At 36.9% G+C, this 144,179-nt stretch overlaps 1 pseudogene; it reads right to left on the reverse strand.

Moving 5' to 3' along the window:
- Window positions 1-142,024: 142,024 nt before the first annotated feature.
- On the reverse strand, window positions 142,025-142,934 carry LOC114211918 (large ribosomal subunit protein eL6 pseudogene; annotated as a pseudogene).
- Window positions 142,935-144,179: the final 1,245 nt, after the last annotated feature.

Genomic DNA, 144,179 nt, shown 5'->3' on the forward strand with positions numbered 1-144,179 from the left:
GGAGTGGGAGAAGGAGAAGCAGGCCTTCCGCTGAGCAGGGAGCCCGATGTGGGGCTCGATCCCAGGACCCTGGGATCATGACCTGAGCTGAAGGCAGACGCTTAATGACTGAGCCACCCAAGCAGCCCTCATCTTCTGACTTTTAACACATAACTGGGAAGGTCACATTTCAGGTTTCCTTTGTATCCTCAGAAGCTGCATCTTCTTACCTGGCTCTTATTATTGTGTAACTTTTCCCTTCACAGCCTTGTCTTCCCAGTCTTGTTATCCATCCACTTAGAGAAACATACAGAAGTAGGAGATTTTGCTAAAACATTCACACCCACGCTCAAATTATGCATTCACCAGAGGCTGCATAGATAGTGCAATCATGTTTATACAGCTGAGAGCAAGAAAAGATCAGGTGACTGGTGGAGATCACTTAGCTAAGAGCTATGGGCTTCCATTAACTGTGATAACCACAGACTAATTTCACTGCTGAATGAGGGCTGTAAAATAATTAGGAAAAGTATGTGCCAGAATGCCAGTGCATATTTCTCCTAAATTAATACAGCCTGTCAAATAGGTTATATTAAAAACAGACACTGTATGATACAAGATCATTGATTGGCTTAATTAATAAGAATCAACAGGCAGAGTCAGGGCTTGCATTAACCTTGGCAGCAGTTGGAGATTTGGGAAAGGTAACTGAGCAAGAATTATTTGAGGGGAATAAATCTGTGCTTACAAAATAGCTTCTGAAATGGAGTCTGGCTGTGCATTGATGCAGCTGCTGTGATCTCTACATGGGCCCTTCTCCCAGGATTTTTCCCTAGGAGGACCCAGTAGGGTGGCATTCCAGAACAAGGTGGGGAAACTGCTCATGGAGAGACAGATGTATGATTCAAAGCCACAAGGATTGACTGGTGGTGATGAATCAGTAAAATATTAAGCTTTGATTCTCTAATTCCACTAGCAGTAAGGACTCCAGAAATCAAAGCACAGGGACACCGGGATAATGTACAAAAAGGTGAAGACTTAGAAGTGACCTTGTCCAAACTGTGAAGCAATACAGGAATCTATTATATACCATTCTTGATAGGGGGGTTATCTAGACCCAGTTTAAACTTCTCTAGAGAGCTGTTAGCTGAAAAGTTCCACATTCCATCTGTGGAGATTTGGGAGACTCTTACTTCCTAGTTCAGGGAGAAACTTGCTCTGGTTTGAGTGATATTCTAGGAAATCTCGAGTTATTTCAATTGCATTCATTTTGGGATTGCCAGATTTAGCAAATAAAAATAGATGTTCAATTAAATTTGAATTTTAGATAAACACGCAGTATTTGGGACAAACTTATTCCTAAGAAATGTTTTTTTCTGAAATTCAAATTTAGCTAGGTGTTCTGTATTTCACCTGGCAACCATACATTGTTTTAATTCACTTTATTTTTAAGTGGAATACCTTCTGCATTCGTAGTGTGGAAGGAGAACACATTTTGGTCAAAATATGTTAAGAAAAAACCTAGCATACCTGTACCTAGCATCTTTTGGGTTAACTGGTGGGAATATAAAAATAAATTCGATTCATTTCCTGCCCTTCAAGGGTTCAGTGTATACTACAAGAGACAAAATTCAAAGAATATAATCCTATAATTGTTTAATATGTGCTATGCTGGTAGTCTATTCAGGATAAAGTGAGGTAACAAAGGAAGGAGTGACCAAAATAGTTGAGTATTACTGTCCCAGCTAAGGAATAAGAACAGCTCATATTAATGACAGGTTTTATACTCTTCTCCCACCACCAGTTTATCTTCCCAAAGATTAGTTCTTAAAAGAATATAGGAGAATGGATTAACTTGTTGGGAATCAACTTTTAGGTAATAGTAACAGTAACAATCTATTTTCAATGATCTTTTATAGAACATTTTATTTTATTTTATTTTATTATTTTATTTTATTTTATTTTATTTAAAGATTTTATTTATTTGACAGAGAGAGACACAGCGAGAGCACAAGCAGGGGGAATGGGAGAGGGAGAAGGAGGCTTCCTGCTGAGCAGGGAGCCCGATGATGGGCTCAATCCCAGCTTCCTGGGATCATGACCTGAGCTGAAGGCAGATGCCTAACGACTGAGCCTCCCTGGTGCCTCTTATAGAACATTTAAGAAAGTAATCTTAAAATTTATAAATTTGGTTGGTTGGCAGAAATGATTAAGTAATTACAGCCAATGAGATAATTATAGCACTGATCCAACATTGGGGCTGCTCAATGTGTATGGATCGCCATTGAGACAAAATGAGTAGCTCCAACATGAAACAGTTTTGAAGCTGCTAGAAGACCTCTCATGTTATTTAAGAAAAAGAATATTCAAGAAAGTGAATCAACATGTTTCCTGTATTCGTGATACCTAATTATTTGACTCTTGAGTCTTAAAGAAATTTTTAGACACTTTACCTTGCACCATCAGTGCCCTCTTGAGGGCAACTTTTCTTGTCCCATAGAAGCCGAAGTATGCATATTTTCAAATTCTGTCCTTCAAGATTGACTTACTTTTGTTGATTATATTTAGAATTGGCAAGGTCTCAGAGAAAGTAGTACCTCCACATATCGGCAATACCTAGTTTATATTAAATGCTTAATAAATGTTTGTTGACTGGATACTGGCTGAATGAGTAGCCTCTTCCATAGCAATTTTATTTTTAGGAATGTAAGTGAAGAGAATAACAATGATGTGACAATGATGTGGCAATAAAGATGAGTGCAGAATCTTTATAATGGTTAAAAAAGAGGGAAAAAACTAAGTAAGACGTGGTAGATTACTGAATAACAAAATTGTGGCTACATTACTCAATGAACTATTAATCAGCCATTAAAATTATTATGCAAATGTGCATTCATTGAAATATACAAACATTTATAAAGCATTATTAAAGGAAGAAACATTTGACTAGCAGCAGGTACTTTAGTACCGTGTGTGTGTATTTGTGTGTATAGGTGTATGTGTGTGTGTGTGTTTATGTGTATGAAAAAACTTAGAAGAGTTCACATCAAATATTAAAATTGATTATTTCTTGATGACAGGATTCTTGGTGATATTTTTCTGCACCAATTTCTTTTTCCTGTCTTTCTGGGACTCTGATAATATGCTAGATCTTTTGAAATTGTCCTACAGGTTGGAGGCTCTGTTTATTTACTTTTTCAATCTTTTTCTTTCTGTGTAGATTGTATACTTTTTATTACTCTATCTTTAATGTCTCTGGTTCTTTCCTCTCTCATCTCCATTCTGTTATTGGCCCATACAATGGCTTTTTTAAAAAGATTTATTTATTTATTTTAGAGAGAGAGAACCAGTGTGAGTGGGGGGAGGGACAGAGAGAGAGGGAGAAGGAGAGGGAGAGAATCTCAAGCAGACTCCATGCTAAGCATGGACCCCAATGTGGGGCTCATTCTCAGGACCCTGAGATCATGACCAAGCTGTAATCAGGAGTTGGACACTTAACTGACTGAACCACCCACGTGCCCCCCAGTGACTTTTTCTAATTTAAGTTATTGTATTTCTTAGTTCTAAAATTTCCATTGAGTTCTTTTCTGTAGTTTTAATTTTGCTTCTGAGAATTTTTATCTTTCCATTAATTTCAATAATGTTCACCTTTACCTCATGGAGGATTGTTATAATAGCTACCTTAAAGTCTTTGATAATTCCAACATCTGGATATCTCAGGCTTGTTTTCTGTTGTTTATTCTCCTGGGTATTTTTTGGATAATTTTGGTTCTTTGTATGTTGAATAATTTTGGATTGTATCCTGGATGTTTTGAAGTTATGTTGGTAGAGTCTGAGTCCTGTTAAATCCTCTGCAGAATGTTATTTTTTTGTTTGAACAGGCAATCAACCTTGTTACAATCAGACCACAAGTTCTGATTCTCTTTCTGAGGGTGGTGTTTGCAATGCCAGTTCAGTTTTCAAACCTTTTTTATGCTTTATGGTTCTGTGTGGCACATGTGCCTCTTGGGGGTTAGACTTGAACCTGGGCAGTGGTAGTTCACTTCTTGAAGCCATTGTTATTTTCTTTGCATCTGTCTGTGTGTGCATAGCTTGGAGGCAGGCTCAGGACTTTTGTCACTTCATGCACAGAATTGGAGGAATCCCCTTCTCCAGCTCTTTCCTCTCTGGGACATTCTCTGACTCCCTGGGGATTTCTTTTCCCAGTACCTCTGGTCACAAAGATTTATTTCCCTCAGACTTTTAGCTTTCTTTACTGTTCTGAAGTTCTTCATGACTGGAGCCTTCCATTTTGCAGACCATTATTTAAATTCTGATTTTAGTCTTCCATCCACCTGCTGTTTATGTCTCTGTCTCTGTCTATATCTGTATCTATCTATAGATACATAGATACAGATATAGTTGTTTAAAATACATGATTTTTGTTTTTTACTTTTTGGATTCTTCAAATCATGCATTTTGCATTCTTTTCAAAATTTTTAGTTGTAATCACTGGGAGAGAGAATCTATATCCTCTTCTCCACCTTAGTTGGCACCAAAAGTTTCCTGATATTTTATTTTTCCTTAAATGTTTATTTTCTAAGTTTTCTACCAGAATATATACTATTTGCAGGGTAAATATGTTTTCTTAAAAAAATGTAAAGGAATAATTACTGAGGGAAATACCTTGATTTTTGGTAAACATTGAAATGATATAATTATTTGTCAATGATCAGATAATTTGATGTGAAAATGATTGATAATAACCAGTTTGGATGCAGGTGTGGGACAATAGGCAGTCTCCTAATATAACAGTGGTATCCACATTAGTACATTCTTTTTCATAGTCAACATAGTTACCTTGATAGATTTAAGATGTGCATTTTCTTTGACCTAGAAGTTCAAATTTCAAATACATCAGGCAAGTACATGTATGTTTTTTGTAGCATCATTGTATAACTCAAAACTGGGAAGAACTTAAACTCTCATCAATATGGCGATAGTTTAACATATTATAGTACCTCCATACAATAAACTCCTATGTAGCTCCTAAAAAGAACATGGCATTTATATTTATTTATAGAAAAAGATATCTACAGTTACCGTTTGAGTGAACAAGTGGGTTACAGAAGATTACACATATAGAAAATTCCATTTATGTTTATATATGCTTTAAGAAACAAAACAGAGTCGCTATATAAGAATATACATGAAACTTTCAAGAATAATTTTCTCTGGAGATTGGGCTATTTGGGAAACAAGTAGGCTATTCATTGTCTCTATTGCTTGAGGTTTTTGGAAATTAAAAAATATTAAATACAAAAATTAAAAGTGTTCCTGAAAAGGGATTTCAGGCTGTTTGAGAAGTTTAGATTTTTGTTTTGTCCACAACTGGGAATTAAATAATCTGTTAACGCTGGGCAGGTGGTGTGATGGCAGAGATATGACTTAGCTTCAGGTTGCTCTTCTGGGAAGTACATAGTGCTGCTCTGAGTTTTAACCAACTGAGCCACCCAGGCGCCCTCATAGTGCTGCTCTGAACAGTAATGAATACCTCTGGACAACCAGTTAGAAAGAGTTGGTATTTCTCAGTAAGGAACGCACCATGTGATATGAGGGAGGTTGGAGGGACACTGACTTTGAGACAGTGAACAATTAGGTTCATATGCAAAAATTTGTCTTATGGTATGTTTGAAGATTCAGTTACAGAGCAAGAAAGACTAGGGTGACTGGTTCTGGCTACCCTATGGAAATCAGGAATAGGGTTAAGTGCAACTCATTCCCACTTGCTGGGTTGACATGTCGGCAGAGTAGCTGAGTAGCTGTTTCTTATCAGGCACCACATCTTTGAATCAAGACTTCTACAGAGTCATGAAATGATGGGGTTCATAGATCAAAATTCAAAACTAAAGGGAGCCTCTGGGAGAGTATCTGAATTCTAGTATACTAAGTGTCCAAACTCACATTGAAACTTTGTCACCTACTGTCTTAAAGGATTTGCAAAATTACTTCATGCATGTGAGATTCCTTTCTAAACTGTATATTTTTTAAGGAGTGACTCCTTATTATGATTTCTTCTTTTTTTTTATACTTTATTCTTCTTGAGTACTTATACTACTTGATGTTTTTCTATGACACTTTTATTTTGTTGTCTATTATCTGGTTCTTCCACTACAATATTCCACATACAATATTGTATGACAGACTTTATTTCCCTTGTTCTGTGCTGTAGGCCCAGTATTGAAATGGTGCCTGACCCAGAGTGGGGACTTACTAAATATTATTGATTAAAGAATAATGCATGAAGGTGAGACAAAGGGTTTCTACTTTTTCTCTCTCTTCCCACCCCACTTGCCTCTATCTTAGTTCCTATCACAGTGTTAAGACTTTGACATCAATCAAATGGAGGATGTGAAATCAAGAGAGGATTCAAAAGTGTCCTTATAGCCATCTTTGAAGCATTCTTGGCATGGCTAAGATTCTTCACTGTTAGCAACATGTGTAGAGTGGGTTTTAAAACAGGAATATCATGATATTCATCTTCCTACTTGAAACCTTACAGTGAGTTCTTCCTAAATAGTGATCAAAATTAATATATTTCAACTTACCCTGTTCCAAATTCAGTCAATTCCTTATATTATTATTTTCACTGCTTCTCAAGTGAGCATTTTACTTCACATTTTAATATATCTGAAATATGAATGTCTCTTACCATCATTGGCATCTTAGCAATGTGTCATAGTTAATTTGTAATGTTTGATATGTCATACAAATGATGGATCTTAGATTTTCTGAAATATGGCATTTGGGTTTCTCATGCCTTCATTCTAGCATTTTAGAGAATTAATGGAAATTAGTGTTGTAGAAAGAAGATTTACAAACAAAAGAGCCTTCAGTTTTGCTTTAGTTCTGCTGATTATGTGTGTGACAATGGGTTGGAACTTTGCCTTTCTGGTCTATATCTGTTTTGTAGAATGGCACTGGAAGAGAGCATGGGTCTAATGTTTTAGTGAGGGATTATTTGTTGCTGGAAACAAACTGTAATTTAAGGGTGAAAGGAGAGACCAGAAAGAATCCTGATTAGGCATGGAAACCAAGGGCAGAAAATGGAGTTTGGTTTCATGAATTTCTAATAACCTGGAACCAGAAATAATCAGAATCTGAAGAAGGTATTCTTTTTCTCTTTTCCTATCCCTCTTTCATTCCATATGTGTTCTCTTCTTAAATTTTCTATTTTCTTTTTCTCCAGTACCATAGACTACTTCCTCTGGGTTGGTATGCGTATGATCAAAGATGGTTTCTCTAGTTTCTCGTTTTAACTCCAGAGGCTAATTAGCATGTTTGAGACTCAAGTCTAGTCTGATTTCCCCCTGTGGTTTAGGAATACATATTTTATTAGGAAAAATCATTTATTACAAACATGGCTGAAAGGTCCACTCCAGTATTTGGTGGGAGTTAATTCTCAGAGAAGAGGGAATAAAACCTGGGCAGATTCTGTAGTATCTAAGTTCTATGGTAGCTAGACAGTCTCTATGGCTCTAAAACTGGATGAACTACAGTGTGGGGAAGAATTGCCTTTTCAACATAATCCAGAACTTTTCTGTTAAAGAATGGTCTTGGTGAGGGATTTCAGGAAGTGAATAACCTTTCTTTAATATTATCTCAGTAATGAAAATCTTACTGATAACTCCTAGGCTTTTTTCTTATTTTGTAAAAGGGCCTATGTAGGTGTGGCTGCCTTCCAAATCTGACATAAAGCCAGACAGGAAAGGGCTTTAAAAAAAGGCATTGTAACTTTCAATTTTTTCAATTGAAATAATTAGCCAAAGGATAATTATTTGTCATTGTGAGATATGGTTCTATCATCAGAAAGATAGGAACACTTTAATCAAGCATCTTTCTATAGAGTTTGTATTTAATGTCTTATTTTCACTAAGTGAAACACTATAATCTCATTAATGGTTCTACTTGCTGTTGGGACACCGTGTGTGGGTATATGTGTGTGATTGAGAGAGACAGAAAGAGAGAAAAAAGGAGGAGGAGGAGAGCGGCTAGAACAAGGGAGCTTGGGCATTTATGTTGTCTTTCTACCTACAACAATATTTCCATTAGATACTTGAGAAAAACCATGCTCTAGGCTCATTCTTCTGGACATTTCTCATGTTTGGGGCAAGCAGGAAAAACCGGCCACTAAATGTCAGGATGACCTGGTACAATTTTTCATGGAAGAAAAAAATGTCCAAGAGATCCTAGTTTCCCTGGAATGAAAACTAATCCTACTTGCATGTATACATTGTACTAGATTCTTTTTATATAGTAGTTCTAATACTCATAGCAGTTTGGCAAACTATTATTATTCCCAATTCACTGATAGAGAAAACTGAGGTACAGAAATGATGGATAACTTGAGCGAGGTTCCACAGCTAGTATGCAGTGATGTCAGGATTTGAATGTGCATGGGTCTGCAGTCAAATGCTCTACCACTGAACTATACCCCCTTGAATGTGCATGGGTCTGATTGCAGAGCCTGAGTTCTAGTTTTAGCACTTGGGAATGACTCTGAGAGCTTAGGCATTGCTGTGCTTCATTTCCATCAGGTATAACGTCTGTCAAATAGAAATTGCTCGAAAAATATTTGTTGAATTGGATACTCATCTACATACAAGATTATTGTGAGGGCTGTTGGGGGTAATATGTATATAGAGCCGAGGGATTAAGAGTTTGGGCTTTTGGTTCATCTACATCACTCTGGGTTTATTTGATTCCTTACGGCTTGGTTTTCTCAATGATAGAAGAGAGGATGATAAGAAAACTGAGTCTTTGGGTCATTACAATGATTAGAAAACATTTTAAGGATATTTATCAGGAAGGTAAGCATATGTCTATGTCTTCCTTTCGCTGAGACTCAGAAACCTGAGAATTTGGTTGATGCAAGAAGAAAACAAGGAGAAAGTTAGCAACAAATTTACTCTTATAATCAGATTTTGAAAGATTGAGTGTCTGTGTATGTATTTGCTTATCACTGACATCTACTGATATCTTTTAATGTAACTAATTCCTTCCTACATGCCACAGTTTGCAAAGAATTGGGCACTTTGTTACTTTTCTTTAATAGATCACCATAAAATATGTGATGGAAGAAAGTTTAGTCCACTCTGTATGTAATTATATAAACTGCTTTAGAATTCAACTAAATTTGGGAGTTTCATCCTATGTAATTATCTTTTGGTCATTTGCTTTTTATTTTTGCTTTTATAAACTAATATTCCTTACCACTACCCATTGGTTGACATCAATCTTGAAGGCCCAACTAATGCTCCTTCACAGAACTGAATTTTACTTCCCTTTGTCCAGATGAATTTCCCTCCAAAAAATTGGCATACATTTAGTGATATATTAAAAAATTGCTGGTAATTTATGAATAATCTTGCTGGGTAAGAATTAACCTTTTCCTTTATTATAAGACTATAAATGGAGTGAAACCACAGGAGAATTAGAGTGAATGAGCTTATCAGACTCTGTTGTAACTATAAAGAAAACATCAAGATAAGTATTCTGAATAATTTAAAGAAAATATAATACATTTTTTATATTGTCTGTTTAATATCAGTATAACTCACCTTGAGACTCTTACCTTTCATTTTGCCTAGGTATAGTGGGTAAATATTCTGGGCTGAAATATTTAAAAGTGAAAGGTTTTGTAGTTTAAATTTTGTGAGAAGAGATTATATTTCAGATGTGCTTTCTGAGGACTCAGACAGCAACATTTTTGAAAAAGTCCTCTTCAGTTTGAGAGCTGAAGGTGGAGCCCTTGTGCTGTGTCCAAGAGGCATTCTAAGCCTTAACTCTTCCAAACTTGTTTATGCAGTTCTAGAAAGGACACAGCCTAGAAAAAAGAAAAAGGAAAAGAAGAAGAAAAAGAAAAAGAAAAAGAAAAAGTACATTTTTTTTTTTTCACTCCTGGACTCCCACCTTGGATAGTTTGAAGAGGAGACTAGATTGTTGGGATTTCATGGGACATGGAAAAACCAGCCAAAAGCCCTGTTGAAGTTTGGAGTTAGAGGTTTTGCAGTGACTGTGGTTTTGACAGTTTCTGGGAGATGGGAGGAAATTGTCATTGTTCACCTACATCTTTGTGGGATTCCTCTGGAAACATCCCTAAGGGCCTCAGTTTTGCCATTTGTAAAATGAATGGGTTCTCTTCATTGTTTCATCTGTTCCTTTCCCCTTAGAACACTGTGGGAGTCTAAGGTGTTTGTCAAGTGCTTCTCATCCAGATCAGCTTGCCCTTTGAAGAAATATAGCTGCCCTACATGTGAGGGCAAGGAAAGGAGGGAGTAGAAAAGGTACCACCTGTCAAATCCCTACTGCATGCTCAGAACTTTACACTGTTGTCTCATTTTCTTTCCAACAAGAATCCCATGAAGTAGGTACTACTAGCACTTTTTCACAGATGGAGAAGCTCAAGGTTGGTATTATTAAGTAATTTATATGGAGACATACACTGAAAAAGTGGCAGAGCACTGTTTTGAACCCCAGCTCAGTTTGACTCCAATTTTAGGTCTACTTCCTTTTTTTTTTTAAGATTTTATTTAGGAGGAGGAGCAAGATGGTGGAGGAGTAGTAGACCTAAATTTTGTCTGGTCCCAGGAATTCAGCTAGATAGGGATCTCCCCATTCAAGGGGAGATTGAAGAAAAGAACAGTAGCAACTCTCTGAACAGAAAAGTGACCACTTTCTGGAAGGTAGGACATGTGGAGAAGTGAATCCCAGGCGATATTCAGGAAGATAGACGGTGGGGGGAGCTCCGTCAGCTGCTACTGGCAAGTGATAGAGCAATGGAGTACAAAATCAGAACTTTTGGAAGTCGGCTCCGCTGAGGGATGTTGCTCCAGTGGCTAATGGGGGGGGGTGGAACCCTCACTGGGACAGTGTGGTCTCAGGACCCTCGGGGTCACAGGAAGACTGGGGGTGCCTGAGTGTGGCAGAGCTCCCTGGTATCAGAGCAGGGAAGCTGGCTGCAGAGATGGAGCTGAGGAATGGGCTCTCAGCTCGGGTTTGCCATAAACTGTGATCTGCGGCACAGTCGGGCCACAGCAGGGATCCAACAAGTGGCAGATCTGGGGAGACTCCCCTTCCTCCCCCAGGAGGAGCAGAGTGTGAATGCACTACAGGGATCTGCTGGGTTTGGAGACTCCAAACGGGGTTGTGTGCCAGATAGAAATGCTCGGTCACAGGCCAGGTGAGCATGGAGTGTGGCTGGAGACCGGGGAGACGGGAGTGTTGACTGCTTTTCTCTGAGGGCTCACTGAGGAGTGGGGCCCCGGGTTCTCGGCTCCTCCAGGGCGGAGATCGGGAGGCCACCATTTTCACTCTCATCCTCCAAAGCTGTACCGAAAGCTTGCAGGGAACAAAAGCTCCTGAGAGCAAACCCGAGCAGATTACTTAGCCCAGAGACCCAGCAAGGGCAGGGCAATTCTGCCTCTGGCAAAGACATTTGAAAACCATGGCAACAGGCCCCTCCCCCAGAAGATCAGCAAGAACAGCCAGTGAAGACCAAGGTTACCAATCAATGAGAACAGCAAAACTCCAGTGCTAGGGGAATACAGCACATAGAATTCATGGCTTTTTCCCCCTGGTTCTTTAGTCTTTCAAAGTTAATTTTTTTAATTTTCTTTTTTTTCTTTTCTATTTTTTTAAAATTTTTCTTTTTCCCTTTTTCAATGAACATCTTATCAATCCCTTTTTTAAAAATCCTTTTATTTTTCATTTTTAGAATCATATTATGCTCCTTCATAGTAGTTAACCTTATTTTGGGTATATATATATAAGCTGTTCTCTCTTTAAAATTTTGGGATACAGTTTCTCCTAACAGACCAAAATATACCCTAAAACTCTAGTATATGGCTTTGTTCTAGTCTCTTACCTGATCACATTCTCTCCCTTTTTTTTTTTTTAATTTCTCTTCTTTCTTTTTTTCAACCAACTTCTTATCTTATCAAAACCTTTTATAAAATCTTTTATAATTTTCATCTTTACAGTCATATTCCATCCCTTCATTGTACTTACCCTTATTTTTGTACATATATAAGCTATTCTTTCTTTAAAATTTTGGGAGGCACTTTCTTTTAACAGGCCAAAATACGCCAAAAATCTAGTGTGTGGCACTGATCTATACACCAGCCTGATCATATTTGATCTTATTCTTTTTTTTCTTTTTAATCTTTTTCTTTTTTTTCTTTTTTCTTTCTTTCCCTTTCTTTTCCCCCAGTTTCAGGTCTCTTCTGATTTGTTCAGCATATATTTTTCTGAGGTCGTTGTTACCCTGTTACCATTTAATTCTCTCATTCATCTGTTCTCCTCTGGACAAAATGACAAGATGGAAAAAATCACCTTAAATAAAAGAACAAGAAGCAGTACTGACTGCCAGGGATCTGATCAATACAGACATTAGTAAGATGTCGGAACTAGAGTTCAGAATGATGATTAAAAAGAAGCTGGGCTTGAAAAAAGCATGGAAGATATTAAAGAAACTCATTCTGGAGAAAAAAAATAACTAAAATCTAACCAAGTTGAAATCAAAAAGGCTATTAATGAGGTACAATAAAAAATGGAGGCTCTAACTGCTAGGATAAATGAGGCAGAAGAGAGAATTAGTGATATAAAAGACCAAATGATGGAAAATAAAGAAGCTGAGAAAAAGAAAGATAAACAACTACTGGATCATGAGGACAGAATTCGAGAGATAAGTAATACCATAAGACAAAGCAATATTAGAATAATTGGGATCGCAGAAAAAGAAGAGAGAGGGGGGCAGAAGGTATATTGGAGAAATTATAGCAGAGAACTTCCCTAATTTGGGGAAGGAAACAGGCATCAAAATCCAGGAGCCACAGAGAACCCACATCAAAATCAATAAAAATAGGTCAACACCCCAACATCTAATAGTAAAACTTATGAGTCTCAGAGACAAAGAGAAAATCCTGAAAGCAGCTCAGGACAAGAGATCTGTAACCTACAATGGTAGAAACATTAGATTGGCAACAGACCTATCCATAGACCTGGCGGGCCAGAAAGGACTGGCATGATATATATTCAGAGGACTAAATGAGAAAAATATGCAGCCAAGAATATTATATCCAGCTAGGCTGTCATTAAAAATAGAAGGAGAGATAAAAAGCTTCCAGGACAAACAAAAACTAAAGCAATTTGCAAACACGAAACCAGCCCAATAAGAAATATTGAAAGGGGTCCTCTAAGCAAAGAGAGAGCCTAAAAGTAACATAAACCAGAAAGGAATAGAGACAATATACAGTAACAGTCACCTTACAGGCAATACAATGGCACTAAATTCAAATCTTTCAGTAGTTACCCTGAATGTAAATGGGCTCAATGCCCCAATCAAAAGACACAGGGTATCAGGTTCGATAAAAAAAAAAAAAAGACCCATCAATATGCTGTCTGCAAGAGACTCATTTTAGACACAAAGACACCTCCAGATTGAAAGTGAGGGGTTGGAAAACCATTTAATGCTAATGGACACCAAAAGAAAGCTGGGGTGGCAATCCTTATATCAGACAAACTAGATTTTAAACCAAAGACTATAATAAGAGATGAGGAAGGACACTATATCCTACTTAAAGGGTCTATCCAACAAGAAGATTTAACAGTTGTAAATATCTATGCCCCTAACATGGGAGCAGCCAATTATATAAGCCAATTAATAACAAAAGCAAGAAACACATTAACAACAATACAATAATAGTGGGGGACTTTAACATCTCCCTCACGGAAGTGGACAGATAATCTAAGCAAAAGGTCAACAAGGAAATAAAGGCTTTAAATGACACACTGGACCAAATGGACTTCACAGATGTATTCAGAACATTCCATCCCAAAGCAACAGAATACACATTCTTCTCTAGTGCCCAGGGAACATTCTCCAGAATAGATCACATCCTAGGTCACAAATCAGGTCTTAACCAGTACCAAAAGATTGGGATCATTCCCTGCATATTTTCAGACCACAACGCTTTGAAACTAGAACTCAATCACAAGAGGAAAGTCGGAAAGAACTCAAATACATGGAGGCTAAAGAGCACCCTACTAAAGAATGAATGGGTCAAGTAGGAAATTAAAGAAGAATTTAAAAAAATTCATGGAAACCAATGAAAATGAAAACACAATTGTTCAAAATCTTTGGGATGCAGCAAAGGCAGTCCTAAGAGGAAAGTATATAGCAATACAAGCCTTTCTCAAGAAGCAAGAAATGTCTCAAATACACAACCTAACCCTACAACTAAAGGAACTGGAGAAAGAACAGCAAATATAGCCTAAACCCAGCAGGAGAAGAGAAATAATAAAGATCAGAGAGGAAATCAATGAAATAAAAACCAAAAGAACAGTAGAATGGATCAACGAAACTAGGAGCTGGTTCTTTGAAAGAATTAACAAGACTGATAAACCCCTGGCAAGATTTATCAAAAGAAAAGAGAAATGACCCAAATAAATAAAATCATGAATGAAAGAAAAGAGATCACAACCAACACCAAAGAAATACAATTATAAGAATATATTATGAGCAACTATATACCAGCAAATTAGATAATCTGGAAGAAATGGATGCATTCCTAGAGATGTATAAACTACAAAAACTGACCCAGGAAGAAATAGAAAGCCTGAACAAACCCATAACCACTAAGGAAATTGAAACAGTAATCAAAAATCTCCCAAGAAACAAGAGCCCAGGGCCAGATGGCCTCCCAGGGGAATTGTACCAAACATTTAAATAGAATTAATACCTATTCTTCTGAAACTGTTCCAAAAAATAGAAATGGAAGGAAAACTTCCAAACTCGTTTATGAGGCCACCATTACCTTGATCCCAAAACCAGACAAAGACCCCATCAAAAAGGAGCATTACAGACCAATATCCTTGATGAACATGGATGCAAAAATTCTTACCAAATTACTAGCCAATAGGATCCAACAGTCCATTAAAAGGATTTTTTACCATGACCATGTGGGATTTGTTCCTGGGCTGCAAGGTTGGTTCAACATCCACAAATCAATCAGTGTGATATAATACATTAATAAAAGAAAGAACAAGAACAACATGATCTTCTGAATAGATGCAGAAAAAGCATTTGACAAAGTACAGTAACCTTTCTTGATTAAAACTCTTCAGAGTGTATGGGTAGAGGGCACATACCTCAATATTATAAATGCCATCTATGAAAAACCCACAGCTAATATCATACTCAATGGGGAAAAACTGAGAGCTTTTCCCCTAAAGTCAGGAACATGGCAGGGATGTCCACTATCACCACTGCTATTCAACATAGTACTAGAAGTCCTAGCCACAGCAATCAGACAACAAAAAGAAGTAAAAGGCATCCAAATCGGCAAAGAGGAAGTCAAACTCTAACTCTTTGCAGATGATATGATACTTTATGTGGAAAACCCAAAAGACTCCACCCCAAAACCGCTAGAACTCACACAGGAATTCAGTAAAGTGGCAGGATATAAAATCAATGCACAGAAATCAGTGGCATTCCTATACACCAACAACAAGACAGAAGAAAGAGAAATCAAGGAGTCAATCCCATTTACAACTGCACCCAAAACCATGATAGCTAGGAATAAACTAACTAAATAGGCAAAGAATCTCTACTCAGAAAACTATAAAATACTCATGAAAGAAATTGTTGAAGACACAAAGAAATGGAAAAATGTTCCACACACATGGTTGGAAGAAAAATTCTGTGAAGATGTCAATGCTACCTAGAGCAATCTACACATTCAATGCAATCCCCATCAAAATACCATCCACTTTTTTCAAAGAAATGGAACAAATAATCCTAAAATTTGTATGGAACCAGAAAAGAGACCGAATAGCCAGAGAAATGTTGAAAAAGAAAAGCAAAGCTGGTGGCATCACCATTCCGGACTTCCAGCTCTATTACAAAGCTGTCATCATCAAGACAGTATGGTACCGGCACAAAAACAGACACATAGATCAATGGAACAGAATAGAAAGGCTAGAAATGGACCCTCAACTCTGTGGTCAACTAATCTTTGACAAAGCAGGAAAGAATGTCCAATGGAAAAAAGACAGTCTCTTCAACAAATGGTGTTGGGAAAATTGGACAGCCACATGCAGAAGAATGAAACTGGACAATTTCCTTACACCACACACAAAAATAGACTCCAAATGGTTGAAAGACTTAAATGGGTGACAGGAATCCATCAAAATCCTAAAGGAGAACACAGGCAGCAACCTCTTCGACCTCAGCTGCAGCAACTTCTTCCTAGAAACATCACCAAAGACAAGGGAAGCAAGGGCAAAAATGAACTATTGGGACATCATCAAGATAAAAAGCTTTTGCAGAGCAAAAGAAACAGTCCACAAAACCAAAAGACAACCGACAGAATGGGAGAAGATATTTGCAAATGACATATCAGATAAAGGGCTAGTATCCAAAATCTATAAGGAACTTATCAAACTCAATACCCAAAGAACAAATGATCCAATCAATAAATGGACAGAAGTCATGAACAGACATTTTTCTAAAGAAGATATCCAAATGGCCAACAGACACATGAAAAAGTGCTCAACATCGCTTGGCATCAGGGAAATCCAAATCAAAACCTCAATGAGATACCACCTCACACCAGTCAGAATGGCTAAAATTAACAAGTCAGGAAACAACAGATGTTGGCGCAGATGTGGAGAAAGGGGAACCCTCCTACACTCTTGGTGGGAATATAAGCTGGTGCAGCCAGTCTGTAAAACGGTATGGAAGTTCCTCAAAATGTTGAAAATAAAGCTACCATACGACCAATCAATCACACTACTGGGTGTTTATCCCAAAGATACAAATGTTGGAGTTGAAGGGGTACCTGCACTGCGATGTTTATAGCAGCAATGTTCACAATAGCCAAAGTATGGACCGAGCCAAGATGTCCATCGACGGATGAATGGAAAAAGAAGTTGTGGTATATATACACAATGGAATATTATGCAGCCATCAAAAGGAATGAAATCTTGCCATTTGCAACAACGTGGATGGAACTGGAGGGTATTATGCTGAGCGAAAAGACATGTATCATATGATCTCACTGATATGAGGAATTCTTAATCTCAGGAAACAAACTGGGTGTTGCTAGAGTGGTTGGGGATGCAAGGGATGGAGTGGTTGGGTGATAGTTATTAGGGAGAGTATGTGCTATGGTGAGCGCTGTGAATTGTGTACGACTGTTGAATCACAGATCTGTACCTCTGAAAGAAATAATACATTATATGTTAAAATAAGAAGAAGATAGTAGGAAGGAAAAAATGAAGGGGGGGTATTAGTGGGGGAGATGAACCATGAGACACTATGGACTCTGAGATACAAACTGAGGGTTCTAGAGGGGAGGGGGTTGGGAGGATGGGTTAGCCTAGTGATAGGTATTAAAGAGGGCATGTATTGAATGGAGCACTGGGTGTTATATGCAAACAATGAATCATGGAACACTACATCAAAAACTAATGATGTAATGTATGGTGCTTAACATAACATAATAAAATTTAAAAAAATTTTATTTATTTATTTGACAGAGAGAGAAAGCACAAGCAGGGGGAGTGGCAGGCAGAGGAAGGGGATTAGCAGGCTCCCTGCAGAGCAGGGGGAGCCCAATGTGGGACTCATTCTCAGGATCCCAGGATCACAACCTGAGCTGAAGGCAGCCACTTAACTGAGCCACCGAGGTTCCCAAAGTGGAAGATTTTTTTAAAAAAGATTTTTAAGTAATCTCTACATCGAACATGGGGCTCAAACTCACAACCCTGAAATCAGGAGTCACATGCTCTACTGACTGAGCCAGCGAGGTGCCCCCAGTTTTGGGGGTACTTCCCAAGTAATCAAAGCTTTGTATCTATGTGCAATAGAAAATATGGAAAGCAGTCTTTTTTTTTCTTCAAGTGAATATAGAGTTTAAATTAAAAAGTCATAGCATGAACTTAAATTATGTGGAAATACTATTTTTCATCTATCAGTGTGGCAAAGGTAATTAGCACATTGTTTTGACAAAGGTGTTCTAGAAGAGGAACTCTTGTACTATGGCTGGAATTTCCCTTTATGTCACATATTTGAAACATTATTGATTGATTGATTGATTGATTTTTTGATTTTTAAAAATAATTTATTTTATTATGTTATGTTAGTCACCATACATCATTAGTTTTTGATGTGGTGTTCCACGATTCATTGTGAAACATTATTTATAATATTAGTTGTAAACATCTCTGCTTAGTTTGTCTTTTATCAAGCTTTTCTTTTAGATGCCTCACTGTTTGAGGTTCTGAAAGGATTTGCAAATGGTTTCTTCTAACACTTTGATGTTTCATAAAATCCTTCATCTTTTTGGAATTTATTTAGGGATCAGATGGATCCAGAGTTCCAAATGGCTAGCTAGTTGTCAGTGCATGAGCCATCTTCTCTTACTGACTTAAGATGCTCTTTAACATATACTAAATTTTCGTATGCTTTTGGGTTCATTTTGGTACTTTGTTCTCTAATGCATTGATTATCTCTTCATGTGATGCTACCACTCTGCTTTAGTTATTGTGGTTTTATATTGTTTATTTTTTATTTAAATTCAGTTAGTGGCTTTATATTGTTTTAATGCCTCTTGGGGCCAGTCCTTTTAATACTGTGATTTTTTTTTTTTGCTCAGATTTTTTTCCTGGCTGTTCTTGCTTTTCTATTGTTCCATATAAATTTTGGAGTGAAGATTGCCCTACATTTATAGATTAATTTAAGGAGAAATAACATTTCTATGATGTTTAATCTTCCTATCTCAGAACATGGTATGCTTTTATTTGTTCATCTTTTTAGGTCCCTCAAGAGCATTAAAAACTTTATTTATATCTTGTGAATTTCTTATGTTCATTCTTATTTTATATTTTTATTGCTATTGATTTTACCATATTTACCCCATTATTGTACATGGTTATTATCTGCAAATGTGAAAGGCATCGATTCTTGTATAAGTTTATTCCAGCCTACTTATTTGCATTTTCTTTCCTGGGTGACAGTTATTCAGTTGAAATCTTGCTTTTTAAATTTTTTCTAGTATATGGTTATACCATATCATCTTCAAATATTAAACAACCTCACATTTTATTCACACAAACTAAAATATCCAGAACAATGTTAAATAATTGAAGTGAGAGAGAACATCCATCTGTTTTTTCTTTTAATATAAATAATTTTCTGATGTTCAACCACCTCTGCATTTCTGGATCCATCCCAATTGGTTATTATTTTAAGTTATTTTAATATATTACTGGATTCATTTTGCTAATGATTTTTTTATCTTCACAGTGAAACTGGTTTATAATTTTCTTTTCATTACTCTTTTATTGGGTTTCATATCAAAATGATTATTGCTTCATAAAATGCGCTGTGAAGTTTTTAATTTTTTTTCTGTGCTCTGAAACTGTTTATAATAAGGGAACTATCCATTCCTTGAAGGTTTGGGAAAATGTATCCTTAAAACATTGGTATTTCATTAATTACCTTTCAATTTCTTGTACTGTAATTAGTCTATAAAAGTATCTTACTGACTCAAGACACAATTTCCATAATATATGTTCCAGCAATACAGTCTATTTTATTTAAAGTTGTTGATCTGTCATGAAGATGCTCAGAATATTCTCTGACATTTTTTTGATGATAGAATATGACCATTTTTCATCCTTAATGAATTAATTGATGTAGGCAATGATTATCAATGGCTGTTATATCACAAAAACAGAGACTCAGATCTTTATGGAAGTACATGATGTCACCTATGAACTAAGTTGTTTTATCAAATAATGGAACCAGAATCTTACGAAGCTGCGGATCTGATTGCCAATTTTCAGCCTATGAAGACTACAAAGGAACATATTAAATGACACTGCAGGATGTAATCAACAAAATCCAGAGTGGTTTGTGGGCAAACCACAGGATGAAAGACATCATTTCAACAAAGAATTATAGGGAAAAAGGGAGAGATAAAGAGGGAAGGGAAACTATGCATTAAAAGAAAGACATTTCAATGAATAGCAATGTATGGATCTTATTTGGATTCAAACAAACTAAAAAAAAATTATAAGATGACTGGGAAATATGAAAACTTAAAATGTGAATACTGAGAGTATGATGATGATATCGTGGCTGTCTTTAAGAATAGATGCTCCCTTTTAGTGATACATACTGAATATTTACAGATGAAATAATTTGATGTCTGAGATTTACTTCAAAATCATCTAGGCTGGAGGGAATGGATGGAGGATAGAGATGAAACAAAATTAGCTATGAGTTAGTAATTACTGAAGCTGGTTGATGGGTACATTCAGAGTCATTATTCTATTTTTTCTACTCTTGTACAGATTTGAAATTTTCCAAAATAAAAACAAAAATATCTTTGTATTCTAGTTATATTCCCTGTTTCATGACTAACACTGGTTATTTGAAAATTTTTCTTTATTTTTTTGATAAAACTTTCTAAAAGTTTTTCTATTTTAAATTAGTCTTTCCAAGAATGTGAGCTTTTTTTGTGCGTGTGTCTATATCTTTGAAATTTGTTTTATTTTCAAATAATTTCAGATTTTTTTCTGATGAATGCTACCCTTTCCTTCCTTCAGTTTTATTCCAGCCATCCCACAAGGTGCTGTCTGAGAGAGGAATGAGGTTTGAATTTTTTCCTGACACACTTCGGTCCACAGCCCTAGACCTGATCACTCTTCCCCTAAAGATAGGATTAGTCTCACCATGCCTCACATTCCTGTTTACGTCGGTCACCTCTAGAAGATAAAATCTTCTTTAACATTCATCATCTCCCCCATTTTGTCATCTGTGTACTGCTCTGTACATCACCAACCCCTTATTCCTGGTCTCCAGAGCCTCCACGGTATCCTAGGGGCCTTGAATTATTAATCTGTAAACAATCCTCTCCTTTCTTTGCATCATGTTCTCTTACTGTAACTGAAACATAGGTGTCTTCTATGGGTTCACCTCTCTTGAAAAGGCTGTACTTTTTTCTTCTTCCCTCATGCTCCTTGTACCTCAAGAGTAGATGCTAGAGTAGGTATCCTCCTTGCTCTCTTCCTTCTTCTAGACTAGAACTCTTTCCTTTCTGAAAAAACCCTGCTCCGTAATCCCTTACCGCATCACACTGTTCTCCTTGTGACTTCAATGCCCATTATCATGGCAAATCCAGGTGCCACCCTTCAATATCTGGCTTCATTGTTCTTTGAACTTATTATTAATGATCTTTTCCTTTACTCCACCAGCTTTTCAGTTTCATCGATACACCTAGAACCATTTAAAAAGTGGCACCTCAAATGTCAACAAATGTACGACCTTGAACATAACCTGCTGTCTCAATCTACTTTCTCCAGTACAGGTGTTTTCCAGTTCCTCAAGTACTTTTTCCAGTAGAGCAGTTATTTGACTACATCATCACCTGAAACTATTATTTCCATAAATTTAACTTTTCCTATAGTTTTTGATAGCATAGTTTAATTCTAAATTTTCCTTAATCTCAGTTTTTCTAATATTTTACTATGAACATTCAGCAGTTTTGAAATAATTTCAGAGTGAAGATCATATACCTACCACCTAGATTCTACCATTACCCTTTTATTCTGCTGCTTACCATATACTTATTCATCTACCCATTGCTCTGTCTATGCATTAAGCCATTGTATTTTTGGGGTTACATTTCAGAGTAAATTGCAGATTTCTGTATATTTCCCCCTACCTGTGTCATCATGCGTATCTTTAACTAGAGTTCAATTTTATTTACAGCTTATTGTGTTGGCTTTAAAAATTGCATACAGTGAAATGCACAGATCTTAAGTGCCTATTGGCAGAATTTTGACAAATGCACATCTCTGTGTAATCCAAACCACTGTTTGGATATGGATATAGAACATTACCATGAGCCCAGAAAATTCCCTTATATCCTGTTCCACTCAATCTCTGCCCCACACCTCCAGAGGCAACTTCTTTTTTTTTTGTCATAGATTAATGCTGCGTTTTTGGAATTTCATACAAATCAAATGAAATAGGTGTTCCTATGTGTAAGATTTTTTCACACAGCATAATGTTTCTGAGCTTGAGCCATGTTTTTTCATGTTTTGGTAATTTATTCATTTTTTATTGTTAAATATTTTTCTATTGTAAGACTATGCCACAATCTGTTTATCCAGTCTCCTATTGATGGAAAGCTGGGCTATTTCCAGTTTGTACTGTTATCTTCTCATGGGTTAATTGGCCATTTGTATATCTCCCTTGTTAAGTTTCTGTTCAAAACTTTTGCTCAGTTTCCAATTGGGTTATTTTCTTTTTATTATTGTGTTAGAGGTATTCTTTATATAAATCTGGATAACACTTCTTTGTCAGATATGTTTTGCAAATAATTCTACCCAGCCTACTCATTTTCTAAATAGTATCTTTGGATGAACAAAAGTTTAAAATTTTGATGAAACTTATCAAATTGTAATGCTTATTATTTTCTGTGACTTGTCCAAGAAACATTTCCTTACCCAAAGTCATGAAGATATTCTCCTCTGTTTTATGACTCTAAAAGCGTCATGGTTTTAGCTTTTACTTTAGGTCTCTCTATAATGCACCTTGAATTAATTTTTGTATAGTGTTAGGTGGGGGTCATAATTTATTTTTTCCCAAATAAATAGCCAGTTGTTCATCACCATTTGTTGAAAAGATGTTCAATTCTCCATTAGATTACTTTGGTGCCTTTGTTAAGTATCAGCCATATAAGTTATGCCAGTACCACCCTTGCTTGATTACTTAGTAATCAAGTAGTAAATTTTGTAGTAGCTTTGTAGTAGTTTTGTAGTAAATTTTGAAAATAGGTAGTCAAAGTCCTCTAACTTTGTTTTCTTTATTTAAAATTTCTGTGGTTATTCTAGGCCATTGTATTTCTATATAAATTATACTGGCTTATCAATTACAAAAAAAAAAGCCCATTGAAATTTTAACAGAACTTGCTTTATACCTATAGCCAGTTTGGAGAAATGTGACATCTTACCCATATTGAATTTTCCAATTAATAAGATATATACATACATATATATATATATATAATCTTTGACTATTTTTCTGTGTTTAAAAAATTCCCTCAGCAATGCTTTGCAATTTTAGCCTGCAGATTTTTATGTTCTTTTGCTAAAAGTATTCCTAATTATTTTCTAATTTTAATTCTTAATTTATTTTTGATGCTATTATAAATTGAATTTTAAAATAATTTCTTAAACTATTGAGTGCCAAGTATATAAAATGCAAATTATTTTTGTATATTATCCTTGAGCCCTGCAGATTTTCCAAATTTACTTTTTAGTGTAGAAGCTATTTTTTAGATTCCTTAGAATTTTCTATCTAAACAATTATGTAGTCTGCAAATATAGACAGTTATACTTCTTTCTTTCTAATCAATATGCTTTTTTATTTCTTTTACTTACCCTATTGTAATAGCTAGGATCTCCATTTGGATAGAAGTAGTGAGAATTGACATTTTTGTCTGATTCTTTATTTATTTAATGAGAAAGTGCTCAATATTTTCCAACTAAGTATGATGTCAATTATTGGTTTTTCATAGGTTCCCTATAGCAGATGAAGGAGGTTCTTTTCTGTCCTAGTTGACTGAGAGTTTTAGTTATGAGTGGGTGTTATTTGTCAGTTGCTTATTCTACATCTCTTGAGATTATCATATGAATTTTGATTTTTAGAGTGAACACGCAACAACCTTGCATAACCTGATAACCCTGCTTACCAATGATGTATTATTTTTGTGCATTGCTGAAAGCAGTTTGACATTTTTAAAAAAAAGTTATATTTGTATATATGTTTTTGAGGGATGCTTTTCTTTTTTATCATATCTTTATCAGGTTTTGCTATGAATATTGTGTTGGCTTCATACAACTACTTGAGAAGTTCTTTCACCTTTTAATTTTATGATAGAGTTAGTATGAGATTTGTGTTGTTTTTTCCTTAAATATGTGACAGACTGTATCAGTGAAACTATCTGGGCCTATAGTTTGGGATAATGTTTTAATAATGAATTTAATTATTTAATAGGACTCTTCATATTTTCTGTTTCATCTTGTTTCAGTCATGGTGAGTTGTCATTTTCAGAAAATTTGTCCCTTTCATCTCTTAAATTTGTTGGCATAAAGTTACTTATACTGTTCTTTTATTATGTTTTTAATTTCAGGTTTTCAAAAATTAAGCTCTATACCCAATGTGGGGCTTAAACTCACAACCCTGAGATCAAGAATCACATATTCTACTAACTGAGCCACCCAGGTGCCCTTTAAAACTGAATTTAAAGGGCACCTGGGTGGCTCAGTTGTTAAGTGTCTGCCTTCGGCCCAGGTCATGATCCCAGGGTCCTGGGATTGAGCCACACATCAGGCTCCCTGCTCTGCAGGAAGCCTGTTTCTCCCTCTCCCACTCCCCCTACTTGTGTTCCCTCTCGCGCTGTGTCTCTCTCTGTCAAATAAATAAAATCTTAAAAAAAAAAATTCAGTTTTAATGTTCCTTTTTACCCAGTATTAAAAAAAAATTCTAGCAGGACAGATTTTGCTGTACTTTTAAATTTATTTTTTGTTTAAATAAACTTTTAATTTTAGAGTAGTTTTACATTTACAGGAAAGTTACAGAGATATTACAGACTTTCCATATGCCTCTCACTCAGTTTTTCCTATTATTTATATCTTGCATTGCTATGGTACTTTTGTCACCACTATACATTACTACTAACTAGACTCCATACTTTATTCAAATTTTAGTAGTTTTTCCATACTATCCTTTTTCTGTTTCAGGATCCCATTCAGGATATCATGTTACATGTCTTAGTGTTCTCTGGTCTATGACATTTTCTTAGACTTTTTTTTTTGATGACCTTAACAGTTTTGAGATCAAGGTTTTTTTTTTATAGAATGCCTCTCAGTTTGGATTTGTTTGAAGTTTTTTTCTCTTGGGGTGCCTGGGTGGCTCAGTCTGTTAAGCGGCTGCCTTCAGCTCAGGTCATGATCCTAGGGTCCTGGGATCTAGCCCCATGTCCAGCTCTCTGCTCAGCAGGGAGCCTGCTTCTTCCTCTCCCTCTGCCTGCCTGTCTGCCTGCTTGTGATCTCTCTCTCTCTCTGTCAAATAAATAAATAAAATCTTAAAAAAAAAGTTTTTTTTCTCTTGATTAAGATACAGTTGTGGAAGGAAAATCACAGAGGTGAAATGCTATTCTCATTATATCATACCAAGAGAATATACTATTAACATAATTTATGACTGATGTTAACCTTGGTTATCTGGCCGAGGTAGTACGTATCAGGATCTCCAGTGTAAAGTTACTTTTTTCCTCCTTTCATGCTCCTAGTCTTTGCGAGCAAGTCTCTAAGCACAGCTCATAGTCAGGGGTGGAGAATTAAGCTCCACCTCTGTGAGGGGCATTATCTACAAAAATTCAGAATTCTGTATGGGAGATCAGTCCCTTATGGGAGTTTTTTTTTTCTTTACTCTAAAAATTTTAATTTCTAATTATATTATATTGTCATCAAGTAACTTGGCCAAATAGTCTCAACTTCTTTTTTTCTTTTTCTCTCCCTTTCTCTTCAATACAGATTAGAGGTTCATTTATACTGGTGAACAAACTTTCTCTAATCATTTTGTCAGTTGATATAAACATTGTGGTATTCCTGAGAACCTGTGCCATGTTGTTTCTTTCTTCATGTGAGGCTACTAGTTACTAAAATAATGGTTGTGTCTCTGGAGGGACATCACTACTTCTGAATTCCAATAATGAAGTTATAAGGCTGCCTAGTGGACAATATCATAATGACTCTTACTCATAAAACATTCTGAAATAGGGATATTCGATGTTTCAAACATTTATTGAGCTTGCAGTGTCGTGATCATACTGTTTTTGGTGTGGGTGGAAGAGAGTAATTCTACTTTTGAATCATAGTATAACAATGAAAGCTTTTAAAGAGAAGGAATGAGAATAGTAGGTGCTATTTTGGTTCTTAACAAAAATATACAGTGAACTCTGTCTGCTGCCATCACAAAGGCTCCTGGTGAGAAGCACCTGCTGCTTCTCTTTTCTATCATTAAAGAACTTGATGTCAGGAAATAAAACTCTTCCAGTGACACATTCTGAAAAGAGAGGGTACAAAATTTTATGTACTTAGGAAGCTTATATAAATTTGAGGTGATGACTTATTTAAACTGTGTTCTGGGGCACCTGGGTGGTTCAGTTGTTAAGTGTCTGCCTTCGGCTCAGGTCATGATCTCAGGGTCCTGGGATCGAGCCCCGCATTGGGCTCCCTGCTCCGCGGGAAGCCTGCTTCTCCCTCTCCCACTCCCCCGCCTGTGTTCCTTCTCTCGCTGTCTCTCTCTCTGTCAAATAAATAAATAAAATCTTAAAAAAAAATAAACTGTGTTCTTCCTCAGGATGGTAGGATGGTAATGGTGTAGATATTTCTCATGACATTGGTTATGAAGTATACTTTTTATTTCTAAAGGGTGGCAGAGAGTTCCTAGGAAAGAATTCTATTATTTTGGTTGATACTTTTTCAAAATATTTTCCAGGCCTACATACAATTTTATATATATAATTTACAATGCTGTAATCATACTAAACATATTATTTTAGGACATGTAAATATCATGAACATTTCTTTATCATTTTAAATATTCTTCTAATGGGTTATGAGTCTCATATTGTTAAACTGTCACAGAGAAACAGTGATGTGATGAACACATCTAGTCATCTTTGACATCAGTGATTATTCCTCAGAGCAAATTTCCTCAAACTTGGCACTATTGACATTTTGGGAAAGATAATTATTTTTGTTATGGGGGACTGTTCTGTGGACTTTAGGATGTTTAGCATAATCCCTGACCCCTACCCACTAGATGCCCGTAGTGTCCCCACTCCCAGGTGTGATGACCAAAACTGTCTCAGACATTGCCAAGTGTCCCCTGAGAGCCAAATTTCTCTCCCTTTGAAAACCACTGCCACAGGGTACATTCTTTGAAGAAGAATTTGTCACATATACTGTATGCATGATTTACAGTTTAAAAAAATGTATGTGGGGTTTTCTTTTTAATTTGAAAAAATATGAGGATATAAAGAGACAACTTGAAAATGTGTGGAAAAAATTTCTCATAATCCTTTCCTACTGAAGTTCTTAGAGTTTAACATGCCTGGTAATAAATATGGTGGGGTCCTGTTTCATCTCCAGGTACAGGAAAATCTTTCTGTGTAGCAATAGAGTGATAGAGCTCAGAGACAATAGGAAGAAAAGACCCAACTCTCAGATTGCTTCTCATTTTTTGATTATATAATGCTTTGTGATTTCATATTCTATAACCACATTCATAAAATTTTTGACTTCTAATGTTTTCCTTTTCTGAGCAGTAAATATGATTGATTAAGTGTTTAGATTTTGGAATTAGCCAAACTAGATTCTGATACTATATCTTATCAGTTTCTAACTGGCTGATCTAGGACCTTTAATCCACAATTTCTGTATGTATAAAATGGGACAAATGAGATCTACCACACAGAGTTGTTGGGAATGTTAAATATGTTTCAGGACTGTTAGCAATGCTTGGTACCTAGAAGGCATTCATTAAATATTATCTATCCCCCCCATCCAACTGAAAGAAGAATAATATATTTTCTCAATATAATTCTTTACCCTTCAGCCATCTAAGGAGGCATTTCAGGAGCGAGAATTGTCCTGAAACCTTTCATTGGCATAATAACTTAAGTTGTGATATTTTAGGGATGTAAATTTATAATTGTGTATGAGATACTGTCATAGTTACTATTTGATATTTTGGAACGATATCCCATTGGGTGAGTGTGCAAAGAAAATCCTAGGAGCTTGATTTTCTATATATTTAAAATTTCCTCCATTTTAATTTTTATTTTTGTATTTGCTAATGTTTATATTAGTACAATGGTATGACGTATATGATTTATGAATAGATAAAAATCTTTGGAGGATGCTTGCTCAAAATTTCTTTACTGCTAGGGTATGAGATCATCTATTTTAGAGGTCAATCACCTGGAAGGTAGTTTTTTTACTGTTTCTGTGATTTGGGATGAAGGAAAGGAGTCATAAATCTCACTGCCTGTCAGAACCCACAATTCATTGAAAGTTATTTCAATATCATTATACACAAAGTTTCATCGTCCTTGTGATTTTCAGTAAAGTATTCATAATTTAAATGTTCCCACCCCAGTCTTTCTTTCAAGACTGATTGGAGTAGGGAGCAAGATGAAGCATTTTTTTCTTTTTTTTTTTTAAGATTTTATTTATTTATTCATGAGAGACAGAGAGAGAGGCAGAGGGAGAAGCATTCTCCCCACGGAGCAGGGAGCCCGATGCGGGACTTGATCCCAGAACCCTGGGATCATGACCTGAGCCGAAGGCAGATGCTCAACCGACTGAGCCACCCAGGCGTCCCCAAGGTGAAGCATTTCTGTATGTCACTGATAGATCTGGGAAGATTTTTTTGTTCTACTGTTTTGGAAATGGAAAATAAAATACAAGATTCTGACTTTCTCTTTTGAAAAACCTAAGCTAAATATCTGGGGACAACAGTGTCTACATGAACTCTTCTCCTTTTCCGTTCCTTCAATCCTTCCTTGAAATAAGGATATCTAGGAGATAATGGAGACGTACTGTAAAGATCGGTGCCATGTAAAATGGTAACAGGATTTAGAAGGTGTTGGAAGGAAGCAGTGGTGTGTGTGTGTGTGTGTGTGTGCACGTGTGCACGCTCGCACATGCATGTGCAGACATGCATGCTTGTTTGAATTGGAGAACCAACATTCATGGGTTCCTGGTGTCTGACAGAGTCTTTATAGCGGACATTTATACCATCCATTTTTACTTTCATACAAGCAAGATAAGGGAGAAGAGAATTTCTTGCCCTCCTCATGGTAAAAAAAATTTAACAAGTAAAAAGATAGAGGGGAAAATTAGGGTCCTTTGACCCTTCCATCATTCCACAGACTGCCAGTATTTTGTGAGTACTTCCAGAAATTTCTGTCTATACAAGGAAAAAAGTATGTATATTCTCTTTTCACAAGCCAGAATCATAATGTGCAAATAGGAATCATACTATGGATACTGTTATCCAAAATGCTTTTCCTCACTTTGCAATATAATTGGGATATTTTCCATACCAGTGTATATAGATTTACCCAATTCTTTCTGTAGCCATCAGGGCATTCTATCGTGTGGATTTACTGTAATAAATTTAGCTACTTCCTTATTCAACACTGTAATATCTTCTGTGTGTATCTTTGAACACTTTTCTAGAGATATATTTATAGAAATGGAATTACTGGTTCAAAATGTATGCATGTTTTAAAATTTAGATCCAACAAGAGTGCATCAATTTATCCTCCCACAAGTGAGAAATTTTCCTTTTTTAAAAAAATTCATATTGTTTAAATTTTATGGACAAAAAGGCATTTAATTTTCCTCTTCATTGTGATATTGAACATCTCCAAGAGGTCCTTTTATAAACAATTACTGAGGTTAGGGCTCTTTACATTGTCTTGGTTTCATCCTAAGCTGTTTCTATACTTAGGATCACCAAGGAAGCCAGAGTGGAGGCTGTTGGAAAGATGAGTTTGAATGAACTTTGGCTGCTCCATCAAGGAGGCTGATTACTGAGGAAACATCAAAAGCTTCACCCGAGTGACTCATCACCCAGATCCAACAGAGGTAATAGAATAACTTAGAGTGTACAGCCTTTTGGCTATTTAGTCCGCTGTGTGAGATCAATGGTGCCCACGTTCTCTGCTGGATTTTGCTTTGGGAAAGAGATTTATTGGTTAGACCTCACATTACAATGCAGTCAGGGGCTTTGGGACTGATTGCCAATACTCAGACGCATAGAGAAAAATTATTTCACATCTTGGCCTCAGGTAATAATATCTACTTCATGGAGTTGGATCAGGCATCAGATTCTAGCGGGATATATTACTGTCCACTGCATTAACTATCTTTCATGTTGTTTCATTATTTTCAGAGGCTTTACTTTGTTTTGTGTGGTGAAAAGCTTGTGGCTAGAGATAAACCAAAGTGGCAATTTTAAGATGCATGTGAAATAAAAATGTGACTGGTCATGCATGTGGATTATTAGATATAAAATGTACAATATAGCTTTATATATCTAGTGTTAACAGGATTGTGTTCATGTGCTATAATTATGATTTTAAAATTTATTACTGTCTTTTCATGAAGTTCATATGGTCTGACTAATTTATATTCCCTAAACATTTCTTGTTTTACTCTTTCATCAGATTCCACTCTTAAAATTCACTGCATAGTCTCTACAGACAAGAAGCAAAGGTTCTGCATGGCTACAGCATTTCAGTTAAAAGACAAGGAATCCACATTTTCCTTCATTTTACTCTTAGGCAGTATGTTTTATAGTCTCTCACATGCTTTTCTTCTCTCAAAGACATTTTCAAGTTTAATAACATATTTTTAAGAAGTTAGATAATTTTTAGGTAATAAAATTTTGGAATCCGGCAGACTTCAAAAGAAATGCAAACAATTAACAAAAAGCTCACATACAAAGCCATTTACCATATCTATCTAAAAATTACAGCTACCCATTTGCTAGTTGCGTTATTATGGAATTGTTAATATTACCTGCTTTTCCAAAGCATTAAAATAAACTTGTTTGGAAATGATATTATTTGCTAAAAAGAAATAGGTCAGAGTGAGGCATTATTTGTCTTTATGTTGGTTTAAAATTGAAGTATATTTTATGGAAAATGGGACATTTTAAAGGTTAATCTTAACAGGGAAGTCTTCTCCTATATAAATATATTATAACTTCACACTATATAATTTTGGAGTTTTTCCTGATAACTTATGGTTTTGAGAAGCAAAGGTCTTAGTAAAAATGTACTGATTTGAAGATTTTTTTAGCTTTCATTGTGAGCGTACATGGACCAAAAAAATCATGCATCTCCTAGGATTCTTTGTAGTGCATCTAGTCTGGTCAAATGGAATCATTTATTTCAAAAGTTATTGTGAAAGAAAATTTTAAAAAGGATAAATTGCATGTAATTGTGGTAAAGAATAAGCTTTTACTGATCAGTTAGAAAATACCAAAGACACTCTTTGTGCCTGTGTAATCAATGGTGGGTTAGTAATATTATTTTGTATAAGAAAGAACATTATTAAAATGTATTAAATTGTTCTGTAGTGAAAGGCATAAGAGCATTGTATAATCTCTAATTCCTGCCAGAGAGAGAGAGACTTCATCACTGGGTAGAACCATTTTTATAGTCTATTCATGTATTCAACCAGCATTTATTGAAGTTATGTTTTTCTTATGTACCCTATCAGGTACAGAATTTGGGGTGGGCCATGTTAGTGTTAAAAAAAAATCAATAAAGCACACTGCCTTAGGGATTTTACAAGCTTGAGGGTGGGAGAGTATCAAGAAGCAATCATGTAAATAATAAATGACAATACAAAAAGAATGAGATGTAATGGTCTAAAGGTAAAAATGGCATAATAGTAAGTGCTAATATTAGTATAGTGTTACTGATTGCCCATTGTTAGCTAAGGAATTGACTCCCCATGGTGGGCATTAGGTCATCTCCCTAGCATCCATTCTCCTCTCCTCTCCCATCTCGTACTTACTGTGCAGTTTATGAGTAGAAAGATATTTTCTGGGGTTTGTAATCCCCTCTCCTATGCTACAGTGATTGGTCCATTTGGGCAGATTGGTTCATCTGAAAAAATTCAGAATTCCTCTGCTCTGGGCAGTGTTAAGGTATGGGCTTGTTAGTCATTTCTGGACAATGGGCCATGAGAGGTTTTTTTTGAGGTTGTCTGAAAAAGTTCTCCTTCACTATTCTGGGAGAGCTTTTTGAAGTGATCATTTTGTATACTCTGTTTTGGATGAGGAAGCCTATAACTTAATGATAGCCTCTCATAACTATGAGGGCAAATAAGGCTTAGGCTGAATCTGACACCTTAGAATAAAGACCAGAGGGAGAGAGAAGGATATTAGATCCTTGAGCTTATGGCTGAAGCACTGAATCCAACTGAGCCTGAAGCTTACCTTTCTTCTGGACTTTGAGGTAAGTGAGTCAATAAAACACTTTTGTTTTTATGCTGGTCTGAGTTGGGTTTTCTCTTACTTCAACCAGTCTAAATTATACCCAGGAGTTATCTTTTTCAATCTTCATAAAAACCCTATGAAATAGATGATATTTTCATCCTTTTATGGATGAGGAAACTAAGGCCTGGAATGATTAAATATCTTGCTCTGAATCACAGAAGCAATACACGGTAAAGCCAAGACTTTGCCTGTGTAGTTTAATCCAGAAACCACATTGCTAAGCACTACATCTTGCTGTTCCCATGCTTTGGGGATGCAGAGAGAATGTCTGTCAAGTTGTAGGAAAATTATCACAAGAAGCACGGGATCTGGGCCTGTAAGTGGAGCTTAAATCAACAAAAGATGGAACTGAAGTAACAGCTTTGGAATACGGGAGATAAAGTAGCTGTGGCAAGGTCTAGTTCATGTTCAATTTTTCAGGGGGCTAAGAGAGGACAGGACCAACAGGAAAGGTGAGGGGTTTGCCCCAGAGGTTAGAAGACCAAGAGTGAGATCAGAAGAAGATGGCAGAACTAGACAGGGGAAGTTAAAAGGAGAGAGGAGTCCTTGAGAGGAAATAGTGAAACAGTGGAGGAAGCAGAAGTATTGAGATTGATAGTGACCCACCTCTAGTTCCAACATATTGGGATTATGGGACTAAGGGTGGGTTGGGGGGAGAAAAAAGCTGATGTCACCTGGATCTGCGCACACTTAAGAGTTCAGTATTATCATTACCAGGGAAAAGCTGGGTTTCAGTTTAGAAGAGAATGTAGAGGAAGTGTGGCCAGAAGGGTTGAGTGAGAATGTGTGTCCAAGGGTTCAAAAGAACCCAGTGAAGGGTAATTAGGGGAGTGGAGGAGATGTGGGGAGGATGACTGAGCTGGAGAGAACACGAGTGGGAGAAGGCAAGTAGGCTAGAAGCAGGTGCTTTTCAGTCAGTGTATCAAAGTGAAAAAGGCGGGGAATTATGGAAAGGGAAGAGGCCATTTCCAGACTGAACTGCTTCCCAGGTTGTCTTTACATATGTGCGCTCCTTCGTAATTCTGACTCCTAGCGCATCACGTCCGGCAGACAGAAGGGAACTGAGGTGGCCATGGCAACCTGACAAACCTCAAACAATACTACCACTCACAAACATTTGGAGGCTGCAATTCTTTAAAAACTACAATCACAACAGCAGTGGCAGCAGCAACAACAACGATAGTAATTTGTACCTCTCCCCTCTGGAGAAACACAGAGCCGCATATATTATTTTTTAGTAATCAGTGACAAATTAACTAATCGCTACCATCCTTAAACCTGTTTTTCCCTGTAGCTTGTCGTTATCTGCAGATGTCAAAACAAGTAAAATAAATGGATTAGATTTCCTTCAGATGTTTGTTGATAATAACTGTTCCCCTAAAAAAATAAAAATTGTATGAGGCAGACAAGCAAAAGCTCCTTCCTGGGTTGTTACTTTACAATGCCTTTTTTATCGGTAAATTTCTGGTAGATATTGTTAGACTCTGCCTTGCTCCTTTTCTGAATCATCAAATACCATGGTTCATCTGGAGAACTAGTTAAAAGTCACTGTGGGAGCATAAGTAAAAATGCACAGTGCCAGTCTCTACCTTAGAGGTGTGGGTTCATGAGAGCTGGAGTAGGGCCCAGGAATATACATTTTAAATGAACCCCCCCCCCCGCCCCCAGGTAATTCTGATGCAGGTAAGGCTGTGAGAACAGCTCGAATCTTCTTGGTGGGCTGGGGGCTGGAGCTTAAATAGGGAGGTGTGTGTCTCTGTTCTGAAAGTTGTTTCAGTTCTTTTTTCTAACCCTCATTACATTCCTCTTCACAAATCTTTTGTCTTTGAGATACAGTGTTATGGAAAACTCTCAGGCACTGGAATAAGCTCTGGATTTGAATCCTGGGTGTGGTATTTACTAAAGGTAAACTCTTGACAAAGGCAGGTAAATTCATTGTCTCAGTTTTTCCATCTGTGAGATTTTTTTTAGAATTCTAGAGATGATGTTCAGAGAGTGCCTTATTTAATATCTAGTACCTAATAAGGGCTTACACATTTCTGTTATCATGACCTTGATTTCTACTTTGCCCTAATTTATTGCACTTGCCTGTGGGGTTGCCCGCTTGTGTTAGCTTATGGAGGATCACATGGGATTGTGCATACACTAGGATGATTTTTCTGTTCTACTACCCACTTTTCACTTTGGCTCTGAAAAGACCCATCAGTGAATTGCTGCAGGTGAAGAAACAGTAGTGTTACTAGACTGACAGCTGAGCAAAGACCATGCATGCGGGGAGATTCTCCGAAACTCTCATCTTATGCAGGTGCTAAATAGGAAAAGCACAAGACAAGATAAAGGTATGGTGGCTGTCTACATTTGTGTTGTCTGTTGGGGGCACTGAGCAAAGAAAGTAGTCCCAGCTATCTGTTTCGTAGCTGCCTTTCCTTCTTGAAGTTGACAAGGTGGGTCGGGTGGGGACAGAGTTTAGAAAAGAATTTTCTTGTTAGCATTGTTCCTGCTGTGTCCCCTCTGTATACCAGAGACACAGAGACTTGATAAAATTTTGGAGTGAGGGCATGCTCTAAGTTCTGTGTGTATGGCTATGCATTCCACAAAACCTGTTACCCATCCACTGTTTTGGCATGATAGGGCTTTCTAGTTTCACAGTTATCATTGGACAGGGATCCATGGGTAGGAGTAGATGTTTTAATTCTTTGCTTGTGTTGTAGGAGATCATTAAGAGGATGTAACCTCCAGTTGATCTGAGAGCTACATCTGGGCAATCAGAGCCTCCTCAGCCCCTCCTCTGTCCTTGGAATGCATATCCTGCCCACTATTTCCTACAGCTGGAGCTGCTTTTCAAGGACCTGATCGTGAGAGAGCAATGTGTTGTTGAGGCCATCAATGGTATACGTGAGTGAACCTAGTGAAGGCCTGTATATAAACGTTTAAGATTCTGGCAGGCCAGGGCAGAGATCTGCTCTTTTTGCGTCTCCCAGACAAACCTCATATGTAAGTTTCTTTGCTTGTTCAAGCAGCCACTTACCAGTCTGGAGGGGTCTGCTTCTTTCTCTGGTCTCTCTTTTCCCTTCATGTACAGGGGCCAGTTTGTGAACCAACAGCTTGGATCATAGATACCCAAAAGAGAATTTCTTGGAAATTCTTAATGTGTTTCTTAATGCACCAGTGCCAAGGGGCTTTAATGTTTTGTCATAGATTGCAAACTGGCTGCTGTGGGCAAACCATTTTAATAGGTGTGCTCTTATTTTATTTATTTATTTTGAATTTTTTTGACGTGTATTTTTGTTTTTGTGACTTTGACTTTTGAAGAGTCCAAGAAAGTTATCTTGTATAACAGTCCCTATTCAGGAGTTTTTGAAAGCATTTTAAAGGACACTACATTGGGCCCTTTTATTTCCCAGCCTTTGGTAGGCCATCACTTGTTAAATCTGTGGTAATTAACTCCAGGTGAGAGTGAATGTAAAGTGTGAGGCATTTGCCCAAGGCATGCTACTGGGGATTTGTCTCTTGAATATTTATTTTGGGAAAATAAATATTAAATCCTTTTTTTTTGTTCTGATCCTATAGGAAAGTTCAAACTTTGCCCAGCTTTAGGCTTTAATATAGAAGCAGAATATCTTGACTAGCATGCCAACTTCGCTTGAACTGTATTTGTATATGATAACCCTTAAGCTAATATAACAACAATTAATTGATGAAGCAGGAATAGTTATTTTTGTCTTAAGACTTTTTTCTTCTTACCAAAGAAAATTAACAAAACAGAAAGATATTTAAAAGGGCTAGAGTTTCATTTGTTTAATTCCTTACATTTTGGGTCCCGAATGGGGGGGTGGGGAGTGGACTGTGAAATGTTTGACTTCATGAACATGGCTTCCTTTTGAGTAGTTCATCCACTAAGGATGATAAACTGTCTGGCATGAGTGCACTTTAGAAATATTGCCTCATGTTGTAAGCTATTTGGGATTATACCCTCTTCCCATTTTACAAATGTACTTTGGAATTATAAAAGAAATACCTATCAGAAAACTCAGAAACCTCAAATGTAAGGACTTCTCTATTCACTTTTTGCTCTTTTTTAAAATGTTTTATAAACTCCGTAGTTAAAATGAATCCTTGAAACAAATTAATAGTTATTTAATGTTTGATATTTAAAACCCCTTTCCCTGTCTTTTTAAGCTACTTAGCATAAAATTTACCCTAGTTTTATTCTAGACTGTAAAGAGCAAGAAATCAGAAAAAGCTTTTTGTTTATTGGTATGGAATTTTAAAATAAGCCAGTGATCTTCATGGATAACTCACATGGGTAACCTTGAAAACTGAAAATTGTCATTCTTTTTGGGATAGAAGTGTTTATAGCAAAGCCTTAAGCTAAAGAATGATCATATAACAGTGAGAATAATCCCTTTCTATTGTAGGATGAGTCAAATTTTTAAAATGGCAATAGGTTATAATATTCTATAGCTACAATGGATATCAGATATTATGAAAATAGGATAGCTAGCAAGATTGAGTGCTTTCCCATGTATCAGGAACTACTTTGCATGTCTTATTTTATTTCGTTCTCTCAGCCCTGCGCTATGTACTATTACTTCCCCCATTTTAATGAGGAATTGAAAAGCTAGACAGGTTAAGGAACTTGATCAAGGTCATATACCTCATTTATTTAACAGTCTCAATTTGGAAGTATGGGTTAATTAAGTATCTCTCAAGGTCATGTATAAATAGCAATTTATTAGAAATTATTTTTGGATATCAGATTTAAAAAGCTAAAAATTTCTTGTTGCATAACCTTGTTGCATAAATTGTTGATTTTCAGACTTTTCATGATTTAATCTGCCTGCTGAGAAATCATTTTTCCTGTTGCAAAGGTTCATAGTATGTTCAGATTTCAGAGCTTGGCTTGAGTGCCCTGTAAGATGCTTATTGACTGAACCATAGAAAATTCTGTGTTATTAAAGAAAAATTAAGTGAGGTCTTATGTGAATAAGTCTCACGTGAGTTGCTGAGGTAGGGGCTGTTGCTTGTTGGTACTTTTTAGCTCTCTGTATAGGTCATGTCTATGTTCTGGCAGACGGCAAGAAAAGGAATAAAGAGAGAATGTATGCACAGGACAGATAATTTGTCAAACAACTTCCTCTAAGCATAAAAAGGCAGTTAATTAAATTATATCAAGTGTCCTGCATGTAATATGAGAACTTCATTAAAAGTAATAATTCTTTGATTAGCTTCCCCTCTAAAGAGAATGTTTTGTAGATGAAATGCAGGACGTTTCCTGGCCTTAGTTCATGTTGCTTTCGGAGCCTGTTGATAGGTACTAATCCATTCTCCTTAATGTAAAAATCCCGTAGGCTATAAGGGTTGTGAGGACTAGCATCCATGGATATGCTCAAGATTGAAGAAGCTTCCAAAATAGCAATATCACAAAAGGATTTCTGGTAAGAGAATAATGATAATAATAATTCATGTAATAGCTTTCTCTGTTTCACTTTTGAGGATTACTGCAATCCCGTAATAACTTCATTGGCTATAGAGTAAATGAAGGTGCTTCTTTGACAGGTAAGGAACTTGGCAAGCAACTCTGCCACTATGTGCAGAGACTGGGATTAAACCCCAGGTCTGCCTAACCCTCCAGTCCCCTTCTCTGAATAAATACACCATATTGTGCCTTAAATAAAACATAAATGGTATATTGACTTGAATATTTCTTTTTAAACAATAGTTTATTCTAATTTTCTAAGTCATAATTAATCTGTCATGTATGTAAGAGTTCCAAGTTCATGAGAAATTATAGGTGCAAACAAATGGGAATGAAAGGTACATATTTTGCATTAGTAAGGATCTCAGCAGGACAGAGATGGCAACTCATAGTAGGTAATTTGAGAAGAGTTTAATAAAGGGATTCTTATAAGTGAATAGGCTAGTGTGTCTGCCCAGGCTGCTATCACAAAGTACCAGAGACTGGGTGGTTTAGACAACAGGAATTTATTTTCTTACAGTTGTGGAGGCTGGAAGTCTGAGGTCAGGTTGCCAACATGGTTGAGATGTGGTAAGGACTCTCTTCTTGGCTTATACAGGGCTGCCTTCTTACTGGGTCCTTACATATGAATTTAGAGGAACACAATTCAGTTCATAGCAGTTAGGGAAGCCACTTGATAGCACAGTACCTGGGACTAGAAACATTAGGGAGTTACCACTCTTAGGCCCGAGGAACTGAGGAAGTTTTGGCCACTACTCTAGGCAGAGAGAGAACATATGTGACAGAAGTCGTAACCATAGCTGGGGATTGCACCCAGCCAGCAGCATCCCTACCCCAAAAAGGAGTGAAGACTTCATTTTCCTGCCTTTCCCTGATTTACCCTTAATGCTTCTCAGCGATGGAAACTAACTGGAAGCCAGAGGGAAAGGAAGCCCACTGATGGTATCTGTACATACATAGGGGAAGAAAAATAATTTTTTCTCCACCTTTTTGGGTTCTTAGCTGAGACTTCCATAATAAAAGACAGATTAATAGAGGAAAACAAACAGGTTTATTAATACATATATCTCATGTATACAAATACCCATGAATATACTCCCTGAAGTGGCTTAGAATTCAGACTTAAATACTATCTTCATTGGGGAAGGGGAGGTGGGTAATGTGGGCCTCTTAGGGGACAGTAAATGATTTTTGGGAAAGATGAATGGGCTCTTAGAAGAACAGAGGGGAGGTATGATAATCTGTGACAAAGTTGTTCTAGTCTCCTCTCTTGTGATGAGAGTCAGTCTTCTTTTGGTGTGAGTTTGAAGGCAGGAAAAACCTATGTCCCAGCTCAGGGCAGTCAGGCAGGAACAGTTCCCTCTTACTTGCAAAACGGGCAGCCTTTTTGTTCCATTTAGGCCTTCAGCTGATTGGATGGGACCCACTTAGACTGCTTTTACTCCATCTACTGATTCAAATTCTAATCTTACCTAGAAACATTGTCACAGACATACCCAGAATAATGTTTGACCAAATGCCAGGGCATTCTGTGGCCCAGTCACTTGGACACATAAAATTACCGTCTTGCTAGTCTACTATCTGCCTAAGACTAGTCAGATGAGGTTTCCTGTCTGAGAATCTGTTTCTTCCCTAGGGAACCCTGTGTAATTCATGAGGGCGAGGCCTTAACCTAGCACAGATTTGCTAAATAGCTTACCCTTAAGGAGGACCCCCTTCTTTCCATCCTTCTCCTCTCATTTATCCAGACTCCTATCTCTCTTTCCTTTCCTTTAGCAACCCCTGATCTATTGCTTCTTGATCCCTAACTTCTGACCCTGTATGCCTTGATTTGGGACCAATTCTCTACCAAGAATCCATTAACTCAATTACATGCTCATCCTAAACATTGGTATTTAAAGCTTGGCCTTCATTATCTTATCCCAAAGACACCTTTACCCCAACACTTTTCTATTAAAATCACAGCTATCCCCGTGCCCCCACAACAATAGACTTCCTCAAATTGGTATTTTATTTCCCCTCCTTCCCTAAATTGGTATTTTAACACCAAAAAAAGAAGTCAATCTTCCCTGCTTCATAAAATCCTGGAGAGGAGATTTATGACAATGGAGTTCCTTTGGAGAGTCTGTCTTTAGGCAGATAAGAGGAGTTCAGAGAACACCTGTCCCTGAATTTGCTAGTTTTCAAGTGACTACAGCTCAAACTAATCAATATATACCAAAGCGGCATATTTTGCTATCTTTCGCATGTCAACCTCTCAAGGCACAGAGCAGGGTGGAAAAGGGAGTAGAACTTGAAGAGCAAAGGGAAGATATCAAATGTACCTACTGTTTACTTTATCTTGTAACTAACCACATTATCTAAAAGGGGCCTTCTTGGGTTACCTGAGTGGCTCAGTCATTTGAAGGCTGACTCTTGATTTTGGCTCAGGTTATGATCTCAGGGTCCTGGGATCGATCACCACATCGGGCTCTGTGCTCAGTGGGGAATTTCCTTGAGGATTCTCTCCCTCTCCCTCTGCACCACCCTCTGCTTGCATGCTCTCTTTCTAAAATAAATAAGTTAATCTTAAAAAAAAATAAAATGGACCTTCTTATTCATCTCTCTCCCCTCACATTACTCTCTACCACATCTTTGTGGGGTTTTTTTTTTTTTGATGATATTTTTCCTCTCTTGATGTCTCTTTATTTTTTTCTCCAAATTTCTATTTAAATTCTAGTGAATTAACATATATGTAATATTGGTTTTGGGAGAATTCAGTGATTTATCGCTTACGTATTCTACCCAGTGTTTATCATAACAAGTGTCCTCCCTAATACCCATCGCCCATTTTAGCCCATCTTCCACCCACCCACATTCCTTCATCAACCCTCAGTTTGTTCTCCATCATTCAGTCTCTTATGATTTGCTTCCCTCTCTTTTTTTCCCCTTCCCATATGTTCATCTGTTTTGTTTCCTAAATTCCACATATAAGTGAAATCATATGGTATTTGTCCTTCTTTGACTAATTTCACTTGGTATAATACACTCTAGCTCCATCCACATTGTTGCAAATGGCAAGATTTCATTCTTTTTGATGGCTGAGTAATATTCCATATTGTGTGTATGTGTGTGTGTGTGTGTGTGTGTGTGTGTGTACACACACACCACTTCTTTATCCATTCATCAGTTGATGGACACTTGGGCTCTTTCCATAGTTTGTCTATTGTTGATAATGCTGCTATTAACATCAGGGTGTGTGTATCCCTTTGAATCTGTATTTTTACATCCTTTGGGTAAATACCTAGTAGTGCAATTGCTGGATCATAGGGTAGTTCTATTTTTAACTTTTCAAGAAACCTCCACACTGTTTCCCAGAGTGTGTAGTAGTTTGCATTCCCACCAATAGTGTAAGAGGCTTCCCCTTTCTCCACATCCTTGACAACATCTGTTGCTTCCTGTGTTCATTTTAGCCATTCTGACAGGTGTGAGGTGGTATCTCATCATGTCTACCACATCTTTGGTTATCTCCTATGTGTCATTTACTACAATGGTTGGTTATCACTTCCATTTATTTATGTATTTTGTATGTGTATGCCTCCCTTCACTAGTTTTAAGTTTCTAAGGACAGGGACTTTTGTTGTTGTTATTAAAAATTGTACTTCCCTTCCGCATTATGGTTGGGTGCAGTCATATGGTTTGTTTCAGCCAATAAGTTGAAAGAGATGTGAAAGACACTTCTAGGCAGAAAAGGTTTATCACTGGTCCAATACTGTCTAGACCTAATTCTTTTCCCATTGTCAAAGTGACCAGCAATCTTTGAGATGTTTGCTGCTCTGTCACTTGGCACCAGGAGTGAAAAGACCTGAAATGGCAGCTAATTGGTATGAGGGAGAAATAGACTTTGTTTTTATTTATTTTTAAAGATTTTATTTATTTATTTGACAGAGAGAGACACAGCAAGAAATGGAACACAAACAGGGGGAGTGGGAGAGGACTGAACTCCCACTGAGCAGAGAGACCAATGCGGGGCTCGATCCCAGGACCCTGGGATTATGACCTGAGCTGAAGGCAGATGCTTAACAACTGAGCCATGTAGGCACCCCTAAACTTTGTTTTTATAAATCAGTGATTTTTTTTTTTAGGATTGTTTACTAGCAGAATATAACATAGCCCTATTCTGACAAATCCTTAATTGTGGAAAGAGGAACAAACTTGTCTCTTTTAATTTGAGCTGATTTGTAGAGTCTGTGATTATCCAAGTAGCTAATTTACATAGTTTTGAAAATTTAGCTTGTCAATATGTCCTTGTTATGACCTTGAAATTCACAAGTTTAATATCATATTCTATCTCCCAGTAGAAGGATTTCTAAATATAACTCTCATTAACGCCAACACTCCTTTGCATATTGGAATGACACTCTAGCCCTTGAAATTGTAAGTTTGAGTGAGACCGACACATGAAAGACAGATCAGAATCATGCAGGCTGTCTCTCCTGGGAGGACAGGAACTAATTTGAGTTTTGAATTTATCCTTTTGATGTTCTAATAATCCCAACAATAGTAAGTCATTTTAAAATGGAGAATTGGAGCTGTCTATGCCTGTTCTATTCTCTCATGTCTCGTCCACTCTTGTTATTCAAATGTGACTCTCATGCATTACTTTTATTTCTTGACAAGTAAGACTGTAGACATGTACATGCTTTGTCCTGAATGTTGAACAGGAAAAAGAAAAGTTCCCAGCACAGCAAATTTATAAAAAGTGTAAAAAATTTGAAGTTGAGTGCATCTTAAGCCAAGACCATGCTTTAATTGCCTATTTTACTTTATCTTGTTTGGGGTAAAATATTCTTTATTTTATAGGTTTAAATTTAAACCAAACCAATAAAAATATTAACCAACCACAACTGTTAACCAATGTTTTTTGGAGAAGAGATACTTTTGGGGACATAATAAAGGAATAACCGTCATCTGTCTGTTTCAGTGAAAAACTTAAAAGCCCACTGCTGATCCCAGAGTAGGAAAAAATGGGATTCAACATGAATGTGGATTGATAATTTCTCTATTTTGTCCAGTGTATCCAAGGACCATCATTTGAGTACTAAGCTCAAGCGTCATACATGCAAGTGCCCAGAGATTTCAGAAGAGGCTCTAGGATACATGAAATATAAAAAGACTTTCCTAAGTGAAGTTATTACTAAAAATAATGAATATATGCCTCCAAAAATTAGGAGTAATTAGAGTCATACAAATTCCTGGGAAGAAGTTATTTAAATTAAATTGGGATGAAGAGTTGTTAATTGTGTAGGGAGAAATCTGGGTGCTGTGTAAAAGCTGGGTTCATGGTCTGATAAAGAGAAAGACCTCATATTTGTTTTGTTTGGTGGAATTAGGGGAAAATGATTTGGGAAGATGTTGTTCTTGAGGGGTTCATATATAGGAAACCGAGTCAAGTAGATTGCTGTGAATTAACTTCCATTATATTCAAACCTGACTGATTAGACTTTATATATTCTTAACCCTGCTTCACAGAAATTCACACCAACTGTTTACTCTTCTACCTCAGTCCCAGCCATACTTACAGAATGCTGTGTTAGGCAAATGGAGCCAATTGTTAGATTAACAGAGATGACTGGGTCAGGGACTAGATGGGCTGGATAAAAAGGGAAACTGTTAATTCCCAGGTAGCTCTGGATTGGAACTGAGTAGTTGGGTGGGAGGGTTAATACAACCTTTTCTTATTGAATGTTCTCAAACAAATCCTCACCCTGGGAAGTATAAACGCTGGGCAAAGAAATATAACTTAGGGTTTTAAACTTGAATTTGTCATATCTTTCAAGACCAAACAACTGTTATTGCTAAAGCCTGCTGAATATTCTGTAGCTGGGAGTACCAAAGTCATGATGACTATACTATTACAAGTAATTTCATCTGCTTTATGATATTGTGAATATTTGTGATAAGCTTCTGTTATTCTAGGTTAACAGAAAGGTGTTTCTCTTGGTGTCTGTGAAACACCTGATTGGTTGGACTTGTACATGTTATTTATCAATATGTATTACATCCATTTAATGGAGAACTCTAAATTATTTTCCATCTCCTTTTTAGAAGATGAAAAATACATAAACCTACTCTGATATGCACAGGACAGACTGATGATGACCATCTGCATTTATTGTATAGTATTATGTTTTTAAAGATTTATTTGTTTATTTGAGAGAGAGAGAGAGGGCAGGGGGAAAGGGGGAGAGGGAGAGAGAGTCCTAAGCAGACTCTGTGCTGAGCACAGAGACTGATGTGGGACTTGATCTCACCACCCTGAAATCATGACCTGAGCCAAAACCGAGTCATATGCTTAACTGACTGTGCCATCCAGGTGTCCTATAGCATAATATTATTATTTCAGATCAAAGTCTTCTTACAAAAATAAAAAAAATCTTAAGAAAAGTCTTCTTAAAATCTTGTAAGATGCTGAGGCACCAAGAAAGATTAACTTATCTACTTATATAATCTATTAATATATATTATATTATATTATAATATAATCTATTAATTATATTTATTTAACTATATAGCTATAGATAGATTAATGTGTGTGTGTGTATTCAAAACTTGTTGAATTAAAGGATCTTTTGCCTTAATATTTAGTTAACCAGGCAATTAAATTAACCACAGTTTCTCAATACTTGAGCTTTCTGCATAATGTGAAATGTTTAGATTAGCTTACAAAATAGCTAATTAAAGTTCAAAATGAAATTCAAGACCACAGCACAAGTGTTTATCTAACAGTTATTTATCATTAAAATTATGTTTAAAAAGAGTTGTTAAAATATACTTTTGTGACCAGTTTTAATTTTTGTATAATAAGGCAGCTAATGTAGGCAGGCATTCATTTAATGCACTGAAGACGGCCTTGAAATACTGATTTTTGAATCTCTCAGTGTGTTAGTGTTATAGACTGATTATGTCTTCCCAGAATTTATATGTTGAAGTTCTAAGCCCCAGTGTGTTGGTATTTGGAGGTGGCGCTTTTGGGAGAAAATTAGGTTTAGATGAGGTCATGAAGGTGGCAGCCCCCATTGTGGGACTGGTGTCCATATAAGAAGAGGTGGAGAGACCAAAGCTCTCTCTGTGCCATATGAGGACACAGCAAGAAAATGCCTATCCGCAAACCAGGAAGAAGGTCCTTACTATGAACTGAATGGGCTGGCACCCTTGATCTTGGACTTCTGAGCCTCCAGAACTGTGAGAGATAAATTTTTGTTGTTTAAGCCTCACAGTCCATGGTATTTTTTTATGGCATCTTGAGCAGACTTATGCAGTTATCTCATTACCCTGGTGTTAGTGACCCAAATATCAGGGTTCTATGGTGACTTTTTTGGAATATAAAAGCAGGTGTTATTTCATTTCTGAACCTCTTTGAAAATTTGGTGGTCCTATGATATGAGTTTCATGGCATGTACTTTGTCAAAGCTTACTTTGGAGGTATAGTTAGAATGTGTGATGGTTTCTTGTGACTTCATTAGGTACCATATAGACAATGTAGGGGATGGTTCTTAGTGAGTTGTATTTGAAATAGAATTTAGAATAAAACTGCTTTTAGTCAGGGAAATGAAACTGTCTGATAAATTTGTTTTTTGAGCAGTTCTTTGCTTTTGGATAGGTCTGTCTCATGTTAACTCCAAAAGAGAAGAGCTTCCTTATGAGAAGACTTGAATTAAATGGATGCAGAAAGAAGTGATCCAGGAATACTTATTTCACATGATGATTATTTGGAAAAAATTCAGACAGGCAAGTTTTGTCTACACAGTAAAAAAACATGACTTCAATAGAATTATTATTGGATTGAGTAGACCAATCTTCCCATATGGGTCCAGTGAGAATGAAGTAGAAGCATTGAGCTCATGTTGACCATAGAGAGAAATTAGCACTTGGGAAATAGTTTTATTTCATCTGAAAATGAGTATCAGCTAGATTCTTTTTTCCCTTTTCTCCCTGATGGTCTGATATATCCATCAATCAACCTGAGGTTAAAAAAAAAAAAACTTGCATCTATAATAACTGCATAACTATTTGACAACTATTGAATATAGGGGATCTATTCTTTCAGATTCTTTTGGAAAAAGATGCCAAAAATTCCTGCTTTTTGGAAAAAGATGCCAAAAATGTTTGCTCATTATCATCTTCCTGTCCCCCTAAGGAAGGGAGGTAGCAGTGGTATTTTTTTGTTGTTGTTGTTGTTATGTAGCTCATGAATCTCTAGGAATAGAAACAAAATTATTTTTTTTCTCTTTTCATTCCATATTGCTTTGTGGTAGATCTATGGTGTGCTACCTATATTCCCCACCTGCCCACTTCTTTCTCTCCAGCACCTTCTACCATTAGCATCAAGGCACCCAATCCACTCAGCTGTTATTTTAGAAGTTGAGTTAAGGTTTATAGTACACATGTTTAATTTGTCACAGTCTACCTTACTGATGGAGTGGAGTGCCTACCTTACAGTGGAGTGCTTACCTTACCTTCAGCAAAGGAGAGTCTTTTTGCCCAAGATTATGACCCATCTTCAGGAAGAGCCCATGTGCAAAGATTGGCCAATGTAGGGCATAAGAGTTTGTCCTCTAGCTTCTGATTGGGACATACAGCTTCAGAATTCTCTATGGGATCAGCTGAGACCTCTGTTGGAAGTACATCACAGTTTTATCTTGAAAGCCTTCTCTAATAAACTACTTGAATACAAATATCTATCTTAGAGTCTGTTTCCTGGGGATCCTGACCTAACACAGTTAGAACCAGTAGATTAAAGGAGAAGTAGACTCTACAATGAGATTTTGGAGTTGATTACTTCGCGGTCAGCTGGCAGTGAGGACCCCAATCCTGATGGTAGGTGGAGTGTAGATAGCCTGTGGTATGAATTGTCAGTGAAATTATTCAAATGTCTGATAGTGGTGAACCAGAATCAGATGCTGGCAGAAGGAAATAATACTAGAAGATTCAATAGCTTCAAGGTAGCTTCAAGAAGATTCAATATACTTCAAGATTCAATAGTATTTGAAAGGTTTAGGGAAAGTAGTAATCATAAGATCTGTGAAACTTTTATCCCTGAGTGCCATGGATGCATTGCAGAAAGATAATGAAAGGCTGTGTGTGATTGATCACTGATTTAAGTGTGAATGTCAAAGGACCTCAATAGTAAGATATAAAGAAACTCTTATTTCTCAAAGCCAGGAAATGGGAACACTGGGTATCAGGATCAGAATCAGGTTCCATAAGCGTAGAGTTGTAGAGAATTTGAATTTTCAAAGCCATCAATTCTGCTATCCAAGGTAAAGATCCTGGTTGGGAGGGAGTAGAATGCTGAATCTTGGGATGGGGATATTTAAGTTAAAATACCCAAGAAACTTAGAACTTACTATTTTCCTGAATTCTCTGAGCCTGCAGAAATGGCCCATTCCATCCTATTAAAAGCGAGTATGATCCCTTTTGCTTGAAGATGATGCCAAAATTCATATATTCAACACAGCTTTCTTTTGATTGTTATTAAAGTATAGCTTTTTTCCATCCATTTAATTTTAATCTATTTGTGTTTATGTACTTAAAGTTCATTTCTTATAAGCAGCACATAGTTGGATCTTACTTCCCCCATTCCAATCTCTGTCTTACTAGCACGTTTAGACCATTTGCATTTAATATGATTATTGATATGGTTAAGTTTATCTGTCCTCTTGATGTTCATCTACTATATGCCCATCTGTTCTTTGATTTCTTTTCCTCTTTTTATGCTTTCATTTGGATTAATTGTAGCTTTTTTGGCCTCCATTTTATGTTTTCTATTAGTTTATTCGCTATAATTTTTTGTTATTATAATGGCTGCTTTAGCGTTTAAAGTATACATGTTTAATTTATCACGATATATATGCAAGTGGTACTATACCACTTCATCTATGGTACGAATCACATAAGAACCTTATGATACTATCCTTTCATTTTTCTCCTTCCAACTTTATGCTATTGTTTCACACTTTTACATATGTTACAAATCCTGCAGTACACTGATGCTCTTTTTGTTCAGTCATTTGTTTTGTGATATTTAAAAATAAGAAAAAAATCACAAATACTTACCCATGTAGTTACCATTTCTGCTGTTCTAAATTTCTTTGTATAGATCCATGTTTCCATATGGTATCATTCTACTACTGCCTGCAGGACTTCTTTTACCACTTTTTGTAGTGCAGGTCTTCTCTTGATGAATTCTTTCAATTGTTATATGTTTGAAAAGAGACTTTATTTCATCTTCAGTTTTAAAAGATATTGTCACTGGGTATATAATTTTGGGTTGACAGTTTCTTTCTTTCCATTCATTAAATATGGACTCTCAGCTGGATCTCTTTAACTCATTGCATCACTGTCATTTTTTTGCCTAATGTCTAGTGTTTTGAAATTGTGGTTTCATCTATTTTATCTTTTTTAAATTATTGCTTCAGGTGGGAGTATAAATTCAGTCTCTAACTTCATCTTGTCTGAAAGCTTTTGCATTATATATTATATATTAATATTTACCAGAGGGCATTCATACAGAAGTGACACTAAACAATGAAGTGGATAACAATGATTTGGCCAGGAGATGTCAACAAGCTTCTGTCATTACTACCTCAGTTCTGGGAGTAGCTATAGTGGCAAGGATGGAGGCTATCATGAGCCTGAGCTTGGGCTTTAACCCACCTAGCTTAGTCTTGCTCTGTTACTGCTTAATGTCTAACTTGCCTGTAACAGAGATAATGCTGAGTCCTTGATATGGCACTGTTCCTTGAGGAGACCAACTAACCATTTGGTAATGATTACGATAAGTTGATTATATTGAACCCCTTCCACCTTGGAATGAGAAGAGACTAATGTTGACTGGAATTGGAACATATTTTGGGTATGTTTTTGACTTTCTTGTCTATAGGGCTTTAGCTAGCTCTACTATCCAAAAGGTAGGTAGTGTCTGATCCACGGACTTAGGATTCCACATAACATAAGGGGCCCACTTGATAATGAAGGAGGTGCACATGAGCACATTACCATGTTACTCATTGTTTTATCCTATACCACACCACTGAGAAAATGTGGTCTGCCAGAATAATGAAGTGATGAATGAACAGCTTTTTAAGGGCATAGCACACCATATAATCATTATATGATGTTGTGTGCCCAGTAAGTAGACTATATAGGTCTGGGAAGCAAAGAATGTTAGTAGGAGTTAACCTGCTTCCTATCACTCCCAATGATCCTCTTACAGAATTTGCCTTTCGTATTTCTACAAATCTGGGCTCTTCATGTCTAGAGATTATGGTTTTCAGAGAATCCTTCCACCAGGGGACCCAGCAAGAGTCCCATTAAATTCTAATCTATGGTTAAGTGTCCAGACTATTTGGTAGCCTTGTGCCAAGAAACTGGAAGGCAGAGAAAGGAGGCACCATTCTGGCATGGATAATTGACCATTATCATCAGGAGAAGATAGGTTTTTTGTTATACAATAATGCACCCAGATGATCCACTGGGTGATTTTGACCACACATGGGCAAATGCAGTAACTAGTCTGAGAAGTGTATGGTGAACAGGGGCTTACATCTTGGGGCTTAGACTGACAGAGGTGCTAGTTGAGGGGGAGAGGAATCTAGAACTGGTAACTTTCCACTTGCAGGTTTTCCCAGGAAAAGAGGCCAACCAGAATCCTGAAGGAAGTGTTTGCAGTTGAAGTGAACTAATTTACTACCAGTGGGTCTAGGTAGCATAAGGGGCAACCCCACCAATGTCCTGGTGTGCTGTCTAGATCATGTATGTCAGTATCATGCCCCTCATTCCCCAGCTTTTGGTAGGGTTATCTGTGGAAAGCATACAGCTGAGGCTCTCCCAGAAACTGCCCTCAGTGGAAGGCCATTTTGCCCAAGGTTATGTCCCCTCCCTAGGAACAACTTATATCCAATTAGTGGACAATGTGGGGGAAAAAAGGCCTGGTCACCTGGTCTCAATTCAGGATAACTCTGAAGACCATACTAGTTTCAGAGTTTCCTCTGGGTTTGGCTGAGACCAAGTTTTGCAGAGTTTAACTTTCTCCACTGCTCGATACTGCTTCCTTTACCCACTTATGGGTGTTGATGAATGTATATCCCAGGGAACTTCATGCATGCAATCTTCATTTCAGAGTCTGCTTCCCAGGGAACTTGATCTATATAGCACTTTTCCTTGTTCTTAGGCAGCTTTATGCTATAAAACCAACTCTCAGTCTTCAGTTAATATAATTGAGCTTAGGGTTTAATATAAGACCTATATGGAACTGTCGTGAATGACTATTGTTTCTGCCATTCAGAATCTGTTAAGCTTTCTTCTGGCAACTGTATACTGATTTTCCTGTGGGGATACACTTTGTTTTCCTTCTCATTTTGTATGCTTTGCATGACATTGACTCACATCTAGCCTAAGGGATTGACATGAGATTTATGCCTAACCATTCAAAGTATCACTTTTCTCTGGCCCAAGTTCAGGAATAAGTATGTCACTCAATAAGAGCCAGTGAGGCAAAACAAAACAAATAAGAGCTGCTAAGGAAAAGGTGTATGCACTTTTCCTACTGTACTTGAACCTGGAAGCTTATGGTTTGGAACTACTGGTTATTATTTTACTCCCTGAGATTGAAGCAAACATTGAGGAGAGCAGAACCGGTAGAAGAAAAGGGTCTAGGTCCTTATGTCCTTATTTGAGCCCCTGCATCAAGACATACCTGAAGCAAATATATTCTTAGAATTTATGTTATGTGATTCCAATACTTTTCCTTTTTAGAATAAATTCTTTTGTGTTCAATTTACTGAAAGTCTCATGGTTGATATAGTGTCTTCCTGAACTAACTTGTGGAAATGGAAAATTAAATTACTAAAACCTCTTTATATGGAGGGAACAATTTGCATGAAGGAAACTTAGATCTGAAAAGAATAAGGTGCCATTTTTGAGCATTTCAAATGTTCAAAGTTCTAAGTTGCTAGGAGTTCTAAGGAAAATTTAGGCTGATATTTTCCTCTTTTCTTATACTATGTTCTATTCTTGTAACCATGATAATTACTGTAATCATATCAGCATGGTATAAAAAGGTCCAGCTGTTAATTATGGAGAAAACAGGAACACTTTGTTATATTTTCTCTAATTATTAAATTTTATATTGCAAATCCAGCATCTTCTTCCAGATGAAGAAAAATGCTCCATTTTTTGCAATGTCATCTGGCTAGGGATAGTCTATTATAACTTCTCTAAACCTTCATTCTCTAATCTGTGCAATGGGAAAAATTCCTCCCATCTAACAACAAACTGTAATGATGAAATAAAATGATGTACATGTAGGTGCTTTGTAAACTATAAATGACTGAATAATTGCCCATGGCTTTTATTGATGGGAATTATTTAGCAAAAAAATAAATAAATGATGTAACCCTGAATCTTTTAATTTCTCCATAGTAAGCTGAAATATAACATGGTGTTGACATGGATATTGACTTTTCTACTTATTAAGTAAAATAATGTTATTAAGACCTCCATGGTCTCTTCGGTGTTTTTTAAAAATTGGGCTTATTTGTAGTTAAATGGATGGGTCTCCGTTCCTAGGGATTAATAACTTGGAGTCTGGGAGCAAACATCATTCAGACTTCCTTCTGGAACTCCTCTTCACTGTTCTTATAGCCTCTCGATGCTTCAATTACTGTATTTATCTCAGGATATTGAAGCAATTAATATGTCAGGTGCTTCTACTAAACTGAGAATTCCTTTAGGCCAGGGCTTATATCTGGTTTAAGAATCTCTCAATGCCAAGCAACTCACAGTGACTGGCACATTGGCTAGTACTAAATGAATGTTTGTTGAATTTAAATTGAGGCTATTAATTGCTTGATCTTTATATTTCTTCTAACAAATTTATTGTTCTTTCCTTTATTTTTGAAAGTTGGAAGTAATTTTTCTATGTGATTAATTTATATTGATGGAAGAAGTCTTGATTATTAGATCAAACTTCTAGGGCTGTATCTGGACCAAATCAGAAGATAGATACCAAATCTATTGGTAATGATTCAAAGTATCTTTAATCACAAAAGTAATATATGTGTGATGGAGATTTTTAAGTAATTTAAGGGCTAGATGGGTGATGGATATTAAGGAAAGCACTCATTATGATGAGCACTGGGTGTTGTATGTAAGCGATGAACCACTGAATTCTACTCCTGAAACTGATATTACACTGTATGTTAACTAGCTAAAATTTATTTATTTATTTTTAAATATTTTATTTATTTACTTGAGAGAGAGAGAAAGAGAGAGAGAGAATGAGTGGGGATGGGGAGAGACAGAGGGAGAGGGAGAAGCAGACTCCATGCTGAGCGGGGAACCAGATTCAGGGCTTGATCCCAGGATCATGAAATCATGACCTGAGCTGAAGGGAGATGTGAGCCACCCAGGTGCTCCTAACTAGCTAGAATTTAAATAAAAATTTGGGAAAAAAAAGAAGCAGATACTGAGACTCTGATGGTTTTCTTTCTGGAACACTTTGCCAAGTAACTTCTGGACTCTCTCCTAAGTACTGAATACTTCAGGGCTCCTAAAACTGTTATAGCAAGAAAGACCTAGGGGAAGTCGCCCTACAAGAATGGACTCTGGCAGAACTCATGTTGCTGAAGTCTTGAATGTTTGAATGTGTGGATAAAAATGTAAACAACTGATGACTTAGGAAAAAATTATTTAAAAATAACTAGTAAGTAGGGTGTGAAAACTGTTATTTCCCTTCTTGTTAACCTTCTCCCAATTTCATCTCTTTTCCCAGAGAGAACCCTTATCATTTCTTTGATATATATCTTTCTATATATTATTCTTTGCATTTGGAATCACATTTGTGCATGTGTGTGCACAAATGCACCCTATCTATAGGAAGAATATTTACATAAACAAAATCATACAACAAACAGAATCATTTTCTGGAATTTCCCCCTCTTTTCGATTGGTATACATGGAACCACTTTGCAAATCAGCATATAGAAATTATTTCATGATTTAAGATGGTTGTATTTCATCTATAGCATATTGTAATCATAATTAGTGTGTGTTTTTCCATGTTGATAAATTTTTTATTTGTTTTTTTATTGCAAAAAAGAAGGCAATAGTATTTTTGAACATTTTGTTTTGAACATGTCAGAGTTCTGTAGCATGGATTCATAGAAGTAGAATCACTGAGTGAAAAGATATACACATAAAATAGATGCCATATTACCCTCTAAAAGGGTTGTACCAATTTATACATCTATCAATGTGAGAGTATTTCTCTTCATGCCATGTTTATTTATTATTTATATATACATTTATTATTTATATATATATAAAACCAGCTAATTATTTATTATTTATATTTATTTATGGATATTTATTATTTATATATATGGATATTTATTTATTTTTTATGGATATTTATTTATGGATATTTATTTTTATTATTTATTTTTATGGATATTTATTATTTATATATGGATATTTATTATTTATATATATATATTACCAGCTAATTTTTTAATGGATATTTATTATTATTTTTATTTATTATTTATATATATATTTATTTTTAAATTTATTATTTATTATTTATATATATATATATTACCAGCTAATATGTGAAAAATGTTATCTCCTTGTTATTTTATTTACACTTCCCTAATTACCAGTGACATTTTCCTGAAGGATGAAAACTCTTCTAACTTTCTCAACAAAGTCTGTAACCTGTATTTCTGTTAACATTTGAGTCATTATTTTAAAAATCCAGACATTATGAAAAAGAATGAAATCTTGCCATTTGCAATGATGTGGTTGGAGCTAGAGAGTATTTTGCTAAGCAAACTAAGTCAGTCAGAGAAAGACAAATACCATATGATTCCACTCATATGTGGTACTTAAGAAACAGAACAGATGAACATAGGGCTAAAAAAGAGAGGCAAACCAGGAAATAGACTACAGTGAGGAAATTGGAGGGGAAGTGGGTGGGAGGATGGGTTAAATGGGTGATGGGTATTAAAGAGGGCACTTGTTTTTTTTTTTCTAAAGATTTTATTTATTTATTTGACAGAGATAGACACAGCAAGAAAGGGAACACAAGCAGGGTAGTAGGAGAGGGAGAAGCAGGCCTCCTGTGGAGCAGGGAGCCCAATGGGGGGTTCCATCCAGGACACTGGGATCATGACCTGAGCCAAAGGCAGATGCTTAATGACTGAGCCACCCAGGCACCCCAAGGAGGGCACTTGTGATGAGCACTGGGTATTGTATCTAAGTGACGAATCATTAAATTCTACATATAAAACTAATATTACACTGTATGTTAACTAACTGAAATTTAATAAAAATTGAAGAAAAAAATCCAGGCATTACAAAATTGCATTATTTTTTCTAGTAGGGGATATAAGAATAGTTATTTAAATCGTTGAATTATTTAACTGAACTTACTTAAAAATCTATAAGATATTTTCAAGCACTTTCTCCATTTTCAAGCCAATTTCCATCTTCTGAACATTCTACTCACTCAATCTCTCCTCATTCTCACTGGTTGGCCATTATGATTTGGTGCATTTAAAACAAGGTGGTTCTTTCTGCTAGAAAATTTTGAGAATTGGATGTAATAATTGTAATCATTAAAAATTAATAACCATTATCCTTTACTGAGCCCCTATTAAATTGAAAGCACTTAGCAAGCATTGCATTTAGTTTCCCAAAGCCTCACCATTAGTGTCTGACACCAGAGTGATGATGATCCTATGGTTTCTTTATAATTTCTTTTTTTTTTTAATTTTATTTATTTATTTGAGAGAGAGAGAATGAGGGAGAGCATGAGAGGGGGGAGGGTCAGAGGGAGAAGCAGACTCCCTGCTGAGCAGGGAGCCCGATGCGGGCCTCGATCCCGGGACTCCAGGATCATGACCTGAGCAGAAGGCAGTCGCTTAACCATCTGAGCCACCCAGGCGCCCAATTTCTTTATAATTTCTTAACCTAGTTTGTTTGTCTCTAATTCACACCCTATAGACATTTCTTGATGTTCAAAGCTCAGGACAGAGAGTAGGGCTTTTATAGGTCGTATCTAGAAAATGTGACTAAGTCATAGTCCCTCAATCCTCTATCTAACAGCTTTTGTCTACTAGGGTTCTTTGAGAAAATTAAGATATATAGAAAATGATTGAGTTGCTCATTCCTCAGTTCTCCTAAGGATAGTATGTTAGTACCCTTCTAGATGCATAGGAGATAAGTTAATTCATTATATATGACATATGTCTTGGGTCATTAGGGCTTAATGCTGTCATGGAATGAATCCTGGTTGAGAAAGGCTGGTAGACTCTCATCTTCCATGAGTTTCTGTCACTTGAACAGTCTTGTTTAAATTTTAAAAACACACAGGGGTCTTAGTGCCTGTGACATAACATTTCTGTGACATTTTGGTACCTAGTTGTCATTCAAGTAACAAGTCTATTTAGGAATAAACTTATACTTCGACAAATTACCTGTGTGTGGATAATTTCAGTTGGCAAATATGTTAAGAAAGCTTTATTTTCAGCCCCCCCCACATCAAAATGTAGACTTTCTTAGAAAAAAAAAACAAAACCCAGGAGAACAGATCAGTGAAACTGGGAGCTGGTTCTTTGAAAGAACTAGTAAGATCTATAAACCCCTAGCCAGACTTATCAAAAAAAAAAGAGGACACAAACAAATAAAATCATAAATGAAAGAGGAGGGATCACAACCAGCACTGAAGAAATACAAACAATTATAAGAGCAAATTATGAGAAACTATAGGCCAAATAATTGGGCAATCTGGAAGAGAGGGATGAATTCCTAGAAACATATAAACACCAAACTGAAACAGGAAGAAATAGAAAATTTGAACAGACCCATAACCAGCAAAGAAATTGAAGCAGTAATCAAAAATCTCCCAACAAACAAGAGCCCATGGCTGGATGGCTTCCCAAGGGAATTCTATTAAACATTTAAAGAAGAATTTATACCTGTTCTTCTGAAACTGTTCCACAAAATAGAAATGGAAGGAAAACTTCCAAACTCATTCTATGAGGCCAGCATCACTTTGATTCCAAAACCAGACAGTGACCCCACTAAAAAGGAGAATGACAGGCCAGTATCCCTGATGAACATGAATGCAAAAATTCTCACCAAGATACTAGCTAATCAAATCCAACAGTTCATTAAAAGGGTTATTCATCGTGATCAAGTGGGATTTATTCCTGGGCTGCAAGGGTGGTTCAGCATCTGCAAATCAAACAATGTGATACACCACACTAATAAAAGACAAGAACCATATGATCCTCTCAATAGATGCAGAAAAAGCATTTGACAAAATACAGCATGATTAAAACTCTCTGCAGTGTAGGGATAGAGGTAACATATACGAAAGCCATATGCAAAAAACCCACAGTGAATATCATCCCCAATGGGGGAAAAACAGAGAACTTTTCCCCTAAAGTCAGGAACACAACAGGGATGTCCACTCTCACCACCATTCTTCAACATAGTACTGGAAGTCTTAGCCTCAGCAATCAGACAACAAAAAGAAATAAAAGGCATCCTAATCAGCAAAGGAGAAGTCAAACTCTCACTCTTCACAGATAACATGACACTCCATGTTGAGAACTCAAAAGGCTCTACCCCAAAATTGCTAGAACTCAGACAGGAATTCAGCAAAGTGGCAGGATATAAAATCAATGCGCAGAAGTCAGTTGCATTTCTATACACTAACAATGAGAAAAGAAAGAGAAATCAAGGAATCAATCCCATTTACAATTCCATCAAAATCTATGAGATACTTAGGAATAAACTTAACCAAAGAGGTAAAGGATCTGTACTCTGAAAACTATAGAATGCTTATGAAAGAAATTGAGAAAGACACAAAGAAATGGAAAAACATTCCATGTTCATGGATTGGAAGAACAAATATTGTTAAAATGTCTATGCTACCCAGAGCAATCTACACATTCAATGCAACCCCTATCAAAATACCATCAACATTTTTCACAAAGCTTGAACAAACAATCTTAAAATTTGTATGGAACCACAAAAGACCCCAAATAGCCAAAGCAATCCTGAAAATGAAAACCAAAGCTGGAGGTACCACAGTTCCAGACTTCAAGCTATATTATAAAGCTGTGATAATCAAGATAGTATGGCACTAGCACAAAAACAAACACATTGGTCAATGGAACAGAATAGAGAGCCCAGAAATGGACCCTCAACTCTATGGCTAACTAGTCCTGGACAAAGAAGGAAAGAATATCCAATGGAAAAAAGGCTCCTCAACAAATGGTGTTGGGAAAATTGGACATCCACATGCAGAAGAATGGAAGTGGACCATTTTTTTACACCATACACATAAATAGACTCAAAATGGATGGATAAAAGACCTAAATGTGAGAAAGGAATCCATCAAAATCCTAGAGGAGAACACAGGCAGCAACTTTTTAACCTTGGCCACAGCAACTTCCTACTAGACACATCTTCAAAGGTGAGGGAAACAAAAGCAAAAATTAACTATTGGGCCTTCATCAAGATAAAAAGCTTTCACACAGCAAAGGAAACATGTTAAAACTAAAAAACAACCTACAATATGGGAGAAGATATTTGCAAATGTCTTATCAGAAAAAGGGCTTGTATCCAAAATCTATAAAGAACTTATCAAACTCAACATCCCCAAAAAACCTAATCTAATCAAGAAATGGGCAGAAGACATGAACAAACATTTCTCCAAAGAAGACATCCAAATGGCCAACAGACACATGAAAAAATGCTCAACATCACTTAGCATCAGGGAAATACAAATCAAAACCACAATGAGATACCACCTCACACCAGTCAGAATGGCTAAAATTAACAAGTCAGGAAATGACAGATGTTGGCAAAGATGCAGAGAACGGGGAACCCTCTTACACTGTTGGGAATGCAAGCTGGTACAGGCACTCTGGAAAACAGTATGGAGGTTCCTCAAAAATTTAAAAATAGAACTACCCTACAACCCAGCAATTGCACTACTAGGTATTTATCCAAAGGATACAAATATAGTGATTTGAAGGGGCACCTGCACCCTAATTTTTATAGCAGCAATGCCCACAATAGCCAAACTATGGAAAGAGCCCAGATGTCCATTGACAGATGAATGGATAAAGAAGATGTTGTACACACACACACACACACACACACACACACACACACACAATGGAATGTTACAAAGCCATCAAAAAAGGATGAAATCTTATCATTTACATAGATAGGGATGGAACTAGAGGGTATTATGCTAAGTGAAATAGCCAGTCAGAGAAAGACAAATACCATATGATTTCACTCATATATGGAAATTAAGAAACAAAACAGATGTACACAGGGGAAGGGAGGGGAAAATAAAATAAGACAAAATCAGAGAGGGATAGGTAAGAGACTCTTCACTATAGGAAACAAACTGAGGGTTACTGGAGGGGAGGTAAGGGGGATGAGGTAACTGGGTGATGGGTATTAAAGAGGACACTTGATGTAATGAGCACTGGGTGTTATATGCAACTGATGAATCACTGACTTCTACTTCTGAAACTAATAATACACTAAATGTTAATTAATTGATTTTAAATAATGAAAAAAAACCCAAAATGTAGACTTTCTAAGAATTTCCACTGGACCATATCCATGACATATTCTTTTGGAATTTTTGTCAGAGACTGGGTAGTTAACAGCCACAGTTTATTTATTTGTTTTTTTCCCCCTACTCATAATTTCTTCTCTTAGTTGGTTAAATTTGAATGCTTAAGCTTGACATTACCTACAAACTAAATGGGTTCTGATACTGATTTTGTTGTATGTGCCTGTATAGTGCTCTCTACTCTCAGGAGGAATAGGTAAACTTTTCCTGTAAAGGGCCAGATAGTAAAGATTTTTGGCTTTATAGGCCATAAATTTCTGTCACACCTACCTAACTCTGCCTTTGTGGTGCAAAAGGAGTCATAGTATGTAAATGACTGGATGTGCTGTGTTCTAATAGATTTAATTTGCAGAAACAGGTGGTAGATTGGGTTGTGTCCTTGAGGATAGTGTGCTCAGCCCTGCCTGTAGAAGAGACATTAAGTACTGGAAAATTCTTAATGTAATGCAATTTTTATACAATTTAAATTTTTTCAGAACACATGAATTAGAATTGCAGGAGCCAGGTGATTCCTAAGATCAAACATCCAGCTTTGATTTTGAAAATACCCCTTTATTTGTTTTACCGAATGTACCCTCTCAGTCAGGCTCTAGCATAAACATTTTATATATGGTATTTCTTTAAATCATCTTTCTCGCCCTCTAGATAGGCATTATCATCACTATCCTCCAGAGTCTCAGAGAGACTAAGGAAATTGTTCCAGTGTTCATAGCTGGTAGTGACAAAGTCTAGACCTCTACTTAAATCTGTTGACTTAAAGTTCTTTGCATTAGAGCATTATTTTTCAAGGTACCATTGAAAAAGATTGAAATAAATGCAGAAACCTTATCGTCTTCTTAATGACGGTTGTCTTCATGATTTGAGAAAAAATGACTCTCAAAAGTGGTGGTAATATCAATATCAAGAACTAAAAAGTAAAAGAAAACACCAGCCTGTAATCTGCTATAGTGAAAAAATTAAATTATTTCTGAATATTCATGAAAATATGAACTCGATATTACCTAGAAGAGTGAACAAAGAGGTTTGCCTCTCTTTGCTTGTGAAAAGGGGAGATACTCTCATTGAGAAATATGAGATTTTTATGAGAGATGCCCTATGGACACTCACTCCCTACTCCTGGCTACTTGTAACACTGCTGATGCAGCTTTGAGCTCTGTACCTTCAAGATGTAGAAGAGCAAACTAGGAATGCTGCTTTTATTCCCTATGCAAAGCTATTTTAAAAGTTTAATCTGTAGACCCTCAACTCTATGGTCAAATAATCTTCAACAAAGCAGGAAAAAATATGCAATGGAAAAAAGACAGTCTTTTCAATAAATGGTGCTGGGAAAATTGGGCAGCCACATGCAGAAGAATGAAACTCAACCATTCTCTAACACTATACACAAAGATAAATTCAAAATGGATGAAAGACCTCAATGTGAGACAGGAATCCATCAAAATCCTAGAGGAGATCATAGGCAGTAACCTCTTTGACATCGGCCACAGCAACTTCTTTCAAGATATATCTCCAAAGGCTAGTGAAACAAAAACAAAAATGAACTTTTGGGACTTCATCAAGATAAAAAGCTTCTGCACAGCAAAGGAAACAGTCAACAAAACAAAGAGGCAGCCCACAGAATGGGAGAAGATATTTGCAAATGACACTACAGATAAAGGGCTGGTATCTAAGATTTATAAAGAACTTATCAAACTCAGCACCCAAAAAACAAATAAGTCAAAAAATGGGCAGAAGACATGAACAGACACTTCTCCAAAGAAGACATACAAATGACTAACAGACAATGAAAAAATGTTCATCATCATTAGCCATCAGGGAAATTAAAATCAAAACCACACTGAGATACCACCTTACACCAGTTAAAATGGCAAAAATTGACAAGGCAAGAAGCAACAAGTGTTGGAGAGATTGTGGAGAAAGGGGAACCCTCTTACACTGTTGGTGGGAAAGCAAGTTGGTAAGCCACTTTGGAAAACAGTGTGGAGGTGCCTCAGAAAATTCAAAATAGAGCTACCCTATGACCCAGCAATTGCACTCTTGGGTATTTACCCCAAAGACACAGATATAGTGAAAAGAAAGGCCATATGCACCCCAATGTTCATAGCAGCGATGTCCACAATAGCCAAACTGTGGAAAAAGCTGTGATGCCCTTCAACAGATGAATGGATAAGGAAGATGTGGTCCACATATGGAACAGAATATTACTCAGGCATCAGAAAGGATGACTACCCAACTTTTACATTAACATGGATGGGACTGGAGGAGATGATGCTAAGTGAAATAAGTCAAGCAGAGAAAGTCAATTATCATATGGTTTCACTTATCTGTGGAACATGAGGAATAGCATGGAGGACATTAGGAGAAGGAAGGGAAAAATGAAGGGGGGCGGAATTGGAGGGAGAGATGAACCGTGAGAGACTATGGACTCTGAGAAAAAAACTGAGGGTTTTAGAGGGGAAGGGGGTGGGGGGGAATGAGTGAGCCCAGTGGTCGGTATTAAGGAAGGCACGCACTGCATGGAGCACTGGTTGTTATAGGGAAACAATGAGTCGTGGATCACTACATGAAAAACGGATGTATTGTATGGTGACTAACATAATAAAATAAAATTAAAAAAGTTTCGTTTGTGCTGACAGTCCCATTCCTGTCTTAAATTGAATGTGACTGAGAATTTTTCTTTTAAAATTTCTCGCTGCTTTTTAGTTTAATTCTGAGAAACAGGATAATACCAACTTTTCTTTACAAAAATCAGGAATCAAACTCTAGTGTTAAAGATCTTTGTAATCTCTCAGACATGTTAAATAATAAGGTCCATTTGTTGCTAAATACCATGATACTCCCCCTCCCCCTGTAACTGAGGCTCCATAAGAATCCTGGGTAAACAAAGGCAAAAAGAGAAATCAGACTGGCTTTCAGAACCTTGGGAGACTTATTCTGAACTTGATAAAACAGGAGATCAGGCTGGTTTTAGGCACAACTCAAGAAAGGTTTTATGCAGAGTGTGTAGATGAGCTCTTACCCATTATGACAATATTTCTCAGTCTTCAAATTTTTGTCAGCCTTACTCTAATTTCCATAACAACCCACATCCCATGAGCAACTGGAGTTACTAATAAGAAAGCAATTTCCACTGGCCTCTGATGTTTGCTTTTCAGGGAATCTTTGGTCTTATTGACACTCTTATCTACCATACTGACAAATTTTAGCATCCAAACTATCCAGACTCCCCAGTGCCTTAAATATAATAATAGTTTAAGTTTTGTGGTTGTAATTTCAGTATCAATAAATATCAATAAATAGAAACATCCTTATTTTCTATGAATATATGTAGGGTATAGGAGAAAAATGCTTTCTTCAGCTTTATCCAGTCCTTAGAAAAAAGAAAAACTCTTATTTGTCTTTTTGAGGTAAGAAGTTATTGCAAATGTAGGAAAAGGATTTCTGTGGTACTTTATCCAGGAAAACAATGATTTTAAAAATCTCACAGTTGATCAATTTTTTGGCTAGGAAAAGAGAAAGATGCAAAGTGTGAATATGTTTTCTGACTTTTCTCATGAGAGTTTCAATCATTCACTCAGATTCTTTTTGATGTTAACATTAGGACACAGAGATATCCACATTCATGGTCCCATCCATTTATCACTACTTTGCATATTATTTATGTAGAGTGACATGAGATTTAGTGTTCAGTGACCTACATGTGATCTTGATCTTATTATGTCATATGTTGTGACTTAGTTTTTAATTCTTTAAAACGTCTTGCTCATTTGTCTCCTTTATTCAGTTCAATTCCCAAATTTCCTCCCAAATCATGATTTGAAATTGACAGAGGACTGATTGAACCATCCCCTAATGTAAGGGATATCAAGAAATGATAGAAGTTGCTTTACATTCCTATATGTAATTTTAATGCATATTATTTGCAAGTGGCATGAATTATATTTCCAGTCACTTAACTTTTATTTATCATCTTTCTATCTATATCTATCATCTATCTATCTATCTATGTATCTATGTATCTATGTATCTATCTATCATCTATCACCTTATCTATTCACTTATTTATTTTAGTAGCTTTATTGAAGTACCATACCATAACATTCACTAGCTTAAATATCAAATTTAATGATTTTAGTCAATTTATAGAGTTGTGCCATCATCATTATAATCCCATTTTAGAACATTTCTATCTATCAATTCAGAAAGATCCCTTGTACCTGTTGACGGTCAATTTCTGCTCCCACTTCCAGCATCTGGTGACCCTTGATCTGCTACTTCTACAATTTTCCTGTTTTGGACATTTCATATAAATCAGCTTATACAACACATGATCTTTTGAATCTTTTGTATAATGCTTTTGAGCATGTTGTAACATGGACCAGTAGTTTGTTTCTTTTTATTTCAGAATAGCATTCCGTTGAGTGGATATACTACAGTTTCTTCATCCTTTCTCTAGTTGGTAGGGATTTTTTTTAATTTTTGGCTATTGTTAATAATGCTGCCATGAACATTTGTGTATAAGTCTTTTGCAGATATGTTTTTGTTTCTCTTAGGTAGGAATAAACTTACTGGGTCATATAGTAAGTTTAACTTTTTAAGAAACTGCCAAATTGTTTTCCAAAGTGTCTGTACCACTTTACATTCTCACCAGCAATGCACGAGAATTCCAGTTCTCCACATACTTACCAATACTTGTGATTGTCTGCTTTGGAATATACTCATTTTAGTGGGTCTAGAGTGGTATCTCTATTGTGTTTTTAATTCACATTTCCCTAATTACTAATTATATTGAACATATTTTCATGTGATTATTAGCTATTTGTATATCTTTAGTGAAATATCTATTTAGATCTTTTGTTCATTTTTAAATTGGTTGTTTGCATTTGCAAATTTGAGTTTTAAATTTTTCTTTTTCTCTCTTTTAGATACAAGAGGTTCATCAGATACATGAATATTTTCTCCCAATTGGAGCCTTAAAAATTTTTTTCTTAATGAAGTCTTTTGAGACACAAAAGTTTTACATTTTGGTGAAATTAAATTAACCAAATCATGCTTTGGTGTTGTATTTAATAACACTTAGTTAAAACTGATGCCACAATGATCTTCCCTATGCTTTTTTAATTCAAGTTTTATAATTTTAGGGCTTACATTTAATTAATTAATTTTTGAGAGAGAGAGGGAGAGCGTGTGTGCACAAGGAGGGGCAGAGGGACAGGGAGAGAGAGAGAATCCCAAGCAGGCTCCGTGCTCAGTGTGGAGCCCCATGTGGGGCTCAGTCTCAGGACCCTGGGATCATGATTAGGTCTTATGTTTAAATCTCTAATCCACTTTGAATTAATCTTTGTGTATGGTGTAGAGAAAGGATCTCAATTCATCATTTTACTTATTGGTATCAAATTATCCCACTAGTATTCTTTCCCATTCTTGACACCTTTATTGAAAACCATAATGTAAGGATTTGTCTCTGGACTCTCAATTCTGTTCCATTGATCTGTATGTCTCCCCTTATGACTGTACCATATAGTCTTAATTGCTGCAGTTTAATTGTATGCTTCAAAATTAGAATAGGTAAGTCCTCCCACTTTTTTTTTTCAAATTGTCTTGTTTATTCTGGATTGTTTGTTTATCCATATAAATTTTAGGGTCAACCTGTTAAATTCTGCAAAAAATCCTCCTGAAATGTTGATAGAGATTATTAAACTATTAAAACTAAAGATAAGGGGGGGTGCCTTGGTGGCTCAGTCGGTTGAGCATCCGAATCTTTGATTTTGGCTCAGGTCATGATCTTGGGGTCCTGAGGTCCAACCTGGCGCCAGGCTCCCTGCTTGAAGACTCTCTCCCTCTCTGTCTGTACTTCACCCTTCTCTGCTCCCCCCAAAATAAATAAATAAATCTTAAAAAAGTGCTAAAGGTAAGTTTGGGGAAAAATTACTATCTTAACACTATTGAACCTTTTAATCCATTAATATAGAAATTGTCCCTCCATTTATTTAGATAATTTTTCTTAGCTATGTTTTGTAGCTTTCAGTAAACTAGTCTTGCACTTCTTTTGTTAAATTTATCCCCAAGTATTTTACTCTTTTTTGATGCTATTATGGATGGAATTTATTTCTTATTTGCTTTTCTGATTGCTTATTATTAGTGTATAAAATACAATGAATTATTAAATATTAATCTTGTATTCTGTGAACTTGCTGATTTTATTTGTTCTAGCAGTATTTTTGTAGATTCCTTAGGATTTTCTACAAGATTTTATTGTCTGTAGTTGAAAAAAACTTTATAGTTTTATTTCTCCTTTACTCTTTTCTATTATTATAAACATAATAATCATTATTATTTGCTTTATTGCACTGGCCAGAACCTCCAGTACAATGCTGAATAGAAGTGGTGACAGCAGAGCAGAGAGTGACAGTCTTGCTTTGTTCCCAAACTTAGGGAGAAAGCAGTCTAGTTTGACGTTAGTTATAGATTTTCTTAAATACTCTGTCAGTTGAAGAAAGTTCCCTTTTTGGGAGTTTAAATAATGAATATGTTGAATTTTTGTCAGATGCCTTTTCTGTGTTTATTAAGATGATCATGTGATATTCTTTTTTGTTCTTTAGCCTAATAAACATGTTACATAAATTGATCTTGAAATGTTAAACCAACTTTACATTTCTGGGATGAATCCCACTTGGTCATGGTATATAATCATCATCATCGTCATCATCATCACTGGATTTGGCTTACTAATATTTTGTGGGGGAATTTTTACATCTATCTTCATAAGAGATATTGGTCTGCAACTTTTTTTGTTGTTGTTGTGTCTTTGGCCTTGGTAATACTGGCCTCATGGAATAAATTATATGGAAATAAAAAATACTATTTTTCTTTTTTCTAGAGTCAGATGTAGTCATTGAGTCAGTTATTGTACATTTCAACTCCAGAAATTCCAATTAAAAAAATTTCTTTTGAAATTCTTTATTTTATATATAATTGTCATAATTTCCTTTAATTCTCTAAGCATGATTCTTTTAGTATTTTGAACATATTTATGATAGTTGTTTTTTAGTCTTTTTCTGCCAAGTCCACTATCTGGGAACCCTCAGAAACAGTTCCAATTGTCTGATTTTTTTCTTTCCCAGTAGGAATCAAACTTTCTTATTTTTTTCCCATATCGCATAATTTTATTGTTGAAAACTGGACATTTTTGATATACTGTAGAAATTCTGGATTCTGATTCATTCTCTTCTGTTTTTTTTTTTTTGGTGCTGCTATTTTGTGTCTTTGCTTAGTAAGTTGCCTGGACTAGTTCTGTGAAGTCTACCTCTCCTTTGATGTGTAGCCATTGATGTCTCCGCAGTGTTTTTGTTGTTTTTTTCTTAATTCTTGTTTTTATTTTAAAATCCGGTTTCCTAGAGTTCATCCTTGAGTCAGCATGACTTGGTGTTCTGCCAATGATTGGTCAGAGGTTGTGTTTGTAGGGGAGGAAGAAAAATTTTTCCTTTGTTCATCTTAGCTTCTTGGCTGGGGTTCTGTAATAAAAGACAGATTAGCAAGACAAAAACAAACAGAAGTTTGTTAACCTGCATATATATGAGGAACTCAGGAAAGAGTAACTCAAGAGGTGGCTTAGAATTCAGGTTTACATAGCATCTTCAACAAAGAACAATACATTTGTAAAGAAATGACAGGACACAAGACTGTTGAATCACAGACCTGTACCTCTGAAACAAATAATACATATATGTTAAAAAAAAAAAAGAGAAGAAGATAGTAGGAAGGGTAAAATGAAGGGGGAGAATCGGAGGGGGAGATGAACCATGAGAGACTATGGACTCTGAGAAACAAACTGAGGGTTCTAGAAGGGAGTGGGGTGGGGGGATAGGTTAGCCCGGTGATGGGTATTAAAGAGGGCATGTTCTGCGTGGAGCACTGGATGTTATACGCAAACAACGAATTATGGAACACTACATCAAAAACTAATGATGTAATGTATGGTGATTAACATAACATAATAAAATTAAAAAAAATAAATGACAGGACAAAGGAAAGCCATTTTAGCCTTCTGAGACCAATAAACTATGGAAGGCAAATAGATGAAAAACTACTGGTAGATAAAGTCTACCAGGCTGATACAATCTATAGTTGTTTCCAGTGATCAGTTTTTGTCCGTCCTGGTGGAAAGGGGAGGAGGAACACGTTTTGAAAATTTATGTCCTGCTTTTAGGCAAATAGAGAGAAGGCAGGGAACTGTTCTTGTATCTGCTTCTCAAATGCCTTCAGCTCAAAATAATCCTTGTGATAAAGTAGCATATTTTGGTGTGACATATTTTGATATCCTTCATGTTGAAAGACCGATAACATTTCCACCCTTTGCCAATGGATATACATGTGGTTTGGGGAATACATTCTATGTTCCATCAGTTTACAAGTCTTCCCTGACTTTACTTGCTCATCTGCCCTCTTTTTCATCTTTACCTAGGTGTGTGGCTTCATGATCACCAGGGGTTAGGTGAATCGCTCCCTAGTCTCACCGTGTACTAATGTGCAGCCCCTCAGTCTACCAAAGGGATATGTAATCTCTTATCAAGACCTCATATGTATGTTTAATTCTCTCAATCTCCTTGTTAAATTTCTAGCTAGTCTGCCAGTTTGTTACTAGATCTGACCGTCATCACCTTAGGCCAGCTGTGACCTTGGTCTTCCTCGTTCTCTTAACATCAAGATGGCTACTCTTTCTGAAAGTGCCTAGGAGCATGGGCTTTTTCTGATTTTTCCTCCAAAACAAAACATCCCTCTCAGGCAATAAAACTGCTGTTTTCACAGCTCGTCTCACTCCAGTAGAGCTAGGAAACTGATGGTGCTGGTTGGGGTTTGGAAGCAGCTCCAGGCTAAAACATCATGGACTCCCAATATTATTACCCCAAATTTTGGATTTTTCTTCTTGAATAAACATTTCTCCATTTGTTGTATGCCTTTGGTCCATTTACAATGAGATTGTACCTTTGGTCCATTTCAAAATTCTGAAATGTTAGTTTTTGACAATTTCATTCCATTTTATCATTGCTTTTTGAGAAGGTCTGTTGAGCTCCTTACTCCAGCATTCCAAAAGTCCTGCTTGAGTCACTTTTTAGAAGTTATTCTCAGGGCCATAAAGATACGGCCTTTTCCACACAGCATTTTCCATCATAGAGGCTGTTTATTTAAGATTTTTTGAAAATTTTTGTAATTAAACACAACTGGTTTATTGATTTTTCTAGGCATTTGGCACATAATTGCCTACTAATAATCATCTTTTTGTTTAGAATTTGTTGGTAGTTATTCAAAACAGTTGTAGGGTGTGATAGCATTTCATTTAACATTTTCCATATTAAGTGCTAATTGAGTAAACATATATATATATATATATATATATTTAAAGATTTTATCCATTTATTTGACAGAGAGAGATGGAGACACAGCGAGAGAGGGAACACAAGCAGAGAGAGTGGGAGAGGGAGAAGCACGCTTCCCGCTGAGCAGGGAGCCCGATGCGGGGCTTGATCCCAGGACCCTGGGATCGTGACCTGAGCCGAAGGCAGACGCTTAACGACTGAGCCACCCAGGCACCCCTGAGTAACCTTATATTGGTTAGTAAAGTGAATATTTTCACTGAATTCTAGTACATCTACCTGATTCTTTGTAGTTAGTGATGTGCTGTCTTTGTGAATGTGGAGATTATTGACAATTCTCTGAGGCTCTCTTTCCCATTCTGTTCTTCCATTCATCTCTGTGGTTAACGGCTTTCCTGAGTCTCGCTTCTCAAGGACATCTTTTCAGCCAGTTTCAGGACCCAGTCTAGATCTTTTGTGTTCAGTCCTGCCTCATACATCTTTTTTTTCTTATTTATGGTTGTCTCCCTTTGTAGTGGAGAGACGTAATCCTGTCTTAAACAATAACTTTTAAACCTTTAAAAATCTCTCACTTAAGTGGAATGGTAGAAAAGAAGTTCAGGCCTAGAAAATACGATTTGGTTCTGATTCTCCTCATCTGTAAAATGAAGAGGTTGAGCTAGTTCAGTTCTAAGCTTAACTCTGCCTCCATTGCTCTGTGATCCTGTGGATTTGAATTTCCATATTAACTATGAAATATGTCTATTTAATAGATTTGGTCTTATACATTAAAACCCAATTAACATTTATGTGCAACTAATAAGAAAGCCAGGTATGTGTCAATTAATAGCTCATTTAATAAAATTGTCCTGGGATGTGAGGTGAAATTTAAAGATTGAAATAAACCTTCCTTTTCATGTCATGTTCTCAAACACAGACTGTCTTCTGGAGGTGATTAGGGCCCAGCAGTTCCCTCTTTTGCAGATGAGGAAAGCATTGAGAAGTTAATAGACTGGCAGGCAAGGTCACAGAGGAGGTTAGTGTGAGAGCCATAAATGAGATTTCAAACTCTAAATAGCCTTCATTCCCTGCTCATCTATAAGCCTTTGCTGCTGCCTTCTCCTTCTTCTGTTTTTAGAAACACATTTAGCCCATTTTGAGTTGTGCTAATTATTCAGTGTGTATTAAATATCAATGTGAATATTGAAACTGAAAAATTTCCCACATATTTATTGCATCTACACACTCTGAGCACATGCTTGGATTGTAAATGAATCAGTTTATTACTTTACCATATAACAATACATTGATACTTATATTAAATAGTTGCTATTTTATAAGTTTATGCTAAGTTTTATTTGAAATAGTTCAAAGCAAATATAGTTGTTTATTTACTCCCTGTTAGAGAAAGTACACTTTATTTTTTATCATATCTTTTCAACTCTCTGCTTCCTTTTGGTTGAGATTTAGAATTAATCTTGGCTCCTTTGCCTCACCCAAGTAATAAAAAATACCTTTTACTGAACTCCATGCTATGTGCTTTGCAAAGAGGATATCTAATTCTTGAAATAATCCTGGAAACTAGAACTTGCTTTGCAGATGGGAAGACTGGCTTAGAGAGATGGCTTAGGCATCACTGCTAGTAGGTGGTAGGAACGGTTTTCAAAGACAGAACTCTGGCTCCAAAACGTGCATCCTTTTCATTATCCCACTTATATCTTCTCTGCCCATCACTCCTATTGGATCTTTTAAGGCATATTTGTAGATGTTGGCTATTTTATTTGTTTTTTTGTCTGTTTTGCATCTGCTTTATGTTTTGGTTTTTTTGGAACTGTCTTTTTTCCCCATACCCTGTAATCCTGAAAGTGTTCTTAATTATTTGGCCCTGAGTTTCCTGCCAAAAGCATGGGTATATAACCCAAATAGGGATGGCACAATCAATAAGCTGACATAGACATTCAGAGGCACTCTTTTTGCTGAATTTGTAGGCTCTGAGGACCACATACATTATCTCTACCTTTATACAGGAGGGTTATCTGGCAGAGTAGAGATAAGGGAAAGAGTGAGAGATGTGATAACACTGTGTGAACCCCTCAACCATCTGTGCCTGCCTGAGATCAGTCCATCCTCTGTAATTTCCAGGTTAAACGTAACAATATATTCCTGCTCTTGCTTAAACCAGCTTCAGTTGGATTTCTGATACTTGCAAATAAACAATCTTGATTGAGAATTCCTAACACATACTCTTATAGGACTTGAACAGTATTGTGAAGCTTGTCAGTGATAACTTTATCCCATGTAATACTGACTGTTTGATGGTTACAAGGCTGTTCCAGGTGACCCGCCCAAGCTCCTCACTCTGGAGCCCCACTGAAGACAACCATTTGCCTCTTCACTCAGGTATGTAAAATTCATGCTGACTGAGTAGAGATGCCCACTCATCTTCCACAGTTGGGAAGGGAATTCTGGTGTGTGGGGGGGGATGCAAATGACTTAAAAATGATAAGCTCTTCTTAAGGTTGCATTTAATTTGATGTGCTGCAGCTTCTTTTCTTGGTGCTGAATATTCATGTTTAGTGAGTGGTCCCAGAGGCTTCGCAACAGTGTCATTTTCTACAAATTTAGAGTGAAAAGAAATGTGCCTTTTGCTGATAATGTACCTGAAGAGTGATGAAGGTGAACTGTGGAATCTTTTTAACCATTTATGTTCTGACAAGTCATTTTATAAAAAGCTCACAATTCAGAAAATATTAAGAACACTATGGGAGTTTTTGCTTAATTCCTGGTAAACTTGTTTTTAAAGGTGGATATGTGGAGGGCAAAAAGGCATAAATAGCCCATATTTTAATAAGCCTTGGTTAAATTCAGTGTGAGATGCATGCATTATTTCAAAGTTATTAACTAACATAACATAATAAAATAAAATAAAATAAAACAAAGTTATTAACTTCTTGACTCAGTTTAAATTGCCATAAATTACATCTGCACCAATGACTTAGCCACCCTCTCCCCCCAGTAGTGGAAAATGTCAGGGGATGATAACAGGGTTAGAAGTAAATTGAAGCCAGAATGAAATCTTAATTCATGCAGGTTGATTAGGATTTCTTATCACTACTCACTGTTAAAATGCAAAGACTTGCTATCTTTTTACTTGCCAGCATTTTCCATCATGCTATGAGGAGATTTCTGAATAAATACTATTTTGAGGCATTTGCCTTCAGGGAAGCAGAGTGACAGGAGAAAGTGAAATGTGGTTAGATTAGAAAAACAGAAGCAGACTTCTTACCTGAAGCAATTAGGAACAATGGGTGGTGGGTTAATTGAAAAAGTCATTTAGAGAGGGAATCATAAAAAATGAAACATACACACTTAAATATTTTATTTTAATGTAAAACATTTAAGTATATATGCATTTGCCGATTTCATTAACATAATCTGAGGCCTTTCTTTGAGGGGAGCTCTATTGCTTGAAGTTCTGTATCTGTTTTCTTGACTAAAGTGCATCCATGAGGCTGTATCTTTCATATTCTGTTTCCAGGTTCCATTTCTTTAGAAAGAGTCAGAATTTAAAAATATTTATGAGGCTGCCTATTTCCAGATTCCATCTGGATTTTTATGATTCCTCCATTTCATTCACACTAATTCAATAGTAATTTTTGATAGTGGTCCTTTTTAGAACATCATTTCATAACATTCAACTTGGTTTTCATTGAAAAATACCTTTCATTGTTTTTGAACTCATATTTCAGTGGTTTACACTATAGTTCACTGAATGTTTTAATTACCTTGATGACGTTAGCTGGTATGAACAGGGTAGGAACAAACACAATTGCCTCTTGATAAAGGTACAGCCCAACTGGTGGGCCCATAATTGGGTAGAGGGCTAGGGAGATGCTTATAAATTTATCGTGCCCTGAATATCAGTTTAGTGAGTTTAAACAAGTGTGTATCATAGCAGTCCCAGTCTGGGTATAGTCTTACCTGCTCTTTCAGCCATAGTGGGGATCCACCTATCACCTTTCCATCCCACTCCTGGTGGCCACATTGGAAGGGCACAGGTCTGTTAATCTAGCGAATAGTTTAAATGAAGGTTAATTAGAGACTTTCTATAGTAAAATGCTTTTAGAGAAGGAACTGGACAGGACCTGGTACTCAACAGACTTTTTTTTTTTCTTTTTGTATTGCTGATCTTTGCCTCAATGAACAAGGGAAAAAAACCCACGAGAAACTTGAACCTCATTAAAAGTACACTTTCTTTTTGTGTATGTGTGTTTTCAGTGAATAAGCCAATTAGAAGTGATCACTGGTCTCCAATGTAGCCACCAGGAGTGGGATGGAAAGGTGATAGGTGGATCCCTGCTGTGGCTGAAAGAAGAGCAGGTAAGACTAAACCAGACTGGGACTGCTGTGATACACACTTGTTTAAATTCTGCTTTGAGACCTGACTCAATCCTAAAGACAATCTCCAGTGAACTTGTTATCTCACAAATGTCATTGCCTTATTCCCTGTGGCCTTATACGGAGGAATGTCAAAGTGATAAACTGGAAAGTGTATGCTGCCCTTGACCAGCTGCTGTAAACATGTATCTAGCTTTCTCTTTATCAAAATCAAAATCCCATAGCACTTGTTTGCAATCAGGTTCCATCCCCCTGTCCTAGCAAGGGAACCTGAAAATTGACAGGATTGAAATTATAAATGTTTGGTAGCTTGGGGTAGACTATAGGTCTTTGATCATAAGTGCCATCTTTTTCCAATTAACTATGTTGCCATTAAAATTTATAAAAACCAGTTTGTAATGCATTACTGATTAATGGGGGAACAATACAAGTATACGTTTTAATGAAAAATACTGCTGTATGTGTTTGGGCCTAGGAATTATTGAATATGTCATCTACTGAATATCTACAGGCTATAACCTTATTGGAGTATAGAGTAGAAGGCAAGAGGGAAAGGAATTATGTTCATATTTTGGTAGATACTAAACAATATCTTGCTCCGACCCTGTATGCCATGTATGAACAATCACCAGGGCTTATCGCAATGGATGTTACAAGCCGCTGTCAGTATTCATACCACAAATGGACACTCAAAAGTATTTCTATTTATCCTGCTTTCTGAATGTTGCCTTAAAAGGAACATGAATCATAAATAATGAAATCTAAGCCATGCAGTCCTCAAGAGCTGTGGGACTGTGCTCCTCCTAATGGAAAAGTCAGATTCCAGAATAACAGGCCTTGTTCTGATGTGTGATCAATGCTGAGAATTCTTTACCCTCCACCCACTCCCCAACCACAAACAGGGCATGCGGAGTGAAGAAAGGGTGTCTGAACTCAAAAGCAATGTTTCTAGAATTAGTGAAAAGCTTTTGACTTATGCTATTAACTTCGCATGTATAGTATTAGATGACATTATGGGGACAGAACAGTTTTCTATTAATATGGATAAGGAAATTAGGTACTTTTTTTTTTTTTAGCTTTTTTTCAAACGCTTCCTGACTCATTTCCCTCCTTACTGTCTTTTGAGTTCTCGCTCTGACTCGCCTGTGAAGTTTGTAGTTAGGAAAAAAGTGAGAAAAGCTAGATTTGATCTAGCTTAGGTAGATCAAGTAGTTTTCATAGGTAGAAAACTATGTTTAGAAACATTTATGTGGTTATATTATGATATTTTACATGTGGAATTACATATCAGGTAATTATAGTGGGCATAATTATATTTCCAGTTATTTCTGCTGCAGTTCCTTATGACACAATTATTTAAAAATGTTAAAATGTCCTTTTCTGATATCTATGGAGATTAATAAAAATTAATTGGTTAATGTCACAGAATCTACTGCACTGTATACTTGATCTTTAGTATCAGAATGTGATTGTGGGCACATACATAAAACAAGACATATTCTTTTTTTTAAATTTTATTTTATTATGATATGTTAGTCAGCATACATTACATCATTAGTTTTTGATTTAGTGTTCAATGATTCATTGTTTGTGTATAACACCCAGTGCTCCATGCAATGCATGCCCTCCTTAATACCCATCACCGGGTTAACCCATCCCCTCTAAAACCCTCAGTTTGTTTCTCAACGAAAACAAGACATATTCTTAAGTAAACAGAAGTGTTATTGTAGCCACTAAAAAACTATTATGAATCTTATCATGATGCCTTCAGGGAAAAATAAAAATTGTGTCCTAAATAATTGAAGATATATTAATGATTCATATACGTTAGATCACTTGAAAAGCTCAACTTGTCCTTTAAGACACCATCTCTACTGATTGCCAGGTGCTTTCATTTCTTTCAAATATTTCCTGTGCTTTTCCAATGCCATATACCTTGTGCAGATTTGTGTATTTATTAATGATTCATCAAGTAACATACAAAAGGTGACAATATTGCTTATTACATAATTACATTTCTTCTCTTCAGAGCTAAGTATTTTATATTCTCAACTGTGGTGAAGGATAGATGACTTAATGATGGGTAAAGTTTACGTTCGATTTTTAAGAGCTTTCACTATTTAGAGATTAAACAATTTAATTTTGTACTGCAAAAACAAAAAATTGGCCTGCTTTTAGGGTGACTCTGGGTCTGCTCATTGAAAGCAATATGACACTTACATCAGAAGCAGAAGAATGACTGGTTCCCAACAACTCATGGAAATAAGTAATTGTAGGTCTTGGCTCAGTCATAATTTTTGGGTCCAATGTGAAAAGTTTTTGGTTCTATATGTAAATATCAGATATTTTCAAATAGAGCAAAGATGTTTTTACATTTAGAGGTGCTATTCTTAAGCTACTGAATATTGAAAATATGCTGCATATACTTGTGGTCTATGGAAAAATCAGCTTAAAGCTTAAGACTATACAGTTTCATTAAAATGTAAACCTCAATTGTTCTCAAAGGTTTAGCGGCCAATCTTGTTCAACGTTTCCTGTATCATTGATTTATTTTGGACATTGATCAAGTCTGACCCTGATCCAAGAAGTGATGCTTCGGCATTCCAGAGGTTTTGGCCTGAAGTGGGGTAGCAGGCAAAGCTAATCACCTTTGAATCTCATCCAGATATGAACCCTTTCAGTGTATTATATGTTTCTATTGGCTTTTAAAATACTGTTTCAATAACAAATTTACCATGACCCAGGGACTCCTCAGTCAAATTATATTAGAAAGTTGAAAGAAATATGTTATCATTGACTAAGGCCACAATTGGTTGCCTCATCCTATACTGAGGACAAACTATAGTCAGAATGAAACGATATATTATTAAGTTATGTTGTTATCAATCATATGGATAACATGAAAAATAGTTAGAGTGGTATACTCAAGTGGAAGAAGGTTTAAACTTTGCTCCTTCCTTCCTTCATTATTAGGAAACATTCAGAGGCAATATAATTTTGATTGACTCCATATCTGAATATTACTTTTTTTGTAGTTTCTTTCCAGCTAATTGAGTTAGAATACCTCTGTAAAACTATATTAATTCAGAATTTGAATTCATTTAAAATTCTCCAATAAAAGCCATTGGTGGAAAAATAGAATAGTGGCCCATCTTTCTTGTCAAGTGAAAAATGGACTTTGAGGATTTTTGAGGTCTGGTAGGGGCTACCATTCAATGCTACCAAATGTATGAGCCCAAATGCACTGGTATACACTTATCCTGCCTTCCCTTCTGTTACTATGGAAAACTACCTGTTTAACTACTTAAGACCAGCACTTCTCCTGGTCCCCATTTTCCTGTGCTTTTTCAAGAATTCTAGCAATTCTCTTTTTTCCTCTAAGCAATTTTCCCACTATGATTTTTCATCAGTATAATGGTACGATGGAATATTATCCACTAAAAAATAAATCTCTTGCATTTACTTCCTCCTCTAGCTCCCATCCCATTCCTTAGCTTCTCTATAACAAAACTTCCAGAAAAACAATCTATAATCACCTGTGAGCAATCTCTCTCCTCCCATTCTTTCTTGGCATTTCTCCTCTCATTCCATCAAAGTTTTGTAAAAGTCATCAGTGACTTTGCTTTTGCTTATCTAATGATCAATCCCTAGTTCCTATCTTACTTATCCTTTCAGATCATTTGACACAAGTGTTTATTCCCTAATTTTCAATTTAGCTTTGGGAACACCATTCTTCCTTGATTCTTCTTCTACCTCATTGGGTACTTTTTCTGTCTTCAATAGCTTCTTCTCATCTTCCTAACCTCTTGGGGTGCCTCAGGGCTATATCCTTGGCCCATGACTTTTCTTTACCCACTGTCTCTCACTTTGTGATTTCATCAGATCTCATGGCTTTAATACCATCTAAATATTAACAATTCCAAAATTTGTCTCCAACCTTGACCCTCTTCCCTGAACTCCAAACTTATAGATTCAAATGCCTCCTTGTCATTTCCACTTCACTGTATTGCAAACTTCTCAAACCTAATAGTATATGTCCCTAACTGCACTCCAATTTCTGCCCTTTGCTCCCCAACATTGCTGTTTTAATAAAGGGAAACTCCTTTCTTCCAGTTGCTCAGGCAAAAGTTAAAAAAAAAAAAAAGAAAAAAAGAAGCAAAACTAAAGAACAAAACAAAAACCTTAGAGTGTTCATTTGCTCTCTTTTTCCCAAACCCCACTTCTAATCTTTGAGGAACTCCTGTTGGCTCTACTGTGAACATACATACAGAATTAACCCATTTGTTATGATTTTCATTGTGATCACCTTAGTTCAACCTGCCAAATATTTTGTACACATTACTGTCTTGGTCATTTAACTGGTCTCCCTACTTCCATACTTGCTTCTCCTATGGTCTATACTCAACACAACTTTTTTTTTTTTTTTTTTTTTTTTGTTATGTTGGTCTATACTCAACAGAGTATTTTTTTAATGCTCTTCTCTTCAAAATCACCAATTGTCATCCCATTTCAGTCAGAATAAATATCACAGACTTTTCAATGGCCTAATAAGTTTTTAAGATCAGTCCTTCACTACTTTTCTAACCTCATTTCCTACTTCTCTTCCTTTGGCTTAACCTCTCAGTCTGGTGTCCTTGCTGTTCCTTAAACATTCCGTTTAAGCTCCTGCTCCAGAGCCTTCCCTGATCCCTCTTCTTGGAACATTCTTTCCCCAGACACGCCATGAGTCACCTCCTTCCTTTCTTCAGATCTTGCTCAAATGCTATCTTATTAGTGGGACAGTGTGGGTTACCAGATATAAAATTACACCACCTGCCCTAAATTGTTATTACCATGATTTATTTTTCTGTATAGTACTTGTCATTATTTGCCATACTATGTATTTATTTGTTAATTCGTTTGTTGTCTACCTTCTCCCACATGGAAAATATATGTTCTGTGAGCCAGCATTACTGAACATATGACAAAATATCCATGTAACACAGAACAGTGCTTCCTAAACCTGAAGGATCATTATAGTCATCTGAATAGTCTGTTAAAAATGAAAAATTTCAGATTTTTTTTGCTTAGTCACTGTAGCATTCAAATAGCTGGTAGAACAATGTTTGCTGCATAGCAAATGTTCAATAATTATATGTCAAATGAATGAAGGACTGCATGTGTGAATAACCATAGAGATTCCCTCCCCACTCTTCAGGGCTGGAATATGTGATTTATTTGCCTTTTTACTAATGCATTTCTTACTATGCAACACTTGGTGAAAGGCACCAAAGCAAGTAGAAAAATAGGTTGTCTTTCTTTTTTTTTTTTAAGATTTTATTTATTTATTTATTTATTTGACACAGAGAAAGAGAAAGACAGAGAGAGCACAAGCAGGGGGAGCAGCAGGCAGAGGAAGAAGGAGAAGCAGAATCTCCACTGAGCAGGGAGTCCAATGCAGGGCTCGATCCCAGGGCCCCAGGATCATGACCTGAGCTGAAGGCAGATGCTTAACTGACTGAGCCACCTAGGCACCCCTAGAAGAATAGATTGTCTTTCAATTTATTTTGTTTGTTTTTAGTTAATTAAAGGGATTGCTGTCATGGTTGATAAAATTAGGCCTATGTGCCACAGTCTCACAGAACAATCTTCCTCAATCTTCAACCATTTGAGTTATACCTCTACCCTTTTTTACATATTATTTTTGCTTAAATTAACATTATATATAATGAGTAGAAGGTAAATATAAACACAAGTTCTGAGGTGTCTGATGGAACAAAATGATTTTCATAGAAATCTTTTTAAATTTAATTTTTTTGTGGATGATTTTACCCCTGCTACTTCTTAAAGGCTGTCTTGAAATTAGATTTCAGGTCACATCTTTAAGATAAGCATACTACATTATTTCATTTCATATAATGCTCCACCTAAAATAGTCTCTAGACCCACCATGAACTTGTTCTATGCTTTGAGTTATACTGTCTCAGGAGAGGACAGAAAATATACCAGAAAAACTAAAACACATCACCTAAGGCTTAATTTCTGCCCTCTAGAGACTTACAAATGTCTGGTGTCTGATGGAACAAAATGATTTTCATAGAAATCTTTTTAAATTTAATTTTTTTGTGGATGATTTTACCCCTACTACTTCTTAAAGGCTGTCTTGAAATTAGATTTCAGGTCACATCTTTAAGATAAGCATACTACATTATTTCATTTCATATAATGCTCCACCTAAAATAGTCTCTAGACCTACCATGAACTTGTTCTATGCTTTGAGTTATACTGTCTCAGGAGAGGACAGAAAATATACCAGAAAAACTAAAACACATCACCTAAGGCTTAATTTCTGCCCTCTAGAGACTTACAAATCTGGTTTATGGGGTTAGATAATGAACATGTGAACTAAGAATCAATGTGATATATACCAGTACTTCCTAAATTTAGAGGATTACCACAATTATTCTCGTAGCTTGGTAAAAATACAAATTTCCAGATTTCTTTCAGAGACTGATATAGTAAGTCAGAAGAAGAAGCTGGGAAGCCAAATGTTTAACAAGTTTCTCAGATGATTCTAATGGGCAATGAGCTGTTTGCACCCCTACTTTGGATAATAAAGGAACTAGAACTAGAGCAGGGTTATCTTTCCTTGGAATTAGATCATCAGGTGCTGAAAATTCCATTGGACTTTGAATAATATAGGTCAGGTTCAGGTAGACAAACAGGTTTGAGAGGGGAAGAGCACATCTCCTCTCTAAGTAACAATACACAACTAAAATAATCTGAAATCGTAAAGATATTTAACAAGAATTCTGGATGTGGGGCAGATTTTAGGATTCACTAATTTAGCAGGTCAAGGATGACACTTTTCTAGCCACTAATGAACCACCATTTTTGGTGGTTTGACTTCATTCTTAGGATTACTGCTTCATGGTTGCTACATGGCTATTCTAGCTCTAGACATCAGGTCCTCATGCAACTTCATCCATGAAATATATGCATATATAAGAGGAAATATGGGGAGTTTCTCCTTACATACCTTTTGGTTAGGAAGGAAAACTATTCCCAAAGCCTCTTAGCCGAATTTCCCAGATGGTGTCACATGCCCAAGTCTGAACTTCAAAGCATCTGATAAGCTGAGTTTCTGATGGTTTGGGCTTTTATAATGCAAGGCAGATTGTACCAGGAAATAAGAAAACAGGGCTAATTCCCTGGTCGATGGGCAACCAGAAGTGCTGGAACAAAAATGGTGAATACCTAGTATAAAAATAGAGGAGTGCGTAATTTTTATTTAAATTTGTAAACACTGTTCTCCCTTTCAACTCTTCTTTCCAAAACAAAGGCTTTCTCTGGTTCTCAGGAGTATGGTGGAACATTTCTGTGAGTAAAAGAATGAAGATAAGAATGTGGTTTTGAGGAGTAATTGCTTTGGTATCCCTAACCTTAAATGAGTTTTACTAGTCTTTTTCTTTTATACCTATTTGGGAATGTTATAGAATAGTTTTTTTGATGATATATGTAGGATCTTGCTCATGAGTGGTCATTGAAAACATTTATTATTATTATTTTTTTTTAAGAAACCTCCATGCCCAGCATGAAGCCGAATGCAGGGCTCAAACTCACAACCCTGAGATCAAGACCTGAGCTGAGATCAAGAGTTGGATGCTTAAATGATTAAGCCACCCAGGCACCCCTAATTATTATTATTTTTAAAGATTTTATTTATTTATTTGAGAGAAAGAAAGCAAGAGACAGAGCATGAGCAGAGAGGGAGGGGCAGAGGGAGAGGGAAAAGCAGACTCTCTGCCCAGCAGGGACCCTGATGTAGGGCTCTATCCATCTCAGGACCCTGGGATCATGACCTGAGTCTAAGGCAGATGCTTAACTGACTGAGCCACCAGCAACCCCCTAATTATTTTTTGAAAGAAGCTTTTAACCTTAGAATAGTTTCAGATTTACAGCAAATTTGTGAAAACAGTATAGAGAGTTCCCTTATATCTTACACTCAATTTCCTCTATTATTTATATCTAAGTATCATACATTTGTAACAATTCATGGGTCAATATTGATACATTAGTATTAACTAAAGGCCATACTTTATTCAGATTTTCTTTGTTTTACCCTAATGTCTTTTTGTTATCATTGTTCCAGGATCCCATCCAGCATACCACATTAATTGTTATGTCTCCTCAGGTATTTTTGGCCATTAAAGTTTCTTAGACCTTCCTTGTTTTTAGTGTTTTAGAGTTTTAAGGAGTACTGGTCAGGTACTTTGTAGAAGTCCCTCATTTGGGATTTGTCTGATGTTTTGCTCATGATTGGCCTGGAGGAATGTGCTTTTGGGAGAAAGAACACAGAGGTAAAGTTTGATTCTCATCACATCATATCAGGGGAACACACTAGCAACATGAGTTATCACCGTTGATATTTACCTTGATCACCTGGCAGAGTCAGTGTTTGTCAGGTTTCTCCACTGTAAAATTATCCTTTTACCTCTTGTCATACTCTACTCTTTGGGAACAGCCACTATGAATAGCTTACAGAGTGCTCCCTTGTCTCCTTGAGGTAGCAATAGCCATATAAACTATGTGGAATTCTGAACAGATTTGTCTCTTCTCCCCCATTTGTTTATTTAATCATTTATTAATATCAGTATAGACTGGTGAATATGCATTTTATACTTTAGGTTATAATCCAGTATTACTTAATTTGCTCAGATTTTTCCAGCTTCAGCCACTGGGAGCTCTTTTAGTTGGTCCTGTTCCCTTGGACATACTTCCATTATTGTGTGTGTATGTGTGTGTGTAGCACTTGCTTTCTGGCACTACAAGGTGCTCCAGGCTCATCTGGTATATTTCCTGCCATATTCCTAGAGTCATGTCATTTCTCTAAGGAGCCCTACTTCCTATCACTGAGAATGGTGTTAGAAGCCAAGATCTGCATGCTAGCTACCAGGGCCTCCAGGCCCTCTCAGCCAACAGACCAAGGAAATATATATGTGCATCTACATATATATACATATTTCTATATTGTAATCATCTCTTATTAAGCTAAACTTGAGTTCATATGATATCTTCAACTCTATTACTGCATGGATCATGCTAACCTCTCCTCTTGTTTGTCTTTTTTTTTTTTTTTTATTCATTTCCTCTTGTTTGTCTTTAACATTCCATTCTAACAAGGAAAAACCTGGCTCCTACCATCCACCTTCCATTTACTTAATTTTTCCATTACAGTGTAATTTTAAAATTGTTAACTTATACCCCTGTCGGAAGCTACTTTATCAACTGGAGTACAGTTCTTATGTATAGTTCCCTTTAACTTTTTCTATTTCAAATTCCACTCATTTTTAAAGTTCTAAGGTCAGCACTTTCCCCCCAGTCCTTTTCAGTGAGGTTGTTTCATACCTTTGGAATATTGTTGGATTCTTTTGTCACATACTGCTTTCCATCCTGTGATCCCTGACCTCCTAAGTGATTTTTCTTAAATTTTGCATACATTAAGGCTCACACGTGCTGCTACACAGTTCTGTGGGTTTTGACAAATGCAGTGAGTCATGTATCTGCCATTACAGCATCATACAGAATAGTTCTGCTGCCCTAAAACTCCCATGTGTTCCACCTATTCATCCCTCCTTCCATCCCTACCCTCCCAGGCCTCTGGAAACCACTGATTTTTTTTAAACTACTGATATTTCTTATTATATCTATAGTTTTTCTTTTACCAGAATGTCATATTGTTAGCATCACACAGTCTGTAGACTTTGCAGACTGGCTTCTTACACAGAGAAATATGCATATTTTTTCCCCTTTGGCTTCTTTCAAGATTTTCTCTTTGTTTCTACTTTTCTATGGTTTGAATATGACATGCCTAAGTGTGGATATTTCATTTTTATTTTTGTTTATTTATTTACTTAGATTTGAGGGGGTTTAAGGATATTTATCCTGCTTATTATTCTCTGAGTTTCCTCACTATGTGGTTTGGTATCTCATTAATTTGGACAATTCTTGGTCATTTTTATTTCAAATATTTCTTCTGTCTGTTACCGCTTTCTTCTCTTCTGGTGTCCTAATAATATGTATGTTACACCTTTTGTAGTTGTCCCTCAGTTCTTGGATGTTCTATTGTTTTGTCTTCTTTATTGTTTTCTCTTTGCAGTATATATAAGCCTGTATTCAAGGTCACTGATTCTTTTCTTGGCTATGTTGAGTCAATTGATGAGACATCAAAGACATTCTTCATTTCTATTATAGTGTTTTTGACTTCAAGCATTTCTTTTAGATTCTTTCTAGAGTTTTCATCTCTCTGCTTACATGACCCATCTTTTCTTATATGTACTCTATTTTTCCATAAAGCTTTTAATGTCTTAATCATAATTATTTAAAAGTTTCTGTCTGATAATTCCAACAGCTGTGTCACTGTGTCATATATGAATCTGGCTCAGAGGATTGCTTTGTCTCTTCAAGCTGTGTTTTTTCTAGCTTTAAGTATGCTTGTCATATTTTGTTGAAAGCTATTGTATCAAGCAATAGAAACTGAAGTAAATAGGCTTCTGGTATGAGGATTTGGGCTGTATGTAATGATTGCTATTGCTATAGATGCCAGAGATTTCAAATTATTCTGGGTCTTAGCTTTCATCTGTTCTCTTGATTTTGAGCTTCCCTCAGTCAGTGTCTTGTAGGTTTTTCATCTGTCATTCATGGTTTACACCGGAGCTTTTTTGGTGTGGTGGTAGGGTATGGGAGGAGGGGTGTTCTGTAATCTTCTAATTAAATATCAGTCTCTTAGTGGCCTTCTGTCTTGGGATCATGACATTCACCACTGTTTTTCCAGTAGTATATCTTTTATGCTTGCTGTCCCCTACTTTTTTCTCTGGCTGCAACATTCCAGTTTACTTCCTTGAAGCTTTGAGCCCTGTGGATTGTGATTTTTTTCCCCCTTTAGGTGAGACAGTAAGGCTGGGGTGAGAGGAATGCCCTCTTGCAACCAGGATAAAGCTCCAGAAAAGCCTTTTGCTCTGGAGAAAAGGTCTTTGTTATGGAAAAGACTCTGCGTATATTTCTGTTTCTCTTCCCAGCCAGAGCCGAGATTTTTCTTAGATCTTCACTGTAAGCACCTGGTGGGATTCTTGGAAGTAAAGCCCATAAATGCCTCTTTTTGCCTTAAGATTACAGCCTCAGGAGTTTCTTACTCTCATACCTGACCACACTCAGTCTCCTGCCAAAACTGGATTTTGTACTAGATTGAATTGTGTTTCCCCAAAAAGATATGTTCAGGTCCTTGAGGAGTCCATTCATGCCCAAAAACTTACGTGTGATTTTCCAGGCCCAGGAGTAGGCAGTTTACAAAGGCTTTACCTGCCAAGCCTCACGAGGAAAAGCATTGTTCCCTCCAACAGACTTGGTGCACAGTCATTGAACTGAAGTCTCTGAAGGAGGTTGCAGTCAAGGACTTAGGCCCTTCTGTCCAACTATTCTCTTGCACATGTCTGCATTCTTAGCCTAGGCACTTGCATTCAAAAGCCTTTTTGTTGGGGCACTCTTTAGGCACATCTGCTAAAACCTCCTTACTCAGGGGAGGGTTCCTTGAAGACACTTTTTCTCTACTCTGATTCAGTACTCACTACTTTTCCATTCCTAGCCCTTCCCCTCATCCTTCCTCTGGCCCCCAGGTCAAAAACCAAACCAAACCAAACCAAACCAAAAAAAACCACTGCAGGAGCTTGCTGTTGGGGGCTCCCTTAGCAGTGAGAAATCTCCCTATGTCTGTGCTGATCCATCGGCCCTCCACAAATACTATCTTGTGGGGAAAAATAGAACAGAGGGTAGTCAGTTCTTTTTCTGGTGTAGGCTCTTGCTTATACTATGCCAGTAAGAGATTAAGGGCCTGACTGTTACTTTCATTTGGCTTGTTTCAACTGGCTACTCCAAAACTTGGTAGCTCATTTCTTTTTAGCACACCTCAGCTCTTTCCAGTCCTAACCCATGTAGTTGTAAATGAGACATTGTTTGGAAATAGGGTCTTTGTAGATGTAGTCAAGTTAGGATGAGATCATACTGGGTTAGGGTAGGCCATAAATGTAATGACTGATACCTTTCTAGGAGGAAAGAGAAGGACACTTGAACACGGAGACATAGATACATACAAAGAGGAGCAGCCATGTAAGACAGAGGTAGAAATTGGAGTGATGCAGCTACAAGCAGAAAAATGCCAAGAATGTCTGGTAATCACCAAAAGGTAGAAAGAAAAAAGGAAGGATTCTTTCCTGGAGTTTTCAGAGAGAATATGGCCATGTTGACACCTTGAATTCAGATTTTTTGTCTCTAGAACTGTGACAGAATAATTTTCTGTTGTTTTGCATTGGCAGTTTGTGATAATGTTTTTATGGCAGCCCTAAGAATCTAGTACAGATTTTGGTACTGGCAAGTGGACGCTGCTGTAATAAATTAAAAAAAAAAAGTGTAAGTATATTTGGAATTGGATAATGGTAGAGGCTGAAAGAACTTGAGGTACCTGTTAGAAAAAGCCTCACTTGCCTTGAAGAGACTTGATGGAACCGTGGAGGTTAAAGGTGTTTCTATTGAGGTGTCCGATGGAAGTGAAGAGCATATTCCTGCAAACTGGAGGAAAAGTCATCCTTGTTATAAAGTAGCAGGAAACTTGGCTGAATTGTGTTTAACTTTTGGGTAAAAAAAAAATAGAACTTGTAGGCAATGAGCTTAGATGTTTAGCTGAGGATATTCACACACAAAATATTGAAGACATGGCCCGGTTTCTCCTTACTGCTTGGAGTAAAATGTGACAGGAAAGAGATGAATTGAGGAGGGAATTGTTAAGTGAAAAGATCAGAATTTGATGATTTAGAAAAATCTCAGCTTATTTATATTGCAAAATATACTAAAACACGTTCTGGGTAGAGTGACAAGGGTGTATTTGGGCAACCATTTGGGTTGGGAATGCCTACCTTATGCCTGTTGCACTATTGTATTTTAGAAACAGTTAATTTATTTTCTAGTTTCTTTTTTTTAAGATTTTATTTATTTATTTGAGAGAGAGAATGAGAGAGAGAGAGAGAGCATGAGAGGGGGGAGGGTCCGAGGGAGAAGCAGACTCACTGCCAAGCAGGGAGCCCGATGCAGGACTCGATCCGGGGACTCCAGGATCATGACCTGAACAAAAGGCAGTCGCTTAATAGGACGACTTAATAGGGCACCCAGGCACTCTATTTTCTAGTTTCATATGTCCATAGGTAGAGAGAAATTTTGCCCTGGGAGGGATTATACTGAGTCTCACTCATACCTGATTTAGATTATTTAGATGATGAGACGTGGGACTTTAATTTTTAAAAGATTTTATTTATTTATTTATTTGAGAGAGAGAGAGAACACAAGCAGTGGGGGGAGGGGCAGAGGGAGAGGAAGAAGCAGGCTCCCTGCTGAGCAGGGAGTCCAGGGTGGGGCTCCATCGCAGGACCCTGAGATCATGACCTGAGCCGAAGGCAGACGCTTAACCTACCGAGCCACCCAGGTGCCCTGAGACTTGGGACTTTAAGTTGGTGATATTTAGATGAGATTTTGGACTTCGATTTGATGCTGTATAGGGTTAAGACTTTCAGGGATACTGGGATGGGGTAAATATATTTTGCATGTGGGAAAGACATAAATTTTGGGGGCCAGAGGGAAGTCTGTAGTGGGATGAGTTGTGTCCCCTGCCCAAAAAAGGTATGTTTAAATCCTAAGCCCCATTACCTGTGAGAGTGATCTTATTTGGAAATAGAGTCTTTGCAGATCTAACCATGTTAAGATGAGGTTATACTGGGTGACTGGCATCTTCATAAGAGAAAAAAGAGGGAAATTTCTGATTATAGTAAAATGTGAGAGAAGAGAGATAAATTGAGAAAGAAATTGCCAAGCAAAAGAAACCAGAACTTGATGATTTAGAAAAATCTCAGCCTACCTATATTTCACAGAGGCAGTTCCCAGAAGGAGAACATGGAGAAACACAGAGGGAAGACAGCCATGTGAAAACAGGAAAAGAAGTTGGAGTGATGCAGCCGTAAGCTAAGGAGTGTCAAGGTTTGCTGGTAACCACCAGAAAGTAGGAAGAGGCAAGCAAAGATTCTTTCCCAGAGGCTGCAAAGGGACAGTGGCCCTGCCCACACCTTGATTTTGGACTTCTAGCCTCCAGAGCTGTGAGATAATAGATTTATCTTGTTTTAAGTCACCAAGTTTGTGGTAATATGTTGCAGCAGCTTTAGGAAGTAATATATCATTTAAATTAATGTCTTTAGCAGCTTTTGTCAGATCTTGGCTTTCTCTCTCTGGATGAGCCTGTCTCTTGAGATTTTGGCCTGGTGGTTTATCCTGCAAGCTCAGTTTTCTAATAAGTCCAAGAAAAGTAATTGATTTGGTCATGTGTTCACATTTTTTTTTCCTTTGGATGGAAATGATGACTTCCAAACTCTTTACATGTCAGAGCTAAACCTGAAGTTCTCCCTGTTGAGTTACATTTGATCCCTGCTCTCCAGCCCCCACTTCCTGTTTGGCATTTCTTTCTACCTTTACATAAATGTTCTATGGAAGATGTGAATTTGTTTACTGTAAGGCCTCTATCATCAAATATTCTTTTACCCTTTTAGCTTCTGACAATATTATACTTATGCTTAGTCCAGAAATCTCAGGTTTCCCCTCTTGACTGGTTAGAACAAGTTTTTCACCATGAAGCACTTGGAATGTTTCTTGATCATAGTGCTCATCAAATTATATTATAGATATTTCTTTATTCAAAAATAAGTGCCCTTAGCATCTTTTTCATATTTGATGCTCTTAATTGTAACTGAACAACTTTTTACAATTTGTTGTTTAATATTTGTTTTTCACTTTAGAATATTACTTTCATATGTGCAAGAGGTATGTTCTTATTGTTTAACACTATTATCTCCATTCATTTATTGAACAAATATTTTTGAATGTTTACTAAGAGCTAGGCTATTAGAGAAGGAATTGGGGATATTAGTAAGAAGAAAAATGTATTGTCAGCCCTCTTATAGTCTAGCAGTAGAGGAAAACACCCCCCCATAATCATACATTATAAATTGTAATAAATACCATGAAGGAAATAAGTGGGACATTGGGAATTAAGGCTAACTATACATGTTAGGAGCCAGTCAGAATAGACTTCTTTTCAGAGGTGATATTTAGGCAAGATCTGAAGGGTATAAAAAGGAATGAGACACCAGAGGATAGTAGAATTGTATCCAGATTTCCAGTCTGAGAAATCATTGTATGGCACTAACGTAGAAAGGGTTTGAATTTTTTTTACACTGAGAACTCCTGAATCAACAAATATGCCCCATATCTTTGTGTTTATAATATATATTGTATCACATAGTAGGAGAGGTTGCCTCCAAGGAAGAGGGGTTTATGAGTAGGTTGACATTTGTTAGTTGCCTACTAGCTGTCAAACACTGAGAATGGATCACATGTTATTTGATTTAATAATTTAATTTAATTATTTAATTTAATTTAATTTAATTTAATTTAATTTAATTCTGCAAAAGCCTTGAAAGGCATTACCATCTTTTATCTAGAAGAGAAAACAGAGCCTCAGAAGAGCCAGATTTCTAACCCAAGGCCATGCAACTAGTAAGTGGGAGAGATAAGATATGAACCCAGGAGTTTATGGTAACAAATTTCTTGCCCTATTGACCATATCATATTGCTTCCTAACAACAAATGACTGTTGAGTAAATAAATAAATTAAGGCTTGAAAACCTGCTAAATATGGAAATTTGAATCATTGTTATACTATAGTAGTTTTAGAATTTTATCTTAAATATTCTTGGTTAGGTATTTTAAGTTATCTAAATTTTATGTGGATGTATCGTTCTATCTCAGTTTTAAAATAGTGCACTTATTGCTATGACAACCATTTGTAATAAACCACTGTTTACCAGGCCTAAGGTGGTTGGAAGCTCAGGTTTTCAATCTGGATATTTATATCTTAGAAACAGAATGAAAATATAAACCATCAAGCAATGGGATTTATAACCTAACCCAATATACGAGTGTATAGCGTTCAAATGAATAAAACAAAATGTGTTTGGGGAACATTTTGGAGACATTTTATATTCAATGGATTCTAAAATGTAAGACCCTTTTCACCTATGGCCTCTGCAGCTGATAGCCTTCTGTTCACCAGCATGGAAAAATATGTTTCATATTAAGTGATGGCAGAAGCATCTGTTTCTGTCATTTTGACTGCGCATCAACTTCATTTCACATATGCAAATGATATAAGCTCCTCACAAAGGAGCCCCATAGTGTAATTTACTTTGTATTAAGGATTATAAAATTTGTTATTCTTCTAGACCTTGATTTAACCCATGGGTAAGCTTTGAGTGCAATTCATGTCCAGAGATTTGGAATATCTGATCACTTTAGGGAAGGCCAAAGCCAGATTACAAGTATGTAGAAAGATGGGAAGTATAAGTTTTGGTGTCAAATAGGGGAGATGGTTTATTTAGTAGATAAAGCCCTGGGATAGGGTGAGAATACATGGTTCCAAATATTAGTCTACCCTGGACAGATGCATGAACCTGAGCAATATGCTTAGTCCTCATAGAGTGAGATGTGTGAAGGGCTTAATCATTTAGTGCAGGGCACCCCAACATGCCACAGGTCAACTACTGATGATGTATGTGAAGATTTTAAGTGGTCTAATGGTATGCCTTTCAATAATCTTGAATTTCATAAGCAAAAAAGTTAGTTTCCTCTTGATTACTTTGATTTACTCAGGAGGACAAAGTCTGATTTTGGTGTTGGTGTGTCTTTATGACCTCTCCAATACCTTGTAATCTCCTTTTTTTTTTTTTTAATAGGAGGTCCAAACTTAGTCTTTGATAGAATAATAACTAACTGAAATAACATAATACTGTTTTGTTTTCAATATATCCATCTGTCAGATTACCTTCTATTTGTGGCAAATGCTACTGTGAATTGGTTACTTGCATTTTTTTTCATTTGACATAGAGCCATTTAAGTAACAAAGACATTCGATTTTATTTATTATTTATTTATTTAATTTATTTATTTAAATTCAATTAGCCAAGTTATAGTACATCATTAGTTTTTGATATAATATTCAATGATTCATTAGTTGGGTATAACACCCAGTGCTCATCACATCACATGCCCTCTTTCATTCAATTTAGATAAAACTCAGTAACCAATAGTAAAAACAGTTATCAATATGGTAATATCATTCATTCATTCAAAAAGTATTGAGTATATACTAGTGCCAGTCTCTATTCTAGACGTTGGAGGAAATAATGATAAATAAGATAGATATGATCCCCTTTAGCAACTATACAACTTAGAGGGGAAAGAAAAAATAAGACAAAAAATAAATGGATGAATATAAAATATATCATGTTGTGATAAATTCTAAAAACAAAAAGTATGATCCCCTTTAGCAACTATACAACTTACAGGGGAAAGAAAAAATAAGAAAAAATAAATGAATGAATATAAAATATATCATGTTGTGATAAATTCTAAAAACAAATCAGGGAAAGGGGATAGAGAGTAAAATGTGTGTGTGTGTGTGTGTGTGTGGTGTGTGTGTGTGTACATTCACTATTTTAAATATAGGTTACTGGGGGGTTTTAAAGATGACTAGAATAAATTGAAGTAGTAGTGTATGCAAACATCTTGGGCAAGGTGGTTATACGTAGAAGGAGCAGGAACTATGAAGTCTTGAGGCAGAATAAACTTGGTGTGCTAGAGAAACAGCAAGAAAGCCATGTGGCTTGACATGAGTGAATATGGTGGATAGTGTACAAAGATGAAGTAAAGGAGGAGGAAGTATGACATCAGGCAAGGCCCGTTAACTACAGTAAGGAGTTTGCACTGCATTTTGGGTGTGATGGAAATTTGTTGGAGATCTTTAAGCCAGGTTGTGCCAACATCTGCTTTGTTAAAAAATGTCTTTATGGTGATTGTTACAGATGATAAGATAGACTTCATTCAAGAGGGGACTTCTGCAATAAGTTTTTTGTTTTGTTTTGTTTTTGTAATAAGTATGGTGATTCACATAATAAAATAAAATTTTAAAAATAAAAAAATAAAATTTAAATTTAAAAAATTAATAAAAAGCCAAGCATGTGGAAAAAAAAGTTTTAGTGCGGGTTTTACAGTAAGGGAGACAGATTGGGTTCAACTCCCAATACAAAAGGACAGCTAGGATTTTAGATCTAAGGAGCAGGTTGGGGTCAGTGGATGGAAAGTTACTGGGAGGAAACACTGGCGGTTAGCGGGTTCTTGCTAGACAGACTTGACAGCATTCTTGCTGAAGGCTGGCCAGAGTGATAAAATATCAAGGGTGATCAGATACCAAAATGTCAGAGATGAGGAATTTGGTTAGATATTGAAGGTAGACCCAGCAGGATTCTTGCTAAAACTGGACTCCGCAGCCCAAGTTTGGAGCCTAGTAGAGAAGAGTGCTTAGAGGAGCCTGACTCAAGTTTTATCAAGGAGAGAGTCCTTGTCAACTTTATAATGTAGAAATGCCACTTTGGAAATTTTTGGAGAACCAAATGTACTGGGACACGAGTTGAAGTAAAGAGGTGAAGAGGATGTGATTGCAGTGCTCTAGGTGAGGAACAATGGTGGATTGGCTGCAAAGTACAGTTGTGCAGGTTGAGAATCAAATCAGAGCTGAAATACAGCTAGAGCTCTGCTCCTTAAGCTTTGTATCCTGGCACAGAGTTGTTTTCACCTAGAGGAGGGAAAGCCCTGTTCTAATCTTTGCAAGGCCATCTGCTCTCAAGCCATGTGTTCACAGAGGGGGCATAGTTTTCTAAATTTCACAGATGCCCCATTTTTTCATCCAGTTATATGCCTGCCCAAAGTGAATACCTTTTAAAATGTTACACAATGACAATTTTAGGCCAGTAGCATCCTCTCTTCTACTATGGTTGTGATGATGGCACTGGGGAGAAGAGAATGGATTCAGGATAAGTGTCAAGAGCATTAATCAGTGGGACTTGCTAATATATTAGATGTGTGGGTTGAAGAAAAGAGAGAAATTAAGAGTGTCTCCCAAGGCTTGTGACCTGAATGACTGGGTGAGAGGTATTGTCACTTAGTGAGATGGGGAAGCATAAGGGAAGAGGTAATTTGGAGATTTTAAAGAAGGAAAGTTTTGTTAAAGGGTTTTATTTTGGACATGTTAAAAGTGAAATGCCTATTAGACATCTAAGTGGTGATATTTAATAAGAAGTAGAGTATATGAATCTGAAGTGCAAATGAAAGGTTACAAAGGGGTATATATTTGAGTGTATCTGTGTAGATAATATTTAAAGTTAAATGTGTGCCTAGTGAATGAATGTAGATTGAAAGATAAATGGGCTGAGGATGGAGCCCTGGAGCACTGTGACTTTTAGAAATCAGAAGAAACCAACAAGAAGACTAAGAAGGAGCAGCCAGTGAAGTAGGGGAAAAAGTCGGGGTAGTGTGGTATCACAGAAGCCAGGTTAAGCATGTATTTCAAGAAGGGTAGAGTGATCAACTATGTTAAATGCTGCTAATAGGCTTGGTCAAATGAGAACTGAGAATTGATCTTTGGATCTGGCAAAATGGAGATAATTTATTACCTTGATAAACATGGTTTACTAGTGTGCAAGAAACAAAAATGTCTGATTAGAATGGGTTGAGGAAAAACATGGAAACAAAGAAATAGATCCGGAAAGAATGGAAAAAAAAATTTAAAAGATTTTTGTTTTTATTTTAATTTAATGCAGTGTTATATTAGTTTCAGGTGTACAATATAGTGATTCAACGCTTCCATACATCACTCGGTGCTCATCATGACCAGCGTGCTCCTTAATCCCCATCACCTGTTTAACCCATCCCCCCCAGTCTCCTCCCCTCTGGTAATCATCAGTTCTTTATAATTAAGAGTCTGTTTCTTGATTTTTCTCTCTCTTATTTTGGAAAAAAATTTTTTGAGCAGCATCACCATAAAGGGGATGAGAAAAATGGAGTGGTAGATGGAAGGTGATGTGGGGTTTGAGTGAGGGTGGTATCACTACTTATTTATATGCTGATGGGAATGATTCAGTAGGTGAATCATGAAGATGGGAAGTGAGTGATTTTTGAGGGATTTTTTTCCCCTTATTTTAATAATCCTATGTTTGTAGATAGGATCTTGCAATTCAGGAGGTTACACAAGTTACCCAAAATCACACTACTAGCTAGTAGACTGAGCTTTCACATTCCTGGTCCAGAACTGCCTTTACCACATACATTGTATCAATATGTCTAATCTCTGGGCTAGAGTACTTGAGAAAGCATATAGAAGTTACCATTATCTGTTTTCATATTGTCTTGAAGGAGCTCAAAGATGGGAAAAACTTCAGGAAACAATATACCATACCAAAATCTTGAATAACTGAATTTTTGGAACAGGCATTAATTTTGGTAAGCATACGAGGAAGGTATGGTGATGAATGAGTCATTGGTAAAAAGTATTTTGGGTTAAAAAAAACACATGAAAGCAGACATTCAAGAATGATTCTGGTATCTTCACAAGGTAGTAAAGTGCACAAATTGATTAGAACCAGGACAAGGGGTGGGGAGCAACTACAATGAGGTTGGTAGATAAAATGATTCCAACCTGTTGTTAAAGGATGTGAAGGACCTGGGGGAAATTTCAGCGAATTGTGGTAGGAAATGGGAAGCTACTGAAATTTTCTGAGGTGGGAATCTGGGTGACATCACACTAATTTTATTTGTGGAAAGGGATGGATGACTCCCTAAAAATCTGAGTTTTTAAGTCACAGTAGGTGATAGAAACAGAAATTAGTGAAAGAGAAAAAGATTGTAGGAGATGTTCAGTTCAGTTTGAATTATGGTGAAATATACACCAAGAAATGGTCGAGAGACATTTGGCTTCAAAAGCTTGGAGCTAGAATAAATGGGAGGAATTAAAGTTGGAATTTTCTGAAGCCATCATATAAAGTTGAGTGTTGAATCTGTGATGATATGGTACAAGAGTAATTTTGGGTAATGGAAAAACAGGGGGTCAAGACAGAGTTATTGCAAATATTCACACTCTGATTTCTTTAAGCTTCCATTTCTCCTACTCTGAACTGTGATGGATATTATATACCACATATATTCAGAGTGGTTGTGAGGCTTTTGTGAAGTGAGAGATGTGAACATTCTTTGAAAATATGTTGTGTTATTTCAGATACAGGGTGAAATTGCAATGACAAATGACATAAACATGATCAAATAGGACAGCATTTCAAGTTATCTAAAAAATAATGAGATTATGGAAAGGTAAAATTATGTATCAATAACAGTGGCTTTAATAAGTTTTGTCAGGACTGGCTGTTGGATCCTTCTGCACATATGAGTTCCAAACTTTCATTTCCAAACTTGAGTTTGAAAATGTAAAACAATTGCTACAGAAGAACATTTTTTTAAAAATTCAAATTGAGAGAAGCGAAGTTGTATAACTGTTGCTTTAAAGAAGCAGCTGGTAGCATATGTCAGGACAATTTGCAGCTATTATCACCTCTTTAAGATACTGAGAAAATTGAATTGCTGACTAATGTAGTTGGGGGTGAAGGTCACCTTTTAAGAACCCAGTGACTGCAGCATAATCCTATTTTAAAAATCCATCTTGCAAAGTTGCATTTGGAAGAGAGCTTTCCTCTTACAACAAGTTATATTTTATTTTAAGATACATCAAGTTTGACTATATATATTTATATCTATTTATATATATCTACATAGTATATATTTGTATCACTGGAAGAAATGCCCATCCTCCTTACCTTTTTCTATTTTCCTTCTGCTACAGAAACCAGTTATGGGGAAGTGGGATTAGGGGGAGTTTGGATGATGGTAAAAGGAAAAACAACAAAACAAATTAACATTTTAAATACGTATTTTTAAGTCATTTTGTATCTAGGGTGGTGATGTGAGACAGATGTTTATGTTGCTCATGCATGCACTGTTCTCTGTTAGTTTTGGAGGCAAAGATAGAACCTGACTTGGTGTGAACAAGAGAGAAACTGCTCAGCATTAAAATGTAAAATGCTGTCTTCACTGTTGGCAGGAAAAGCTTTTGCAGATAAATTTACATTTGGGAAAATACTGTTTTTCCATGAGAGTGTGTTTGCATGTACGTGTGTGTATGTATTGTGCTCTGATAGTTGAAAACTTGAAGGGGTGTATCTTTACCTTACCACTGGTGGTGATGGTTCAAAATGCATAGTAGTAGGGACATGATAAATATTGTATGGGCTGCTGTAACAAATACCATAGACAGGGTGGCTTATCAACAACAGACATTTATTTCTCACAGTTCTAGAGGCCGGAAGTCTGAGATTAGGTCTCCAGCATGGCATATTGCATCCTCACGTTAGAGAGGAGAGAGGAAGCAAGCTCTCCTGTGTCTTTTTATAAGGACACTAATCTTATTCCGAAGGCTCCACCCTCACAGCCTAATTACCTCCCAAAGGCCACATCTCCTAACACTATCACACCGGGGGTTAGGATATTTCAATGTGAATTTTGAAAGGACACAAACATTCAGCCCACAGCATTTGGAGAACAGACTGATGAGAAAACCAAATATATTAAAAGCCATCGAGATCAACTAGATTTGGAGTGTCAAAACTCTCTTTCACTGTGCAGTGTTTTGCTGGAGCCCTCCATCACCTTTTTCTAGAAGGCATGAACTTCTGAAAATATACTGGAGTGTTTAATTGTGTTTCACTGTGAACCTTGAATAGGGGAAGGCAACAGATCCTATGACAAGTTTGAGGATTTCCTCCAAATGAGGATGGGGATTGTATTTTTTTTTTTATTTAAAGATTTTTATTTATTTGTCAGAGAGAGAGAGAGAGAGAGCACACAAGCCGGGGGAGCAGCTGGCAGAATGAGAAGCAGATTCCGTGCTGAACAAGGAGTCTGATGCAGGACTCCATCCCAGGACCCTGGGATCTTGACCTGAGCTGAAGGCAGATGCTTAACCGACTGAGCCACCCAGGCATCCCAGGATTTGTATTTTGAAGGAACTCGTTTTCGAAGATTGAGGAGGACAGACTTACAGAGAAATAAAGCTAGGGATGTAGATCAGTCTAAGAGAGCCCCATGTAAATAGTTAACTTTTGTTTTATAATATTTTCCCTCAGACAATGAGAAAAATTGTATTTAGTATCCAGGTCCAAATTTTTTTTCTTCACTATAACTTACTTAATTGTGTCCAAAACTTCAAAAAAATCTAATAAAAACACACAGACTTGTATCAGAGTTTTGGGGAATTTGTATGTGGTGGTGGTGGGGATATAAAGAGAGTCCGTGGACCATCTAACATGACTAGTTTGAATACTCCTTTCTTGACTTCTGTGTTTTTGAAATAAAATGCAGTGCAGCAGTTAGGAAAAGAAAATCATGACAGAGTTGTCTGGCAACATGTCAGACAAATTGACTTTGCTGAAACCTTTTGTGTGTTAGGATTTTAGCTTTGCCATTAATAGTTTGGAGATGGAAAGACATTTAATTGTGCAATAAGAAGGCGAACCCATGTAGATCATTTAGCTGAACCAATGGTTAATTTTTTGTGCCAACCTGACTGGGCCACAGTGTGCCCAGGTATTTGGTCAGACATTATCCTAAGTATGTCTCTGAGGTGTTTTGGGATGAGATTAACATTTAAATCTGTAGACAGAGTAAATCGGATTGCCCCTCCAAGATGTGACTGGGACTCATCTAATCAGCAGAAGACCTGAACAGAACAAAAACTCCCTCCCCTCCCCGGAGTAAGTGATAATTCTTATTGCCTGATGGCCTTTGAACTAGGGCATTGGTGCTCCTGCTTCTTAGACCTTTGGACTTGGACTAGAACTAAACCATCAGCCCTCCTGGACCTTCAGCTTGCCAATTCACCCTGCATATCATAAGATTTGCCAGCCTCCATAATCATATGAGCCAATTCCTTACAATAGATCTCAACCTTCCACTTGCTCTCCCTCTCTCCCCCTCTCCTATTGGTTTTGTTTCTCTGGAGGACCCTGACTCATAGAGTTGCTGCCTTTAGTTGATCTTTTAATATACTTGCTTCCTTCATTAGTAAGTTCTCCAAAAATACTGTATTTACTATTCCCCTCCTGCATGCTAGGCACTATGCCAGAGGCTGAACATTCAGTACACAACACTACAGATCCTGCCCCTGCTTCTGTTGAAGCTCACAGACTAGAGAGAGACTGACAATACACAACAAATGTATAGAGAATCTTATATTTACAGCATAGAAAAAGGAGAGGGAAACTAAGAGACACACTTCACCTGGTCCAGGACATAGAGAAGGCTGCCCAGAGACAGTGGCATTTAAAGTAGGTCTCCAGCAGTGAGTAGGATTTACCCTGTGAAGGCGTTTGAGGGTTAGCGTGGAAAAAGAGTTTTGACAAAGGCTCTGCACTCATATAGGACTTTGCATGTTTAAGGGATTGGTGTGTCTGGAATGTAAGGAGGGAGAGGAAAAGTCGTAATTGAAAGGGATTAGATTATGTTGGGCTGTTAGGCTACCTTAAGAATTTGAGATTAGATTCTAACAGCAAAGGTAAAACGTGTAAAACCTTTACTTAGAATGTGACACCATCAAGTCCTGTTCCTTGAAAGAAAAAAAGAAATCACTCTAAATGGATGCCAGCAGGACAAAGGTGGCTGTGGAAGACCATTTGGGGTGACTGAGAGTTATCCCGATAAAATAGAACAATTACTTTGATTTGGGTGTTGTCAGGGAAAATAGAAGTAAATAGCATCTTTTACAAAGTCAAGGAAAATTGGAGTGAAGCAGACTTTGTGGGATGATCAAGGGTTCGGCATTGGAGGTGACACAGTTAGGTGGCTGAGATGCCCACCCTGAAATAGTAAGCAGGGAGGTAGAGCTCAGAAAATAAAAATGTTGGAGTCTTCAGGGTGCTCAAATTAATTCATAACATGTGCCCACAAAAGGTGGTTAAGGGCAGGGGGACTGTAGAAGGGAAAGGAAAGAGGACCCAGGACTGAACCCAACGGATACCTAACATTGTCAGTCTAAGAATGCTGGGGTATTTTTTAAACATGGACATTAGGAGAAGGAAGGGAAAAATGAAGGGGGGGAGTCAGAGGGGGAGATGAACCATGAGAGACTATGGACACTGGGAAACAAACTGAGGGTTCTAGAGGGGAGAGGGTGGGGGGATGGGTGAGCCCAGTGATGGGTATTAAGGAGGGCATGTATTCCATGGAGCACTGGGTGTTATAGGCAAACAATGAATCATGGAACACTACATCAAAAACTAATGATGTACTGTATGGTGCTTAACATAACATAATAAAAAAAATTATTAAAACGAAACAAAACAAAACATGGGCATTTGCTTCGTCAAGAGGAGGAGCTTTTCTAGATTTGTAACTTGGAATGCTTTGCAATGGCTGATTGAAACCTTTACCCAAAGTGACCACTGATGACCTTCTCCTCTACTCTTTATCCTTCACCTAGAAATTCCTTCTCTTCCTCAGTATAGCAAGCTCATCTTATTACCCTCTTTTCTGTCCTTAGATCAGAATAAACATTTCTTCTTTATTCTTCAGGTGGTGTTAGGTTATCTGACATTAGTCAACCTCTCCCCACTCTGTAATTTAGCACCCACCTTCAGTGTTTGCTGAATTTTATCTAGGACAGGTAAGCCCCCGAGGCATCTTCAGAAACAAGTGGGAGGTACTCAAAGCTCCTAACTAGGATTTGGTTTAGTTTGCTGATTGTTGGCCCCAGGGTTGAGTCAGGATTCTAAAGGAAAAGAAATGCTAACTCTTTCAGGACCTGCAAGTCTTTGCAGTCAATATCCATGAGCATGACCTTAAAAGTAGATCAGTGCATTGTCCCACCCTGGAAAAGTACATTTTCAAGGGGAAAAGAATTAAGACTCCACAATCGGAGTCCTATTATCAAGGGGAAGCCAATTTTAAAACATAAGGACTTTTAGATATACTAACCCCTAGAAATTTTTTATTTCAAAACTTTCTGTTCCTCACCCTTCTGGCTTTGAAGATAACCTTCAGAATGTAAATTGATGCAGCAAGGGTTGAAGCCCAGAACCAAAAATTCTGACGCAACATTTCAAAGACTGTTGCAGCCTCTTTCTTCTGTACTTACTGCTAAGAACACTGTCAGTACTTAAAATGGAATAGCAGTCAGGTTTTGTTAGACATTAACTCAGTACTTGCCTGGAGAGTTTGAGCTCCTCTACCTAGTTAAAAATCACTGCATAGCCTGTTTTACCATGAACAGCTGCCTCTTTTATTCCAGCATCTGACTGAAGGTTTCAGAGGGCAATATATTGTACACATTCAACCGCATAAAGCAGAAGAAAGAGCTACATAGCTCTGCATTCTAGAAGGAACAATAGAGTAGTGGGAGATTTTAGGTTCGGTTCCATTTACAAGCAATTGTTTAAGACCCACTATGTACCTAGATCTGGATTAAATATGAAAATATAAGACAAAATCGCTATCCTCAAGGGGTACACCATCCAGGAAGGGTGGGTAGGACAGATAGAGAAAAATAATTACCATATGTAGTATAAAAACAGTGTAAGTTCGGAAGTAGGAATGGGCCTGTCATTGCTATTATTTTTTTAATAATGAATTCTTTCCCAACAGTGGCCACCGTTGACCATTTATTTCGTTTTGGTCCTGTCTTCAGTGCTTTATGCACTTTATCTCAGTTCATCCACACAACAACCCACGAGGTCAGTATTCATTTTGTGGTTGAGGAAACAGGCTGAGAGGAAGTAAGTAATTTGTCCTAAATCTTATAAGAGATAAGTAGAGAACGGGGAACTCGACCTCTACTCTGTTTAATTTTAAGCTCCTTACCATCACTCGTTTGCAAAATTGTTTCCTCAGAAGGGTGAATGTTACTAGGGGGCCTGGGAGATGTAAATTCCAGAGACAATCCCAGAAATCTCAGGGAATTGGAGATGATGCATTTTCTAGACAATTCTTAGGATTTTTTTTTTTTCTTCATGCATTGGCGCTTTCGCAGCAACAGGCTTATGATGACCACAACTAATGACCCTAAACTGACAAAGTTAAGGAAAGATTCAAGATTTAAGTGAGATATTATTTCCTTGTAGTCTACTGATAGCTATCTACCCCTTGTGGGAATATAAACATCTATATACGTAGTCACAAAAACAAACAGAAAACATTTGGTAGATTTTCTGCTAGACGGTCTAAATGTTGCTGTATGATGAATTCAATCAGTTTTGTTTTTCCCTCTTTTGGAAGGTACTATCATAAATAGCATTTGACTTTTCTTGGGTAATTGGTTAATTTTAAATGGAATATTGAAAAGGAACATACACCAAAAATCACACATTTCTGTGTGGTTGATTCAATTTACTCAAATCTAATGGAAAAATGTGTTCATTTCCATTTTTTAAAAAAATCAACAGATTCAGAGCAAAAGGAAAATATAGCTAAGGCAATAAAAAAAAAACCTACTTTTGCTGTTAGTGAATGTTTAGAAGCTGAGATTATAATATATATTGTATTGCTGTTTTTGAAATAGCATTATTTAGATATTCTCTACTAGTTTGGTATTAACACTAACATGAATTTAAAAGATAGAGAAATATGAATATATTTTAATGTCAGAAATTCTTACATTTGGTGGGAGTTAAAAGTTTGTAACTTTTATTATCCCTTGAAACTTCAAATTCTACTTACTTACCTAATATAGATATATTAGTATATATATATATATATATACATATGTATATGTATATATATATATAAAACTATTACTTACCTAATACATAAAGTAAAGCATTTTTAGTAAACTTGCTTTCAAATGGATGGATGAAATTCATATTTTATACACAGATCATCTAATTCTTTACTGTATTCTTTAAATGGAAATTTGTTTTTTTTGCCTGACAAATAGAATGGAATTTCCATTATTAGAGTCTTATTTTATTTATTTCCTATTTGTCACTCTTTTGTAGTTGAGATAAAATGCAGAATTAAATTTTGTATCAAATTGCCTTAAAGATAGCTGTCAGTAATTTCCTCTTTGCCTCCATAGTCACTTTCAAGGGACCTGCACTCCCTCTAGCTCCAGCATGAGATGTCCTTTGAGCTATGTGACTTTCATCCTCAACCCTTCCATTCCTATTCCTCTTTCAGATAACTCATTGAGGGAGCCAAGAATGAGTCCCTGACCTCACTTGGCCCATCAGGTGTGGATTAGAGAAATGAGACTTTGGTGAGCAGCTGAGCTAGAAGTCCCTGTGCATTCTTCCATCCAAGTACTAACCAGGCCCAATGCTGCTTAGCTTCTGAGATCAGATGAGATCCGGTGTGTTCAGGGTGGTATGGCTATAGACAGTCCCTGTGCATTCTGGTGTTGAGTTCTCTATTTCTGGATGGTCTAGATGAGGGAGGCCATTTGTAAACCATGGGATAAATGACTTAAGTGAGAAGCTGGTTTAGAGTGAGAGACACATATATGCACAAAGACATAGACTATAAGGGACATATCCTCTCTTCTACCCTGTAGCCCTCACCCCAACCCCCCCAACCCCCCACATACCTAGCTGCCTGACAACTATTTGGTTTTTCTGGAGACCCTTCTGTAATTCGTACAGTGAGATTGGTTGAGATTGAAATAAAGCCAGTTTTTCCTTGAAGTATATTGGGTGGGTGTTTTTGCCTTGCAATCAAATGGGCACTGTTTAACATAGGCAAAAAAAAAAAAAAAAGATTCTTTATCTTCAGTCTTGAATGACAGAGGATGCTGAGTGTTTGATATGTGCTTAAAGCTAATATAGTCTGTGTAGTGGATATATGGTGTTTTCTCCTGTCCAGCACCCATTTGCTTCTGATCATTGCCATTCTTTTGATAATCATACTTTGATTTTCCTTTGGTCAAGTACCTCTTCTCACTTCTTAGCTCGTATAATTTGTACAAAGTTGATCCCTATGTCCAGACCGATTCAGAGATGGATATTTTACTCAAGTTACATACATGGCACCCCATTCTAGGAATGTGTCAATTACCATTGGGAAAGAAAAGTTGAGGGCAGTGTAAGCCTGGAATTGCTGAGAACAACCACATGGAAAGAACCCACCAAATGATAAAACCAATACAGAAGAAAGCTGGACAAACTGTGGAAGGATGAACCCTGGCATTGTTTGAACCCCTGGATTCAGCTGTATCAGAAGGAAGGATTAACACTGAACTCTTTAGTTTGTGGAGACAATGACACCCTCCCCTCCCCATCCATTTTTCCTCTATGGCAGTTTGAGTTGTTTCTGTCACATAATATGGACTAAAATATCCTGTGAATATGACATGGGAAACAAGATCTGGAACCTATCCATAAATAATTTTCTATAAGTAGGATAAAGAAGATTAATAGGCATGTAGTCATTAGAAAACAATATAAAATATATTATTAAATGTCAGGCTACTGAAATAATCTCAATATTGTCCCTCAAGATGCTGATAGTAAAGAAAGTTTAGAATCTCTATTCATGGACGCCTGTGGCTCAGTCATTAAGCATCTGCCTTCAGCTCAGGTCATGATCCCCGGGTCCTGGGATCGAGCCCCACATCGGGCTCCCTGCTCAGCAGGAAGCCTGCTTCTCCCTCTCACACTCCCCCTGCTTGTGTTTCCTCTCTCTCTGTGTCTCTCTCTGTCAAATAAATAAATAAAATCTTAAAAAAAAAAAAGAATCTCTATTCATTACGTAGAATCTCTATTCAATCTTGAATTACATTTGAAAGTGCTGCCCCATCTTCATAGTGAGCAGATATGAAGACAAAGTACCTGGAATGTGGCAGGTAAGTACCTGTATTTTGCATCAGATCATAAAGAAATCTGAAGAAAAATAAGAGAAGCATTTGTATTTCACATTAGACAAAATAAATGTACTAATAAATCATGAGAAAAGAAGCAACTTTCACCAACCACAAAAAATAAAGCAAAAACTAAACCAACCAAACAAAACCAAGAGAGATGTTTTTAAAATTGGTTATGTTAAGGTTTTCTTTGATTCTTAATTGCCACTTGGAATTATCTCATCCATTTTATTTGTACCATTGCCAACCAGGATACTAAATATATTTCCTTTCTCACAAATGCTAATTCACTTTATCCATTTTTACGTACACAGGTAGGCTGGTAAAGCAGAGGTGGAAAACAGAACAGAGCAAGCCTCGCTTAGCCCAGGGATTTCTAATGAGGTCCATGATTGGGCTTCAGGGGCATCTGTACTTCTCCAGAAATTGTCAAAATTTGTGCAAATGTGCATTTTTTTTGCTGCAAGAGAAAATATAATTTTCATCAGTTTCTCAAATGGATCTATGATCCCAGAAAACATTATAATGTCCTGTCAATTGAGGGCCATTTATAAGACGCTATTTATCATAGGTACATATTAGTATATGCTATCATATTAAGATACTATTGGCATTTTAAAGTAAACTATAGAGAAGACTACCAGTCCTAAATACATTTTAGAATTAAATACATTTTTCCTACATAAAATCCACCCATGCGGGCTATAACCAAGTAATGATTATTTCAGGATATTTAGCTTAAAAATATATAGCAATTATCATCTGTATCAAAATTATATTTTGACTAATTCACATTTATTATCTATCTCTGCTACTTTCTGGGTATTAGCTTTATTCTGGTTGAGTGACTTCCTCCATTTTCAAGAAACAAGTCTTCACATAGCTCCTGACCTTTACATTCCTCAACTTTTTCACTAGGAAATGTCTATTTCTTTTTAACATTTCCCATTTGAAAAATCTTAGGGAAAATATTTAGTCGGTCTCACATACTCCCTCCTGTTTCCCCGAGACTAAGAGAATGGGTGCTATGGCTAACAGATTTTATTAGAACATGCTTGGATAAAAGCACATACCCCACCCCCTCCCTGGGTCCTATTATTCCCAGGAGATATGAAGGATGATGGGAAAATAAAATGATAAATACTGGTTAGAGGGAATGTATTCCAGGAATTAATGTGAAATACAGCACAAATATTTGAAAGACCATGGAAATTTGCAAGTTCAACTTGAGCGGTAGCATTCCCTCTGGGTTGTAAGAAGTACAGATTATAAGTAGACAAGGGCCAGTTTAGGAAGACTGTGTATGCTGTGATAAGGGATTGAGATGTTATCCCACATTCCAGTGTGTTGTAAATACTGCACTGGCCTCATAGGATGGAGGGGATTTGTTAAAATGCAGATTCACAGACACAACAGACACAATCCAAATCACTAGAGACCTGAGAGCCTGCATTTTAGGAAAGCACCTCAGGTGATGCTTATGCCTACTAAATACTGAAAACCTCTGCTAAGAAGAACAGAAAAATATGAAGAAACTAAATGGTACAAAGGAAAACATCTGTTAATATGGCTATAGGCCCCAGATTAAGTCGCTTTAGTTCCATCTGGCCATGTGTGGGTTTGTGGCATGTGAGGGCTGCACATCCTGTATATATGCCTCAGAGTGATTTTGTTCTAGCTAAACATTGCAAGGAAAACTCCCTGATGGTGAAGTATCCTTACTTTAACTTATTCAAAGGAAGCTTTAAAACCCTAGAGAATTGGGATCCCTCTAAGCATGAAAAGTTCTCTGTCTTTCAAAGCAGATTCTGAGAGACTTAAGAAAACAGACCGTAACTCGAGATGATTAACGGGAGACATGCTGGTAATAAGCGTATTGTCCTTCATCAGGAAAATTCAAGTGTTATATAAGTATCCAGTTTGCATAAGTTTTCTTGACTACCTTTATTAAACAATTTTACTAATCGGTATCAATGAGGAAAAGGTTTCTGCTACAGTGGATTATTCTTTGTTATTTTATAAATAGTGTTTGGGCTAAACAACAAGTGTCCTAATGGTTTTGCTCATGGGTTCCCAGTGTTTGACCCAGGATTTAGGCTGAGTAGACAAGAGATTACATGAAAATCACTGTAGCTTTTTTCTTCTTTGAAAACAAAGAAGTCCAAAAATTGGGTTCCTTTTTAGCTCAGAATATTCAACCCTCCTGGCCTCAACCCTCCTGTTGAAGAGTTGTGTGTTCTTGAGAAACTAATATTTTAAAGTTTTGTCTATAAAACTGGGGTAATCATGCCATCTCACTCATCCCCTCAAGACAATGAGAGTCAAATAAAATGACGTAATGGAAAAACCTCATTGAAATATACACTCTTTTATAAAAGCAACGAGCTAGTGTACAAAAGAAAGTGTGGCCAGTTACACAAAATTTACTGTGAAATATATCATTGCCTCAAGGAGCATAAAATCTAAGACAATACATAGGTAGGAATAAAAGAGCTCCCTGCAAATACTATTGTAACTGGGAAAAATTGTGAAATCTGGACATAAAATAAGTGTCAAGCTTCTGGAAATGTGCCCGTTTACAGCAGAGTTGTTGACATCAAGTAGAGCAATGATGCCATTTAAAATTCTGACCAACTGTCATTACTTGTTTGTTTTGTTTTGTTTGGAGTATTACTTCCTGGCCTTTCCGGTCTTTCATGCTAGGCAGATAGCAAGATTTGAAAGTAGGTATGTACCTGTTTGAGTCCATAAGTGAAATGAAGGCTTCAGAGAGAGATCTGCTCCTTCAAAGACTTCCTTTGGGTTTTTTGATGTGACCCGATCTTAATGTTTAGAGTTTGGTCCCAACAAGCCACCTTTGGTTTACTGGCCTCTGCAACATAGACCTCACTCTGCTCTTTGGTCAGTTATCGTGTTGTTTCGTGCTGTCATTACATCCATCTTGCTTGGCAGCTTCATTGTTCTTACCCTGAGTCTCACAGCTCCTTTGCATACAAGAATATCTGGATAGAGTTATTGCTCCTTTGGTACAGTGGTTTGGCCTGCTTTTTCTCAAACCTAGTGAAAAAATAAACAAGTTGAAAGAGTGTCTGTGGTGTAAGGATTTCTTTTGAGAAGATTATTAACAGCCTCTGGTACACAATTCAGTTCATGGCATTGGCAGAGATGGACAGCTTGTGAGTGTGTTTATTGCTGTTTTTTATAATAGGATCATATACATTCATCCATGACAATCAAAGGGGCACTATTTGTCTAGGTGCCCAACAGTTGAGCTCCTTTAAGATAGCCTGAATATTTGTCAGGGAGGAAAAGTCCATTTTTTTAAAACCTCCTAGACATATGGGACTGTTGTTAGCTTGAGAGAAAGAGTGTGTGTGTGTGCGTGTGTGTGTGTGTGTGTATAAGTGTGCAGGAGCACCTCCTAACAGACGAACAAATATGAGACACCCGTGAGTCTCTCCTCTCCAGCATGTATACGTAGGTTCAGATCCTCCGATATAGCTGAGATTGGCAGCAGACCTTTAGCAGGATTGGGCAATGCTTGGTAAAACTCCAGATAGTTTTTAAGCCTTTACTTTCTCTCCAAGCATAGCTTTGGAATCAGACAAGTCTTGGGTTCAAAAGTGAGCGCCTTTTGCCTTTGTGTCATCTCCCTTATGTTACTTAAGCTTTCTGTAAATTGGGGACAGTAACCTCTCATAGGTTTGTTGTAAGGTTTAAATGTATAGTATATAAAAGGCCCAAAATAATACCTGACATATAAAAGGTACTCAGTAAATATTAGAGATCTATCTCATTGTCAGTTATGTTTTTCCACCTTGTGTTTATGTGTTGTGATGGCATGAGATGTATCTGTTCGTATTTTCCATTGGCCAATATTTTTCTTTAGAGGATTTTGCAACCTTAATTCCTTGAAAGCCTGACATTTTTATGCATCTTATGTATGCATCTTGGAGAATCTCAAAACGGCTTTGATTAGCAAACTTAATAAAGGCATAGCTAAGTTAAACAAAGCAAACTCCTTGTTCTGTTAATAAATCTCTTTCAATAAGACTCCGGATTATGGTAAGAGTTACCTGAGGATAAAATATTAATTTGTTTTTAATTTGGTGCACTGCGGTGAAGTATGGTGATATTATTAAACTCAACTTTTCTCTGACTTGGGGGGTGAAACTAAATCACCAAGTAGTAAGGCCACATACCACAGCAACACACCTGCTGAAGGGTTTTGAAAACACTGCAAATTTAGGATAAAATTTAATCAGCTGGAGGAAAGCTATTTATTTAATATACATTAACACATCATAGGTGAATGATATCAAGTGGTTTACCTTGATTTGAAATATTTAAAGGCATTCAGCACAATAGAATAGTTTATCTTCTATGGCTTTCCTATGGATGGGCTCTATGATTTAAAAATCTTTTTACAAAAGAAGAGAAAAAGGGGAAGTTGGTAGTAAGAAAGCTGAATTTCAGAGGTCCATTTACATACTACTGAAAATTGCATAAGCAACAGTGAGAGCATTTAAACTATTAAAATACTGGCTGGCATTAGTAGAGTTTGGTTTCCCTTCTTTCTTTGCTCACAGTGTTGAACATTATAACTAATGCAATCTTATCAGTCTCCTATGAAAACGCTTTTGCTATTTTTCCATCACTGAGTGCAGGAGTAAAATACTCATCTGCCTTCCAAGATCTGGCAGGAAACAAAGTAAGTGAAGTGGGCTGGGCAGGGTCTGTGGCCAACTGGATGTCACATACCACAGGCCATTGAAACTCACCTCCATGATTATTGCCACATCTAAGTTTTCGAGAAAAGACAAAAATAGGGATTAAAAGTGTCCCTTTGTGTAATCTATAGGAAATTAAAAACCTGTCCTACTTTAGGGAGCAAATTTGAGCTGCATAGCTTTGTCTGACTCTTTACTCAGGGACAAAAGGCCATACCCAATCTGGATTGATTGATTGATTGATTGATCGATTGATTAAAAATATTGAAAAGCTTATCTTAGATTTAAAAAAGCAGCAAAAGCATAAACAGTGATTCCCTGAATTCACATTGTATAAATGTGAAAAGCTGTTACACTAATATGAATTTTAACAAAAAGTATGATAGTTGTGAAAACTTATTATACATTCACTTGATATTTAGTATACATTTCTTAACATATTCCCCTATGCCTTGCCCCAAGATGTCATACCCACAACTTTTCTTTAACTTTTTAACTTTATCTTTTGTCTTATTGCTTTCCTCTTACCTACCACTACCACCCCCTACTCCCACCTTTTACATATACAAAGCACTTGCCCTCTTGTTATGTCAAATTGTTTATCTTTTCCGGAGCACATCAATCACTTTCCTACCCCCCTGCTCTCTTCCTAGTCCCCTTTTCACACACCAGCTCACGAAATCTCTGTATCTTCTTTCAAGTACCCTCATGTGACAAGTCTTCTGAGTTTTTTGAGAGCATCTGATCCCAGGGCTAAGATCAAATCATTGCTCATTAATTGCACTTCCCTACTTCATTGCATTATAATTACTTATTTGCATGTCTATTTTATTATCACTCTTCCATCTCTGTTTGCTCCAGTGTTGCAGGGAAGAAAAGCACAATGACCATAGACAAAGTATACATAGTCGGATTTGGCAACCAGAGAGCCTTCCTGATTTGTTATGAGGTCACCGTTAGTTACTACCATTCCTTCTGGAGATAAGACCACCTCATGGGGATAGGAGCTAGGCTCAAAGGCTGTCCACTTGGATTGCTTCATAGAGTGGATATTTGGAATTTCTGAGTCAAGTTCGGTGGGGCAGATGACCCATCGTTCTTTGTTTAATAAGGCTGATTTTGTAATCTTAGTTCAATCCAAGCCTGGGTAATCTTTTCTGCCTCATTCCAGTCTCCCAGCCTTGGCACTCACATGAGAAAGCTTTATCAGGGAGGCAGGGAAGGGGGAGACCCTTCATGATATAACTTTGATGAGTAACTTGAGCTATTGAGCATTTATTTTCCATGATCTCTACAAACAACTCATTCTCAGCCCCTCTTGCTGCTCATCATGGTTGCCCTAGAAGTCAGTTTTGAAAGCTTTCTTATTCTAACCAGACTGGGAGATTTTCATGAGGGCAGGAGCTGTATCTTATTAACCTTTGTATCCTCAGTGCCTAACAAACAAAAGGAGCTCAAATACTTGTTAAGTGAACAGTCTAGCGGGAAGGATGACTATAAAGGGGGTGTAAATTCTTGTTTTTCACTTATAGCTAACATTTTGTGACCTAGGCTGCCAGATGTATCATGGGCTTCTTGACCAATCTCACATTTACTAAACAAATAAAATGATGGCTAATAGGACACCATGTTGGCACTTTCTTCACATTTTAGGCAGATGGAGCAAACATAATTTACTATGGTTTTATTTTATTTTCTTTCAGCCCTTATTGAACTTGGAGTTTACCCAAGGTTTCTCAGCCTGGTCAGGGACCTTGTCAAGATCAATGGCTGTTCTCACCACAGTTTCCTTGCCTCATATTTAAAGTTACAGGCTTTAAAAGAAGATTGAATTTTAAGATTAATTTAAGATTATATTTACTCATTTTGAGTAAGTATAAAGCTGTCTGAGCTTTTGTAGTATGTCTTCTAGTTTTGTCTAAAGACACTTACAAAATAAGATAGTATATCAAAATGATAATCAAGTTAGTAAAAATAGCAGTCATTCATTGAACATTTAATATATGCCATGGTCTGTACCAAGCACTTTAGAGAAAGGATATATTTACTTTGCAACCACCTTGTGAGTTATAGATGAGATCCTACAACTCAAAGATGTTAAGTAAACCACCCAGGTGTGTAAGCTATTAAATGTTCATCTGGCTTTCAAGCCTGAACTCCTTCTATGATACCAAAATCTGAGAGTGCAGTTTTACTTCCATTGTCTTCACAATTCAAAATCCAAAGTAAATCATTTTAATAATTCCACAGTTCTCTAAATGAGGAGCAGTCTGAGAAATTGCAGCACCCTCAGAGATAAGAGGGTGAATGCAAGGCCTGCTCCCAGGAAATGTGTTCTCTGCAAGTCCCCCATTTTATACTTTAATGTCAGTCTTGGTCTTTGTTCCATTATAGCTGCCTTATGGCCAAATAAAAAGTAAACATTTTGGTAATTATATCTACTAATTCTGCTTTCCTTTGTGGTCATTATACTAAAATCAGCAATCAAGCGATCTCAGTTTACAAACAGTACCTCACAGGCACTGGAAACCTAGGATAAGACGTGTTGGAAAGGTTTGGAGAGATTACCAATACAGTGTTTACTTCAACACTGAGTAGAGGAAGAGAGGAGGCACTACTTGGCTTCCTTAAGAAGTTGGGATTTAATAACAAACAGAAATATAAAGCACCTTCTCAGGCATGAGGGCTCTGGTTATATGTATGAAAATTAGGTGAATTAATATCAAGTGTGCCTTCTGGATTGGATATTTTACACGGACTTTTCATTCCTTTAAATGTTTACATTTTTAATCTATACTTTTAACAGTAGACATTTACTTAAAGCTATTTTTTTCAATTATGGCATCATAGCTTCTATTAGTTTCTAAGTAGGTGTGAATACTTCTTTGCATATTTTGTGTATATTTAGAATGAATGGGTGTTTGAAGTTAATAGATTGTTTTGATGCTTGAAGTTACTTGGATATCTTAGTACAGACTAATTTCAATTTGTTGAACACTAAAGTAAAAATTAAGATCTCCCTGAGATATTTCAAATTTAGATATTATACAATTTTAATTGAATGTGTGGATTTATTTTGGACTTTATTTGAAATGACTTAAAGAAAATAATCTACAAACTGGACAAAAAAGACATAGGATTTGAAATTTCTATCAGGAATATTTATAAGCTGAAATAGTGAAACACTTGACTAACAGTGGCTTTAATAAATAGGGGTTTATTTTCTTTTTTACGACAAGAAATATGGGGGTAGATGGCTCCTGGAATTGGTTTAGTGATTTAGTAATATCGGGAATGATGTCTCTGTAATCTTCTTGGTTTTTTCCATATAGTGACAAGATGGCTGCCACAGCTCTGAGCATCAAATCCACATTCAAAGCAGGAAGGAGAAGGAATCATTAATCAGGAATCTGTTTTAATCAGGAAAATAAAAGCCTAGAAATCCCTTAAACCAACTTCTGCTTATATGTCATTGGTCAGAACCTTGTTTCATGGCCATCTCTCACTACAAGGAACTCTGGAAAAATGAATATTTTACTTTTCTAGCCACTACACTGGAAGCTAGTCTGGGAGAAGGGAGAGAGAAATGGCTCTTGGATCTGCCGACTAGTTGTATTTTTTTGTTGAATCATATGGTTGTTGAAGCATAAAATAAAATATCTGGAGAGCACTTAGCAGAGAGTCTGACTTAGAGTAAGCAGACATATAGTAGTGATTGTCATTACCAGTAGCAAGGAAATAAGAAGTGCTGACTTGGCAATCTCACCTCTCTTTGTTTATATCCTACACTCTTACGGCATGCTATAAGCCCACTGGAAATAAGGTATTCTATTTTAAAATTTTATTTTAAAACTTTAGAACTTATCACTTTCTTACATTAAATTTCCATGCATGTCTTTATTTGGGCTGATGACTGTAAGATAAAAACAAATCATTTCTGTTTTCTGATTCATGGTATTCTCTACTCTCACAGAAATACGGAGGAAGGAATAGTTATTTGAGGACAGAGTGTCATATTGCCCAAACCTTTCTCTGTCTAACAACATCATTTGATCTGTGATAAAAGGAGAAACAAGATTCTGAGAGGTTGAGCAAATAGCAAATAACTTCACCTCTTGAATGCCCCAGGTTTCTTTCCTATATTAGAAAAATATATTGAAGATTTCCAATCTCTGAATGCAAAGACATGATGAGCATATTATTCTAATGTTGATATAGTACTGTCCTTGGGAAAGGTATGGAAATCTTGGCAAGAAGTGGAGTGTCCCTTTAAAATGACCTTTGATTTGTAACAACAAGAAATAAATTGATTGATTCTAGTTGTCATCAGGCTGACTTTTATTGAAAATTCAAAAAGAGAAAATGTAGCAGCAAGGAATTACATATACTCTAAGCAAACTCTTATTTGATATCCTAGAATAGATTTTATTTCTTTTTTGTTTATCTGTTTGTTTCCCCAAAGCTTACAGGATATTTTATTTCTCAGATTAAGCCACATTTTATTTAGAAGTATACTTTCAGGTCTTAAGACTACCTTTGGTAAAAGGTATATTGGATAACTACAAAGACTTGACCTGGAAGTTGACAGTAATTTTAGTTAACTGGTATGTCGTATCTGAATGTAAGTATTAATAACAACAACAGATATTTAAATCTGTAATGAAACATTTAATTTCAGTTTATTGTGGGAAAAAGACAAATAGAGAGGATTGTGCTCAGCAAGTCAACATATTCAGGTAAAAAAAGTGGGTTAATAAGTTTTCAGGTTTCCAGAATATAATAAGGCATGTCAGTGATCTCTTGACATAATAATACTGTGTAACAAATCACCCCAGAACAGACACACTTTTATTATTTCTCAGGAGTCTATGGGCTGGCTGGGTGGTTATGTCGATATAGGCTGGGTTGATATGAGCTGGGCTAATCGTGCATCTGTGGTCATCTGGCAGGTTAGCAGAAAACTGTCTTGACTATGATGGCTTTAGCTTGGACAGCTTGGCTTTAGTCCATAAGTCTCTCACATGCCTTCATCAGACAAGCCTTGGCATGTTCATTTGATGGTGGAAAGGACCCAAGAATGAGTCAGCCCAGTCATGCAAGAGGGCAAGCAGAAACATACATGTCCTTTTCAAGTCTGCTTGTAGCACATTGGCTAGTATTCCATTGCTGAAAATAAGTCAGATGGTAAAGTCAGTGTGGGAGAGAAGAACACAGTTATGGGCAAAGACCAGGGTGTAGGGAAGTACTATTTGGGATCATTAATGTAACCAAGCTACCACACCAGGCTTGTTTTTGTTTAGAGAGTATAGCAAGAACAAGCCCTGTTCTTTTGAGTACTTTAGGTAACTTTGGTTGTATTGTTAGTTACTAATTGGCTGCAGAATTATCAAACTAGTTTCTATGTAAACTAGTTTGCTTATTTTTTTCAGATGGTAATTATGGTATTCTCAGACTTGATACCAATTTTCTTGTTATTTGTTTGAGAAGTTTTATGAATATTGCAGTTCATTAGCTACATTTCCACAATATGAGCCTTTATGTTTCTTCTCAGTAGATAGAGGCCCCTATCCATGAGAGAGAAAAAAAATTCAAGTATTTCTAGAAATAAATTAGGCTAGACAAGAGGAGAAAGAGTATCTACTGATTGGGATAAATTCTGTATTGGTGTAATGTGCTACATTAAACTATGACACTTGCTTAAAGATTCTTAGATGTAGGATGGTATATATGTTGCATACAGCCATTGAAAAATTTTGCCCTATAAGCACCTCAGAGATGTGACTATCATAATGGCTTAAATACCTGTTTGCAAAATTGTCACTATTAGAAAAATTTATGTTATTACCTTCAAGTTTTTATAACTTTTTGAAAAATTGCCCTATATAAACAGATCATTCTCTGGCAAAGAATCTCACTTTTTGCGGTGGAAGAAATGGGTGGAGTGTTTTCCTTATGCCTTGAGTTTCTGAGGCATATGTTGAAACTTACATATGCCCCTAATCTACACTTAATTATTACTAACTTAATCTGAACTTGGGACTATATGGTGAAAAAGTCCAGGCTAAAATTTCAACATAAAAATTTCAACTTAACTACTTTAAGGAATAAGAGTGAAGAACTACAGCAATTATTTTCCAAGATGGAAAGAAAATGCAAATGAGCACTGTTTGTGAGCTTATGAAAGATATATGAAACAGGATAAAGTGGCCATCTGTTAAAATAATTCAAAAGCAAAAATTTAGTTAGTTATTGACTGGTCTTAATAAGCTCGAATGTTGTCAGTTCACCCACAAAGAATTTCAATCTAAAATCAGCTCTTCATTGTTTTTGAATCAGCATTCCATGATCTGTGTCAGATCACCGTAGCTCATGCACAACAGCAGGGGGACCAGCTGCTGAACATTAAATTAGCAAAATAACAAAAATTCTCCTTGCAAACTCTGATTCCCTCCTTGCCTTCCTCCCACACACAGAAATTGGAGACAACCCCCCCCAAACAAACAAACAAAAATGTAGAGAGATTATTGGGACAAACTGCAATTATATGGCATTGGGTCCTTGTTTTTGTATTTAACCTTGTTTTATATATGTATTAGCTTCTGTTATAGCATGGTATGTAGTAAATAGCTGATAGTAGATGTCTCTATTACTTCTCTCAAGGTTATTTATATTTTCTCACTTGACAAATAAACTCAAATCATAACTCAGATGCTGGTGCTTCTATTTAAAAGGGATATTTCTGGGTTCTCTTCCCCACTCCTCTCTCTCAAATAAATTAGTAAATCTTTTAAAAAATGCAATAGACATTGCTGCTGTAAGTGGTCACAGAGATTGAGGGAGGAAGACTGAGTTTATAGCACTCTTAAAAAAATGCTCTGGTTGTTTCTTGTAATGCTGATGATAACAGAGCAGGTGAAAATTCTAGAAAACGAAGCTTTCTAAAATATAGAATATGAGACTACTTAAGAGGGCAGTAAAATATCGACTCCCATGGAGAATTTTTTTTTAAAGACTATTTATTTGAGAGAGAGAGTGGGCAAGTAGTGAGGGGAGGGGCAGAGGGAAAGAATCTCAAGCAGACTCCCTGCTGATCAAGGAGCCTGATGCCAATGTGGGGCTCGATCTCACCACCCTGAGATCATGACCTGTGCTGAATCCAAGAGCCAGACACTCAACTGACTGAGTCACCCAGGCGCCCCTCCCATGGAGAAGGTTTGAACAGCCCCAGTGAAGACATAATCTGAAAAACTTGTATTTGGAGCAGTGTTTGTGGTTGCGGTGGTGTGCTCTGTTCCCCAGCACAGGGGCTCTGTGGGCTGTATGAGGTCCCCTAACACTCAAGGCGAGAAGGAAAGGCTTAGCTGTGGCTTGTATGGAAAGTGGGTGGATTTAGTTTCATGATGATAATGGATAACGTTTTGCTATAGGAAAAAGAATATGAATGTAATTGGCAAGAGTACTATTATGAGAACACTGCTTTTCCAAACAAAATTCCAAAAACCTTATTGAGTGAATTTCTTGGAAGTTAGTGAGAGTCACAAAGACAACTTTATGAGCTCCAAGTATTCTGTGATGATGTTTTCATTCTCTAGAGCAGGGATCAGCAAACTGTAGCCCACAGGCAAAATCTGGCTCATTGCCTGTTTTTGTTTTGTTTTGTTTTGTTTTAGAGCAATTTTAAGTTTGCAGGAAAACCAAACAGAGTTCCCATTCCTCTTACCTCCTCCACAGTTTCCCTTGCTATTCATATCTTGTGTTGGTGTGATACATTTGTTAAAATTGATTAACCAATATTGGTACATTAGAATTAACTAAAGTCTATAGTTTAGATATTCTTTTTGTTGTAAATTCTATGAGTTTTGACAAATGCGTAATGTCCTGTGTCCACCATTACATCTTATACAGAATAGTTAGAGTCACTCTCCTAAAAATCCCCTGTGCTCCACTCGTTTATCATCCCCCTCCCCATGCTAGGCAGCTACTGATCTTTTATTGTTTCCATAGTTTTTCCTTTTCCAGAATGTCATGTAGTTGGAATCATACAATATATATCCTTTGCAGATCAACTTCTTTCACTTAGCAATATGCATTTAAAGTTTCTCTTCACTGGAAAAAAAATAAAGTTTCTCTTCATCTTGTCATAACTTGATAGCTCATTTTTTAAATTACTGAATACTATTTCATTGTATGGATGTCCCACAGTTTGTTTAGTGATTCACCTCATGAAGGACATCTTGATTGCTTTGAGTTTTTGGCAGTTATGAATAAAGCTGCTATAAATATCCGTGTGTAGGTTTTTGTGTAGACATTAAGTTTTCAACTCCTTTGAGTAAGTACTGAGGAACGTAATTGCTAGAATGTATGGTAAGAGTACATTTACTTTTGTTAAGAAACTGCCAAACTGCCATCCAAAGCAGCTGTACCACTTTGCATTCTTTCCAGCAATGAGTGAGAGCTCTCATTGCTCTTCATCCTTACCAGTCATTGGCATTGCCTGCGTTTTGGATTTTGACCACTCTGATATGTGTTATCAATTGCCTATTTTTGTAAATACAATTTTATTGGAGCATAGATATGCTCCTTCATTTACATATTGTCTGTGACTGCTTTCATGCTACAACGGCAGAGTTGGGTAGCTATGACAAACACCATATGGCCCACAAAGCCTAAGCTATTTACTGTCTGGCTTTTGATGGAAACTTGTTTTAGAATATTTTTTTTCTAACACATTCCCTGATGACTTTTTTAGAATTTATACAAAATTCCTATGAAACATTTGTGTTTTGTTCATTAGAATAATCATGAACCCACCAAGGACTTTCACCAGAGTAGTGGAGTAGATCTATCCCTAATGCAGTAATCGAACAGGTCCATCCTGCAAAGAATTTGGAAATATGAGGCTTTTGGGATCTTTTCTTTGGGGTACATTAAATAAATGGAGGTTGCTCAAAGCCAATAAAATATCATTACAAACTGTGTAACTACAAATAGAATAATCTTGAAATTGTACACGAACTTTGTAGCATGCATATATGGATGTGTCTGTATATATGTACATATATGTGTAAATACTTACTAGTCAAAATTAATCTTTATGAAGGAAAATCCTACATGTGATCGGGATTACTTCCTCCTTCTCACTTTTTAAAAATTATACTCAGCAATAAAAAGGAACACATTACTGAAACATACAATAACATGGATCATCTTAAAAGATGCTAGACAGAAAGAATATGTGAAAAAAAATTAAATAAACAAAAGAAAAGGATATGTGGTTTTCATAAGTGCTTAGTATCAACATTAATATAATATCTTAAAAAAGAAATTGGTTGTTTATGAAAGAATGTGGCTTGGAATATATTCAAACATATAAGTTATTATGGCATGTAAAGATAAAAACTAACTTGTTCTCATGGATTCAATGTGAACTATCTATTGGTCACACCATCCTTTGGAACAGTGTTTTCCAAATCTGGTTGCCAAGATTTCCAAGGCTAACTTCAGTATACCTGATTTATAATCTGAATTATGGATCACCCAAGGTGATTCTGATAGAGTTGTCCCAAAGACCATCGTTTTTTAACTGTACCACATACCTAAGAAATTCTTTGGAAATTGAGAACCAAAGTTCATCATGTCAGTGATGCTTAGGTAATTTAGTTTATTTTTCTTTGTAATTTGTCTATTATCATTAAATGAAATCTCTTTAATGTCCAGTTTCTTTCAGAAATATCGTATTCTTTAAAATAGGACTATGGAATTAGCAGTTTATCTTAAACTCAGTCTTGCTAAAGAAGTAGCCAAAATTTTGATTCACCTCTCGTTCCATGCAGTCACCTAGCATTCTGTCTTAGCTTTCTGATCATGTGGCCACAGGCTGGGCATGGAGACAATGCCTATACAAACTGTCATGGCCACCAACAATGTCAATAGCTGTGTGAGACTGAACTGCTGAGTCACTAGGGCCATTTTTGTTTAGCAAAGCATTGCACACTCAATCTCATACTGCTTTTCGCTTACAAGTTGTAATATGTAGTTCATCCTAAAACATTCTTTAATTCCTGACCTACATGAGAATTAGTTCATGTGCTGTGAAGAGAACAACAGATATGTCCTCTGAGGCAGTAGAATTGTTTTCTGGCACTGATTTTTTCACTTCCTAGCATTAAATTTTAAAACAGGAGGCCATTACTGAGGTGGCTTTAATGCCACGGTGGCCTATGCAAGCAAACCAAAATCTAAGCCTGTAAATGCATCAAGGTTCCAAAATCAAAACGCTAAGGACAACAGATCACAAACAGCCAACTAGACTTTCTTTAAGCTATAGTCAATCAAATAATTTCCTTTCTTTGCTATCACACATTATCTATATAAATGTTTACTCTTGTTCTTGTCTGATAAGCACTCTTAATTACTTATGGTTTGGTGCTGCCTAATTACAATAGATTTTTCTCAAAAAAACTTAGAATTTTGAGTATGTCTCAGTTTAACTTTTAACATTGGATATAGTAAAAAAAAAAAGGTCACAAATTTTCTCTCTTGGCTTCTTCCTTTTTAAAACCCGAATAATGAGGTCCCTAAGGTGGCTCAGTTGGTTAAGCATCCAACTCTCGATTTCAGAGCTCGGGTTATGCTCTCAGGGCTGTGGGATCGAGCCCCTCCATGAGCCTCAAGTTGAGCACCAACACTGAATGTGGAACCTGCTTATGATTCTCTCTTTCCCTCTCCCTCTGCCACCACCCTCTGCTTGTGCATGCAAGTGCACACTCTCTGTCTTAAAAACAAACAAACAGCACTGGGTGTTATACGCAAATCATGGAATACTACATCAAAAATTAATGATGTAAGGTATGGTGATTAACATAACATAATAATAATAATAAAAAAGAAAAAACAAAACAAAACAAACAAACAGAAAATAACACCTGAATAATAATTCTTATTCTTTTGATGTCACACTACTGTGTATCAGTCATGATCGTGTCAGTAAAAGCGCTCACATGAAGCGCATATCTTTTCAACCCACTGCTTTACCTTTCTGTTTGGCTTGGCATCATTTGCTTGGGGTCTTATGAAATGTTCCTTGCTCCTCTCCCACTTTGCAGCCAAGCCTCTCTACAGTTCCCTGTGGATTGCTTCTTTGTGAATCTTCCTAAATCATGCACGTGAGAGCATTTGTACTTTACTTTTAAAACTTCCTAGTTTCTGGCATGGCAATGTTTACTATCCTTTAACATTTGAAACTCCTTACAACGGGGTCCAATATGAACCTTCTTTAGTCGATCTGAATTTAAGCCTGCTGCTCTGTGCACAGTAATTTTTGCTTTGTGCCTCTCTGTGTGCTATTTCATCTGCCGGGAATGCATTTCTTACCCTCCATTTCCGTTTGCCTAGGACACATTTTTTTACCCACCATTTCCATTATAGACTTTTTAGTTCTTTTTTTAAAGCTCAGCTGAAATGTTAACATCATCTGTATTTTGCTAACCCCTCTGACCCAGTACTAATACCTTTTTCCTTTGTGTTCCTCTAACACCTACTTACTTCAAAAACCATCTTTGAGACTTTTGCTTCCTCTCAGTGTAGAGATTTTATATACCTGATTTTATATTTAAAGTATTCATTTCTTTCAAATTTTAATGTTTCTGAAATTGGGGGTTATCTTAAAAGTTCTATGTATACTTCGTGATTTTCTTTTTCCCAAAAAAATTGTTACTTTGATTTAACTTAAATTGATGGTGTCTTATGTTGAATGAATATAGTCTTTGTCCTGTGTCCCTTTGCTGTAATGTAAGTTTTTTGGGCGGTAAGAACCATGTTTTACACCATTTTCTATTTTCCACAGCTCCTTGCACATAATAGATAATCAATAAATGCTTTTAAAAGGAATGGAATACATAAAATGATGAAAAAATGAAAGATATGACTTACTATTCCTTGGGCTGTGTGCGAAATGAGATCCTGCAGTTTGAAGGTTCTCTGGGAGCTCAAATCATAAATCCTCCTTTCTTTGTATCATTCATGCCTATTGTACACCTGTCATGATTTACTGGGAGAGATATGAGGTATATTGTCTCTATGATGTTTTGAGCATGATCTGTTTATTTTTTCTCTGATATCTAGCTACTGCATTAATTTTTATGCCACACTGCTTAAGTAGGCAATAATACTTTCTGCCTTGCTTTATTTTATTTCAGCAATCTTGCTCAGCAGGGAGGCCTATTAGTAGCTTTCTTGGAATCTATTTCCAACAAATCCTTTCTATTTACTGAGTATAACATTTTGCCAAAAGTCATCCAAACAGTTTTGGATTCTCCCTTCTGGTCCTGAATTGGAAGAAACATTAATTTGAATAGCTTCAAATCGATTTCCAAGTATTTCTATGCTTAGAGCATTGAGAGATTTACCTGGAAATTTACTATTCCTCTGTTTTGTACTTCAAGTTTTTTCCTCCATTTTTTTTAAAGCACTTAAATGTTCCAGAAATTATCTTCACTTGATCATTGAACGGAAGCATCTCTTTATTACTTCTCTTTCCCTCCTTGAATTATTATTCTGATTTTTGAAGGATAGAGACAAATAAAAAATAAGAAGCACACCCATGAAATGACTTTCAGCTTTGATCATGCTTTTCTAATCTTTGTCTAGTTAACAAAAATAATTATAGCAGCTAATATTTTGTGTTTAGCCTTTGTCATGTACTGTGGGAAACATTTTATGTCAATTATCTTCATCTTTACAGTAAACCTATGAGCAAGAATTATTATTATTTCTGTCAATTGTAAGCCAGATAATATCACTTCTCAAAATCATCTAATAACTTATTACCTTGAAGGTCCTTGCTATTAACTAAAAGGCTTTTATGGTCTGTTCCCCAGCTGGGATCTCATTACTTCCCTGACCTCATGTACTACTCTATTTCTCATCTCTCTGCTCCAGCTATCCTCATCTCTTGTCAGCATGGTCTTGGCTCAGGGCTTTTGCACTTGCCATTCGTGGAGCACTCTTTCCTTCCATTGATATCAACATGACTTTCTTCAGTTATCACTAAGGTCATCTTCTTGGTGACATTTTACCTGGCTCCATCTAAAATATCTATCTAATATGTACCTAATACCTCTAATAGTTCATATCCTATTGTCTGCTTTATTTTATTTTACTTTCTACATTTATTATGCTCTAATATGTTGTATATTTGTCCTTTTTATTGCTTCCTTTACTTGAAAATATGAAGGCTGGGCCTGTAGCCTCTTCTGTTGACTTCTGCATTCCCAAACCCTGGAATGTTGCCTGACATCTAACAGGCACACAGTAAGTATCTGTTGAATGAATAAATGTATGAATCAGAGATGTTAAGTAATCTTTTAACTAGTAACTTGTGGAGCTAAGATTTAACACAGACCATTTTATTTTTCACATTTAACTTTTGAATATATATTGAATATATTGAATTTGTTATATAAAAAAATGGAAGGTTGTCTGTAGCTTCTCCGTAAGTAATTCATCTACATTATACTGTTTGACAAAGTAGACCAAGACTCTTTGTTCGTGGTTGATATGGTAGATTCCTAAATGTTTTCTGGAAGCATTGTTAGATACATAATGCATATGAGTTGTCTTCTCTGAAATTATTTTTTAATTGAAATGTGTCCATAATCTTGTCATTTCTGAACTGCCAAATTATACTGCAGTCTGTTGATCAAGATTGATTCTGAGCATGTGGGACCCATTTTAAACAAGAAAGAATCTTGTTTGTTTGTAATGTGATGGCTAATGCACTGGAAACAGATTGTATGGACATTAAACTTCTGTCCACACATCTATGTTCAACAACCCAAACAGTAAATATTTGCCTTGATGATTGCTTTTGCTGAAGGGGTGCAAACTGCCATGGCTCCAATTTTTTGGTGTTCTTGTCCTATTTTTTTTTTTTTTTTAGAACTTTGACTTGAATATAAACATTGGCAAAGAAATTATATTCTTTTACTACACATTTTGGGAGACTGGTATGGTGATATTCTCTTGGAACAGAAGTAGAGTATAATCAGTCTGCTAATAGGAGCAGAAAGTCATTTCTTAAAATGATCCTACAGCCACCTTGCTAATGTCGAGGATGATTCGAGCTGACTAATTTGATTGCTGCGTTCTTCCTCCAAGAGGTCTCAATGCATGAAAGAGCTTATATATGTAATTTAGGTTTCCATGATTCCAGCAACCTAATGATGCACAGAAAGCTGAAATAAAATTCCCACTTTTTCCCAGATAGAATATGCACACCTAAACATCTGTCATAGAGACAGAAGGATATTATAGTTGAAGTGAAGATGATAGCTTAATGCCTGTTTGGTGGTTTGATTTCCTAATAGATTATTTGAAAATTGTCCAGCTAGTGCAGTGGGGACCTATTAATATCTTTGTAAATAGCTTTAGGATAGAAAAGGGTAGGAGAGGAAGCTTAGCCTAGTATTCCAGACAGTACTTCCTATGCTATATTGATACCATACTGTGCTATAATCTTATACTTCCAGATGAGTATGTGAGTGGTTTATAGTTGAATCACGGCATGTAATTCACCAACACTACAAAATATCCTTTCTTCTCTCAATTTTTCAATTTCTCATATACCATAGTAGTCCCTGATTCTCTTCCTTTAAGCCCCAGACTGTATTTTTTGAAGCATTCCCTTTTCTCCAATCAGAATTACTACACCTATTCTCCAAATTCATAATGATAAAATCTTGGGGACTAGGCTTACCAGGAAAACTCCCTCTGAAAGAGATCAGAGAAGGAGGAAGGGAAAAAGGATGAGCAAAAAGACCAAATTCGTTATAAATGGAGTTGACATAAGAAATCTAGGATCAGTCAAACGTTAAATTTCTTTTACCTCCATCAGAATAATTTTAACCTAGGGTCAGGCCCATTAATAATAGTGGCTCCATCATGGTCAAGCCAGATAAAAGCAGTATGCCTGTAACCTATAATGTGTTCACAAGTAATTCAAAGATATGAAAATAGACATTTGGGAAGGTATAATTTTGACCTTCACAATTGAAAACCAAGATATTACAACAGTAATTAATTCTTTAGTCATTCTGAAGGTAAAATTTAAAGTTTGCCTTTTGTGTGGACTTTATACTGAAAACATAATTGGGATGATGGAAGTTTCCCTTTCTTTCTTTTGGAGCATCTCCACCCTCCTTTCTATTGTTATCTCCAAGCTCCTGAAAGACAGGACACGTGGAGTTTTTGAACAAGTGGGCTTCTTTCCTAACTTGGTGAGCTGAGCTGGATGACTTAGAAGAAACATTAAAGTTTCTTTTTAATTTTTTTCCTAGAGTCTTGAGCTAGTTATAGAAGGTTAACTTCCTCTTTCTTAGCCTCTAAAGCCTGTCTAATCCATTTTAGTTCTCACTATACATTTATAGATACATACTGAGCTTCTATTATGTTCCAACCACTGTACTAGGTGAAGGTTATAACCATGAAATGTCTATACCAGAATTCTGCTTTTAGACTCAGAACCAGTGTTCAGCAGAATGTACCCTTAACTCACACCAACTCTGATAAAATGTACTTGTCCAAGTCTTTATCTTCAAAATCCTCCTAAGAGCAGGGAAATAGTAACTAAAGAGCCAATCCTTCTTCCCACTGTCCTTCCAGTCTATAATATCTTCACTTGTGAAACAGTGACTGTAATGTTCTTTGTTTCTAGAGTAGATGTTAAATTTCCATATTTATTCTTCTTTTGTGAGTGTGTATTGCTTTTTTCATTCTAAGGTTTTTTCCTAATTTTAGGCAAAGAGCACACGTGTGTGTGTGGGGGGGGTAAAGGACAAAATTATAATATATGAAGATTTACTTGCACCGTGAGATCCATCTGTTTCTGGTAGTCTTGGTTTGGGCACCCCCAGAAGCAGATCCTGAGACAAGGACTCAAGCGCAAATAAATGAATAGGGAAGTAGGGAAAAGACATGGGGAAAGAGAGGTAGCCAGTGTAGGAAACACTATCAAAGCAGCCACTGCTACTGGTTATCAGATTTAACACCTCTGGGAAATTCTGAGAATTTGTGTAAAACACTCGTGGGGTGAGCAAGCTGTGCATTTATGTAGCAATTCCATTCAGCCATTGGTGTAGGCTGCTCTCAGGGGTAGAAGCATTAGTTCCCTGGCATGTGGAGCCTGCTGGATATAGGCACGGCAGCCTTCCAAGGCTTCAGAGACTCTTGGCCAAGGGATGCAGATACTGACAGTTGGTATTTGTGCAGGACCAAACTGAAGTAACAAGACCCAAGGGATGTGGGCTGGGAAACAACAGCATCTGCTAAAGACTGATAGTCCACAATTTTCATGATTCCCAGTTATTTGGCCCATGGAAAATACTTAGCCCATATTTCTCAGCCTATTTTAGGTACTCAAAAGTTTACTTCTTATTCTTTTCAGAAATAAAATTTCTGGATCACAAAATAACTTTTGACATGTTTAATCTTCATATCTGAAAAAATCTATCAATGACAGGATTATTTCTAAACTAGTCTTATTAAGTAGTACTTCAGGGTGTTGTGCATTTGATCAAAACTATTGGCTTTTTGTGATTTTTAAAAAAATGTTTTTAATGCTTAGAATAGACATATGTTAACCAGCATATAGAATTATAAAATGGTAGAGAAATATAACCATACAGATTATGTAATCAGGCCCCTTGCCTCCCAGTAGCTACTTAGTAGATGAGGAAACTAAGGTGTAGTTAGAACCACTTGCTTTAAGTTGTGAAAATAGTCTTTTCTTTTTATAACCCTATATAAAACTGGAGAGAAACTCTGTGTCCATGGTAAAATGTTTTGTTATTCTCGGACTGAGGATTAGATTATAAACTTCTAGAACTAAGGTGAAGTTCTCTACACCTAGAGTCATTGGCCATCATCTTGGAAGTTAAGCCACTTGTCCCTGGGGTTCCTTTTTTCCTTGAGGCAGAGGTACCACAATGATAAGGTTTCCTTTTTTTAAAAAAAGAATTTATTTATTTATTTGATAGAGAGACAGAGAGCACAAACAGGGGGAGCAGCAGGCAGAGGGAGAGGGAGAAGCAGGCTCCCCACAGAGCAGGGAGCCTGATGTGGGATTCAATCCCAGGACCCTGGGATCATGACCAAAGCTGAAGGCAGTCACTTAACTGAGCCACCCAGGCGCCCCATGATAGGGTTTCTCTATCCTGATGTTTCATACATATTGTTCAGATGGTGCACTTATTTTTTTTTTCAACATAGGCTTTACTTTTATCATATGTATTCTCCTAAGGAGTAGCCAGTCTGCTGGTCCCATTTTACATTGAACACTTCGCTTTGATGCTTGGGCTTTATTATTTTATTTCCAGAAAAGTCCCTGTATTGACTTAAATTATAGAGATTTATTATTAAAACTGAAAGGAATAAAGTGTAAAAGCAAGTCGAAGTACTTTAAATTCTCCCCATCTGATCCCTACTAAATATTTACAATGCATAATAAAACAACATAGATTGAATACCTAGACATTCAAATACAGACTTTTTTCTTTCAAGATTTTATTTAAATTCCAGCTAACATATAGTGTAGTATTAGTTTCAGGGATAGAATTTAGGGATTCATCACTTGTATGTAACACACAGTGCTCTTTACAAGTGCCTTACTTAATGCCCAGCACCCAGTTACCCCATCCCTCCACCCACCTCCACTCCAGCAACCCACTGGAGGGTATCTTGTGGTTTGCCTCCCACTCTGTTTTTATCTTATTTCATTTTTCCTTCACTACCCCCATGTTAATCAGTTTTGTTTCTTAAATTCCACATATGAGTGAAATCATATGGTATTTTCTTTCTCTGACTGACTTATTTTGCTTAGCATAATACCCTCTAGTTCCATCCATGTTGTTGCAAATGGCAAGATTTCATTCTTTTTGATGACTGAGTAATATTCTGTTATGTGTAGATACATATATATGTGGTATATATATATATATATATATATATATATACCACATCGTCTTTATCCATTCATCAGTCAATGGACATTTGGGCTCTTTCCATATTTTCGCTATTGTGGATAATGCTGCTATAAACATTGGGGTTCATGTGTCTCTTAGAATTGAAATACAAATAAAAATCACAGTGAAGTAACATGTCACACAAGTCAGAATGGCTAAAATTAACAATTCAGGAAACAACAGATGTTGGTGAGGATGCAGAGAAAGGGGAACCCTCTCACACTATTGGTGGGAATGGAAACTGGTACAGGCACTCTGGAAAACAGTATGGAAATTCGGAAGTTCCTCAAGAAAAAAGTTAAAAATCTGGATTTTCTTTTGATTTGACTCGCTGTTCCATACTTCTCAGCATTGAGGCTACAGAGCCTATGAAAATTTTCTTGAAAATTCTTAAAGGTCTACTAGAATTATTATTTTTTATTTAAATTCAATTAGCCAACATTTAGTACATCATTAGTTTCAGATGTAGTGTTCAATGATTCATCAGTTGTATGTAACACCCAGTGCTCACCACATTATGTGCCCTCCTTAATGCCCATCACCCAGTTACCCCATTCTCCCATCCACCTCCCCTCTAGCAACCCTCAGTTAGTTTCCCAGAGTCAAGAGTCTCTCAGGGTTTGTTTCCCTCTCTGATTTCTTCCATTCAATTTTCCCTCCCTTCCCCTATGATCCTCTGTGCTATTTCTCATTTTCCACATATGAGTGAAACCATATGATAATTGTCTTTCTCTGATTGACTTATTCCACTTAGCATAAAACCCTCCAGTTCCATCCATGTCAATGTAAATGGTAAGTATTCATGGTTTCTGATAGCTAATATTCCATTGTATACATGAACCACATCTTTTTTATTTTAATTTCATTTTATTATGTTAGTCACCATATATTACATCATTAGTTTTTTTTAATTTTACTTTATTATGTTATGTTAGTCACCATACATTACATCATTAGTTTTTTATATACTGTTTCATGATTCATTGTTTGTGTATAACACCGAGTGCTCCATGAAATATGTGCCCTTCTTAATACCCATCACCGGGCTAACTCATCCCCTGACCCCCCTCCCCTCTAAAACCTTCAGTTTGTTTCTCAGAGTCCATGGTCTCTCATGGTTCATCTCCCCCTCCGACTCCCCCCCCCTTCATTTTTCCCTTCTTACTATCTTCTTCTTTTTTGACATATAATGTATTATTTGTTTCAGAGGTACAAGTCTGTCATTCATCAGTCTTACACAATTCACAGAGCTCACCATAGCACATACCCTCCCCAGTGTCTATCACCCAGCCACCCCATGCCTCCCACCCCCCACCACTCCAGCAACCCTCAGTTTGTTTCCTGAGATTAAGAGTCATTTGTGGTTTGTCTCCCTTTCTGGTTTCATCTTGTTTCATCTTTTCCTCCCTTCCCTATGCTCTTCTGTCCTGTTTCTTAAATTCCTCATATCAGTGAGATCATATGATACTTATCTTTCTCTGATTGACTTATTTCGCTCAGCATAATACTCTGTTTCCATCCAAGTCGTGGCAAATGGCAAGATTTTGTTTTTTGATGGCTGCATAATATTCCATGGTATATATATTCCAAATCTTCTTTATCGATTCATCAGTTGATGGACATCATGGCTCTTTCCACAGTTTGGCTATTGTGGACATTGCTGCTGTAAACATTGGGATGCATGTACCCCTTTGGATCACTACATTTGTATCTTTGGGGTAAATACCCAGTAGTACAATTGCTGGGTCATAGGGTAGCTCTATTTTTGACTTTTTGAGGAACCTCCATACTATTTTCCAAAGTGGCTGCACCAGCTTGCATTCCCACCAACAGAGTAGGAGGGTTCCCCTTTCTCTGCACCCTTGCCAACATCTGTCATTTCCTGACTTGTTAATTTTAGCCATTCTGACTGGTGTGAGGTGGTATCTCATTGAGGTTTTGATTTGGATTTCCCTGATGCCGGGTGATGTTGAACACTTTTTCATGTGTTTGTTGGCCATTTGGATGTCTTCTTTGCAGAAATGTCTGTTCATGTCTTCTGCCCTTTTCTCGACTGGATTATTTGTTCTTTGGGTGTTGAGTTTAATAAATTCTTTATAGATTTTGGATACTAGCCCTTTATCTGATATGTCATTTGCAATTATCTTCTCCCATTCTGTCAATTGTCTTTTGGTTTTGTTGACTGTTTCCTTTGCTGTGTTTTTTATCTTGATGAAGTCCCAATAGTTCACTTTTGCCCTTGCTTACCTTGCCTTTGGCTATGTGTCTAGGAAGTAGTTGCTGCTGCTGAGGTTGAAGAGGTTGCTGCCTGTGTTCTCCTCTAGGATTCTGGTGGATTCCTGTCTCACATTTAGGTCTTTCAACCATTTTGAGTCTATTTTTTGTGTGTGGTGTAAGGAAATGGCCAAGTTTCATTCTTTTGCATGTGACTGTCCCCTACACCATTTGTTGAACAGACTGTCTTTTTTCCATCGGACATTCTTTCCTGCTTTGTCAAAGATTAGTTGACCATAGAGTTGAGGGTCCATTTCTAGCCTCTCTATTCTGTTCCATTGATCTATGTGTCTGTTTTTGTGCCAGTACAATACTGTCTTGATGATGACAGCTTTGTAATAGAGCTTGAAGTCTGGAATTGTGATGCCACCAGCTTTGCTTTGCTTTTTCAACAATTCTCTGGCTATTCGGGGTCTTTTCTGGTTCCATACAAATTTTAGGATTATTTGTTCCATTTCTTTGAAAAAAGCTGATGGTATTTTGTTAGGGATTGAACTGAATGTGTAGATTGCTCTAGGTAGCATAGACTTTTTCACAATGTTTGTTCTTCCAATCCATGAGCATGGAACGTTTTTCCATTTCTTTGTGTCTTCCTCAATTTCTTTCATGAGTATTCTATAGTTTTCTGTGTACAGATTCTTTGCCTCTTTGGTTAGATTTATTCCTAGGTATCTTATGGTTTTGGGTGCAATTGTAAATGGGATCGACTCCTTAATTTCTCTTTCTTCTGCCTGGTTGTTGGTGTATAGAAATGCCACTGATTTTTGTGCATTGATTTTATATCCTGCCACTTTACTGAATTCCTGTATGAGTTTTAGCAGTTTTGGGGTGGAGTCTTGAGTTTTTCACATAAAGTATCATATCATCAGCAAAGAGTGAGAGTTTGACTTCTTTGCTGATTCGGATGCTTCTTATTTCTTTTTGTTGTCTGATTGCTGTGGCTAGGACTTCTAATACTATGTTGAATAGCAGTGGTGATAGTGGACATCCCTGCCATGTTCCTGACCTTAGGGGAAAAGCTCTCAGTTTTTCCCCATTGAGTATGATATTCGTTGTGGTTTTTCATAGATGGCTTTTATGATATTGAGGTATTTTCCCTCTATCTCTACACTATGAAGAGTTTTAATCAAGAAACGATGTACTTTGTCAAATGCTGTTTCTGCATCTATTGAGAGGATCATATGATTCTTGTTCTTTCTTTTATTAATGTATTGTATCACATTGATTGATTTGTGGATGTTGAAGCAACCTTGTAGCCCAGGAATAAATCCCACTTGGTCGTGGCGAATAATCCTTTTAATGTACTGTTGGATCCTATTGGCTAGTATTTTGGTGAGAATTTTTGCAGCCATTTTCATCAGGGATATTGGTCTGTAATTCTCCTTTTTGATGAGGTCTTTGTCTGGTTTTGGGATCAAGTAATGCTGTCCTCATAAAATGAGTTTTGAAGTTTTCCTCCCATTTCTATTTTTTGGAACAGTTTCAGAAGAATAGGTATTAATTCTTCTTTAAATGTTTTGTACACTTCTCTGGGAAGCCATCTGGCCCTGGACTCTTGTTTGTTGGAAGAGTTTTGATTACTGCTTCAATTTCCTTACCTTTTATGGGTCTGTTAAGGTTTTCTTTTTCCTCCTGGTTCAGTTTTGGTAGTTTATACCTCTCTAGGAATGCATCCATTTCTTCCAGATTATCTAATTTTCTGGCATATAGTTGCTTATGATATGTTATCATTGTTTGTATTTCTTTGGTGTTGGTTGTGATCTCTCCTCTTTCATTCATGATTTTATTTATTTGGTTCCTTTCTCTTTTCTTTTTTATAAGTCTGGCCAGGGATTTATCAATCTTAATAATTCTTTCAAAGAACCAGCTCCTAGTTTTGTTGATCTGTTCTACTGTTCTTTTGGTTTCTATTTCATTGATTTCTGCTCTGATCTTTATTATTTCTCTTCTCCTGCTGCGTATAGGCTTTATTTGCTCTTCTTTCTCCAGCTCCCTTAGGTGTAAGCTTAGGTTGTGTATTTGAGAACTTTCTTGTTTCTTGAGAAGGCTTGTATTGCTATATACTTTCCTCTTATGCATCCCAAAGATTTTGAACAGTTATGTTTTCATTTTCATTGGTTTCCATGAATTTTTTAAATTCTTCTTTAATTTCTTGGTTGACCCATTCCTTCTTTAGTAGGATGCTTTTTAGCCTCCATGTATTTGAGTTCTTTCTGACTTTCCTCTTGTGATTGAGTTCTAGTTTCAAAGCATTGTGGTCCAAAAATATGCAGAGAATGATATCAATCTTTTGGTACATGTTGAGACATGATTTGTGACCTAGGATGTGATCTATTCTGGAGAATGTTCCATGGGCACTAGAGAAGAATGTGTATTCTGTTGCTTTGGGATGGGAATGTTCTGAATACATCTGTGAAGTCCATTTGGTCCAGTGTGTCATTTAAAGTCTTTATTTCCTTGTTGATCTTTTGCTTAGATGACCTGTCCATTTCCGTGAGGGGGGTGTTAAAGTCCCCCACTATTATTGTATTATTGTCGATGTGTTTCTTTGCTTTTGTTATTAATTGGCTTATATAATTGGCTGCTCCCATGTTAGAGGCATAGATATTTACAACTGTTAGATCTTCTTGTTGGATAGACTGTTCAAGAAGGATATAGTGTCCTTCCTCATCTCTTATTATAGTCTTTCGTTTAAAATCTAATTTGTCTGATATAAGGATTGCCACCCCAGCTTTCTTTTGGTATCCATTAGCATGGTAAGTGGTTTTCCACCCCCTCACTTTCAATCTGGAGGTGCCTTTGGGTTTAAATGAGTCTCTTGCAGGCAGCATATTGATGGGTCTTGTTTTTTATCCAATATGATACCCTGTGACTTTTGATTGGGGTATTTAGCCCATTTACATTCAGGGTAACTATTGAAAGCTATGAATTTAGTGCAATTGTATTGCCTGTAAGGTGACTGTTACTGTATATTGTCTCTAGTCCTTTCTTGTCTATGTTACTTTTAGGCTCTCTCTTTGCTTAGAGGACCCCTTTCAATATTTCTTGTAGGGCTGGTTTGGTGTTCACAAATTCTTTTAGTTTTTGTTTGTCCTGGCGCTTTTTATCTCTCCTTCTATTTTCAATAGATAGCTGGATATAGCATTCTTGGTTGCATATATTTCTTGTTTAGTGCTCTGAATGTATCATTCAATCCCTTCTGGCCTGTCAGGTCTCTGTGGATAGGTCTGCTGCCAATCTAATGTTTCCGCTGTTGTAGGTTATTGACCTCTTGTCCCGAGCTGCTTTCAGGATTTTCTCTTTGTCTCTGAGATTTGTTAAGTTTTACTATTAGATGTCGGGGAGTTCACCTATTTTTATTGATTTTGAGGTGGGTTCTCTGTGCCTCCTGGATTTTGATGCCTGTTTCTTTCCTCAAATTAGGGAAGTTCTCCACTATAATTTGCTCCAATATGCCTCTGCCCCTCTCTCTTTCTTCATCTTCTGGGATCCTAAGTATTCTAATACTGTTTTGTCCTATGGTATCACTTATTTCTCGAATTCTCCCCCCATGATCCAGTTGTTTATCTCTTTTTCTGAGCTTCTTTAATTCTCCATTATTTGGTCTTCTATATCACTAATTCTCTCTTCTGCCTCATTTATCCTAGAGTTAGAGCTTCCATTTTTTATTTCACCTCATTAATAGCCTTTTTGATTTTGACTTTGTTACAGACTTTAGTTCTTTTATTTTCCCAGAAAGGGATTCTCTAGTATCGTACATTCTTTTTTCAAGCCCAGCTAGTATCTTTATAATCATCATTCTGAACTCCAGTTCTGACATCTTACTAATGTCTGTACTGATTAGGTCCCTGGCAGTTGGTACTGCCTCTTTTTTTTTTTTTTTTTTTGAGGTGAGTTTTTCCATCTTGTCATTTTATCCAGAGGAGAACAGATGAATAAGAGAACAAAATGCTAACAGGGTAACAATGACCCCAGAGAAATATTAACTGAACAAATCAGAAGAGACGTGAACCTGGGGGAAAAGAAAGGGAAAGAAAAGGAAAAAAAAACCAGACTATGATCAGGCTGGTGAATAGATCAGAACCACACTAGATTTTGGGCATATTTTGGTCTGTTAGATGAAACTGCATCCCAAGATTTTAAAGAAAGAAAAACTTATATATGTACAAAAATAAGGGTAAATACAATGAAGGGATGGAATATGACTGTAAAGATGAAGAGTATAAAGGATTTTATAAAAGGAATTGATAAGAAGATGGTTGAAAAAGGGAAAAAGAAAAATTAAGACAAATAGAAGAAAAGAATAAGGAAAATTAAAAAAAATTAACTTTGAAAGACTAAGGAATCATGGGGAAAAAAGCCATGAATTCTATGTGCTGTATTCCCCTAGCGCTAGAGTTCTGCAGTTCTCACTGATTGGTAAACTTGGTCTTGGCTGGCTGTTCTTGCTGATCTTCTGGGGGAGGGGCCTGTTGCCATCATTCTCAAATGTCTTTGCCCGAGGTGGAAATGCATTGCCCTTGTCAAGGGCCAGGCTAGGTAATCTGCTTGGGTTTGCTCTCTGTAGCTTTTGTTTCCTGAAAGCTTTCTTTACCTCTTTGGATGACAAGAATGAAAATTTGGGCCTCCCAATCTCCAACCCAGAGGAGCCGAGAACTCGGCGCCCCACTCCTCAGTGAGCCCCCAGAGAAAAGCAGGCAATCACTCCTGTCTCCCTAGTCTTCAGCCGCACTCTGTGCTCACCCGGCCTGTGACCGAGCATCTCTATCTCTGGCACACAACCCCGTTTGGGGTCTCCAAATGCAGCAGACTCCTGTGGTGTGGTCCTGTGCTGCTCCTCCCAGGGGAGGAAGGGGAGTCTCCCCTCATCTGCTGCTTGCTGGGTCCCTGCTGGAAAAGCAGTGGCTCGCCTGTGCTGCGGATCATGGTCCATTGTCAACTCGAGCTGAGAGCCCATCTCTTGGCTCCCTCTTTGCAGCCAATACCTGGGAGCTCTGCCTCATTCAGGCACCCCTGGTCTCTCTGTGACCCTAAGGGTCCCGAGACCACACTGTCTCAGTGAGGGTCCACTCCCCACTCAGCCACTGGAGAAATGTCCCTCAGCAGAGCAGACTTCTAAAAGTTCCAATTCTGTGCTCTGCTGCTCCATCACCTGCCAGTGGCTGGCTGATGGAGGCTCCCTCCCCCCGTGTCCATCTTCCCGTATATTGCCTCGGATTCACTTCTCTGCATGTCCTACCTTCCAGAAAGTGCTATTCTGTTCACAGAGTTCCTGCTATTCTTTTCCTCGATCTCCTGTTGAGTGTATAGGTGTCCAGAATGATCTGATACGTATCCAGCTGAATTCCTAGGACCAGACAAAATTCAGGTCTCCTACTCCTCTGCCATCTTGCTCCTCCTCCTCTGAATGACATCTTCTTTATCCATTCATCTGTTGAAGGACATCTTGGCTCCTTCCACAGTTTGGCTATTGTGGACATTGCTCCTATGAACAATGGGGTGCAGGTGCCCCTTTGTTTCACTACATCCTTATCTTTGAGGTAAATACCTAGTAGTGCAACTGTTGGGTCATAGGGTAGCTCTATTTTTATCTTCTTGAGGAACCTACATACTGTTTTCCAGAGTGGCTCTACCAGCTTGCATTCCCACCAATAGTGTAGGAGGGTTTCTCTGTTTCCACATCCTCTCCAATATTTGTGGTTTCCTGTCTTCCTAATTTTAGCCATTCTAACTGGTGAAGGTGGTATCTCATTGTGGTTTTGACTTGTATTTCCCTGGTGACAACTGATGAAGAGCATTTTTTCATGTGTCTGTTGGCCATTTGTATGTCTTCTTTGGAGAAATGTCTGTTCATGTCTTCTGCCCATTTCTTGATTGGATTATTTGTTCTTTGGGTGTTGAGTTTGATAAATTCTTTATAGATTTTGGATACTAGTCCTTCATCTGATATGTCATTTGCAATTATCTTCTATTCTGTCAGCTGTCTTTTGGTTTTGTTGACTGTTTCCTTTGCTGTGCAAAAGCTTTTCACCTTGATGAAGTCCCAATAGTTCATTTTTTGTGCATTGATTTTATATCTTGCCACATTACTGAATTGCTGTATAAGTTCTAGCAATTTTGGGGTGGAGTCTTTAGGGTTTTCCACATAAAGTATCATGTCATCTGTGAAAAGCGAGAGTTTGACTTCTTCTTGACCAATTTGAATGCATTTTATTTCTTTTTCTTGTTTGATTGCCGAAGCTAGGACTTCTAGTACTGTGTTGAACAACAGTGGTGAGAATGGGCATCCCTGCCATGTTCCTCACCTTAGGGGAAAAGCTCTCAGTTTTTCCCCAGTGAGAATAATTTTTGCTGTGGACTTTTCATAGGTGGCTTTTCTGATACTGAGGTATGGTCCCTCTATACCTACACTTTGAAGAGTTTTAATCAAGAAAGGATGCTATATTTTGTTAAATGCTTCTTCTGCATCAATTGAGAGAATCATATGGTTCTTGTCTTTTCTTTTATTAATATGATCTGTCATGCTGATTGGTGTGCGGATGTTGAACTTCCCTTGCATACCAGAAATAAATCCCACCGGTCATGGTGAATAACCATTTTAATGTACTGTTGGATCTTATTGGCTAGTATCTCGGTGAGTATTTTGGCATCCATGTTCATCAGGGATACTGGTCTGTAATTCTCCTTTTTGATGGGGTCTTTGGTTTTGGGATCAAGGTAATGCTGGCTTCATAGAAGGAGTTTGGACGTTTTCCTTCCATTTCTATTTTTTGAAATAGCTTTAATAGAATAGGTATTATTTCTCCTTTAAGTGTTTTGGTGAATTCCCCTGGGAAACTATCTGGCCCTGGACTCTTGTTTTTGATTATTGCTTCAATTTCCTTGCTGGTTATTCGTCTGTTCAGATTTTCCATTTCTTCCTGTTTCAGTTTGGTAGTTTATAAGTTTCCAGGAATGCATCCATTTCTCTCAGATTGCTTAAGTTTTTGGCATATACTTGCTTGTAATATGTTCTTAAAATTGTCTGTATTTCCTTGGTGTTGGTTGTGATCTTTCCCCTTTCATTCATGAATTTATTAATTTGGGTCCTTTTCTTTTCTTTTGGATAAGTCTGGCTAGAGGTTTATTGATATTACTAATTCTTTCAAAGAACCAGCTTCTAGTTTCATTGATCTGTTCTACTGTTTTCCTGGCTTCTATTTCATTGATTTCTGCTCTAATCTTTATTATTTCTCTTCTCCTGCTTGGTTAAGGCTTTATTTGTTGTTCTTTCTCCAGCTCCTTTAGGTGTAAGGCTAGCTTGTGTATTTGAGATTTTTCTAATTTTTGAGAGAACCTTGTATTGCAATATACTTCCCTCTTAGGATGTCTTTGCTGTATCCCAAAGGTTTTGAACAGATGTGTTTTCATTCTCATTAGTTTCCATGAATTTTTAAAATTCTTCTTTAATTTCCTGGTTGACCAACTCATTCTTTAGCAGGATGCTCTTTAACCACCAAGTGTTTGAGTTCCTTCCAATTTCCTCTTGTGATTGAGTTCAGTTTCAATGTATTGTGGTCTAAAAATATGCAGGGAATAATCCTAGTCTTTTGGCATAGGTTGAGACCTGATTTGTGACGCAGTATGTGATCTATTCTGGAGTATGTTCTATATGCCCTGGAGAAGAATGAGTATTCTGTTGTTTTAGGATGGAATGTTCTGTATATATCTGTGAAGTCCATCTGGTCCAGTGTGTCATTTAAAGCCCTTATTTCTTTGTTGATCATAAGCTTAGGATCTGTCCATTGCTGTGAGTGGGGTGTTGATGTCCCCTACTTTTAATGCATTATTGTCAATGTGCTTCTTTACTTTGGCTATTAATTGGTTCATATAATTTGCTGCTCCCATGTTGGGGGCATAAATATTTATCATTGTTAGATCTTCCTGTTGGATAGACCATTTAAGTATGATATAGTGTCACTTTTCATCTCTTCAGTTTTTGTTTTAAAATCTAATTTGTCTGATATGAGGATTCCTACCCTAGCTTTATTTTGAGGTCCATTAGCATGGTAAATTGTTCTTTACCTCCTCACTTTCAGTCTAGAGGTGTCTTTAGGTCTAAACTGAGTCCCTTGTAGACAGCATATGGATGGGTCTTGCTTTTTTATCCAATCTGATACCCTGTGTCTTTTGATTGGAGCACTTAGCCCATTTACATTCAGAGTAACTATTGAAAGATATGAATTTAGTGCCATTGTATTGCCTGTAAAGTTCCTGTTTCTGTAGGTGGTCTCTGTTTCTTTCTGGGCTATGCTACTCTTGGGGTCTCTCTTTGCTTACCGGATCCCCCTTAATATTTCTTTCAGGGCTGGCTTGGTGGTCACATATATTCTTTCAGTTTCTGTCTGTCCTGGAAGCTCTTTATCTCCCCTTCCATTCTGAATGACAGCTTTGCTGGATAAAGTATTCTTGGCTGCATGTTCTTCTCATTTAGTACCCTGAATATATCATGCCAGCCCTTTCTGGCCTGCCAGGTTTCTGGGGATAGGTCTGATGTTAGTCTGATGTTTCTCCCTCTGTAGGTTAGGAGTCTCTTGTCTTGAGCTGCTTTTAGGATTTTCTCTTTGGTCTATTTTTATTGATTTTGCCTCTTGGACATGAAAGCTTGTTTCCTTCCCCAGATTAGGGAAGTTCTCAGCTATGATTTGCTCAAATATACCTTCTGCCCCCCCTTCACCCTCAGACACCCCAATAATTCTGACATTGGTACATTTCATAGCATCACTGATTTCTCAACGCCCCTCTTCATGGGCTATTAGTTGTTTTTCTCTCTTTTCTTCAACTTCCTCCCTTTCCATCAGCCCGTCTTCTAGATCACTTAACTCTTCTGCCTCATTCACCCTAGCTGTTAGAGCATCCAATTCAGACTGTCTCAGTTATAGCATTTTGAATTTCAGCCTGATTCAATCTCATTTCTATACTAAGAGATTTTCTAGTGTCTTTTATGCTTTTTTTTTCAAGCCCAGGTATTAACTTTATAATTGTTATCATGAATTCCATCTCTGACATCTTACTTATATCCATATCGATTAGATATGTGACAGAGAACACTACTTTTGGTCTTTCTTTTGTTGTGAATTCCTCCTTCTAGAGTGGATGAGCAAGCGAGCAGAATCAAATTATAAACATGACCCAAGCAAAATACAACCTAGACAAATCTGAAGAGGTCAGATACCATAACAGAAAAGGAAACAAAACAAAACAAAACAAAAGGCAGGGGAGGGGGAAGAGAGAGAATATAATCTCACAGGTGGACAAAACAGGGTGATCCACTTGTTCCAGAATGAATTTTGGTCTCTGTGGTAGAAGACACTAAGTCCCCAAATTGCAAAGATGGCAAAACTTATATATATATATATATACAAAAATAAAATTGAATAGAGTGAAAAAAGTCCAAAAATGAAGCATATATTTATAAAATGTAGATGTAAAAAATAAAAGTTAAAAAGTGACTTAAAAAGAGTTGATAAAATAAGAAACTAGTTGAAATGGGGGAAAAAAAAAGAAATGGAAAATTTCAGACTGAAAGATAAATGAATCATGAGAAAAAACCTTTAGTTCTGTATACCATTTTCCCCTAGTCCTGGAGTTTTACAGTTTTGTGGGATCTGTAAACTAGTTGTGCACCTGTTCTTCCAGTTGGTCTTCTGGGGGAGGGGTCTGCTGTGCTGCTTCTCAGGTGTCTTTGCCTGGGCAGAGTTTCTGGCCCTTGCCAGGGGGCTGGGCTCAGTGCAAGCTGGTCCTCTGTGTGGCTCTTTTTCCCTGGAGGCTTTCCTCTCCTTTTTAGAGGATCAAAATAAAAATGGCCGAGCCCTGATCTCTAGCCCCAGAACTGAGAGATGGCTGTCCTCCCTCTTCAGTAAACCATCTGGGACAAATAGTCTTCACTTTTGTGTGTGCCAAACTCCACAGACTCCTGCAATGCATGCCCACAACAATCCTTGCCGGGGGTGGTGAGGGAGTCTGAGGGTCCTGCATTACTGCCCTTTGTGTGCCCTGGGGCTGAGAGCGGTCATGGGCTTATGTGCATAACCACTCTGCCGCTCCGGGGAGATGGCTGAGCGTTACCGTATTGTCCTTTATGGGGCCGCTTCCCTGAGAGCTGTTGCCCGGTCATGGGCACACCTGTTCCAGCCCTCCTAGGGGATGGCAGATGGTCTGAGTGTTCTAGTCCTTTTCAGGGTGCCCAGGTGGAGAGAAGTAACCCAATCAGCCCAGCTGCTGGTTATGGAGACCTGAGCTGAGAGTCCCCTCCTGGGATCCCTGACTGTAACCAGTTTCCCTGCTCCACTGCTTGGGCACTCTACCTGCTCAGGCACCCCTGTTCTATGACTCTGGAGATCCTGAGACCACACCGACCCACCTAGAATTCTGCCCTTTTAATCCCCTGAGCCACTCAGACAGGGATGTCTGTCACTGGAGCAGATTTCCAAGAGTTCCAATTTTTCCCTCCAGGGCTCTATCACTTTCTGGTAGCCAGCTTATGGAGGCTCCTTCCCCACTCCCTTTATCTTCTGATATTTCCCCTCAGATTCACGTCTCCACACCTCCTACCTTGCAAAAAGCAGTCATTTTTCTACCTGTAGAGTTCTAGATATTTTTTTCTTACATCTCAGGCTGAATTCATGGGTGTTCAGAATGGTTTGATAGTTATGTAGCTGCATTCAAGGGACCAGATGAACCGACGTCCCCTACTCTACTGCTATCTTGCCTCTGTGATCCAGAATTATTAATTAAAAATTTTTCCTTAGGTGATTATGTATTTTTAGCTGTTAAGACAAAATCTTTTTTGTTGTTGTTGAGATGACTAAATTAAAAGGTATTCTTAAGTAACTACAGTAATCCAAAAATTGGAAGATGACCAAAAAAAATCTTTTTATTTACTTTTTTAAAAGATTTTATTTATTTACCTGACAGAGAGAGACACAGCAAGAGAGGGAACACAAGCAGGGGGAGTGGGAGAGGGAGAAGCAGGCTTCCCGCAGAGCAGGGAGCCCGATGCAGTGCTCAATCCCAGGACTCTGGGATCATGACCTGAGTTGAAGGCAGATGCCCAATGACTGAGCCACCCAGATGCTCCCCAGAAGGATTCTTGACAGCATAGAAATTAAGAAGTTCACTCCCAGATTATTCTTGAATCAAAAAGAAGATAACAAACATGGCAAATTTTTTACAAATCAATGAAATGAGGCACATCATACCTAACCCTGCAGGTTATAATAGGAGTTGTAATCAGAGTCCTAATGCCTATAAGAGGAGGAAAAAAATGAAGGAATTTAGAAGTTAGAAAAACAAAAAGCAAAATAACCAAACAAAGTAGGAAGAGGAAAATAGAGATAAAAGATGTTATTTATGAATAAGAAAACAAAAATTAAAAAGAAATACTACAGAAGATAAATACTAATGTTTCTTTGGAACTGTGTGTTACCATTAAAGCTGGTAAACCCTTTAGAGTCTATTAAGAAAAATGGTGGAGTAAAAATATTGAAAATGACCAGAGAGTAGCACTTCCATATGTGTTGAATCATGAATTGATAGAGCGGGAACTGTGTGTTGGGCATTGTACTAAGCATCTTATTTTATTTAAACTTTACAAAGACCCTTTGAGACAGGCATTAATTTTATCCTCATTTTATATGTGAATAATGTGAAACTTAGAGAGATTAGCAGGAGTGAGTAATATGTGCAAGACTGCACAGCTGGAATCAAACCCAGGCATTTTAACTCCAGCATCTTCATTCCTAACCGGTGGTTGGAGATGGTGGTGCATATTTTCTTTGTTGTAGATCTAATAGGAAATCCTATTGTGGATTCTATAAACTCCCTTCCAAGAATTCTACTGTGGAGTTTAAAATACTTTTTAGTTAAAGAAATTTTCCAGGAAAATTTCTACTGGATAGCATTAAACTTTTAAAAGTTTGTTGTTGTAAATGTATGGAAGTATGTTTTGGATAATCATCTGGAAATGTGGGGAATCTACTATCTGATGAGGATGGTGAACTTTAACTCGTTCAGTCTCAATGTTTTATGGTTCCTCTAGTTAACAGGAGGAATTTTGTAGACATGACTTTAAATTAAAAGGTATTCTCAAACAACTCAGTAATCCAAAAACCAGAAGATGACTAAAGAATCTTGACTACATGCAAAATCTGGCCGTGGCTCTGGAGGGCTATTAACAACTGGTGGGGATTTCAATAACATGAATTCTTCAACATTGGATTTCTTCCTCTACTGAGCAGTCTTTTTAGGACTAGAGGACAGACAAAGTTTTAGTGAGAGAGAGAGAAAAAAATCCCATGGCCATGGATGAGAGTTTCAGCTAGAAAGACTTTTTCCTAAAACCACATTATTCTTTTCTTCATACTTAATATGCTCACTGCCGTGAACATACAGTTGCCAAATCTGTTCAACTGTCTGCTTTTTTTTCTTGTTAATGCAGACCATGAATATGATATCTAAACCTAATTTAACAATTTGAACCTCTATTAACACCACAAATAAAACTGGCAAACTCTCTCAGCACAACATATAAATCCTTTCAGGGGAAGATATTGTGCTTTAAATTATGCAGACACAAATTCCTAATATTTAAATAAGAACATTCTCCTTGGTTCCAGCATTTCAGAACACTTTTTGATAAAAGAGTGTTATAATGTAGAAATGAAGTAACATAATTGTGGAAGGTACATAGGATCTATTCCTTGGTCAGGTGTCGGTGACCAGCTGGCCTCAATGAAGGGAAGTATCCAAAGGAACACTGTGGAGGATGGTAAAACATTTAGAGCAAAATAGTAAAATGGATTAATCAGTTACTAACAGGATGGGAAATAGCGTGGATGTTAAGTCAGACATCTGATTAAATGATTGAGTTAACAAAAAAATATTTAAGAAACTATTCTAGAGAGAAATCTTCACTGGAACATAAACTATTTATGTCAAACCCCCATCCTGATTTTCCTTATGCACTTGAAGTGCTTAGCGAGGACTGGCACATAGTAGGTTCTCAAATATTTGCCTAAAGGAAGAAAAAATATTTACTTATGCTAGTGAGATATGTTAATGCAGAGCAAACATGTCAGAGCTGAGGCAGAAAGGATTTTCCCTATTTGTTGGTATGTGCTGAGAACTAAAGCATATAATAAAATGAGTTGGGTTTTTTTCCTCAGGACTCTGAGTGGCTCTATGGAAAGGCATAGATGTAATGGTGGGTTAGAAATTCTTTGCAACAGTAAATGAAGCCAGTAAAATTGGAAGACTAAAAGAGATTCACTTCTGAAGTATTACAGTGGACTTTGTTAACTTAATTAAATTATTTAAGTCTAATCTATCTTAAGTTTAGTGGCAAAAAGCTTCTTTTTATGACATTGTCTTGGAAATCATTTAGACCACCACGACACATTAGGTTATGGAAGTATTTTTTTTGAGCCTGAGGAAATTTTAAATCTAGGTTCTTTTTAGTGGAATACAGACTTTTTTTAAGGGCAAGTAAATATTCCTCTTAATTTTCTTGCAATATGCAAAAATCAAATCAGCTGGTCATTAATCATTAGAGATTCACTTCACTTATAACCCTAAAGTTGTGCCATGGAAAAAGAATGGGTTGTGTGTGTGGGGGGAGGACTAGCGTTTTAGAATCCTAAATGTCACATTGCAGATGATTATTAATTCAAAATATTTTTAGCTGAGTTCTCCATAATCAGAGCTCATCAGACTATTGACTGTATTCAAGAGCTAAGTAATTAAAAGGAAGAAGTCGACATCACGAGTTAAATTTACCTAAAATCCATGATCATTTTGGCCCAAATTACTAGCTTTTGTGACTTCCTGGGATGTAACTTTTGGATCCCGAGTCATGTATTTATTGACTTGCTAGACCTTTTCAAGTAAATGTATTTTCTAACAAACTTCAGATATAGATAGGGTCAGTTTCAGGTGATACTATTGGAATATTTTGTCTTTGAAATGAAATCTTAACCAAAAAAATAGTAATTCAACATTTAACTTATTTGATCCTAAAAATAAAATTTCTTTTTTTTCTTTTTTTTAAAGATTTTATTTATTTATTTGAGAGAGAGAGAGAGAGAATGAGAGCCAGAGAGCACGAGAGGGAAGAGCGTCAGAGGGAGAAGCAGACTCCCTGCTGAGCAGGGAGCCCGATGCGGGACTCGATCCTGGGACTCCAGGATCATGACCTGAGCCAAAGGCAGTTGCTTAACCAACTGAGCCACCCAGGCGCCCTAAAAATAAAATTTCAATGAATGATTTTAAGGTTTTAAACAGGCAACATTGTTTTACACATTTACAATTTACAATTTAAAGCACAATGGAAGGGATTGGAATAAAGCGCCAGTGGACAAAATCCACATTTAATAAATTGCTTAAAGTTGTACTGTTGATGTTGGCATCTGCATAGTTTGCTTTCAGTGACTATAATCTTTTCAGAGGGTCCAATGGGTGGGTTTTAACTTTAACTTTACTAAAGATAGCTTGGAGAAATTAATCCAGAGGAATTGTGCTTTTTAGCCCCTTCACACAAAATCCAAGAATCTTTGCTCTCACCCATTTACCTATTTAAAAGAGTTTGCTTAATGAGGGGCTATACCAGGACTATCACTAGCTAGATCTGAAGGCCAGTTAAGGCTTGGTGGAAGGAAAATCTTTTTACCAAAATCAATATCCAATTAGCTTGGGGTCTGTTTGATCTATGTCAGGTAAAAAACTAGGTTTATTGATTATTTTTTCTTTAATTTGTTATTTAAATGTCTCTTTTGAGATAAGGAAAGTTATGTGTGCTTACTGTGTTCATTGAAAAATGAAGCAGCGATGGATGAAGAGAGAGGTTATTTTTTCCACTCTCCTTTCCCACCTTAATCAGTGTTAATGGCAGCAGGTGTATCATTCTACAACTGCTTTTTTTTTTGAAATGGATCAGTTATTTAATTACGTTCTTTGTAAGAAATTTAGAACACCAATTTGTGAGGGTAAACTCCATTTGTGAGAGAAAACACAGAGCGGAGGTAGCCCTGAAGCTGAGGAACAGCTTTGATTTTTGGCAGAATTTGCGAGTCCACAGCTTTCTGATCAACCTTGCGCTGCTCTGTAATCTCGTATTTCTCTTTCTCGGTGTCGAAGATCTCACCCTCCTGGCGTCTGGGCTTACGCAGCTTCTTCTTCTTGAAGCAAGCATCAGTGAGATGTTTGGGGATTTTCACACTGCTGATATCAATTTTGGTAGAAGTAGCAATGACGAGTTTCTGGTGTGTTCTACTCAGAGGAACTCGATTGAGGGACAGAGGTCCCGTCACAAGTAGCAAGCCACTGCTCAGTTGCTTCAGGAAAACTACCCTCTTGCCTCTGGGGCGCCCAGTGAGGATGATCAGAATGGTCCCGGGGGTGATACTAGCTCGCAGCTTTCTCACGTGCTGACTGAAAGGTTTTTTGCCGTGGCTCAACAGCTTTCGAGGCACATCTTCAGTAGGGTAATACCTAGGCATTTTGCGAAGTTTAACCACTCGGGTACCACCGTTCTTGTCACCACCAGCTGGTTTTGTGACAGTAGCAAGAGCTTTCTCCTTCTTTTTCTTTTCAACCCTGGACTTAGCTGCCGAATACTTCCTCTTGTACATGGCCTTTCTGGAATACATAGCCGATCGGGAATATCTGCCAGTTCCTCCGACAAGTACAGGGTTTCGGCCGCAGTGGGGCTTCCCCTTCTTTGGCGTTTTCGCCTTGGGGTTACCCTTCTTAGCCTTGCCACCAGCATCGGCCTTCTTAGCTTCAGGTTTCTTCTCCTTAGTATCCGGCTTCTCAGCTTTTTCGCCCGCCATCTTGCAAGATGGGAAAGCCAACTTCTGCTTTTTTATACAAAAATATGAGTACATGTCAAAAATGTGTGCTTTATCAATGTTTGCTTCTATAAAAATGCATCACATCAGATATATTACTCTGAAATTTAATATATTCATTTAACAATATGAATGGATTTCTTAAGACAATTGATATAGATCTAACCATGTATCAGAACCGCCCGGATGACTTGTTAACTTGTTAAGACACATTACTGAGCCCCATTCTCAGAGATTCCCATACGGTAGGTCTGGGGTGGGTCCAAAGAATATGCATATCTAGCAAGTTCCTTGGTGATGACAAGGCTGCTGGTCAAAGGGCTAGATTTTGAGAGTCACTGGTCTAATCTATTCTTTTTGATAGGTGTAGATTCTTACACAGAGTGGAAGTATTGTGATTTATCCAACCATTTCCCCAGCTGGCGACCCTTTATTTTTTCTTATTTTGCCACAATAAAATACTGTTGCAATAGACATCTTTGTTCATATAACACAAGGATTTTTTATTTCTATAGGATAGATTCCCAAATTGACGTTAGTGGGTTAAAGGTGATAAGCATTTACAGTTTTAACAGCTATTGCATAATTACTTTCCAAAAGGGGTCATTGCAATTCACTAATTATTACATATCAGAGATTATATATCCATATCCTCATCAGCACTGTATTCTTACTGTGTTATTGTTTCTATATGACATGAGTGAAAAAATGACATCTTGTGTTTTTTTCAAATTTTTATTTAAATTCTAGTTAGTTAATATATAGCATAATATTGTTTTCAGGAGTAGAATTTAATGATTCATCACTTAACATATAACACCCAGAGCTCATTGTAGCAAGCGCTGTTGTTTTAACTTGCATTCCCCTAAGTCCTAAGAGGTTAAGAGAGTTCTTGTATATTTATTAACCACTAGGATTTCATCTTTGTCCATTGTTCCTTTAGTTACTTTTCTTTTTCTTAATTGTTTCTAGAGATCTTTTTATGTAATGAATATTAACCCTTTTTATGACATAAGCATTGAAAATATTTCCCTCGGTCTCTCATTTCACTTTTAACCCTATTTATGACATACTTGGCATGAAAAATCCTTAATTTTCATGGAATGAAATATTACATAGGGCTTCTAATTCTTCTGTCTTGCTTAAGAGAATCTTGTATAATGCATGGTTACACAGATATTCTTCTTAAGTTTCTTATAATGTTTTAACTATTTTATATTTTTCATCTAAATCATATT

The sequence above is a fragment of the Eumetopias jubatus genome, unplaced genomic scaffold (genome assembly GCF_037043125.1).
Source record: "Eumetopias jubatus isolate StellerSeaLion01/CBP00866 unplaced genomic scaffold, mEumJub1_p1.0 scaffold_5, whole genome shotgun sequence".
In the NCBI taxonomy this organism is placed as follows: Eukaryota; Metazoa; Chordata; class Mammalia; order Carnivora; family Otariidae; genus Eumetopias; species Eumetopias jubatus.